The following is a 135,450-nucleotide window of genomic DNA, read 5'->3' as shown; positions in this document are numbered from 1 at the left end:
GGAAACTGGTTGTTGCCTATACAGAAAGTTTACATTCTTATGCTCATTTGGTGTGAAAAAAATGTGCTCCATCATTTTTAGTCCACCATTTTCTCATAGAACTGTATGTTTTCTGTGCTAGATCGTTCAGGGAGTATCGATTTTTGCACCAAGAAGAGCAGAGCAACGTACTGAACCTGTGGAGACATCAGTAAATATGTGACACCTCAAGTTGGATTGGCATGGAGACAGGTTTACCCCCTTATCTGTTGTTCAGGAGAATAAGGCTTCAGCTAGGCTATAGTCAAGACTAGAGTGATCCCAAACCATCAGCACAAGGGGGAGTTGGAAGGAACTGATATGAATCAGTTCTGGAGGGAAGAGCTGGAAATGTCTTCTTTGTGATGCAATTAGAGGTGGGAGGAATGAAGGCCACCCGAGGGTCAGCACGTGCCCCATCCCCTTCTCTTTAAGACAACAAGCAATGGCAAACTATACCTTTTCCCATGAAAAGATCTCAGGAGGTGGGTGAATTAATCTGCCACATCTTCCTGGATTTTCTTTGTGGTGGAATGCTCCACAGGGGTCCTAGTGCTTGCCATTCCCCGACCCCACTTCCAATTCTCTTGTAGCATTTTGGAGTGTTATTTAAGTGCCGCATTCCATTAAACCATTATTCTCTGTACTGTTAAACATAGAACTTTGGTAAAAGTGCAGTTATATTGCCTCAGACAGCTTTCAGCAACACTTTTGTTTTTGTACAGTTGCGCCTGCCATTTTCTTTCCCATGGCGCTGGAAAGAAAATGGCTGACACACAACTGTACAAAAATGGAAGTGTTGCTGATAGCCGTCTGAGGCAATATAACTGCACTTTTACCAAAGTTCTATGTTTAACAGTGCAGAGAATAATTGTTTGAGCCAAGGCAGCACTTAAACAAGACTCCTAAATGCTTCAAGAGAATTGGGACTTTTTTCAAATGTGGAAACATGCTAAATTAACTTTTGCCGAAGATCGCACGACTGCACTTAGATGTTTTATTGGAGAAAGGTATAGTATTGCCTGACATTATTACTAGCAGACACCTAGCCCTCATCCTGTAAGAGTCTTTCTTTGCTTAGAAACAAACGATAACAATTTTCACCTGTTTCTAATCTTAGAGGTGTGGGTATGATGCAAGGTGTAACATTTTATAAATAAATACAGTATTCCCATACAGAATAGAATAATAGCTGTTGAACCTGTTCCCCTCTTCCATCATTTCAAAGTTAATGCCAGAAAAATTCCTGATGGGCAGAGAATCTCCCTGTCCTCTCTATGCTTGACTCCTCTTTCTTGCGCCACCATACTGTGGGTTGCCTTTTCACATGGATAGAAGACAAACCATTTACAAGACTCAAGAAAATGAGAAAGGCTCAAAATTCTTTTCCTTCAAAAGAAATAAAGTTAATGCCTGAGGCCGTTTCCGCATGGCCCATTAACGACGGCCTGGGGGCAGTAAAAACGGCACCCCCAGGCCGCCGTTCGCACAGGCGCCGCTGCTGCAACGCAGCAGCGGCGACCTGACTCCGCTTCCCTCCCCCCAGGCCGGCGTCAGGCCGCCCTAAACAACAACCCTTTAAAGGGTTGTTGTTGGGGAGGAAGCGTCTTTCAGCGATGCCCGGTGCGAACGGCGCCCGGCGAAGCAGCTGTCTCCTGTCTCCGCCCACTCCACGGTGTCCTCGTAGGTAAGCCTGCTGGGCATCGCAGCCCGCCCACACTGTCCTCCGACCTCCAGGGGTCGGAGGGCAGCGATGGGCGGGGCTGCGGCACCAACTGGCAACAACAGAGACACCGTGGTCAGGCGGGGAAGAGGCGGCTCCATGCGGAGCCGCCTGCCGTCTGCCGGCCTCCGCTTCGCCTGCTCGCACGCTTGCGTGCGAACGGGCTTGCGCCCCCACGCCGCCAGAACTCTTGGCAGCGTGGGGGCGACTGGAGGCCGTGCGGAAACGGCCTGAGAAATTCCTGATGGGCAGAGAATCAATAGGTCATCTCCTTGTTTGACTCCTTTTTTGGGGAAGACCAGTGCATTCTGCTGGCCACTTTTTTATCTGGACAGAAGACAAGTCATCTACAGATTCATGAAAAACAAGAAAGGCTCAAAATTCTTTTCCTAATCATTGGTTACAAGCTCTCCCCCTGGAAGATGCAGACTTCACAGTCACAATGAAAGTGTAACGTGGTCCCTCTGGTAATATGGAAACTGATCTAAGGGAGATCTGATAAGCAATCAGGGCATTTTCCCACCCCAATTCCACTGGACTGCTGCATAAATTATGAACATTTTTCTTTTGATGTGTCCTGTAATGTGAGCAAGTCCCACATTCAAGAGATGATCCAAGAAACATCTTACTTGTGTATTGCTAAATAGCAAAAGAAGAAATTGCTATTTCAAGTGAGTTTGAGGTGCATACTTACAAGTCACAGGTTGATTCTGCACAGCATAAATACAACATCTTTGGGATGTTATAAAAAGATCCATTTTGGGTTTTTGTGTTCCCACAGCACAGGAGAACACAAATGTTGTCAGCCCAAATGGATCTTGTTTCCCTCTTGCTGCATGGAGCTCCTGTCAATTTCATAGTGCTCTCGTCATTGTGTTTGCATGAAGGAGATTCTCCATGGAGATTCCTCACAGAGGTTTCTTCTGCTCGCAGTTCACCTGTTAGCTATTTCACTGTACAAAGTTGATGAATAATGTTTGTTTAGCCCAGGAATCCCATACACATGTCTTATTTCCCTTTTTTTCTTGTTTTGTTTCGAGGGCTGTCTGCAAAGCTATAGCAACACAAATATGCGTATATTGCAGCTTCTCTAGTCATGTTGCTGTAGCTTCGCAGACAGCCCTCTTGAAACAATCAAACAAAAAAGAAAAAACAACACGTGCACAGGATTGTAGGGCTAATCAAACTTTATTCATCTGCTTTGTGCAGTGAAACAGCAAAAGGATGAGCTGCAAGTAGAGAAAATCTCCATGGGGAATCTCCATGGAGAATCTTCTGCAGTACACACAATGGTGGGTGCGAGTGGTGGGAGTGAAAGCAAGAGGGTTGGGAAGGAGAAAGAAAACGTTTCCTGCTTGTTGGCATTAATTCAGTAGGCAGGAATCATCATCAATCCCGGTTGAGGAGAAAAAGATAGTTAGTTTAGCTATCTTTGAAAAACCCAGGTTAGGAGAATTATAACAGTCGAAGTCGTTTTGGGGAAGACAACTGGGAAAAGTTCTCTCACAAAATACTATATATATGGCATTCTAAAGATGTTATATTTGTGCTGTATGGAATCCACCACACTGAAACCATCACAGGCAGTTGACTAGAGGGACAAGGAAAATTAAATGGTACGCGCTTCCTTCTCTATACTAAGGCATTACTCTGAATGCAAGCTTCCAAACCTTAGATCCCTTTGCATTTGGTTTGAGGGAAATCTCCTCTGGACCACGCCTTGATGCTATTACACCTAGCCAGTAAATACTCAAATCAATGCAGATAACAAACTCTACGCTGCCTTTATTGATTTAAAGGCTGCCTTTGATTCTGTGCCGAGAGTACTTCTCTGGGCAAAACTGGCTGCTCTCAATGTTGATGCCAGACTCCTGTTCTTAATTATGCAACTGCACACAAATACCAGCTGCCGGATCAAGTGTTCCCATGAAGGCCTTTGGACAGACAGTATTTCAATTTCCAAAGGGGTCAAACAGGGCTGTGTCCTGGCCCCCACTCTTTTCAATCTTTTCTTAAGTGACCTCCCCTCTGCTCTCTCAGCAGTGAACAGCCATGCCCCAAAATTGGGTACATCCCATGTATCAATTCTGCTCTATGCAGATGACGCTGTCCTTCTCTCTCGATCCAGAGTTGGCCTCAGATGCTTAATGAAGCGCTGTGTGGATTACTGTGAATCCAACAGACTGACAATTAATTATGAAAAAACCAAGGTATTGGTCTTCTCTAGGCGCTTTAAGAAGCTCACATGGGCAATGAAAAGCACCCAAATTGAACAGGTTAAGTGCTACAAGTACCTTGGCCTCTCATTCTCCTTTAACCTTTCATGGGCAACACATAGGAAGGCCGCTCTCCTAGCTACATCTAACAGTATGTCAGCATTACTACGCAGATTTAATAAGCAAGAAAAGGCTAAAAGATTGTGCCCGTGTAATGATGGCTCAGTTGAAACTCTGGCCCACCAGATTCACTGTCTCAGATTCAAGGAAATCAGATCCAAGTATGTGAATCTTACTCCTTTACATTTACCAGATCTCCCCGATTTAATTAGATTACACTACTTGTTGGACAATCCTGATCCCTCTCTCTGTATGATAGTGGCAGACTTTCTCCTGGAAATTACTTAATGCCAGTAGATTTCCTTCGACTTAACATTTATTTCCTGTATTGTATATGCTTTTTAATCCGTTTTTTATTATTGTTGTACTGTTGTCTATGCCAATAAAGGCTTGCTGATGCATTTGGTTTGGAAGGGAAGCAGAGTAGAGTTGGATATGAACCAATAAATAATACTTCCCAATAAAGCATGAGTGATCAGCTGATTACCCACAGAATTTCATTATAATGTAAACAAAACCTAGACGTCTTGTCAGCCAAATATCCCACATTTTATTTATTTATTTATATATCACATTTATAAACATATAAAATCTCCTAGGAACTTCGCCCCTCTTGATTAGTTCAGGCCACACTCAGTTCCTCCTGGAAAATTGCTGATAATATTTTTACTGTTACCATTATTTCCAAACTTCAGGTCATGTCAGCCAGGATAAAATTGTTTAGGAAGCAGAACTTAATCCTTTTAAAACTATATACATACATACATATGAGAGGGAGAGGGAGAAAGGATGCTTGCATATAGTATGCGTAAATGAACTACCTGTGAAATGGTAGTTCTGTGAAATGGTATAATTGACCCAGCACAAAATGGCTACTATCATTTATTATCAATATTGCTATTAGTTAAAACTAGAGGATTATGAAATCACATATCCTGTGCTTGCAGTATTGAAGGGAGTAACCCAAGCTTGCATCCAGAACAGCTCATTTTATGGGGTTATGTGTTTTGCACTGAAACTCTTGTGATATACCCAGTACCACAATTACACATTATAGATGCCACAGTCTGTGAAATTTGCCTTTAGGCGAGCACTTTATAATGCTCATAGCAAAGAGTTTTTTCTGAAAATGCCAGCAGTTTTCTGTGGAACTCTCTTTGGCAAGTTTCATTAGATATGCAGTTCACTTCAAACCATATAACACTTGGTTATAAACTGTATCTGCCAGCAGCTCTCCTGCCTTGTTACCTGATTGCTGTTCTCTCAGCAAGCCCATCTTGGCTTAAAGGAAAGGAGCTGTTTTGTTTCAGCAGGCAGAGGAGAGAGCCAATATCGTGACACTGTCTTTTTTGTGATGCAATTGGGGGTGGGCGAATGAGATGACATGTGCCCCATCTCCTACTGTTTTTGACCACCAGCAAGGGAAACACCCACTGTTCCTCCTTTATTTCAGAGTGGCTGCTAGCAGGTCTAGCCAAGTAGGAATTTTGTTCCCCTCTGGCAGAATGGCACATGTCTGAGTGGGATTTTTTTATCTACTCTTCTCTGAAAAGTCTGGTAACTATCATTCATCCCTGAAAGCCCATACAACTTCCTCTCTTTTCTTTTAGTCAGCTCTTGTATGTTTTTGCATGTGTATGTATGTTCATTGCTTCAAATATATTTGTTTTTTATTATTTTTCTTCTTTCCAATGTAAGTATTGCCTGCTTATTCAATAATTTTCAGCACGGCAGGTGCTGGTATATATAGATTATCGATTCCAGTTACCCCCTTTTGCTTTCTGTCTTACCAGCCACTTTCTCCAATTTAAGTGGAGACTGCCTGTTAAGGGTAACATTGGTGCTTTCATGAACTTGGGACAGGAAGCTCTTGGAGGATGTCATTATCCATAGACCATGCAGCTAGTGGGACAGGAAGCAGAACACCTCCCTTAAGAATTATGAAGGCTTGGCAAAGAGGAGCCTGAGATGTAGGTATGTGTTGGCTCACAGCTGGGAGCCATGATGGCCTCACTTGTACATTCAGGGATGCACAAAAAGAGGTCTGATTCTTCTGCATTTCACCAATGTCCCTCACTGTGTCTAGGTTTGGAATGGGGTTTTGGCCTGAGGGTGTCACAGATCCCCTTCAATCAATGTAAACAAATAAAATAAATAAACTTGGTCCTTTTTATTACCCAATGGAAGATGTTAGCTCTCCTTGTTCTGGGTCTGCAAGCCAAGAAAGGTTATTCTCTAACAGATTTCTCCTCTCAACTACTTTATTATTTTAGCCACTTTCAAGTCTAGACATACAGACACTTAACTTATTGGGTATGGAAGTGGTTTCATCAGGGTAATCAGTGAATGGTGTGTTTCTAGCAGGGTTTCACATGTTCAGGATGCATGTCTTTGAGTGACACGTCCTTGAGTGACAAAATAATGAGTGATCTAGGACATGCATGTATGCAACTCAGGCTGTTACCGCAGCGAGGGCAGCAATAAAATTGAAGCCACAAAATATAAATTGAAAATAAAATAAAATTTTAATGCGGTCGAGCGGAGTTTCGTTTGGTAGGGAGTGAAGTCAGCAGCAGGCTCGGTGGTATACTGGCACACAAGCGCAATGCACACTGAACACAGAAAAACACCAAGTTTTTAGTATTTTTGGATGTTACTGTGAGATTGCAGTCCCAAAATAAAGCGGCCTGTAGTTTTTCTTTTAAAAACGTAAGACTTTATTGAGGATTGATGCATGCGAGGGATAGATGAATTCTGAGGAATATAGAAAGAACAAAACCTTAAATCCCTGCTGCCCTTGGCTTGCCCCCTAGCCGGGCCCAAGAGCCGCAGTTACAGTAAAATAACAAAGTAAAAAATACCAACATTCAGATACAAAGTTAACATTATAAAAGGCAGGGCTTGGCCACACCTTGGAGAGCTGTGGCTGCATTTTAGCTTTTGTTTCCTGGAAGGCTAGAAGGGGGAGGGGGGATGAGCCAAGGGGACCATCCTGACATTCCGCCCCCCCCAAAGGCCTCCCTCACGGATGCGGGTGTTCTGGGTATGCTTTATGGAATGCCCGTACTAAGCGTGGTGCGCTAACATGTCCGGCATCCACCCGCTCATTCATCCCCTCCGGAAAATGGGTCCATGCCACCAGGTACTGCAGTCTCTTCCGGTAGACTCGGGAGTCTAGGATGCTGCGCACCTCCTGGTGTAGTTCCCCTCTTACCTGTTCTGGCAGAGGAGGGGCGCTGCCTTCAGCAGGTTACTATGGAATACCAGGTGCACCCCCTGAAACCTCTTGGGCAACTCCAACTTGGCCACTACTGAATTAATCACTTTAGTCACCTGGTATGGCCCCAAAAACTTCTGTCCCAGCTTCCGGCAAGCCTGCAGCCCCTGGAGGTTTTTTTCCTGGAAGGCTAGAAGGGGGAGGGGAGGATGAGCCAAGGGGCCCATCCTGACAGTTACATCATGGATTGAATTATACAATAACAATACAGGGCCATCAAAGTCCATTAAGCTTCTTCTTCTGAGACGTCCAGGTCTTATTTTTGATCAGGAAACACCTCCGGATAGTTGTCCTTGTGATAACGCAGATGTTTGTCTCCTGGCTCTTATGCATATTTACCTTGACGTTCCACCCTGTATCTGACTGTTAATAGATTATTCCTTAAATTTACAATTTTGGGAAAGACTTTTAGTATGACTGAGTGATTAAGTTATTCTTTGGCTGTAGGCTTTTCCTGGGTGTGTATGACAATTACTTGGGGCTATGTCAGAATACAAAGGGGTTTGCCTGATTCATTAACTCTCTGCATCCTGTTTCTCTGGGTCCACCTTTAGCATAATCTAATCTTTTGTTTCAGCACGCTTGTAACTTAGACAATGATTTCAAGGAATAATACATTTTACAGCAGGAAGGAAAAACCTTTACAGAAAACCAGAATAAAACCTAAATTCTACTAACATTATATGTCTATCAAAACTATTATTATCTGTCCCTCTGGCTACAAGGCTACGCTCAGGATTCAATGCTTTCTGGTGAGTCGCTTCTCACAGATGTGTGTGGCCCAAGTCAGTGGGCAATCATCCTTCCCTCACACTGTGAACTGTTCCTAAACAGAAAAAAAGCATCCAGTAGGCTGATCCTTCTCCCAGAGGTTCACTCCACTGGGTTTGCTGCAATTTGGCTTAGGGAAATAGGGGAAAAACTGATGTTGGCCATCTTGCATAACACTTCAGCTATTGCCTAAAATGCAATCATAAAATAATCTAGAATTGTAAGCTTCTATTTATTAGCGAAACTTTAACTGCAGACTTTAAAATCTTTCCCAACCATAGGGCAATATCACTAAAGTTGCAGACCAAAAAAATGCAGATATGAAGGGGTTTATTGCAGCATATATTTCCATAAATAACCATTCAAGAAGAGAAGAAGAAGAAGAGTTTGGATTTATGTCCCCCCTTTCTCTCCTGCAGGAGACTCAAAGGGGCTTACAATCTCCTTTCCCTCTCCCCATCACAACAAACACCCTGTGAGGTGGGTGGGGCTGAGAGAGCTCGGAGAAGCTGTGACTAGCCCAAGGTCACCCAGCTGGCGTGTGTGGGAGTGCTAATCCATGGGTGGGCAATTATTTTTTCCATGGGGCTGCATAGGAAACAGAAAATATTGTGCAGGGCTGGGCCGAAAGGCAGGAGGGCGAGACGCTTTTGAAAGCCCCGCAGAAGCCGGTGGCCAAGGCAACCAGCTTCTGCGGGGCTTTCAAAGACGCCTTGCTCCCCAGCACGGCAGGGGGGCCAGTCAGGGTCATCCGACGGGCCGGATGTGGCCCATGGGCCGTATAATGCCCAGGTCTGGGGTAATCTGAATTCCCCAGATAAGCCTCCACAGCTCAGGCGGCAGAGCTGGGAATCAAACCTGGTTCCTCCAGATTAGATACACGAGCTCTTAACCTCCTACGCCACTGCTGCTTCAACTAAATATATCAGATATTTGAAATGAATGGTGCTGCAAGCTGAGAAGGTATAATACAGAAACAAAGTGCCTGAGCTGATATCTACCGGTCCCAAGTTAAATTTGCCACTCTTTCTCTACTACAGACCAATTGTAACATGGGCATCATAAAGTTGGCTTACCTTTCTGTGTTGCTGCATGAATTGCATGATAATGTTGGTGAAGTGCAAAGTATTTTATTCTCTCTCTCTCTCTCTCTGAAGGTGCCTTGGAGAAATGGATGTCAGCTTTCTCACTGGCCCTGTTACTGTGCATTTAGCACTGAAATTTAAAACCCTTATTTGTGCCACATAATCCCACAGTTAACTGCCTTTTGTCATGGTTAGTCTGCCATACATTCCATGTAAAAACACCACTATAACCGATCGTAAAATGACTGAACATGCTGAGCCTGAGACAGGAAGGAATGTTGGTGTTGTATGAATAGCTCAAAGGAAGTTTCAACTCAGTATGCCACAGCAATGAAAAAGGCAAACTCTGTGCTGGAGTTTATTAAGAAAGGCACTGAATATTATAATGCCCCTATATAAATCTCACTTGAAATGCTGTGTGCAGTTGTGGTGACCATTTCACCCAAAGGCCATTGCAGAGTTGGAAAAAGTACGGAAGATGGCAACCAAGATGAAGAAGTGTCTACAGAACCATTCCTAAATGGAAAGGCTGAAGACTTCATTTTAGAAGAGAGATGAGGGGTGGGAGGAAACACACATGACAGAGGCTCATGCATGGGATAATTTTTTCTCCCGCTCCCCAAAAGCTTGAATGAAGTTGATTGGCCATAGATAAGAGTGAAAGAAAATACATTTTTTCAATCAAGTGATTAAAATATGAAATTTTCTGCTAGAGGATGTAGTGATGGCCAGAGAGTATTAAAAGGGCTTTAAAAGTAGATTATATTCATGAAGGATAGGTCTATTAGTGGCCAGTAGCCCTGGTGACTAAAGGGAACCTCCACAGGTCCATTGGGATCCAGTTTGCAGAAGAAGGTAGACTGCATGATAGTTTACTGCCTTGCTTGACAACTCTGCAGATAAAACTGCTCACATTTGTAGCAGCTTGATCTTTGCATTAGTAGTAACAGGATCAGATGGTACCGCCAGAGAATTTGTTACCGATGGGAAAATAAACAAAATATTTTCCTGAAGTCAGGTTGCCTGGCTACACTGGCTCCCTGCCCGGATACAGAGACCTGTGTGGTTCAGAAGCCTTCATAAGGTTCACAAAGAATGTATATGCATGATTGTGCCAATGCTATATGATTTCCCTTGTGTTTGTGTCATTCTAGGATGTAGTAAAAGCTCCTCTTAGTTAAGTTTATGCCTGCAGTTTAGGATTTTAGTTTAATAAGGTTCTTCAGTTAGGTTAAGGTTCTATTAGTTTTAAGCGAGCCCTGCCAGTAGGTAGATGTACAGTCCTGCCTATAAGTATAAGTATGTGTGTTTATCCTTTAAGGTTTTCCTAATGTTTAAGTTAGAAATGTTATTTTTGAAATTTGTGTCTGAGAATAGAAGCAATAGCCAGTTAAGGTCTGATATTAAAGAACCAGGGAAGTTGGCTCTGGAATGCAGCTTAGACCAACGCCCAGCTGACCCTTTGATAAGAACAACGACCCTCTTTGGACTTGCTAATCGAATCTGTTGCCAGCACCCAAGGGTCACCCAGCCGTTGGAAGATGTCACCCTGTTTTGCTATTGGACTGTTTGAAGTTTTACTCTCAGGATCCAGAAGCTCATTGGACTGTTCACATCCTTACTTTCAGGATCCAAGAATTCATTGGATCATTTAAACTTGTCTTTGTCTAACACTCCCAAGGAACCACCTCAGGCAAGAAGTTGCAAGCTTTTCTTCTGGGATTTGATCTCATCAGCATGTGCAAAGGGATTGTTTTCTCCCTTTGGTGTTCTAGAATATTTTCTCTGTATTAGATGGAAGGAGACCGCCCCCTTCCTGGGTTTTGCACTATGGGGGTGGGACTGCCCTACACCCCCTTTCGGGGTTACTGGGAAATGTATAAAAGGGGCTGATGCACAGCCATGTGGAGGTCCTTTTGCTGAGCTGTGCCAAGAAATCACTTGCAATAAAATCCTTCCTGCTTTGAAGAAACGCCTGCTTCCTGCGCCTCATTAAGTTGCTGAGCTGAAATCACTTATTGTTACTGGCAATTCGCTGTAACAAACTGACTTGTGCAGTTGTTTGGATACTATTCAGCCTGAGGAACTGAGGCCTACCACCTGTAGGTATAACCTTTCCTGGCTGCTTAAATCTGCTGGGGGAGGAACTGGCCAAGTGGCTGGGAAAGGCAGTTAATTCTTCTTTGATAGAGGGGGTGATTGCTGCAACCTTGAAACATACAATACTAAAAAAAATGTCCTGGTCCCAGGAGATTTGAATAGTTATTGTCCAATCACCTTGCTCCAGAAGGTAGTGTTAGCAGAGTGCTACTTGGTTCTTGGTCTATGGAGTCCCATAGGGTTTATCTTGTCCCCAGTGCTCTTTAACATATATGAAACTGCTGGGTGAGGTTTCTCATTCTCATCTGTCCAACATGTATCTCAGGGAAGTTATAAAAACCCTGAACCAGTTCCTGGAGACAGTTTCGGGGTTGATGTGGGCTAATGAACTCAAGAGTAATGCAGACAAAATGAAAGAAAGTGACATTGGTGAGAGATTGGACAGACCAAGGATTTAACGTATTTCCTGTTCTGGATGCTGTTGCACTTCGCCTGAAGAAGCAAGTGTGTAGTTTTGGCGTACTGCAGGTCTATTGCTGCTATATCAGATGGCTGTTGTTGTTTTTTTACCATGTTTTGCCTTTTACCATGTTCAACTGATCAGCCAGCTGGGGCTATTCCTGGGAAGGAAAGGTCTGCCCACTGTGATGCATGTCCTGGTAAAATCTCAATTTAATTACTGCAAGAAGCTCCACATGGCTGCCCTTGAAAAGTATTCAGAAACTATAAATGGTTCTGCCCTTGTATTTTCAGAGAAGTAACAAATAAAGGAGTCTGACAAACTGATTTTTTTAAATGTGAGGAAAATGCAATAAACTTTCAACCACACATTTTTTGCATACCTCCACAGCTCATGCATTGTTAGATGTAATCAAATGTTGGATCTAAGGGTTTCACTACAACAAAGCTAATAATGCATATTGTGTGTTGCCCTGGGGGGGACATATTGTCTGAATAATTAGAATACTTTTAAAATCTACCATGTTCCGGTGTCCTGTTATAAATTATCTTCAGTTGACTATAGGCAAGATGAATACCCTCTTGACTTGTAATTCCCTACCCCCATTCTGACTTGTAAATGTTTTATCTTTTTTGGATCAGAAATATGCTTACTGGCTGTTTAGGAATGTTCCCTACAACATTCCCAAGATTGTAACTTGTAGTAGGAGGCAAGAAACTTTTATAGCCTTCTGAATTCTCCAACTGGTAAAGCAAAATGCATTTGTGGGGAAAGGATTACTATCAGTGGGGTAACTCATTTTTGAACAAGTTTGGAGCAGTGATAATGGTTTCAAATTATCATCCAAGTCAGAACAAGAACCAGGCTGGGACATAGATTTCCAGTCCCTCAGGAAATTCCAGCCTTTGGCTGACATAAATTACTTTGATAGGAAAAAAACCTATCACCTACTTTTGGGGAATTTCTTCCCCATAACTGTAGGATAACTGTAGTTTCATTACCATTCAACAAATGGTATGTCTGTTCCATTAGATGCAATTTTTAAAAGGGACTGAGACTATTGACTGATTGATTTTGGTTTATCCAAGCAATTCATTAAAAAAATAGCCATATATAACAGTAATTAATCTCTTAAGGAAAACATACAGCCATTTTTGCTGCTCCTGCCTTCTGTTGCTAGATGGTGAGCATTCAAGACACGGTCTTTTCAGTTATGACACCAAAATTATGGAACGGTAGTCATATTTCCCCATCTACCACTGTCTTCTGCCAGCAGGTGAAGATTTTTTGTTTTGTTGTAAAATCTCTGGGACAAGTTTGCTGGTGAAAATCAGAAGCAACACTATGTCACTATAGAGGGGGGCTCTCTAACTATATAGAGTTTAGCTGTAGGGTTTCTGACAATTCCAAGAGAATCGTTGGACAGAAATATAATTTCTCTCGCTAGAATTTCTCCCTGATTCAAATTGTTTTAAAAGGACCGCGACAGAGCTTCTTATCTGTCCAACATTACTTTCCTCAGTCTTAGACTGATTATACACTGATATTCTGCCCTCCACTAAGGGAGACTTTCTTTGGGGCAGAGCTTCTGTTATGAATGCTTCCCCCCCTTCTCATACTTACTCCGTGGCAGATCCCATAATCTCCGTTGTTTGTGAAAGTAGGCAGAAAGCGAGCTTTCCTGCTGCTTCACAGGGAAGATGGAACAAATGGCCCTGTGCAATTTCAAACTATGCCTTCTGCCATTTTTGCAGGTCATCCTAAGAAAACATTGACTGCCGCTCGTCTATGTATATGTGGAGCCATGGTCCCCGAAGATCTTCCACATTATATTTTGTTTCGTGGTTTGTATACAGAGCACAATGAATTTCTTGCTGTCATTCTGAAGGGTATCAGTTTTCCTGTGGAGAAGAAATTAATTTTTCTTCTTTCCCATTTGGATCCATAAGTCTCTCATAGAGTGGCACAATTTGCCTTGACAGACAAGACAATATGGGCCAGAGCTGTGTCTACAGGCTGCGCTGTTTTCACTATATTGTGAAGATGTTTACACGTTTTTTAATTAAGAGCTTATGCTCTTGCTTTTGCTATGTTCCTAGAGTGTTCATATATCATGATGCCACTTCTAGTTTTCCCTGAATGCTTCCCAATTTCTCCCACTGGTCTTTCAGGTGCTAGTAGGCAACATTAAGATTTGCCAGGAGGTCTCCCACCACAGCAGGAGACCTGGCAAACCTAGTTTCCTCAACAATCCCTCCTTCCTGCCCCTCTTCCATGTTTCAATGTATTTTTCGGAGGTTTTGTATTTGCTAACTAGTTTTGGTTTTAATGGGTTTTAATATGTGCTTTTATAATGCTATGTTTGGCGATCCTGACTGGGCAGAAGGGCAGGATATTACTTTGTCAATAAATTAATAGAACTTCTGTGGAATAGACTCTGTGGCCTGGGATCTTGCATATCAACAATAAAAGCTCTTCATAAATGATCAACTAGCGATGCTTGAACTCCACCAGTTGGGCTCACATACCCTTCTTTGCCTATTGTAGTTGGGAGAAATTCAGATTACTCACAACCAACCATCTATGGGAGAAAACTGGTTTTACCTACTGTGCAGGGGCAAAAGAGGCTGCAAGACAGAAGGAAATGAAGCTTCACCAATAAAGCTACTGTGCAGCTGCAAAGGTGCTCTGCGCAGTACTTAAGTTGGCTGTGGAACAGCATAAGCAAGATGAGCGGACCCAAGGTTCATGGATTATAATAACGGTATTTTCCTTTGCTGAACATGTTCTCTGTAAAGTTCTCATTATCCCTGGCTCCAATGATAACACTATTATTTCTAAAAAGAAACAATCCCTGCTAGTGTTTTTTTCTGTTAAACAGTTGATCACTGTAACCTGCTATGAATGGAAGACCTGTAAAAATGGGCTGAACCAGAAACTGTTTTGTTTACTATTTTAAAACTTTAATAGAACTTTCAATCAGTCTGCTTACAGCCAGAAAGAACCTACAAAGTTCATATACCAAAACAATACGCAAAAGATAGCTGAATATGAAGCATGGCTCTTGCCATGTCTCTTGGTGGTTGGACATGCTAAAAGATATGGCTGAGGATGTACAAATGTGATGTTAAAATCTATGTCCAGACCTTGGTTTTCCTGCAGCTGTTGCTGCTGTCATTACAGGGGCTATGGTGAGCTCACATAAGCAGGCACTTGGAGAATTGAACTGTTAAGCAGCACCTCTAGACAGCCGGGGCTACTACTCTAGAAACAATATGCTCCAGTTCGTTTCTTGGATGGGGATGTGATTTTAAATCATTCCAAGTTCTCTGCTTATCATAATTGCTGTCCTTATGGAGACTGGAATAATGCAGCAGCAGCAGCGAGAACTTCCTTTGCATGTACCTAAGGTTTTCCCCATCCCAACAAGTCCCATTCTACAAATTCTGTTAGGTTTGTTGTTGTTGCTGCTGCTAATTATTCCCTTTACAGCTCTTGCTAATGATTCCATAGTTCACTTGGGCACGTTGCGGTGTTTTAATAGTTTCATATTAAACTCTCCTTGAGTTTCTCACATCTGGTTCCATTAATTTAGGCTGAAATAAATCTTCATCCTAAAATACTAATTTTTTAAAAGGGGGAAAGTCGTAAATAAAGCTGGCCTTGTTACACCATATTGAAATGGGGTGAATTTTTAAACAGCCACTGGCTGCCATCTAGTGGATTTAAAGAAAGTTGCCATTAAATGTTTAAATAGTGGTATAATAGTGTGTGCATTTCATCCCTCCCTGGAAAGCGTGTGTGTGTGTTTGTCTCTCTCTCTCTCTCTCTCTCAGGAAAAGTTTAATAGGTGCAGCTTTTCCCAAAACATCAGCTTCCCATTTCCACATCTTAAACCTCAGTTTTAAATGCTGTTGGAAACCTTAATTTTAAGTGGAGGGGTGGGTACCTTTGAATTGTACAATGGAATACCATAGCAGGGCTGATTATCTGGGGAAAATTTTGAGCAGAAAAACAGTTCGTGGAGAAAGGGTTAAGTAACCCCTTCCTTCTGATCCACAGCACAGTCCCCCAAGGTTGCTTGTCAGATAAAATATGGTGCTTTGTTACACATACAGGTGAATACAGTTTCCCCTTTACTTGCTCAAGAAATTAATCAAAGGGCCAAAGGAGCCAACAGTTCTTAGCAAGAATAATTTGCCTATCTGTTCCTAAGATAAGTAACATGTAAATGACAACAGGGTTATCAGAGGACAGGGCTTTGATTACTAGATTATGCCTCTGATATTCTGCTACTTGCAGGGTGTACAAAATAATGCCTGGAGCTTGCTCCAGATGACGTTCCCCCCCCCACGCCCAGCCCCTGGCTGAACTTCCCACCCCCCAACCATCGAACTTCCCACACCAACCCCCCCCCCCAACTTTTCTCTGAGGCTCCATCTGAGCAGCGCTGAGGCCAGTAACACACTGGTGGCATGGATAAAGCCATCCCCACCTCCAGTGGGATTGCCAGTTGGAGCACTGCTGAGAGGGAGCCTCAGAGGAAAGCTAGCTGCATTTTAAAAGGCACATAATTTTCCTCTCTTCCTCCGAGCAGTGTCCCTCTCAGCCCCAGTGTGTTGCTGGCCATGGAGCTGCTCGGAGGGATGGAGGAAAGTTAGCTGCAGCACTGGGGTGTGTGGTGGGGGGAGGGTAGGGGGAGTTAATCCAGGAGGAGGTCACAGGAGGAGAGAGGGAGGGGATGGGGAGGGTTATCAAAATGCACATCCCCTTGTGATCCAGGCGAATTGCACATGGGTCATATGCGCCCTCTGCCCCCCACCCCCCCACAGATAGGCCATTAGTTACTTTGGCACAACAACAGAGTTTAGCGAACACTGGTTCTCAACTGTTGAGCATCTTGATGAGGCATCTATCTGGCAGATATAAAAAATTCATATACTTGGTGGGTCAGCACGGCAATTCTAGTGGTTTCTTTAGCATATGAGTTCATAATTCCACTTTTAAAAATGCAAATTTGTCAATGACTCAAATTTAGTCAAGTGTTTGCAACATTGTGGAATTTCATGTTCAGCGGTGTCCAGACAGCAATTCTGGGAATCAAACTACATGTTCCTGTCTAAAGCAGATGTTTGCAGCATTGGGTCTGGCAGCTATAGGGAACATCTTCTTAAAACAAGAACCCAAAGAGGCTCTGAGTGGAAGGAAGTTCTCTTGCCTCCCAAGCCATTTACCCATGGGTGGAGTTATTTCCCCAATTTTGCTGCTCCACATGTACAGATAACTCCATGCGGAGCAGCAAAATCAGGGAAATAATCCCCTGAGGTTTTGCAGGGGAAAATAGCTATCGGGAGGGTTGCAGGAGACCTTTCTGTGCCCTCAACACTGTTCTGAACCTGCTTGGACAGTTCTTTCTTTTAAAGAAGCGGTTCCCCGCTGTGTGGCTGGAGGCGGGGGATGCGTTAAAAACAAAACTGATTCCCAGTAAAACAAGTGGGGGCTGAATACATCTATGTATGTTTAACAATAATCTATGCAGAACCAGCTTTGTATTAAAGTAATAATCCAATGTATTAAAATTCTCATCTTCACAAGATATTTGCAGGAATCTCTTTGCTGATTTCCAATTATTTTATTGTATTACCAGATCTTAACTTTTACAAGTTGCATATTTATGTGACTGCTCAGTTATCTCATTTTTAATGGCTATGACTTGATCCTCTAGTTGCTTCAGTTGATCAGCCTTTTTTTGTTTAATTTGATTCAGATCTTGGATTTTCTTTTCTAAATCTGGAATTAAAAAAGAAACAAATGTGCTGTGAACTATTGAGTGACTAAGGCTCATTCCGCACACGCAAAATAATGCACTTTCAAGCTGCTTTCACAACTGTTTTTGCCATTCCGCACAGCTTCAAAGAGCCCTGAAAGCAGCTTGAAAGTGCATTATTCTGCGTGTGCGGAATGAGCCTAAAATCTTTGACCTTCAAGTATTCTGGATCAGTAGTTTTAAAATAATCTTCTTTGAAGGAACCATTTTCATGTCAACTTATCAACCAAACGGCCTTCAGTATTAGGATCTGCCACATTGCAGCCTGTTAAATTCACTTCAAAACCTCCAGGTTCAGTCAGGGATAAAGTAGTCATATCTTTCCCTATCAGTTGACAACTGAAATCCATCCCTCTCCTCCTTATCTGCTGAAATCAGCAGTAATATAGGCATGCTACCCAAATTCAGCTTATTTCTGCATACAGGTCATGAAGCTTCTATATGTTGCAGTAAACATATATTCTGCATGGCACTGCCAGCAAAAATGCTGTTGAGCATTACTGGTACCATGCCTGAATGTGTATAAAGGAATATGCAAATATTCTCTGAGGTTACACATTGTAAGGGAAGAATCAGAGTGTAGTGGTTTTCTGGGATATCTGAGTGCCTCAACTGTTCTAATTAAAGAATTCTGATAAGCTTCTAAAGAATGCCAGGTTTTTCTGGAAAACAGTTTGTAGATGGTATCTTTAGAGGATATTAAGTTTCTAGATAAACCTTAAAATCAGGGCATAATGAACAGGACCAGATGAAGCTAGATAGATGTTTACCTAAGTCACTTGCATGGGAGACAATTGTGCATCTCAGGTAAGAATGGGATAGAAATAAATAAATATATTTGAAAAGTCCTAAAAATTAACTTTTATTGTCAGGTATCTGACAGTTGCTTCTGGTGATCTGCTGCAGAAAGCAAAAAGCAGATAGCACTGGCTCCAAGCTAGACTTAACATTGTAGTAAAATGTAGTATAGTCATGTCATATAACCAAGTCATGCATCGTCATGCAAGATCTGTACCTGATATTCTTTTCATTTTTCTTTCCGTCTCTTCAGACAACTTCTCTGCTTTCTTTTTCAACCGATTCAGTTTCTCTAATGGAAAGCCTTTGGCTTTGAGATTTTCTTGAAAATTGGTATATTTCTTTTTAAGGTTGGCAAAGTCCTGCAACAACAAAGTTATTTGACAATACTCCCCCACTAAATAATCTGGCATGCAAAAAAGAAACAAAAGAGTCTTCTCTCTCATTCAGTTATCCAAGCTGACTTAAAATTTTTGAAGCCTCAAAAAAGAGAACTTACTGAATTCAGTCCTTGTTGCCACTTCAAGCAAACAACTTGGATTAGGGGTTAGGCCAGGGGTTAGTTACACAGCTACCTTTTTTCCCCTGGAAGGGATGCACTGTTGATTTATGATGTCCACAGCAAGTAAATGAAATTATTTTGTCAGTCTGTATAGTTGTCACCATTCCCAAATCAGCTGTGCAACAATTGATCTTTTCATTAGTAGCTTAGGAGGAAAAGAGTTAATGGCAACATGGTTCTCCTTTTCCCATTTTATCCTCCTAATCGCCCTGTGAGGTAAATTAAGCTGGGGTGGGGGGGGGCACCAGCACAAGGCCACCCAGCGAGCTTCATGGCAGAGTAGGGTTCTAAACAAAGTTCTCCAGGTCTTAATCATGCCCTCTAACCATTACAACAAACTAGGTATGCTTATTTAGCTGTATGGCCTGCAAACCATTATCTGGTCTATAAAAAGTAAAGGTAGTCCCTTGTGCAAGCACCGGGTCATTACTGACCCATGGGCTGGTGTCACATATGACGTTTACTAGGCAGACTACATTACGGGGTGGTTTGCTATTGCCTTTCCCAGTCATCTACACAGCAGTGGATGGAAGGATGAGTCAACCTTGAGCCAGCTACCTGAAACCAAACTTCCACTGAAATCAAACTCAGGTCATGGGCAGCACTTGGATTGATGTTCTGCAGATTACCACCCTGTGCCATGGGGTTAGTGTTGCCTGCTCCATACGTGCTATGAAAGAAGGGGTTAAGAGCTCTGAGGTGGAAAAATGGAATGTACCACTCCAGGCCAGGAGATTACATTTGTGCCTATGCCCCATGGAAAACAACAATTTACAAACAGAATATCAGCATAGTAGGAAGAGCCTGGACTGTTCTCTTATAAGCTCATTTTTTGTATGCAGTGCATTTCATGTGATGGGTGTGTGCGTGCGTGCGCGCAATAATATATGGCATCCCCCACCAACAGCCTGGAGTTGTACAGTCCACATGTACTGCCTCTTCATGTTTAGATATATGATCTCAGTTGGACTTACTTCCAGTAAGCACTCAAATGATCAGACCACACATCTCTAGGTTTAAACTGTGTCTAAGTAATTTCAACTAGATATAGTCCAAATAACATTTAGAAGAGGCAAATAAATGTGCTTCAGCTACCCTATAGTTGAATAGGAGTACTCATTTTCTGCTTCATATTCAAGAGGAAGAAAAATATTACTTCATTAGTTGCCAAAGACTGATGCTGTGCTTTATCTGCCTCTGATTTTGCATGAGTTGCTTGGTCCCTGTTCATTTGCATTTTCATCTTCAGAGATGTTACTTCATTTTCCAACTTTGACTGTTTCTCAGAAAAACTGCGTAATTCAGCATCTGCCTGGTTTAATTGATTCCCAACCTGTAGAGGTACAATCAGAATGAACAAAATATATGTAACTCATTTTTAGAGAATAATTAATGCTGGAGGAAAACAACACAAGACACAACCTCAGACTAATATTGTGGGATACATAACCATTCCTCTCTTTGTGTTTTCATATGTTGTCATTGCAAGCCTTTTTGTTTTACTCATTTCAATTGCTGGCGTCCCAGATTGTTGATTTCATTAACTCGATTTATGTGCCACTGTCTGATATGCAGATTATTATTATTAAATTTTGTTTAATATCACAGCTGTCGATTCTTTAGCTGGTTGTTGGTCTTTCATTACAATTCAAGCCTCACCCAGAGGCCTAGGACGTAACGTATCAGTGTAATATTTGTGCAGATCCCAGCAGAGCTGTTTTCTGAATCTGAATCTGAATCTGAATCTGATGATGATGATTATTATTACTATTGTAGATTTCACAGCTGCCAGATCTTTAGCTGGTGTTGGCCTTCATTACAATTCGAGCCTCACCCAGAGGCCTAGGAAGTTGTAATGTATTGGCATAGTATTCATGCGGATCCCAGCAGGGCTGCCTTCTGAATTTGACAGATGCTAATTTTGTCAATTCGAAGATGTTTCAAGTGCTGCCCTTGTGTTTTTGGGATGGCACCCAGCGTGCCAATTACCACTGGGACGACCTCAGCTGGTTTGTGCCATAGACTCTGAAGCTCGATTTTCAAATCGCGATATCTAGTGACCTTCTCGTGTTCTTTTTCAATGACCCTGCTGTCACCGGGGACTGCTATGTCGATGATGGTCACTTTCTTGTCCTCGATCACGGTGATGTCTGGTGTATATTATTATTATTATTATTATTATTATTATTATTATTATTATTATTATTATTATTATTATTATTATTATTATTATTATTATTATTATTATTATTATTTCTAAACTGCCCCATATCTACTTGGCTTGGGGTGGTTTGCAACAATTCATAGACAAAATAAAATACAATAACAATAAATATTATGCAAAAACAATTAAACACTATGTACATTTAATGGGGAAAATTCAGTATAAGGAAACAGAAAATGGCACAGCAATAGATGCTCAATGGTTTGATTTGCATATTGGAAATGTAAATGGAGATTTCCAAGTTGAAACAGTAGGGTTGTGAAATCTAGTAGTAGCATTCCTGGTAATTATACCTCTAGTAATTCTAGAGCAGTGGTTTTCAAACTGGGGGTCGGGACCCCTTTGGGGGCCGAACGATCCTTTCACAGGGGTCACCTAAGACTCTCTGCATCAGTGTTCTCCATCTGTAAAATGGATAAATGTTAGGGTTGGGAGTCACCACAACATGAGGAACTGTATTAAAGGGTCGCGGCATTAGGAAGGTTGAGAACCACTGTTCTAGAGGTACATGAAATGGCCTGAAATAGTGATACAAAGATCTGTTGAGATTGCCACCTGAATGCTAAGCCAGGGGGTTAGAAAAAGAATGATAACATTCCATAGGGACTAGAGATGTTTAGATATTAGGCAAGAGGCTCCTGATAGTTCTCCCATTCTTTTTGACCTGTCAGGAGCCTGGAACACTTCCTCCAGGTGAAGGGTGTCTGTAAGTCTGAAGAAACAAATACTGAAAGATAAGCACAGAAACATGTGTGAAACTCCACACAGGCATATATGCAAAGTTTCTCTCACAAGCACAGGAGCTCCTACTCAAATGCTTTCAACATGGGGATAATCTTCTGCAGTTTTCCTGTTATTGCTGAGACTGCCAATACATCACAGTGGCACTGGGGCTTCCACTCCATAGTTTCCCTGCCCCAGTCCCGCAGCAGCAGCCATTCCCCCTTTCTCTTGCACTACCAGGTTTTTAAAAACAACAACTGGCAACTGAATATCATTATAATGATAGTACAATCTGTATATCAAGTTCTGAATTCCCAACTTTCATTTTTTAAAGTTAGTGTCCAGTCCTTTCATTAAAGAGAGTGTGTCACCAAAACAAAATGGGCCTGTGACTTACTTTTTTTTAAAAAAACGAAAGCTGAAATTTCAGAGGACATGAAGCACAGATTGTGATATCACTGTAATGATATTTAGTTGCTGACAAAAACAAAAAAGCACCCCCATTTGTGTAGGAAGGAAATGGACCCTGTAGCGACAGGGCAGGGAAAGTTGCTGAAATGTGGGCAGAACTGGGAAAATCTGAGCCTTTCTACCCACTTGGCAGCCAACCAGGCCAACTCGCAGCTTTTTGCTGAACAGGCCTTTGCTTTTCCTGGTTCTCTTAACTCTGCCTATCAACTCCTTTTTTAAGGCACAGATCTCATCACACCAATAGTCACAAGATAAAGGGTTTTGTTTAAATTGCAGATATACTGGTATACCTGTGGTAGCAGGTATATCAACAATGTAGCGCCTTTCTCAAACTAACAACACCCCCACCCACCCCGCCAAAGAAAAAGGCAAAGTAATTCCCTGAACCACACACTGCTGAATAAGTGGACAATGTGTTAGATCCCCCTCCCTTCTCCTCTACTCTCTCTCTCTCTCTCTCTCTCCCTCCGTTCCTTCTGCTGCTGCAGAAGATGACAGAGGCCTGTTTTAAAATCGAGGCTTATTTGAAACAAAGTTTTAAGATGTGTTTCTGGTCACTGGGGAGGGTGGAGGTAGAACAGGGCTGGAACCAACAACAGACCCTGCTTGTATCAAGGATCAAGATCATTTTAAGCTATGACCACTGTACATAAAGCTGACTGACTGAAGAGCTGGGCATATAAGAAAATATTTACATGTGAGCAGATTTTGGAAGGAGTCTCTGAATATTTGCAGGAGTGAAGATACCTGTGAGATTTTTGCTATGGTTTCTTCTATTGTTCCATTTAAGATTGCAAAGTCCTGTTTGGTTTGTCCTTGTATGTTTTCCACCTCTTTCAATCTGTTTATCAATTCATCTGGCCCAGGGAGTCCACTTGATAGCTCCCTAAAATAAACACATTAGGTAAATTAGATAGATTAGACATTAATCCACAGAAGTCGAAAGACCCTACTCATTTTTAGTATTACCAGCATTATTTTTATAGTACCAGGAATGCGCATGGAGTTTTAGAGATGACAGAACAAACAGAAGTTTTTGCCTTGCAGAACTTAAAAAATGTTATTTAGATTGGGAGCAGGGGAGAGGCAAGAATAAGTCACGGTCAGAACAACTTCACAGACAATTAACATGTTTGCATTCCACAGTTGTCTTACCACTTTGCAATAAGAGCAAGGGAAACACACAAGCTGGGGATTTGAATTTATTTCCAAACAATAGACAGGAAAGACTGTTTCCACACTGCAGCCTCAAGTAAGAGAATATTGTACTTACTCAGTTTCTTGTGCTTTTATCAAAAGGTCAACTGCCATTTGTGAATTTAATGTTTCTGTGAATGTTGCAGAATTTTCACAGGATGTCAAGAGGCTCTTCAGTTTGTCGAGTGTTATTGTTAGTTCTTGGGGAGTCACTGTCAAGTTGATGCCCAGCACATAATTAGCAACATTCTCGATATCTTCAGGTGGGCCGCTCTCCTCTTGGAAGAATAGGGAACAACAAGGTAAGTTCTACCCATACAGTATTAATACAATGAAAATCATCTATCTAGGCAAGAAGATGGGAGGCAGTGGAGATCTGTTACTCAGCTCCGACTTGGACAACTCGCAGGCTAGCATCTTTCCTGGTGGGGCAGCCCATGCTGTGGCAGACCTGGGTCTACCACACTTGCTACTCAGCCTGGTCTTTGTAAGGTAATGCAGCATCAATCCTGTTCCTGTGTTTCCCTTTGATCCCTGGCCACTCTCCTGAAGCAAACCCCCCCTCCACACCCTACCTAACTTTAGTATAATGTATATAAAAGTGTACTTAGTTACCTTAGCAAAGTAAGGATCCCCAAAGTCATGTAGGCACTCTGTTAACAAGTTAGGCCCAATGTGTATTACAATCTGAACATTAAAACATGCATTGCTTGGAATGTGCTAAGTATGTATTTCTAATTATTTCAATAAAAATATGTGTTAAATAGTAAAGCTGCCAACCTCCAGGTGGTGGCTGAAGATCTCCTTGTATTACAACTTATAACCAGATGAAAGAACAATTCACCTGGAGAAAATGACAATTTTGGAAGGTGGCCTGTATGGGATTATACCCAGCTGAGATCCTTCCCCTTCCCGGCCAAACTCCCACTGAAAACTTAATCTAGATACAACCAAGTTTCAAAAGAATCGGCACCTTTTCATCTAGGTTCCGACATCCTCACTGCAGCATGTTTCTAGTGAAGACATCTAAACCTGCCCCTAGGTGGATATGTTTGTGTGTGTGTGTGCCTGCTGTCAGGGGTGCAATTGTTAAGCTAGCAGCACCAAAATTTCAGAGTATCTTTAGGAGACCCTCCTGATGATACCATCCAGGTTTGGTGAAGTTTAGTTCATGGGGGCCAAAGTTATGGATCCTCAAATGTGTAGCCCCCATCTATTAGCTCCCATTGGAAACAATTGGGGATGGGGGCACTCCTTTTGGGAGTCCATAGCTTTGGATCCCCTGGACCAAACTTCACAAAACCTGGGTGGTATAAGTAGGAGATTCTCCTGATGATACCACCCAGGTTTGGTGAAGTTTGGTTCATTGGTGCCAAAGTTATGGACCCTCAAATGTGTAGACCCCATCTCCTATTAGCTCCCATTGGAGTGTTTTTTTCCAAAAAGGTGCATATACAAGCAGATCCAGAAAAATCCTGTGATGGGGGAGAGCCAGAAACAGGACTGATCTGTGTTCCACGGTTCAGCTGTGAGGAGATCTCGAGGGAACCTGGATATTTCGGGTGACTATCCTAGGATTAATCACCACTGAGGAAATCACCCCTAATTCCTTCCCTCCTCAGGTTCCACCCACAAAATCTCCAGGTATTTGTCAAACTGGAACTGGCAACCCTATATTTCTAACATAACATATGGTTGCACATGTGAATTCAAGATAGAAAAATCAATCAAGTTTTTTCCATAGCAAATTTACCCATGAGAAAGTACTTCACTCTCTTGATGAGCTCCTTGATACTCTTTCCTTGAACTTCAATTTGGTGCTTACTGATCTCCAGTTCTTCATTTACCTGTGAAGCTTTTCTCTTTGTATCCTCAGTCATCTTCCTGATGTTTTTAACCTGTTGGTACATAATGTAAATAAACCACTGACCCTCTTTTAGGATTAACCATTGCTGTTTCAGGAAACTGACCTTTCCTCGTGCCATTTTGTTGCCTGATCTGAAATGTCTCTGCAGGGATCTTATTTGCCCTGCAGTTTTGTATAAAGAAAACAGCACAAGAGGGTGGCTGAAGCTCTTTCTTGTGCTGTGATCACAATCAAAATGGGGCTCTTGAGGTGCTTGGAAACTTAATTTCTAGCAGCTACCATCTGTCTTAGGAAAATTAAAGTTAGGTCAGAGGACCCCCTTAGCCAACTTGTTAAAAAATAACACCTAGTTTGATCCTAAGCTTAGGGAATGATTTTCAACAATTTAGCTCGTCCTAAAGCAGTTTCACCAGCACTGGGCCCTCCTGGAATTTAAAACCGATGGCACGTGGCAAATATGTTACCCCATCTTAAACCTAGTCCCAAGGAATGGTTTCCGTGATTTAAAAAACAACAACCAAATCCTTGTCCCACTTCCCACTGCTATTTTCTTTATGTCTTTGGATGTGGAAGAACTACATGATAAGAGCTTAACTGTATGGGAAGAATTACTGCTGTGAAGGGGGGAAAGCACACAGTACTGGAATGGTTCATCCCATATAATGCCTCCATTCCTCCATAGATGGGCAGGATGGCTTTGCTCATAACTGTCTCTTGGACATAAAGGATTCCAGTCCTAGGAAAAGCCATGCCTATTGTGCAGGCGTCAACCTGACTCCAGTTGATTGAGTAGTTGATCCAGCCAGTGTCAATTTGTATATGGTATAGCCACAGGCAAAGTTTCCAATATGTGCAACTCTTCCCCCAGTGAAAAGGCATTAAAAATAGTCATGTATATCTCAGCTTGGTTTACACTTGGACTTTGGCATTTGAGTTAAAATCCTAAATCAGTTCCCATCTGTTACATTGGAATACTGACCTATTGCAAACAATACAATCGATATTGCTTTTGATCTTCAAAGTGTTTTACATGCAATAATTAAAATTATGTGTGAGTAGACATGACTCCTGTAAAGACAATACCTTATGTGCAAAGCCTTGCAGTTTCTTGGCCAAGTTATTTAATGTCATGGCTGTCTGGCCAGCTTTTCTAACGGCAATTGTAGCAACAGGAAGAGCTCCATTACAGTTTGGACTGCTGCAATCTTTTATTCCCTGGTTGTTGTGACATAGAGCTCCACCACACATTGCTACAACACAGGACACATTTCCTAGTTTCCCACATATCTGAAAAAAAAGAACTCATGCCAGCAACCAATTGGATAAGGTTCTGTGACAGAAAGCTTTGTAAAATGTTTCACATTGGTACACTCTTCTTAACAAGATAAACGCCTCTTAATGACAATGATTTTCAGCTATGAGGGAACCCTTTGTGCATCAACTTCTCTTCTGATAAACCCATTCACACTGCAAAGGATTCTGGGGTGTTTCCAAGTGAGTGTGCTACATTCATGTTCTGCACTAGCTGGGCATATTATGACCTCATCATTGCCCCGTTTGAACTGGGCTACACTCACACTGAAACACAGTTTTGCATTGCAGGGGAAGGGTGATTGATTGCCAAGAGTGATGGAGCCAGTGGTGGGATTCAGCAGGTTCACACCACTTCAGCAGAACTGGTTGTTAAAATGGTGCTTGTAAACAACCAGTTGTTAAATTCTTTGAATCTCACCACTGGAACTGGTCATTAAATTATTTGAATCCCACGACTGGATGGAGCTCTTAGTAGTGTTCTCATTTGGAACCCCTGAGATGTTGCTAAGGAACCACATACTTAAAATATATAACATGGAAAACTTTCTTTCCATTGGAGACATTGAGTCCTGTTCACTTCACACACATATTCACACCTCAATAACCCATTAGAAATTTGCTGTTCCATGAACAAAAAAGATGGATGCTTATTTATACGCTCCAATCTAGGGTAAATTTAGTAGGGAATATATCCCACTAATTTTGTTGGAATGTCCTTTTAAGAATGTTGGCCCAGGTCTTCAGTTGTACTTTTCTGTTGGTGCAACATCACCACTCATGTATCTGAATTTTCATACTGGCCAAAACAACGACTATCCTTCCTAGAAACTGAACATCTGGAGAAGGTTTACTTTACCTTTTCACTGAGATTTTGAATATCTGCAATCTCAAACATCTTCATCTTATCCAGTTTAGTGTTTTCTTTTGAGACCAAATCATCTAACATGGCAAGTATAACATCCCTGGTTTTCCCCGAGTCATTTATGATCGACTTTATCCTGGTGGTTCTCTCTCCAGAAGACAGTGTTGTTTGGTACGAGTTCCATATTTTATTGAGTGAATCTGAATCAAATGACATGACTGTTTACTGGAAGTGACTGCAATATTTCCTCTGGTGCACTTTACACATTCAGGTTGAGCCACTCTAAGTATGGGCTTTTCATTCCACATATACAGCATTCACACTCAGTGAATTTGTGAATTGGCTCATATTGGTTAATAGCTCATGGTTGACAGCAAAGGATTTCAAGTACTACCTATTCAGGGGAAACTGAACTTCCCATCTGACTTTGTTTTTCTGTTTACTACATTTTATTGATCAGACAAACATAACTGGAGACTATTGCTTTTTTGTCCTTCATGGAAATGTATCTGCAAGCCATGCCTTTGACTGATACTGTACTTCAAAATGGCTTAAACACTTGTCTCATCACGAGCACCAACCGTTAGGTATTTTTCAAATAAACCATGTCACGCATGGCTGTAACCATAACCTAGAAGGCATTTGGCACACTTGCTCCATATTTATTTATATATACCTGAGAGAAAGTGACCTAAGATCATCCAGTAAGCTTCCATGGCAAAATGGGGAGATTCAAACTTGGGTCTCTCAGATCTTTGTTCAACACTCCAACACTGCACCATGCTGGCTTTATGATGCAGGCTTCATCTGATGCAATCAGATCTGTGATTTCCACCAGACATGGCATCAACCAGCACCTAGGCCCCATCATATGCCTCTAAATGTGTATCAAATTCTCTTTTTCTTCATTCACCCATACTAACAAAAGCACACATTTTCTTCATTTTCCCTGGTACCAGGCTCTTCCCTTCGTTTCTCCCTACTGAGCTCTGCTCTCTACATGTGGTCTTGCTTCAAATTAACAGCATTTCCTATGGACAGGGAACTTTACTTACTCTGTGTCCTTAGTACACTGACGAAATGCTACAGGGGAGGGGAATGGAACAAGAAAAATTGAACCACTGGAATAAATTATCTGAATTTTGTTACTTCAGATTGTGATGCTCAGACTGAATTTGCATGTGCTGTTTTCTTCCTCTCTCCTGCTATAGGTTAGAGATGCTACCCAATTGCACGACAATTCTGTTTTAGTCTGAAAATGCAAGTTACCATTATTATTTCTGCACCATCAGGACAAAACTGTGGTTGCCTCAGTTCCCTCATCAATTAACAAAACTGGACAGAAATATTGCTGTTAAGAAATGCTTGTTTGTGCATCAAGTGTGTAAAAATGGCATTAAATAGACAGATCACATCTAAATTGCATACCATGTAAAATGGTATTAAAATACCATAAATAAAACAAACAAAACTGGAACATTTGCTAAGGAAAAAAAGGCAGGAAAAAGTAGTTTTCCCAACCATGTGCAAAAATTAAGAGAAAAATACACTTCTTCATATATCCTGTGAATGTGCATGTCTAGAAAAGAGGACAGATTTAAACGGAGTAAACTGCCTGATGCCTATGCAGGAAGGTTCATTTACAGTCACATGACATCCCTGCTGTATGTGGAAGTACATTTATGATTTCAGACAAAAATTGAGTGGTTCTTCAACTTACCAGTTCCTGGTGGGCCATTGTCCTAGAAGGCCAGTGGTGGCCAGGAGCCAAGTGAGCCAAGTGTCTCTGCCAGTGCTGGTGCCACTGCAAGGGGTGCTTGGCATGGACCTAGGCAGCACCAATGGGCACAGCCTTACCAGCTGCACAAGCTGATACTTGTTGTTATCACTGCAGTGGCCTGGCTCTGACTTGAGAAAATCCTACACCACCACTAGAACCGTACAGTTCTCTAGTCTTGCTCCAGATCTGTTTTAATGGCCCAGTTTGCCCTGATTTCAGCTTCAGTTGCTTTGGAAAAACTTGGCCCTTTCTTATAATGCCAGACATTTGGGCTAGTGTTTGTGGGATTCTTTACATTCAGTTATTACTATTTAAATATAACCTGGATGAGTCAGGCTAGCCTGATCTTGTCAGACATCAGAAGCTAAGCAGGGTTGGCCCTGGATGGGAGGCCATAAAGGAAGTCCAGGGTTGCTATGCAGGGGCGGGAAATGGCAAACCACCTCTGAACTTCTCTTACCTTGAAAACCCTATAGGATTGCTAAAAGGATGACTGCATGTAATTGTACGACATTCTGTTTTTTAATTTGTACATGACCAGCACTTGTCCCCAGATGAGGTTCTTGCTGACATAAATGTTTAATAAATGTTTAATAAATACTTAATGTGCAGCATGCATCTTTTTATTCAATATTTCATATTCAAAGTCATTTCATAAGACCTAGCCTTTCACTTAGTACTTTACAAATACTTTACTAGGCTGCTTCACTACCAGAATTCCTGACCAAGAGGTAAACAAATTTTCACAAAAAATAATATTCTCATGATTTCTTAAGGAGAGATTATTTCTATTCCTAGTGCAGATATACTTTGTACCTTGATGGTGTATGTAGCTAATACTGTGGTGCAGCTCAAATTTCTTTTGCAGGAATTCCAACAGGTGGTCAGCATCTTTCCTAAGGTCTTCTATCACCCAGTTGAAGTCAGAAAATTGATCCATGGATTCAGACTGCAGATATAATTGTGAAATTTCCTGTCTACAAAAAATAGAAGAGGTCAGCAATCATGTAAGATTTATTGCACTTGGAAGTGAGTTGCTTTTCCTAGTTTGGATGTTATTGGGAAACATTTTCTTTCTCCACAGCATCATAGTCCTTCCTGGGCTGTTTTGTGATATTTTGGGAAAGATCACAGAAAAACCTGAATGATGTCTATTTGGATAGAAAAGTTTTAATCTTCCCAGTTCCGCTCATACTGGCACCATTTTTCCCACTTCAGTCCTTGACAACACTCATTCCTCACTACCACTGGAAAATTTCTTTAAAAATCAGCAATTCATTTATCTTTACAGTGTTATAACGATTGGCCTACTAATGCCTCTGAATTACCAGCAGTAATTTTTAAAAATAAGGAATTCAAAAGACTTTTTGTTGCAGAGATGGCTTTCTCCTTCCAAGTCTGCAATGAAAGGGGCTATGGACTTTTCTTTTTGAATGAAAGCTGGGCATTCAGAGTCATGAGGAGATTGATCATTAAAATTCTATAAAGTATATCTGTTAACATTTCTTTTTTTAAAAAAAAATCCCTGATGGTGCCAGCAAGGTGGGGTGGCTCCCATGTAGAGTAAAGAAATGCCGGGAAAGCACACCAGCCCCAGTTTTAACATGCAGAAAAAAATTGATGAATAGTTTATTGAAGGGTATATTCAGAAATGCCATTTCCACTGTTTTCCCCCATTTTCTGTGTTTGTCAGTCAAACAGCAAAACTGCAATGAGTATGATGTACAGTCTGTTTAAACAGTAGCTTTACAGTTCACATCAGTAATTTTCACAAAGTGATTAATTCCTAATTTAAAAGAAAGCTCATTGCACTGTTTGGAACATTTACAGAATTAAAAGCAAATGCCACTTTGGGGCACCAGTTAAGGTCAGCCTTGGAACAGGTTAAGGAAAATACCCCAGATATTTAAAGATCTCTTCTGGAAAAATAACGTTAAGAATATTTTATTCTGAGATGTGTGAACACTGGAGCTGCTTCCACTGAGGTATGCAAAAACATGTCCGTCTCAACAGCAACAGCAAGTGGCATCAGAGCAGGGGCAAATGGTGTTCACGTGCCCTGTCCCCATGCCACATGCTGCTATCATCAACCCCGCCCCACACAAACACACTTTCTGTCAGTTGCATCTACACAAAAACACAGATCTCTTAAAGATCTTACTGGGTTCTGTTGCAGCCTGGCAACTCTCTCTGTCCCTCTCCCCTCCCTTCCCCTTTCCCAGCTGAGTTTCTCTTCATAGAACATTGTGTGTTGACAGAGTTGACTTCTCTATGCCAGGCCTACAGTAACATTTGCGTTATGCTAACTAACTAAGCAACTAAGAAAACAAATCTTACCGAATGTATTCATGAAAGTTCTTAATGTTCAAAAACATTTCTGATGATAGGTTAAGGCTTTTAAAAATTCTTTCTATTTCAAAAAATGTATCTTCATAGCCTTTCAAGTCTATATCACAGCCAGGCATTATGTTTCTCTTGTCTTCATAGGTTGAAGCAAAATTCATTAATTTTTTAATTCTCTGAGATAGGGATACAATTATATTATCCCACTGATCAAAACAAACATGGCAGTGCAGACAGGAAGGAAACTCCTGGTGGTAACCCCGGGCACACTGGTGACAGAACCTTCCAGTGATCCCAGCACAGCAGTTGCATAGTCCAGTATCTTTATCACATTCAGGTTTCAGAGTTCCATCTTGAGTACATTTGCAGGCTGGTGGAGAAATACCAATAAAGCATCACTCCTGTTATCAGCTAATAAGTGTAATATGTACTAAGCCAACCTTTTTGAGCTTGTGAGCACCTTTGGAATTCTGACACTGGATGGTGAGTGCAACCACAAAATGACTGCCATAAGAGGCGGAGTCAATCACAAAATATCAGGGTGAGATCATGCACAACTTTGATAGTAACACTTCATTATTTCAGGCAGAAGATCTGTTTATCAGGAAGCCTTTTAAAATGAGCATATGTTTTAAAATATTTTTTTGCATACTCCCAGCATACACTTCAGTCATACTGCGAACACCCTTGTGCTGTGGTGGCAGCTGCTGAAACAACTTTTAAAGAATCTTCAGAGACAACCATATCTCTAAAGTCCAATCAGAAGCCCACTTTCTGAACACAATTAGTGGGTGCCAGGAAAGGTTCCTGCAGGTGCCTTTCACAGGTACCATGTTGGGGGAGGGATCCCATGCCAAGCTTCAACAGATGCACAGGTTGCTCTCCTTCCACTAGTAAAGATTAGAAACTGTCATCCACATATGCTGGAAATAGACCTACCTTCACACAGTCATTCTTGCCATGGCTGGATACTTTTGGACTGCAACACCTAAGTGAAATGTCAGAATATTTCCGAGCATACCCCTGCATGTCAGTTATGCTCCTCAGTTATGCTTTCCCTGTCTTAGGACTGTCCCTACAGTGGCAGCTAGGTCATGGGGTTAATCTGTGATAGGTCCAGTTCTCTGGGTATGGAGTGAGTATATAAACATTTTAAATAAATAAATAAATAGATTGCCACACAAGCACAACAGTAATTTTGCTTGCTTTTGCACATGGGTTGTTTATGTGGGTTGTTTAACAGTGGCAAAAGCCATAATTTGACTGACCATGCCACAAAGGAATTTACACGGGCAAACACTCTTTCCCAGGAATATTGACTGATGTATATAAAAACAGTCTGGTGGATATCAGAATTTACTAAACCTAGGTTAAAATTATTCATGCATCACTTGTGTCTACTGTTGGCCAAACTAGAAGGTTACAACAACTGTGTGTTTAGAATGCAAGTTACACCGATTTCTTATAAAATAAAAAATGAGCTGTTGAATGCACATGCATATGTGAACAAGGGATGTGCATGTTTCACTCCATGGAACTTTTTCTATGCAGCCACTTTTTCCTGATTTCAAGACTAGAAATAACAACTTGTATAAAGAACAAGGGCTATACAGAAGCTGTGTCAAAGGGGAAAGAGTTTTCACTCTGCATAGAAATTAGTGTCCCATCCAGCATTTCAAATATGCCTTTTCCACTTTATAGGATATTGGCATTACCCATATTACTACCAAATTAGCATATGCTATATGGGAAGGATGCTGATCTAAATATGCATAATATAGTTACACTTGTGAAGCTAAAACCGGCTTGGCCAGTCAACACCTGGATCAGAAACATCCGGAAGAACGTTGTCCTGGAGGAACAGTACAATATAAACATAATACATTTTATCCTACTTACGTATACAGTGGATCTGGGGATCGCCAAAATAGTTTTCATCACAAACATCACAACGTCTTCCTGAATATCCTATTTTACATGAACACTGGCCTGTGAACTGTAGTAAGAAACTGATTAAATCAGCTCCCTGCCATGTTTGCAGGTATGTTTTATCTTTGATAATTAAATGGCGAGATCAGTTGTAAGTTAGTATATTTCTCTAGAGCAGGGGTCGGGAACCTGCGGCTCGCGAGCCGCAAACGGCTCTTTAGAGCCTGTGGTGCGGCTCCACGCCCCTTCCTGGGCAGCGTGGGATTCCGCCCCCTTCCCCCGCGCAGAGACTGCCGCCGTGCCGCCGTCCCGACGGGGGGGAGAGAAGAAAGCGGCCTCCCCGCCGCCGCCACCCAGAGAAGAAAGCGGCCTCAGCGCCCGCCACCCCCCCCGAGAGCGGCCTCCAGCCACCGCCCCTAAGAGAAAAAAGCGGCCTCCGTGCTGCGCCCCAGGAGAGAGAAGAGCCTCCAGCGCCGCCACGCCCAGGGGAAGAGAAAGCGACCTGCGCTCCCCCAGGGGGGAAGAGAAGAAAGTGGCCTCCGCGCCACCGCCGCCCCCCCCAAAGAGAAAAAAGCCAGCACCAGCAAATCCCGAAACAGCTCAGCCCTGGAGTTGGCAACGCAGGGGATTTTTTGACAGGTCGAAGAAGGGAGGGGGAAGGAGCCGCAACAGAGTCGAAACAACAGCCTCCGCTGCCTCCCCCCCCAGAGAAAAAAGCGGCCTCCGCACCTCCGTCCGCCCCCCCACAGGGGAGAGAAGGAAGTGGAATCCCCCCCCCCCCAGGGTGCGGCTCCATGAATTTTCTTTTCCGGGGAAAATGGGCCCAAATGGCTCTTTGAGTCTAAAAGGTTCCCGACCCCTGCTCTAGAGTAACTCTGCCTAGGATTAATCACTGTTTCTGAGATAAAGTTACCAAGATTTAGATTTTAGGCCCCAGTGCATTTCACTTCAGAGCATTTCCAGATCACCATTCTTGAAAAGTTATTTTGTTTTGGCCTGTACTAGCTTAGTATAAATTTTCATATGTGTGTCCTGTATATGCATGCTTTTTCCAAGTACTGATCTTAGTAAGTCCAAAGAGGGTTTAAAAATTACATTCACAGCATGATAAGTAGCTCAGCAATATTACCTGATCACACAGGCTATTCTGGGAATGTTCTGGATCACAGTCACAGATACTACAGCCAGTTCCCTGGGCCAAGTCCCAGTAGCCAGAAGCACACTGATCACACTTGGAACCTATCACATTTGGTAAGCAAGGACATGTGCCAGTTGTTTGGTCACAGATGCAAAAGCCAATTCCAGATGGGCATTCTGCTGGATCCACACCCAAAGGGTTGCAGTCACATTCTGACAAGATATTAACAAAAACTATTAATGCTTTAAAAACAATAGGTTCTATTAGTATTTTAATAAGGGATTATAAATGAACTTGATTTGAGGCTCTGTTCTTAGCTGGTTCTATTTCTGTTCATCTGTCAATTGATAGACTGAAGTAACTGCACAGATTTTTTTTCAATTTTCCTCCTAATCTTCCCTTTCCTTTTGCTGACTATTTCTGTACCCAAACTGACAACAAGGCATGAAGCCACAATCTCCATCCTCGTTATTACACGCCAACCTTCAGGTTGGCCTGGAGATCTTCTGTAATTACAACTGATCTCCAGACTTCAGAGATCAGTTTCCCCGGATAAAATTACTGTGTTGGAGGATGGCGTCTATGGTATTATAACCCACTGAAATCCCTTCCCTTCCCAAATTCCCCTGTCTCTAGGCTCCTCCCCCAAATCCCTTGCCATTTAGCAACCCGCATTCTATTCAGTTCTAGCCCAGTAAAGGGATTCTTCACATTCATTCTACCTTCAAACAAACACACACAGATCCTGCCTCGTGCAAAGAAAAAAATATGATAAAATAAATTATAGTTATTTATTTGTATTAAATTTCATTTTTATTTTGAAGGAAATGTGCTAATCTTCTTGATGAAATGAAATTTGTTCTGGATACAATATTCAACCTATAATATTTTTTCTATGCCCAATTTTGGAGTTTACTATAATTTGCTAACTTCTACAGTTCTGATGAATTGCTGATCCAAAATAGACTGGTCTACAGAACTGGCAGTTTGTTCCATGTCTATTGTGCAAGTATTTTAAGCACCCTCCAGTAATCTTGTTACACGACTCTGGATCAGCTGCATCAATATTATTATTGCAGAAGCACAGAAGGCACTGACCCTCTGTGGCCTTTGGATCTGTGTCGAATCCATTGGGACACTCCTCACAACGATCACCTCAAAAAGACAGAATGTTGCAAAGAATGATTACAAAGTAAATTTAATGCATACATTTTCTGATTAGTACTTAGGCAGTCATAGTAACACTCACTAATAGGCTTAGTTTTCCAGAAGCATTTTTGCATTCAAAATAAGAAACGATAGACTAATGGTAGCATTTCTCAAACACTGTGAGATCATTCCTCTTCTCACCATCATGAAATGTCCGACATCTATCTATCTATCTATCTATCTATCTATCTATCTATCTATCTATCTATCTATCTATCTATCTATCTATCTATCTATCTATCTATCTATCTATCTATCTATCTATCTATCTGTCTGTCTGTCTGTCTGTCTGTCTGTCTGTCTGTCTGTCTGTCTGTCTGTCTGTCTGTCTGTCTGTCTGTCTGTCTGTCTGTCTGTCTACCACCCTCCTGCAAAGGGCTCAGGGCGGTGTCCAACATGAATTATAAAAATTTAAAAACAGCTAAAATCATCAATCAATAAATAAGAACCATAAAACATTATAGATGGCTTTAAAACTCCCACTCCTCCCCCTTATAGAGCAAAGTGTGAAGTTTCTTAGTAATGACAATAAAGAATTAATTTTACAATTGTAACTAGAGAGCAAGTGATAAACTTTTAAAATTCAATAATATAAAAACCAATTACAACCATAAAACCAGTTAAAATTAACAAGTTAATAAATACAATATAAGTGTTTATACTTGGTGCAGATGAGATTGGGAGGCCTCCTTTTCCCCCATTATGTGAATTTTTTGTGTTTTTCTCTCTCCTTGTTTGTTTGATCTCTGTCTTTACAGTCTTAATAAAAATAATAAAACCAGAAGTGGGGTGTTGTGGGTCTTTTTCTCCTGATGTTTTGCCTGATGTTTCGCCTGCATCTGTGGCTGACATCTTCAGAGGATCCTGACATCTTCTGAGGATGCAGGTGAAACGTCAGTAGAAAATGCTACTGGAACACGACCATACAGCCTGGAAGCCCCACAACACCCCAGTGATTCCAGTTGTGAAAGCATTCGACAATGTAAAACCAGAAGTGTCATCATAATGCCAACCTACAGAGGTGGCAGCTCTTCTAAGATTGTTCTTGATTCCTAGAGGAGATAAGAAGATAAACTTGGGGTGCTGGGCAGAACTTAAGGCTGAAAATAATTTTCTGAATCTCTGAGTTAATACCCGTCTTCACCTGTATGTTCATCTCCTGCCCTGATTGCTGCTCCTACAGAAATTGGAGATTTTTCATACCACTTTTTATTTTCTGTCATACCAGATGGGAAAAGTACAGTTTATAGTTTTATTAGTAATAAAACATACAAAATGTTTCAGTTTATGAAACAAAATAAGTCGAGGAAATGACTGACCTATTACAACAACTTTTAAACCAATTGTGTAAAATATAATTGTAATTCTTTTCAAAGGAATACCAAAGTATCTAACGTATTTTAAAAATGGCTGGCTTCCTACCTGTGTATCCCTTCAAACAACTGCAGACTAACAGTGAAGTCGAGAGATCCTGGTAGCAGGAGTGTGCAAAATACCTATTGCTTGAAGGAGAACTAGGGCACATGCATGGGCGGCACGGCTCTCTTTTGAGAGGGTTTCCATAGTAACCATCTATACATCTGCCAAAAGAATAGCAAACATGATTAAAGTAACATCCATAGGATTCCTGTTCTGTGAAGACAAATTACAATCATTATCCTTCACTTTTGATAGTGTCTCAGTTTGTGGACTGTTGTTCAACTAAAAAGTTCCCACAGGTGGTTTACAACACTACAAATCAATAAAAGCCAATAAAGTACTGTACAATTTAAATGTTTTTTGATGAGCTGTCTTCGAATTCACGCAGACATGATTTCAGAATCCATGACAATTTTCATATCGTGTGTTCATGTCTTCGAAAACAGCTTATTGCATTTTTTTAAAAAAGGAAAGCTATATATTGCCAGAATCAGCAAGACACAATGTACAACCATATACTTTTTGGGCTGAAAAGCACAGCTTGCAGAGCAAACATCCGGGGGGAAACCTTCAGCCAATGGCTGCAGGCACAGAGAATTACTGCAGCACCTTAAAATGTCAGGTGCAAGAGCTTTAAACTCGGGTGGCACAACATTTCTGTGTTGGGGTTATTAAAACTTTCATCCTTTGCAATGAAAGCCCCATTTCTGCTTAATCCCAATTACTGCATATACTACCTTGATATTTATTAAATATTTGTCTATTCATACCTTTCACAATTGGCTCCAGTTGTAAACTCCTTGCAGTTCAAGCATGCTCCAGTCTGTGCGTCACACAACTCTGCAAAGCTATTACAAGGGCAAGGTCGGCAATGGGGAAACCCAAAATACCCAGCTAAGCATCGATTACACTGCTGACCATCCACTTCGAACCGACATGAACACTGTCCTGTTCGCTGGTCACACAGAGCACTCACTGATCCCTTAGGATGACACTCACAGGCTTAATGAAGAACACAAAGATCATGGTTAAAAAGGCAAGTTCTTTGCATATCTAAACATCAAGACTTTAGTTACATGTTATATTGGGATCCATTATGTATGGTAATATGTACTTAATATAATGATGGATAGATTTCTTCTTTGATGTAATCTTGACTGTTTTCTATTGCTTCTATTGCTTTTTTCCCAGTTTTGCTTCATATGTTGAAAAATAATTACTTTTTTTACAAGACTTGAATGAGATGTGGTCCACGTACTTAAGCAGCAGTATCTTGTTCCATGCTAACTGCATGAACTAACTTAAAATCCATATCAGATGAGTGCTCTAAAGTGCCTGCTGGGGCAAAACCCCCTTGTCTCTGTTTAACAGACGGGGAAATTAGGGAGCAAAAAATTAATTTGTGTATTCTTGACTCAGTTGGGATTTCATTTTGCTTCATATTGCCTAGAACAGAAATCCCCAGCCTTGTTTAATCTTGGGGCATGTTGTAAATTTTAAGAACTGTAAGTGGGTGCCACAAGGGTCTGGGTCCAATCAGACAATGTTGTGAGGCTCTAGAAAATGTTAAGTTTCTGACTTAAGCACTCTTCTATGAGAGAGGCAGCTGTTTCCAAATGGATGTTCCCTGGAGATGCAAATGTGATTCCTCCAGGGCTTTTCTGAGATACCATCTACTAAAGGAAATGTAAAAAAGCCAGGGACGATTATTTGCTTTTGTGGAGGAAGAGATGCTTTGGGGAAGAAATAAATGGGCACTGGGAAATACCTGAAATGACTAGTGGCATGATGCTCAAAACACCATGTTGGAATCATTGGCTTATGAGGTCCAGAGCAAGCAAATATTGGTCCACTGAACCATATAGTCACACACACAAAAGATTTAAAAACAACAACAGGTGCAGATCTGTACTTACGGTGGCACCCTTGGGGCCCAAAGCTATGGCTCCCAGCCGAGCATTTATCACAACAGCGGCCAACAACGTTTGGCTTGCATTGACATTGGCCTTCGAGTTTCTTGCAGTCAGTGCTCATTGAACCTTGTGGATGACATCTGCATGCTATTATCAAGAAAGAGTCATTTTTGTTGTTGTTAACTTCAAGAAACAGACTAGGCAATCAAATTCTGTATTAATTCATTTAAATTATCTGTACTCTGTCCTTCATGATGTCAGGGTGACTTCAAACATTTAGCAAAATGCATAAAACAATATAATGAACATGTTCCAGTTACATCTTGATATAATTACTGCAATGAGTAATTGCAGTAATCATGAGTCTGTCATCTGCACCTCTATAACTGTGTGGTTTGGTTCTGCAACCCAACAAGATCGACACAGACTTCAGAGAATAATCAGAACTGCAGAAAAAACAATTGCTGCTAACCTGCCTTCCATTGAGGACCTGTATACTGCACGGGTCAAAAAAAGGGCTGTGAAAATATTTACTGACCCCTCGCATCCTGGACATAAACTGTTTCAACTCTTACCCTCTAAACGTCGCTACAGAGCACTGCACACCAAGACAACTAGACATAAGAACAGTTTTTTCCCGAATGCCATCACTCTGTTAAACAAATAATTCCCTCGATAATGTTAAACTATTTATTATATACTTATTATATAATTACTGCACTACTTTTTTCATCATTCCTATTACCCATCTCCTCCCACTTATGACTGTATGACTATAGCCTGTGCTGACATTTTATTTTATTTTATTTTATGATTTTACATTTTATGTTTTCATTACTACTGATTGTTTCCTGATTGCTTACTAGACCTATATGACAATCATTAAGTGCTGTACCTTATGATTAAGTGCTGTACCTATGATTCTTGACAAATGTATTTTTCTTTTATGTACACTGAGAGCATATGCACCGGAGACAAATTCCTTGTGTGTCCAATCACACTTGGCCAATAAAGATTCTATTCTATTCTATTCTATTCAATGCACTATACATGGAGCTGCCTTGAGAAGAGTTCAAAAACTTCAATCGGTGAATAATGCTGCAGCAAGGGTGTTGACTAGAGTGGGTCATAGGGACCATTTCACTTTGGTCTTAGTCCATCTACATTGCCTTTGTATTTTTTTCCAGGCAGAATTTAAGGTCTTGACCTTCAAAGTCCCATATGGTTTGGGACCAACATATCTGAAGGACCATCTACTCCTTGCCCAGCCTCCGCTGTTATCTTCAGAAACCCTGATTAATGACCTTGATTCATGCTTTCAAATTAACTGGAAGACAGCATAGAACTCTGAAAATTAGGGATACACAAATTTGCAATGTTTAGGGTCCTTTAGTTTTCATTGTGTATGTTCCTGACTTGCCTTTTTTTGCTTATTTTCTTTTGTGACATGGACAGCCCAATTCATTTGCCCACCCTGCCATTGTAAGTGGAAATCTTGTACTCCCCCATTTGGATTGTGTTGCTAATGTAATTTTTAATCTCATTCATACATGATGTTCCATTTTTATACTGCTACCCTCAGAAGGTGGCATATTAAAATTGATTTTATTTGCAGAGTTAGATTAGCTTGATTGAAAACAAAAAATGACCACAATTTCATGTTGATTGTTGAGAAACCATAAAAGAAATTCCAGCTTTTGAATCAAACCAGAGTGATCATAACCTTTGCTTGTTTGCCATGTCCCGTCCTCATATGAAACTGGATGCTGCAGGCTTATACTGTTTCTGAATAGCTTGTAAATGCAGCCTTGCAGGACATGCAAAACAGTACTAGTCCCCATTGATTTTTTTATGTAGCCTTTTTAACAGTCAGACGTATCCTATAAATTAATTTGAACACAACGTAGCTCATGCCTCCCAGCATGCCTCCCTTTCACTCCAGATGGCAGCAGTTTTCAAAGAAGGCATGGTTGTTTCCCTTGTATCAGAGGGTGTTGCTTTGACGACCAGCAGATGGCGCTGTTGCGGAACAGAACTGTGGTTCCAACTGTCACAGGTGTGGCATGTACACATGTACACATGCGTGCCTGGCCACGCGTTGCTGTGGCTTCAGTCTGGTGAAGTGGAAAAGAAAGAAAAGGGAAAGCGAATGGTTTGAACATGTGTCATTGAACAATGCTTGCAAGGGAGGGGAGGGGCAAGGGGCCCCTTGCTCCCCTCCCTCTCTCCCGTTCCCTTGCATGGCACCCCACCCCCTCCCTCCCTAACGTCCCCCTTCCTCTGTTAGGGTGGGTGGCCCATGTCCAGATGGCGGACCCTGTTCCTTTCATTCTGTTCCCTTGCAGGCAAAGTGTGTTGCTGTTGATGTCCATCAGATGGCACTGTTGTGGAACCATACAATGGTTCCAACTGTCACAGGTGTGGCAGGTACATAATACCTCTCACAGTTTGACTGAAACGTACCTCTAAGAGATGTGTGTATGAAAGGTTATCCGTTTCTACTTGGCTTTCTGTTCCTGTGTGTGTGTGTGTGTGTGTGGGAGAACTGGGCGGAACGTAGCTTGTTATCATGGTTTACCTTGGCCAGTGTGGTACGTGAGCTAGGTAAGTAGCTTAAAACATGCTGGGAGGCATGAGCTACGTTGTGTTCAAATCTCAGAGCGTTTGGTCCAGCAAAACCCCAGACCCTCCCTCACCTTCCCCTTCCTCCGCTAGGGTGGGTGGGCCATGTCCAGATGGCAAGGCCATCCCTTTCACTCCAGATGGCAGCAGTTTTCAAAGAAGGCATGGTTGTTTCCCTTGTATCAGAGGGTGTTGCTTTGACGACCAGCAGATGGCGCTGTTACGGAACAGAACTGTGGTTCCAACTGTCACAGGTGTGGCATGTACACAATAACTGGCACAGTTGTGACATGTACACAACAGGAGGTGTGGAAACAGTATGGAAACCTGGCTGCACGCGAATGCGACGTGTGAAAATTTCAAAGCAATCGGTCCAGTAGTTTGGGAGATTACCTGTCAGCAGAAAACGAACTGATAGATTTATATATATATAGATTACACCTTTAAAATACCATCATTTCAAAGTGGGTAAAATGAGTAACCACCTTGCTGGGGGTAAAGTGTAGATGACTCAGGAAGGCAATGGAAAACCACCCCATAAACAGCCTGCCTAGTAGATGTTGTGATAGGACGTCACCCCATGCATCAGTAATGACTCGATGCTTGCACAGAGGACCACCTTAACTTTTTACCTGTATGCTTTTTTTGAAAATAGAGACAACAGTAAGTACGAGCAGGTTCTAGTGATACTTACAAACTGCTCCATTGTGAATCCGGGCAGACAGGCTTGCTATGAGTTTTGCACATACTTCTGGTAGGATGTGTGGTCCAAGTTCTGAAGCAATTTCAACACAGTGATACTGCTGGTACTCTTCTAAATCTTCTTTGTTGCACAAGTTTTCCACAGAACCAATTCTCGGAATTAGTCCCAGCTTTGGAATTTTCAAAAAGAAAGAGAAATTTTAGGAAAAGCACAATTTAGCAAAATTGTATTGATAAAATATCCTTACATTTGATTATGGCCAGACCTTTATGGATGCATCAGACTATTAAGTCTAGCATGCTAAGGATGGCTGGCTAGCAAAGGCTGTAGCACCTTTTAAGCTTTGTTGCTGTAGATCTGAATTGCATACTTAATCCACCACAGAATACCATGTGTGCTAGATAACTAACTCAGTTTGTATAAGATAAGAATGAAAAAATGTTTCTGTTTCAGATTGTTTTTTACTTATATAGCACTTAGCAGTAATAATAATAATTTTTGCCATTGTGGCAATCGACTCATGGTGACCTTGGGACCATGTGGTTTTCAAGGCAAGAAATGTTCAGAGATGGTTTGCTGATACCTGCCTCTGCATAGCAACTCTGGGCAGGGGCTGAGCGAGGGGGAACTGCACCCGGGGCATACACGTGCCCTGCGCCCCTGCCATGGCGCCACCTGCCTCCACCCCGGAGCACTGCCACCATGCCCCCGCACCAGCGTGCCCCCAGGTGTCACACCTTCCCCCCACCCCACTGCCACTGACTCTGGGCTTCCTTTGGTCTCCCATCCAAGTAATAATCCAGGTTGCTTTACCAGCAATTCATCAAATAATGCCACAGTCGGTACATTCTGAATCTTCCCAAATCCAACCAACTGTAGCAACTCAAAATGCTACCCAAACTCCCCCACCCCTGCTACATCTATGTATGTGCAGGCATCAAGAATCATGGGGGGGGGGTCAACCTCCAAATTTTAAAAAATCAGATCTTTCTGCAAACCTGGGGACTCTAGCAGGTTTATAGAAACATCTATCCTAGTCCAGGATGGCCCCATTGCACAGATTTTTTAATCTGAATGGTGGGGCCCCTTGGGAATTACAGGGTTGGGATAAAGAGAACAATACAAGTCACTTTTGGTCCCCCACTGGGGAGAAATATGGAGTATACATGAAGTTTAAACAAAAAGATAGGTTATAGTCTGTGTGCATATATAAGCGAGAGAAAGTTTGTAAATCTCTTCTGTTTCTGTTCTGAGTGGGCAGGTTTTACTTATAATTGGGAAATGGTACACAAACACTTCCTGATATCAGTGCGTCCTAGGGTTGCCAGCTTCCAGATGGGGCTTGGAGTACTTCCAAAATTACTACTGATCTTCAGAAAACCAAGATCAATTCCCCTGGAGAAAATGGTTGCTTGAGAAGGTGGAAGATATGGCATTATACCCCCACTGAGGTTCCTCCCCTCCCCAAACTCTGCCCTCTCCAGGCTCCAGAAACTTCTCCACAGAATGTTAGCAACCTTTGTGCACTACTAATGCTGGTGTGGAATTGTTGCTGTTTGTTGTTATCCTACTCCTCTTCTGGAAAGGATAACAGCATAGCTCCCTCATGTCAAGTTTACCCCACCAACACACATAGCACCAAAAGTCTGGAATTCTCTCCCCGGATGGCTACTGGCTTCCCTTCTAGTGTTGTTTGGTCATGAGTTTTTCACTGAGTTATTTGACAAGTTTAACTATTTTGAATTACTAAATATTTTAATGTTTTTTATGTTTGCCATCTCATAAACCCTGAACAACTGGAAAAGTGACATTAAATTGTTTTAAATCAATTAAATAAGCAGGTCTACTCACTGAATCAATCAACATGGCTGGTGGAGCTTGTGGATCAGAGGCAGACAATTTGGAAAAATAGATATCTACAAAATATTCTGACCCAGGTTCTAAGCAGAAGGGGGTAGGCAGCAATTCAATCCTGTTCCAAGGAAAGAACACATCATCATGATTTAAACAACAATTACTTCTTTAACAGTTAATGATTTGGGGAATGGGGCATGCAATGAAAGTGTTTGTGGGCAAGAAATGGGAGATATGGGTTGTAGATTATACAATTCATTGTGGGAAGAGACTATGGGAAATGTCCTCACTTCTAAGACTAATACCCCAATATACCGTTTGTGCAAAAGTTTGCATGTTCCTATGACAGATTTCCTCTTGCTTTAAGTATTTTTCCTTCACCAATATCTGTCCTGAGAATTATGAAGGATTTCGCTGTCTCTCCCACACTTTGGAATGGTTGGGGGAATCTACCACAAATAACTCTTTCTTTATATAAAAGGCAGAAATATATGGGACAAGAGAGACTTATTAGAACAAAAAATGGTTTTGTCTCTTTTTGGGGAAACTGCAAAAGTCAGTTTAGCAAAGAGGTTTCAGAAAATAAACTTGGCTGGTAATTGAACAATAAGAAGGAGGGACTAGGATATTTTTATGCACAAGATCATTTGTCATGTATCTGATAGATTTAGTAGACTGGTGTTGATATTTTTGATTCAGACTGACATAGAGTTCACTAGGCAGTCACTGCTTAGTTTAATAAACATTAGCTTCTTGAACCAATTACTGATTCTGCACAGACCATTAAAACGTTCTGCAAACATTTTAAAAAGAACTGTTTTGGCTTGTTTTGCCGCATAGTACGGAACATTAAAGCATTGCTACTGAAAATTCTTTTTCCTGCTGCTCCATCCCGCTTGCCATTTTCTGCTGCTTGACATTCCCAAATTGAGTTTCCGTAGCTTTGAAGACAATCTCATTGAACACTCAAAAGGAAAAATGATGCATATGCAGAATTGGCAGGCAACACAAACTTTATTCATGTACTTTAAACATTGCAATGACGGGCGGCTGTGCTGCAAGCAGAGGACACCTCCATGGGAAACACAGCAAATGGAGGACAGCACAGAGGATCTCAAGTGGCAGAAAATGGTGGGCACAATAAAAATGAAAGTGAGGAGTTTCTAAATTGGGTGGGGAAAATAAAATGTTTCTTGCTCTCCACACAGCAAACAGGAATCAGTTCTAAAACGATAGGAAAAATGTTGCTAGTTTAGCTTTTTCGGAATAAAATGTCTAAAGGAAAAATAAAACATTTTGTAAATGTTTTGAGCAGAAAGCTGTGTGGACATCCTGCAGGAAACATTTTATTTGCTGACCTCAAAACATTTTATTTGTGTTGTGTGGAGATGGCCAATATTTCTTAGGTTGTGAGGAGTTAGGAACAAGACACAACTTTTCCTTCCCCTCCACACATGCTCTTTCTCTCTCTCACTTGCTGCCGCAAGAGAATTGAAGAGAAACAGAGTCTTGTTTTAAAACAGAGTCTTGTCTGAAATAAAGTTTTAAAAGCTCTCGATTATTGGGGAGGGCAGAAGCCAAGCGGGGAAGATGGAGTGGAGCCAAAAAGGCGCCCTACTTGTATTGTTTCTTGCAAAAGCCCTTTCGTTGTTATAGCGAGATATCAATCTCTCAATATGTGCACTTAGAGAAGCAGGAAGGAGCCGGCAGAATGGAAAGCGGGGGGGGGGGGGGGGGCGGCAAGGGGAAAGCTGTGCAAAGTGGCCTGAGGGAAGGCTGGCCATGGGTGGAGGGAAGATGTCCAGGCAAAGCTGTGCTCATTAGCAAATCTGCCCACTCTGGTGGCAAAGTTAATTAAAAGTCTTGCTAATAGTGGTGTTGCTTGTTGTTGAGAGAATGGAAAGTGAACGTGGGGCTCCAGGTTAACAGGGCCATGCAAGAAATCTTGCTGCGATGGACATTCGTTCCCATTGCACAGCAAGCACATTGTGCATAATTAGCCAATCTCTCTCAACTGCCACTTGTAGAATTCCCAGGGTTTTTTCTTTTCAAACCTCCTGTCACTAAATGTTCTATGACAGGGACAACTCACCCTTATGGAAGTGCCTGTCACAGTACCCCTAGTAATTATTAAATAAGAAAATATCCAGACCTTGCTGTAGATGGTAGAAGAAGTGAGTGTGGCTCCTGCAGGGCTGCCGTGTTCTTACATTGTTCACTTCCTGTTATATTGGAAGACTTTACAAAAATGTTTGCTACCCAGTCTTCTAAAGACTACAAGTATGGGAAGAAAATTAAGTTGGTTACAAGCTGAAACTTTGTTTTTAACTTTCTTACATTTCTACAAACAAGAGAATCCAGAATTATTTGATTAGGAAACAAGGGCTAGATTAAAGCAACAAGTTGGATGAATGCTCCTGCTCATCAGAATAATCTTACTGCAAACCGGTGAACACAATCCACAGGTTGAAATAAGTATCTGTATGTTAGCTAGCTTGATGCCTAGAAGCTTGCAGTGTGAGGTCAATCTGTTCCAGGCAGCAATATATAACCTTGAAAGAGGCAGATTTTCACCCTGCTGCTTGACACAAGCTTTGGCATGAAGCATACTCTATGTATGTGCAGGTTTCTGCTACCCATGATTAAGGGTTGGGATCATGGTGCTCCATGTCTTTCCAGCATAGTTAGCACTCACTTCATGAGATACACATATCATCAGACACATTTGAAGAAGTAAGCTTTCACTCAAGAAAGTTTACGCTGGAATCTTGTTTGTATTTTTTATTGCTGCTATGCCCTACCATGGCTACCCATTTAAAAAATATTCTGGCAGCACTGTGCAAAATATCATCCATGTAGTAAAATTTACCATATTCAGATTTAACAGATCTCCATGAAGAGATTAGTATCAGATATTATCAGCCCACAAAACAGACTGTGAAAGTCACTTTTGTCATGCGAGATGTTCGGACCTTTAGTTTATTATATTTCATTTACATAAATTGGATACATCTTGTTTTACTTTACTCTATGCTTATTATTCATTGTATTCAAGTGTGGGTGTGGACTCTTCCACAGGATTGTATTCAGGAGATAGCTGAAAAGGAGGTGTGATTACCTCAGGTTCATAACGAATAATAATATTGAATTCCATCGCAAAAGGGATGTTGTTGATAGTAAAACTTAATCCTGTTCCACTCAAAACACGCACAAAACCAGGTCCTGACCACGTAACAGTTTTTCCAGGGATGAGCTCTCTAATGACAATGTCCAGTACAGTATCCCTGCCAAACAGAACTGAATCCTGAAAGGAGATAGTTGCATTTTAAACAGCAAATTTATTCAGGAAAACTCCTATTAAGAGTTTAATTTCCAACATGAGCAATTCCTGCTTGAATACTACAGTCCACATAATGACAATCTTCCGTTCATTCTTTACCATCATCAAAGCCTAATATTGAACAGAAACATTGAACGCTAGCTATATCCTTTCTGGGCAAGGAGGACGGGTAAAGTCTGATCTTTCCAACCTCAACTTTAAGATGAATGTCGATCACAAATGTGAGTGTTGGTAATGTTGAGTGCAGACCAACTCCATTCAGTTCAAGTACATGAGGGGGATGGCTCACTATATCTATCTTAATTTTTACATTCATAAATGCACACAATAATTTAAGTATAAACTAGCATCAGGTTTATATCAGGGCATTAGGTCAATCAAGTTCAGTGATGTAGAAGCAGCCATCCTTATATTTCATCTGACTTACACATTTGGTCGATCAATACACAACAAATAATTTTTTATTGTGTACCCTTAATATGCCAGTTATGGTTGCCAACCTCCCAGTGGGGCCTGGACATCTCCCTGAATTATATTCAGACTGCACAAAAAGGGAAAACTGTGTTCCAGCATAGGTTCTAGATGAAATCTCTTCCACAATTTCCCCTCCAAGGTACCATCCTCAGATCTATAGGAATTTTCCAGGCAGGAGTTGGCAACCTAAGTAGCAGTCCTTCAGACCAACATGGAAGAAGACTACCAACGGACTCGCTTACATCTCCTGGAGGTAACTGATGCATTTTATGAATTCCAAAAGAAACATTTGTTTTCTTTGAAAAAAATTAGAACCATAGGGAATTACAACAGCATGTCATTGAGACTGAGAATTATAATTAAATGTTCTACACTCAAATAGATTTATTTTCCATCAAGTCCAAGACTGTTCACGTACCAATTCTGGATGTACAAAAATAAGTTCTTTGTCACCAAGTTTCAACTCCTCACTCCCAGTAATCTTAGCTTTGCATAAACCATATTCTACAGATATGGTAGGGGAACCCAAATAAAGCCTCAAACCAAATAGAGTCCCATGGTTGTCCAAGGATGCTCTAACAACCTGACTTTTTGTCCTTGAGTTTTCTTGCAGTTCCTCACAAAATGTATAGTAGAACAGGAGATTTACCTGTGTAATGGAAACTTTTCTTATTCCTTGTTTCTTACTCTTGTTCAGGATGATTTTTCCATTTTCAATTGCGAAATGATAACCTTGTTGCCGAAAATAAACATCACACCGAGGTAACGCTGTGTATTGACTCTTATAAACAAGATTGTGAAGCAATGGCATTGTTAAGATGTTTTTTTTTTAATGATAGAATAGATGTAAATAGACTACCATCAAGGCAAGTGGTGTGTGTGCAAAGGTTCAAGACCAAAGCATATCTAATTTCCCATGCTTGGCAGCATTTTATCAATGAGTGCAGTTACAAATACAATATTGTACCCTTCAGAAAAGTCTACAGCCAAGAACGTATAGATTTTAAAAAAATTTCTCTTTTCAGAAAGGTCAGTGGAGTATTTATTACTATCTCTACTCTGGACAATAAATCTAGTTTGTTTTTTAAAAATGTTCAGGGATCTATTGGACCTCTCACAAAGTGTTCACTAAGCATAGGATAAATGGGTCAAGATGTTAGACACAGGGTAACAGCATAAGAACTTTAATCCATAAGACCTGAGAGTGCCAAGTGAGTGAACAGTTTGGGGTTTGGGGGATAAATTTGGTTCTAGAAAATGTCTATGTGCTCTTACACATAGCCATATCACTGTGATATGCTATGGTCATAGGAAACAATTTCAAGAAAGGATCAGTTGGAGAATGTGTAGTGCATTCTTCTTTAGAAAAAAAGCTGTACCTTAACAAATCAAATTTTGCCCCAAGAAGAGCTAATTGCTGTGATCTGTATACACATTGAGTAAATATGAATAATTTGCAATGTTTACAATTTTGCATGAGGTTATGGTAAATCCTATGCAGGCCAGATTTCAGTAGGCTCACACTGGAAAAACTCTGCACAGGCTTGCACTATAATTCAAGTTTTACTAGTTGTGGGAGGGGCTAAGAATTGAGCAGGACTCTGGGCACCAACCCACCAGAAATCTTATTGAGTAGTTTCTCAGATTTTTGGATGTGGCCCATTATGCATGGAATGTTTACTTCAGGGCTCTTAGCTATGCCATGGGGCTGTAGTATGGTCTCCTCACGTTTCTCTGTTTACACAAGAGGAGGCATTCATTGCCTGTCCGGTAGCTGCTTATTGAAGTCTCAACGGGCCTCTGCTTTTTCTGATTCTCTTAACTCCATGCATCACCTCCCTCTTAAAGGCACAGATTTCATCACACCTGGTAGTTACAAGGGTTTTGTTAAAGCCCTTTAAGTTGCAGTTATATCAATATATTTGTAATTGCAGTTATATCAATATTGTAACCCTTTTCCAAAAATACCCCCGCACACACACACAAGAGAAAGAGGCAAAACACTTACTTGGACCACGCTCTGCTGAAGAAGGGGATCATTTCCTAGAACTGATATCTCGCCCCACCTTCACACACACAAACACACATACTTCCTGGTCTTCAAATGCAATAAAAGACAGTGATTTTGCAGTGATTCTCTGTTTATATCGATATATCAATACATCAATACAATATATAACAAAAACTGAAGTAACAACAAATCTGAAAAGGGGGAATGGGAGATGTGTGCAGGGGAGTGCAAGGAAGTGGGAGCAGCTGGTGGTAGGTGGACAGAAGATGTCCAGGACAAAGCTGTGCTCACTGGCAAATCTCCCCTGCTCTGGCAGTGAAGAAAATCAAAGTTGCATTTAATGTGGTACTGCTTGGCTGGGTGAGAATGGAAATTGAAAGTGGGGCTTAGGAAAATACATCCGTGCAAGAAATCTTGCTGCAACAGACATTCTCCCCTGCCACACAGCAGACACCTGGTGCATAAAGGGGCTTTATCTGGCATTGTCCACATACTTTTAAGAATCTGTTTGTGGCCACAAGGACCAGGAACTTTGCTATTTAGTTTAAGGCAGTAGTTCTCAACCTGTGGCTTGACGACCCAAAAGTAGTCATGACTCTGACAAGCAAATCCATGAAGGTGTGTGTGGGGGTGGGGGGAGGAAGCAAAGAAGAAATAGAGAGGCAGCTCTGGGAGGTCCAATAATAAATTGAGATTTGTCTCTGCATCATGGGCAAAATAGCCAAACAATGCAGCATGCTATTCCGTAATGTCATATATTTATAACAATGAAAAAAGGAAAAAATGTGTTGAGTGTGAACAGATGTGAGATTTCTGTGTTTACTGTTGAGAAGGGCAGATATTGCAATGAGTAACTTCACAGGTGGGGCCTCAAAACAGAAAGTAGCTTAGAAGTTGAAAGCAAGAATTTTGGGAAGTCAAACTTCACACACAGGCCAATTAAGCACAATGTGTTTGCTGTGTGGAGGCGAATTTCAATCGCAGTAAAATTTCTTGTATGGTTTTATTTATTCAAGGTCCACTTTCACTTTTCATTTTCTCCTTGGCAAGCAAGACCAATTCCAGCACAATTTTAATTTTGCTTCGCTTCCAGAGCAGGTAGATTTGCCACTGAACACAATTTTGCTCCAGACATCTTGTCTTCCCACTCCCTCCCACTGCCATCCATGCATTTCCCCTTACCCCCTTCCATGTTGCCAGTTTCTTCAAGTGAAAGAAAAGAAGCTCACTCACATGGGCTAAGTGAAAACATACTGACCTCTGAATTCTATTGATATATTGAAATATTGACTGAGATTGCTTGGAGATAACAAGCCCCTCTGTCCTCCCAGCAGCAGCAGCAGCAGCAGCAGCAGCAGCAGCAGCAGCAGCAGCAGCAGCAGCAAGAAGTGTGTGTGTGTGTATGTGTGTAGGGGAGAGAATATCAGTTATAGCACAATGTCTGTTTCTTTAGCAGCGTGTGGTCCAGGAAATGGCTTTGCTCTTTCATTTGGGGGGAGGGGATTATTTTTTGAAAAGTAATATTGATAAAAATGCAGTTTAAAGACTAAGTCAGCAATCTTGGTTACCAAGTGTAATGAGATCTGTGCCTTTAAGAATATGTTGAGGGAGAAGTTAAGATTACCAGGCTGGGAGAGTTCTCTGAAGAAAAACTGCACACTGAGGAGGGAGCGTCTCACGTGTAAACAGAGAAATGTGAGGAGAGTCCACTGCAAGTCTACTGCGCAGAGAAGAGTCTCGAGGTAAGCCTTCGATGCATAAGGGACCACAGAATACTATCCACTGTGCTTTTTGTGTGTGATATTGCAGAATCACAGCCTACAGATAGCCTTGCTTAGACATAAAGCCCTGCCACATTTTCCTAAATGCTGATTTCCCTTCTCTATTCCCACATATCAAATTCCCATCTGCATACTCTGAATCAAGACAATGAAAATAAAATACCAGTGGTGAATATCCTGGGAGAGGCTTTGCATTTTCTGCTTCATATATGTAATAATCCAAAGGTAAGAAAAAGTAGCCTGGAGCTGGTTCTGTACACTGACGACCTTCTATGTTAGGCAAACATGCACATTTACCACTGGTAGCTTCACACCTAGCAGAAAAGAAGTATTTTTTTTAAAAAACCCTGATAACCACAGACATTTGGTGATAGACATTACAAGCTATTCTTCCTTCTTCTCATACTAATGTAGGCCTGTGATTTATGACACATCAGTTGGCAAAGAACAGGACTGTGACACATCTGTTGGCAAAGGACAGGACTGTGCAGATATTTACCTTAACTTCATGTTACATATACTACTTTCAGTGGGTTTTCTACATGCAATTTTCTCAGCTCTTAAATGAGATATTTGAACCAGGAGTTTGTAGACTTACAAGTTGTTGAGGGCACCACCAATGTCACAGTTGCATGAGGAACAACCATGCAGATTACTCCCCAGGCCCCAGTATCCTGGCTGCAACAACAAAAATAGTGTAATGAACTGGTTACTCTAATATGAAAAAGATTGTACTTATTGAACATGTTGATAGCTTGATACCATTTCTAAGGAGGAGGCGGCTTCAAGCTGAGCAACATTTTCTTGAACTATAGAGACATGCAAGGAAAGTACTATGATGGGTTCTCCTGCTTCCCAGACTCAGTGTAGCTTCTCCACTCCCCAAAGTTGCACATATAAAATCCTGGTGAAGATTAAAGGATAAAGTTCCAAAGCAGGTTTACAGCTGAACAAAAGTAATGACCACTGAGGAATTATATAACTTTAAGGTTGATAATGGAGAAATTGAAATTGTTCAAGATTTTCTTTCTTTGGCTCAATCATCAACCAAAAAGGAGACTGCAATCAAAAAATCGAAAGGGGTTTAAGACTAGGAAGGGCAGCCATGAAGGAGCCAGAAAAGATTATTAAGTGTAAGATTGTGTTACTGGCAACTAAGATAAAGGTAATTCATGCCATAGTATTTTTCATTCATATGTATAGGTGCGAAAGTTGAACAATGAAGTAAGCTGAGAGGAAGAAAGTTGATTCTTTTGAAATGTGGTGTCAGAGAACAGTTTTATGGATGCCATGGAACATCAAAAAGACAAAACAGTGTGTTCTAGATCAAATCAAGCCTGAACTGTCCCTAGAAGCTAAAATGACTAAACTGAGGCTATTGTACTTTGGTTCGATTATGAGCAAACAAGAGTCACTGGAAAAGATAATAATGCAAGTAAAGGTTGAAAGCAGCAGGAAAAGAGTAAGATCCAGTATTAGGACTGACTCAATCAAGGAAACCACAGCCCTCAGTTTGTAAAATATGAGCAAGACTTAGTGATAGGACATTTTGGAGGTTCCCCTAAGTTGGAAGTGACTTAGGGCATTTGGAAATGACTTGAGGGCATTTAACACACACACAATTCAGTTTGGCTTCTTTTTGTAAATCTACTTTCAAATTAAATTGTGGACATCTGATGCCAAACGGTTCCAAATTTGTTGCACAACCACCTTTCCATTAGGATTCCGTAGAAAAGATCTTTTAAGACTGAGAGAGAAGACCAGGGAAAACTCCTTAAAATGAGCATATTGTCAGGAATTTCTATCAAAGATTGTAGAATACATACAATACATTCATTGCAATGCTGCCCCATGACAAACTTCTGGCACAGACACTCTCCGGTCACTGGACTGCAGATAGAGAATGGCAAACTTCCAGAAGGGTGGCAATTGCAGGCTGAAAAGATAAAAGGCACAATGACCAACACTATTAGGTCCTTTTTGCTGTGTCACATGCATGCATACATAGCCCTTTGTGATCCAGTTCTTCAGGATGCTATCCCTACTAGCTGCATACAGGTCATGTATGAATACTCCAATCCACATACCTTTGCTACCATCTCTGCCCTATTGCTGAATACCATGTTTATCTTTTTAATCATTACATCTAACTATTCTTTTATCTTCGAAGCACTACCAATATATGCATAAAGTAACAAGGGAGAAGGAAAAAAATGGCAGGAAGAAAACACAAATGGGGGCGGAGCTTCGGACATGTAATGGGGGGGTTGAACCCGAGGAAAAAAAACCCTTACCTACGTCCTTGCTACAAGGGATACACAATTGTCACAACCCAGGTGATTGGTTGTCAGTTCTAACTATTCACCTTTGTGCGCTTTGAAGCCTGTTTCATAGACTAGAAGGCTCTATGTGTGTGTGTGTGCATAGGTATTTAACACTTTTTGTTCCTAGCATAATATACAATCATGTCATCTGGATCGTGGCATGTCATAAGCAGACTGAGGGGAAAGCTAGGTGCTCTGCTTAGAAAGCAAAATTCAGCATGGAGAAAACCACAGAACAGAAAGGACCACCTTTCATTTCTTTACGTCTTTCTGTAGAGTTCAAGTCAGGAGTTGGCATTGTTGAGTAGCTGGCAAAGTCTAAAGCTGTGATCATAACCTGCCTTTTGTCCCTGGGTTGTGACAATTGTGTATCCCTTGTAGCAAGGACGTAGGTAAGGGTTTTTTTTCCTCGGGTTCAACCCCCCATTACATGTCCAAAGCTCCGCCCCCATTTGTGTTTTCTTTGTATTTTTTAGTGTTTTTTCAGTTTTTGGTCTGCAGGGGGCGCAGGTTTTAGGCTAGAAGCACCAAAATTTCAGGGATTGTTTGGAAGACTCTCCCAGGTTTGGTGACATTTGGTTCAGTGGGTTCAAAGTTATGGACTCCCAAAGGGGGTGCCCCATCCCCCATTGTTTCCAATGGGAGCTAATAGAAGATGGGGCTACACCTTTGAGGGTTCATAACTTTGGACCCCTTGAACCAAACTTCACTGAACCTGGGTGGTTTCATCAGGACAATCTCTTACTGATACCACCCAGATTTTGTGAAGTTTGGTCCAAAGGGTCCATAGCTATGGACTCCCAAAGGGGGTGCCTCCATCCCCCATTGTTGCCAATGGGAGCTAACAGAAGACGGGGACTACACTTTGAGGGTCCATAACTTTGGACCCTCTGAACCAAACTTCACCAAACCTGGTTGTATCATTAGGAGAGTCTCATAAAGATACCCTGAAAGTCTGATGCTGCAAGCTTAACAATCACACCCCTGACAGCAGGCACCCCCCAAATTTCCCCAGATTCTCCTTTTAAATCCACCCACTTCAGCATGGATTTAAAGGGAGAATCTGAGGTCCCCAGTTTAAACATTGAAATTGATGCTGTTTCAGGGTGGGGGATGATCCACCCCAAAACAGCATCACTTTCAATGTTGTTTTAACTGGGGACCCCAGATTCTCCCTTTAAGGTAAATTTAAAAGGAGAATTTGGGCTCTCTAGTTTAAACACCATTGAAAGTGATGCTGTTTGGGGGTGGATTCCAGCATCACAGCAGCCACCCATGGTGGGGCTGCAAAACTCAGATTTTGCACCGGGCTCCATTTTTCCTAGTTATGCCTCTGCCCAGAGGGGAGGGCAGAAGGGGCTGCTGGCTGGGTGCAGGGGGAGGGCAGGGCAGGGGAGTCTGCCATCCCCAGCCTCGGAGAGCTGCTTTTATAAGCACTGAGGCCAGGGGTGGGGCTTGGGGAAGCATGGCCACACCCCCAGGGGCAGTTGGGGACGTGGCCGCACCCTGAACCCCCATAAAAATCTATTCCTATGTCCTTGCCTTGTAGACAGATGTGTGGACCCTTGTAGGATTTCCCTTCCTCCAGCTGAATTGGGTGTGCCCACCTTCTCTCTTTCCTGAACAAACATGCTGGGTTTCTCTTCCTCCTCTCTCCTTCAGCCAGAGTTACCTGCGGTCACCAGTGGCTGATGCACATCACTAAGTCATCAACCTGAGTAGACAGGGATGTTTGGTAGCATCTCTCTGATGGCGAGTGGTTGCTCCGATGATCGAAAAGCTAGATTAGGGACAGCTGAAAAGCTAGAAGCAACAACGATTAGGGGCGGCTGCCACCACTTATGCTTCCCTGCCTTCTGTATCTTTAACACAGCCATTCTTGGGAGGAAACACAGTGAGGCAGCATTTTGTTGATAAGGATCATCTCCAAGGCCAAATTCCCGCCTCCTGAATTGTTTAGTCTCAAACAGACTCTACGCAACCACATCAAAATAAAACGTCAAGAGTCAATAAAGCGCAACTGGGAGCAACTACTATATGCCACCCTATCCAATAACACAAAACAATTCTGGCAATTAACAAATAGGGGCATGTGTCAAAATCTCCCAATAGCTGCCGACATCACTCCTTCATTATGGCAGAAACACTACTCTGGAATTTTTTATTCCGACCAAGAGATTGACCGAAGCTCTAGTATGAGCCCAGCCGAGGATTTGCCTGAATGGGCCCCAGTTAACAGGCAAGAGGTTATTGAATTAATTCACCAACTAAAGTCTGGGAAAGCAGCTGGCCCTGATATCATTGTAGCAGAGATGTTAAAAACTGATCCAGACTGGTGGGCTCCAGTGCTTGCCTCATTATTTACATGTATCAACAAATCTTTAATGATTCCCAAGGACTGGTTAAAGGCTTATCATTGTACCCTCTATAAAAAGGAGACCCCAGTGTCCCTCTAATTATAGGCCGATCAGCCTTTTATCTATCGGAGGCAAATTGTATGCTACCTATCTCCTGAAAAAATTAAAGAGCTGGACAGACAAACATCAGCTACTCGCCCATAAATCGGGTTTCGGGCAGGTAATTCTATTCTAGATCACTGTCTAATTCTCCAACATCTGCAAGCAAATACGTAGGCACAAGAAAAAAAACCAAGCTTTATGCTGCTTTTCTGGATTTGAAGGGTGCCTTTGACTCGGTAGATAGGGGAACTTTTATGGCATAAAATTAAAACCCTAAACATGGAACAGAGACTTTTAGCTCTAATTCAAAGCGTTCCACACCTAATACAACTTGCCAAATAAGAACTTCAAGAGATGGCATGTTAACAGAATCAATTATGGTTAACAAAGGGTTAAATAAGGTTGCCCATCGGCAATCAGTCTATTTTTTGCCTATTTCTCCATGACTTCCCTGCAACCTTAACTAAAAATTGATGGCCATCCGGCCACGTTTAGGTTCAAGCTACATATATCTACTCCTGCTTTATGCAGACGGCGCTGTTCTCTTGTCATATTCCCAAGTAGGCTTAGCCTACTAAACTGCAGTGCAGAATACTGTCATGTAAATAAGCTGGCGGCTTAACTACGACAAGTCCAAAGTCATGATCTTTGCAAAATCTAGGTGTAAATGTAGCTGGAAAGTGAACAACCATGTCCTAGAGCAAATAAGTCAGTTTAGATATCTAGGGCTCCTATTCAGTTACAACCTATCTTGGGTCCCTCACAGCAAACAAGCAGAGAACAAAGCTAAGGTGAATGCTGCAGCGATTCTCCGATTTTTCTACTCTAAAGGACACCAATTTGTCCCTGCTGCACTGAAAATCTTCAATGCAAAGATAATCCCTCAGCTATTATATGGATCCCCAATATGGATCCCCCAAATTAAATCACCTTTTGAGTCAGTACAGGGATACTTTTTGCGAAGAATTTTAGGGTCACCAAGGTGTGTCCCATATGACACCCTACGCAGAGAAACTGGACAAAATAGTATGGAACTGATGGCATGCACAAGAGTATTTAAGTACTGGACCCAAATTCATTTTGAGCCCAGACCCAATAGTTTTATACATCAACTCTTATCAGAATCTACATCTGTGAAATGATTGGCTGACATAGATAAGAAACTTAACAACATGGGCTTAACAGCTGACCAGTTTCAAACTATGTCTGCCATCAGAATTCATAATGAAATTAAATCTGTTTTAGTTGAACGAGAGAAACTGAGAATGTTGCAGGGGGGGGGGGGAAGCTGCTCCCCACAGGCCTTGGGAATTGTCCGATCAGATTACTGTGCCAACTATCTGTACATTCTGTGAAATCCCAAACAACACAGAGTGTACACTTTGGCTCGTTTTAATGCTCTACCTAACGCTATGACTCTTGGCAGGTATAATAACACTCCATATGAGAACAGGTTATGTCAATGTAACATGGCCGTTGCTGAGACGGTTCAACATGTACTATTGGAATGTCCAACATACGAGTCGTTACGCTCCATGTACATCTGTCCATTGGTAGAGAGCCTTCCAAAGCTGTCAGGTTACCATCTGTGATGAACCTCTTCTACCAATGGTCCTGTGATCTTGTATGTGAGAATGTTGCAAGTTTTTTTGAGGCACTATTTGGTCAGGCGCAATCATTGCCTACATAGTAGTAATGGTTAAATTAATTTATATGTGCGGTTTACAAGGCGTGGTTGTGAATGTTCAACATTGTTTTAATGTATTTAATGTTTTAATGTATTTTAATGTTTTAATGTCTCAGTTAGTAGATAAATGCCCCTTTTCTACTAACTCTGTAATTTATAATGCCAATAAAGGCTTTGGAATTGGAATTGGATAAGGATCATTGAACTGTGAACCAGCCCTAAAGTTCTGCATTTCTACCTACAATAGATTTCCAACACAGGACTGCATCAACAAAACTAAACTGATTTTCAACTGGCAACTTAAAGAGTGTTCCCACACACATTCCCTCCCTTTTCTGTCTGTAAAGTATTGGCAGGCAGGGGAGAGGGGAAAAAAAACAGTTATTTTGCATACGCTGACAGCCAAGAGGATCAGTTCTATTCAGTCCATAGCAATTTGGCTTGCACTTGTCACATTGAAGTCCTTCCACATTTTCCTTGCAACAACATCGGCCAGCAATAGTTCCAAGAATCAGATCTGTTTGACTCTCACAGAGTCCACTGTACCGTGTACCTTCTGGGTTACAGTCACAAGCTGTGAAGACAAGCAGACAAAAAGAAATAGCAACAGCAGTGTTCAAATGAAAGCATTAATAGTCTGACTGTGGAAATATTAATAAACTGACAAACATTTAGTTTTGGTAATGTGAAAATACAATCATCTAGATCCCATTACTACAACTATTGTACAAACAACAGTGCACTATGAAGTAGCAACTATATTATTTGATGGAATCTTCTGTAACAGTCAGGTCATTTAGATAGTTAATTCCTTGGTAATGCACCATTTCATGACCTACTGTTAACTTTAGTTCAGAGTCCATCCTAAGTTGATACAGTTAGAGGGTCAAAGGTTAATGTACTTTTGATTTTGGGGGAAACACACTTGCTATATGAGGGAACAGGAGGAGTTTCTGCAAGTGTGTGTGCATGCATGACCTGAATGGCTTGGGCAACCTGATCTTTCAGAACTTGGAAGCTAAGCAGTGTCAGTCCTGATCAGCACTTGGATAGGAGACCACCTCCAGGGTTGCTATGCAGAAGCAGGCAATGGCAAACCTCTTCTGTTAATCTCTTGCCATAAAACCTCTGCAGGTTTTCCAGGATTTCTATGCAAAGGCAAACCTTGTTTGTTTGTCTCTTTGCCTGGAAAACCCGGTGGGGGTCACCATTAGTTGGCTACGACTTGACGACACTTTCTACCACTAATGACTGCTATACACCCTCCAAAGAATCTGAATTGCAGACTTACGGATACAAGCATGAGGGTCTGAAATTGTTTTCTGAGGATCGTGGTAAAAGAAGAGCATGCAGCGATCACAGTGCTGCCCCATTGTATTATGCTGACAGCCATCACATACACCCCCACTAGTTCGATTGTTGGAAAGATATACGGCCATATCAAAGTGACATCTTTTGGAATGGCCATGGCATTCACACTCTGAAAGAGAATGTAAAACAGTGGTGCATGTTCACAATTGCAGGTACAATGTAAATTCTACCTTTTAATAAAACTTCTGAATCCTACTGAACCAATGAAATTATAGCAAACTGTCTGAGCCTGCAGGCTCTTTTGGAATTTTGAGAGGGGGTGATGAGAGCGACCCTGAAATGGTTGCCACAGGAGGTGGAGCAAAGCCCACAGAAGGTAGAGCTTACTCCTTGCTTCACAAAAGATCTGCATGACAACCATGCTGAACACATAAAGCTGCCTCATTCTCAGAGTCAAGCCACTGGTCTGTTTAACTCAGTATCTGTACTTTGATTAGAAGCATGATCGATTCACTGGGAAAGCAGCAAGTCTGGAGAAGGAGGAAAGCCTGAGGAAGGAGGGGAAGAGAAGGAGAAATGGAACCACACGGTGACTATGGAAGAATTCCTCCCATTCTCCAGTGGCTTTGGGTACTATTGCAGTTGTCAAAAGCCCATCAGTCTTAATGAAGGCAACTAATAATAAGCACCACCTTACAACCCATCTTACTTTCAGAATAGATTGGCAGGCACCAGAGGAATTATCGGAGGGCACCATGGTGCTCATGAGTGCAAATGGGGACTTCTGAGTTATGGTGTGAGAAAGTGAACAGTCCTTGGGTTGGATGCTGACTAAATTTTCCATTGTCAGAATGAAACTTTTCTGCCTCTCTCCTCCCACTGATATGCATGAAATATTTCTCCTGGGGAAATAGAGAATCTTGATGAATAACATGATGGAGCTCTACAGCATGAAGGGAGAAGTCAAAATTGCCAGTTTAGCCTGAATCCAACCCATTCCTCAGGAAAGACCTGAGAACATAATATTCATGCTCTCTAGGTTAATGTCAAGAACTGCATTGGGATGGCAAATCACCATTCCTAGGTCTGATGAAAGTTACATTAAAAAATCTTTAGGTACTTTTACAAGCATTTTCCTGAGATCCATCAGCTGGCCTCCATGGAACATCATTGAAAAATTCTTTGCACCTTTCACAGGATGAGCCATCTGTGTCGTGCTTGCAGAGGCACGTTCCATGGACCTGCAGTATGTTGACAAGACATTAAATATAAAATTATAACTATTAACTTGGATTCCTACAACCTTCCAAAAATTCAGTATGTGGTAGAAAATATGGATTTATAGAGTACTAGCGGGGCCCGGCCACATGTTGCTGTGGTTTATTGTGGTGAAATGGGAAAGGAACAGTAGCAGCAAATCAATTGCAGAGGCCAGCAGTACGTGCTCATGCAAACACGCAGCCTGATACTGTGCGATGTCATTGATGTGTGTGCCCGCATTCCTTGGGGTGGGGGGGATGGAAAGGCACCCCTCCCACACATCTAGGCTGGCTGGTCAAGATCCTTTACCTGGGAGTAAGTTTGGTTGGTGGCAATGGGTGTCACTTCTGAGGAAACCCTCTGAGGGGCGCGATGCAGCCATTCAAAGTATGTCACAGTTGCTGTACCGAGCTTACTCCTGAGTAATGCGTGCCTGATTTTCTTAACTATAACCGCAGTATTCAGGGAATCTAGGGTGCCTGGCCCCTCCCTCTCGTCCCTTGCATGTCGCCCCCACTCTCTTCCCTCCCTCACGTCTCTTCCCTTGCATGCCACCCCTCCCCCTCCTTCCCTTCCCTTTTCCTCCGCTAGGGTGGGTGGGTCATATCAAGATGCTGGACCCCCTGCCTCACCTTCCTTGCATGCCACCCCTCACAGTCTCCCCTCTCTCACTTCTCTTCCCTTGCATGCCTTCCCCTCCGTCCCTTTCCTCTCCCTCCCTCTCTTCCCTTGCATGCCACCCCTCCCTCCCTCTCCCTCCCTTCCCTCTCCCTCATGTGTATGTGTGTGTATGTGTTTCACTTCCACTCAAGTTACTGCCTATGTACTGTTTTCACTGCTCATATCTGGCCATCTGAGTCAACATTCTACGCTGCACGAACATTCTAAGGGTGACAGTTACACACAGGCAGCTGCATGTCCTTCACCATGGAGTGCCAGGAAAAAGGCATTTTACCTGGGCCAGGTGTGAAATTTCATGTATGTGAACATCTAAAAACACTCTCACCTGGCTGACTATAGTGGCTGGGAATTTTCAGAGGAATTGGCCCAGCAGTTACTGAGTTATACTATCATCAACAAAAACACTGTTAGCTTTATATATATATAGATTGAGGGTAGATTTAGTTGGACGATAAAAGCTGAACTACACCTCATTTCAATATGATCTCTCAGAAACTTTGTCTTACACCTATGGGAACTTAGCCAGTGGGCAACAGGAGATTTCCATGGTCTTACCATTAGTCACACATGTTTGAGGCCTGGGTCTCCTGCTTATGATGACAGACAGGCACCCATTTCAGCAGGGGCTTGGGCAACCAGCTTCTGGTAGTAGTTGCTGCTCATATGGCCCCAGAAGTGGGGGAGTGGTGGGAGTACCCCAAGGGGGAGGCGTGCCAGTGTATCTGAGGTACCATCTTAGACTTTTCCACAGGACCTCAGAATCATTTAAGACTGCCCTAGCTAGCTCAGAATATATGCTTAACTGGCAGCTATCTGTCAAGAGCTCAAGCAGAGAAAGGGACTTTCTGAAGTTAAAGACTGCTGAAGGAGGTACTGGCATTAGGACAGTGATCTCTGAAAGGCTTCCAGTTGTGTCATAAGGGAATCGTTGTTTATAATCCTTAGATACTTAGCCAACTATATGCCATTAAAGGTTTTGTATTTGTTGTACTTAGCCAACTCCCTCTTTCTTTTACACACAAATTTCTTGGCAAGCTAAACAATGGACCGTTATGCATGGAATGCTTACCTCGGGGGACTTCTCTGTGCAGTGGGCTTATAGTGGTCTCTCCTCGCGTTTCTCTGCATACACGTGAGGAGGCACTCACTCCTGCCACAGAGCTTTGCTGCAGAGAACTCTCCCGGCCTGGTTCTCTTAACTCTGCCCATCAAGTAATCCTTGAAGGCACAGATCTCATCACAACCAATGGTTGAGCTTGTTAGTTTAGCCCTTTATACGGCACTTATATTGATATTTCTGTTCCAAAAATAATCCACCCCCCACCCAAATGAAATAGGCAAAGCAATTCCCTGGACCACAGGATGCTAAAGAAGGAGACCATCCTAGAGCTGATATTCTCTCCCTGTCCTCCCCCTCCCCTCCCCTCCACACACACACTTCCTGCTGCTGCCGTCGCCAAAGGACAGAGAGACTTGTTATTTCCTAGCATTCTCTGTTGTTATTATATTGATATCTTGATATATTAATATGAGAATTAGAGGTTAGTATGTTTTGGCTAAGGCCGAGTGAGTGAGCTTCTTTTCTGTGACAGACATTCACCCCCATTGGGCAGCAGAAACATTGTGCATAATTGGCCAATATTACTTTCAACCAGCAAAAAAGCACCATTCAAATCTGCCCACAGCACATTATATGTGCATCATTGCAGCTGTGGTATTTTCCTCCTACCGGTATTATCCAAATATCTTGGCAGCTGAATTTTCAACTTAAAGAATATCTTTTAAAATTGGAAGGTATGCAACTTACCATTTCAGGCTCATGGAAAATATCCCCACGCAGATTCTGCACAGGGCTGCAGTAGCTTGCATGACCATTGCAAAAGCAGCTTCCACGGACAACCATTTCATAAAGTGCATAGTAGTATTTTTCCAGAGGATCAGGCTGCTTCTGTCCAAGTAAAATATCTCCAAGAGTGTGAAGCTTTGTAAAGTTTATTCTTAGATTGGTAAAAGTAATGAGCGCTATGAATAGGGAACAACAGATTTGTTCATTTTGAGAGCAATTTCATATGAACATACAAAACAACTATTTCAATCCACTCTGCTTAGTACTGTTCATTCCACCAGTTCTCCAAAGCCTTCCCTATGCCTTCCACCTGAGATCTGACAAAAACAGGATATGCTTCAACTGAATCTGGGACCTTCTATGTCATCACTACAGATATGAATCAGGCCAGGTTCTTTGAAGGTAGTGGAAGTGCACCACTGTGTATTATCATGTGAAATGTGAAAACAAAACAATAATCACAAACTAGTAAGATTCAAAATTGTATCTACCTTGGATGTCTGGGGCATAAGGATTTTGTATTTCAAAGTTTGGATCCAAAGCTTTGAAAACAACCTGTAAAAATGATAAATGCCACCTTGCTTTTTAAGTTGGTGAAAACAGATAACTGAAATATATTTCCATACAATATATTTCTATATAACATATAACTTAATTTAAGAGCACATGACTGAATTCAGAAATCAATACATGCCACAATTAAACTCCAGTTGAGCACAAGTACAGTTTTTTTTTTTGCTTTATATCCATGCATTTTTGCATTTATTGTTTTATATTCCACTTTTCTCCTCAATGGGGATCCAAAGAAGCTTAGAACATTCTTCTCTGTTTGACTTTTTCATAACAACCCTATTAGGTAAATTAGGTTGAAGAATGTGACTGACCCAAGGTCACTCAGTAAGCTTCCATGGTGGAGACGGGAATTTGGTACTGGGTCTCCCAGAACACTCTATCCCCTATGCCACACCAGCTCTTATACCTCCTACCTCTCTTTTTGCATGGAGCTTGATGCAAAAAACCCTTTGTCTGAGCAAACTCCAATTCATCATGATGGCCAAGCACAGGTGCTTCAGTCAATAGGAGACCACTTACTCCATACAAACCAGGATTCTAAACTGGGATTGAACCAAATTTTAGTATTTCCTCTTTGTATTATGTAAACTAAACTCTCACATATCAAAGCATCTGCATTCAAAATTAAGTGGAGATTAATGTGACACACTCAAGTTCAGCTGTATTTCTGCCTGATCAAAATTTAATTGCGTTTTGCCATGACATTTGAATGCAGACTTATGTAATCACAATAATTACTACTATAAAAACTCAAATTCTATTCATACCTCCCCTTCAGTTGAAGGCTCGATATCAGAATATCTTGAATCACAAACAACCTCTCCAACTTCTCTGGCTGGTCTTGAAGGAATGTCAGGGAAAGAAGTAGCACAGTCTTGTGCAAAGTATCGCAACAGCTTCCAAGTTTGACCATAATCTACAGAGAGCTCCACCAACATGGCTGCAGGTCGAAAGGTCTATAAAAGACATAACTTCACTCCTAAGTTAGGGTCTACTCTCAGGACGCAATAACCATTTCAGTGTTTGGCTTTTACAAGCTACAGGTTACATATACAGGATTGAGTTCTTACCAAGAGTCAAATCTGGTTCATACTGTTGGATGTGATTGACCAGCCTGATACAGGTTGATGTGGCTGGAAGCCAATATGGGCTAAGTTTTCCCACAAACACCACATGCCAGTGCCTGAATTATCAGGATAAAGATAAGGGGCCCCTTAATAAAATACAGAAAAATATAAAGTACATTCAAATAAAATAAACTAAAATCCTCAAAATAAAAACTCTACCCCTTGATTCCCCTCAATTAGACCCTTCAACTGGTCCTCATAAACAACATCTCCAGCTCTTACAGGGTTTTCTACAAATAATTCAACTAATTCTAGGGATACTACAAGCCAGATTTAGTATAGGATAAACCATCAGGAAGATTCTTGGCAATTCTATGCCTCCTTCAGTTTAGAATACAAAATACAAGACCAAAAACCACCCCTCTTGGCTAATTGGAATGAAATGGAGAACTATATTACAATTAGTGACCATGTTACTAATGGAGAACTATGTTACAATTAGTCCTTCTAGAATTCCTTTTGCCATGGAGGCATGAGGAAGACAAGGACCTGGGATCCAGTGCAACCAGCTGCAAAACAGGGAAACCCACAAACCAGGCTGGGAACCCTCAGCCTGCCCCACCTCTGCGCACCAGCATCCAATTGGGATGCAAGGGCAGATCCATGGTGGCCTGAACTTCTGGCTTTCACTACAGCAGAGCTGAGGGACAGCCAGCCACCAGCATCTTTACCCTTCCACCAGCATAGGTGCCCCTTACACTGGCATAAAGGGCAAATGTATCAGTGCAGCCCCCTGCCACCTCTGCAAGTGGATTCAGCCCCCCTCATTTGTAAGTAAATCTTTTTAGAAGTGTAATTTAGCTTAAATGTTAAGTTGTAATGCAGAGTTGTACAGAATACCTTAAAAGTCAGGATAAGATGGCTGAATTGAAATAAGCTTTCCAGATCTAATCTAATGCTGACGTGATCAATACCTGAAAATGAGAGCCAGATTTCAGTAATGTGAATTACCTTCTGCATCTGATGACTGAAAGACTATGACAAACAAGGATCCGCTGAGATAATTTTTTTTGCCATGTATATGCTTTAGGTTCAGGGTCACAACTTAGTTGAGAATGTGGGCACTCTTGAATTTTGAGAACAGGTAGTGGGAATCATCACAAAATTCCTGCCATGTACGCTGGGGCTGATTACAACCTGCTGGAAGGTTTCAATCTAAACACCCTGCTATAAATCAGGTGACTCCTTCCAAAAAGGTGACACAAAGTTGATGTCTCCTGGACTCTTCTAAAACAATTTCTGCTCTACTGAAGTAGTGGAAAGGCAGCATTGCCTTTTTGTTCTGGGAAAGAGGGCACCAGGAAACATGGTGGTGAGTGCCATGGTGCCAATGGGCATGAGGTTGGGAATCACTGGTTTAGATTAATAAGGACAAACTTGGAATCAGGATGGAAACTTGTGATGGCTAAAAGGCTAGTTTTATGGGGAAGAGTAGACAGCCAACAACATTATTTTCTGCAATCACTATGTCAGGTATAATTAACAGCTAATGCATTATAATGCTTCACAATGCCAGGTTTTCAGGACAGCTCCTTGAGATCCAAGACAATCAGTTTCTACCTTCCACTAGAACTGATATCTTTGAAAGTGATTTGCCTTTTATTCAAATTCAAGGTGGTTTTGGAAAATTGACAGATTAAAATCAGCAAAAATATCAACAATGGGCATATCATACAGACCATATCCCATGAAAGCTCTTCTAAATAACATGCTTATGAAAAAAATAGGAACAGATTGTTGAACCCACCTTTCTTGGAAGTCTGTTCCATAATTTAGAAGCATATATTGTTAAAATGATGGAACAGGCCACCCAGACAACACTAGAGGAGGGTATAGTGAAGAGAAGTTGGCCAAATTATTATAGCTGGTACAGACATAGGGAGAGGCAGTTCAGGTCATATAGGACTTCAAAGGTTAAAAACTGACACTTTAAATTAAGCCTGAAAATGATCAGGGTAAACCAATGTAACATGCTTGCAAAATTGTATCCTTGTCACAAAATGGACTGCTGGATGCCAGCATATTCTTGAGGTGAAGCTTTTGAAGGGATCAGCACAGCTCCTTGATCAGGCACCCCGTCCCCAAATATACAAATACACACACACACACACATGTTACAATCCAGTTTTTGCATAGCAATTAATCCATCAAGATAGCATGAAATCACAACAAGACTTTAACATTAAGCTAATTTTTTAAAAAAAACATCACTTTAGAAGGAGGACAGTTCATGTCCTTTTCTTCAGAGTGAACAAGCAATTTATGCCTTGGGCGGAAAAAAACTATACACTGCACAACCCCAAAGCATCATGGACTTTTTTAGCAGCTCCTGTGCTCACGCCTCAACCAGGAAATTTGCATGCTTTTATGTTTTGCCACAGGGGATGAAGACAGCTATTGAACTAGAAAGTTTGATGCATTGGGCAAAGTGGGCAGTTGCCCAGGGCGCCCCCTTGTAGTAGGCGCCAAAAACACAGGTCCATTTGTGGGATTTTTTTATATTTTCAGTGTTTTTTCTGTTTGTGGCCTGCAGGGGGTGCAGTTTTTAGGCTAGCAGCACCAAAATTTTAGGGATTTTTTGGAAGGTTGGGTTTAGGGAGGCCAAAGTTATGGACTCCCAAAAGGAGTGCCCCATCCCCCATTGTTTCCAATGGGAGCTAATAAAAGAATGGGGCTACACCTTTGAGGGTCCATAACTTTGGACCCTCTGAACCAAACTTCACCAAACCTGGGTGGTATCATCAATAGGGGCTCATGAAGATACTCTGAAATTTTGGTGCTGCTATCTTAATAATTGCACCCCTGACAGCAGGCACCTTCTAAATTTCCCCAGATTCTCCTTTTAAATCCACCCCCTTCCTGCCAATGCTTGTTTTCTTTCTTTCTTTTATTCTCTCAATGCCTAATAAAGGTTATTATTATTATTATTAAATTCACCCCTTCGGCATGAATTTAAAGGGAGAATCTGAGGTCCCCAGTTTAAACATAAACAAGTGATGCTGTTTCGGGGGGGGGATCCACCCCAAAATAGCATCACTTTCAATGTTGTTTTAACTGGGAAGCCCAGATTCTTCCTTTTGAGGTGGATTTAAAAGGAGAATCTGAGCTCCCTAGCTTAAACATCATTGAAAATGATGCTTTGGGGGTGGATTCCAGCATCACTTGTTTAAATTAGGAAGCCCAGATTCTCCTTTTAAATCCACCTTAAAGGGAGAATCTGGGGTTTCCAGTTTAAATAACATTGAAAGTGATGCTGTTTTCCCCAATTGGGGGGACTGGATACAGCACCATAAAATGTTTTCATAGCAGTAATAAAACATTTTGAAAGCATTTTGAAATTGTTTTAAAAATATTTCTGCTGTGTGGCATGGCCCATTGCTGTGTTCAGATTTGTGAGTTGGGGGATGTTCTATAATGTGATGGTGACTTTGAAACGACCTGGTGGAAAAAATCATTGTTTGGTCATGGTGGGGGAGGGTGGCTGCCCATGGCGGGGGCATCAAACTCAGGTTTTGCCCAGGTCTCCAGTTTGCCTAGGTATGTCACTGGTTTGATGGCATCCAGGGCTAGCTGACCTCAGCTTCCAGAGCTCTCTGCTTGACCCCAAGCAAAATGTCATCACCCAAGATTCATTGTAAAGTGGGGTTCTCTCTCAACAGCACACACAAGTCTACAGATAAATGGTACTTTAGACAGTTTAAATTTTAAAAATCATTCGAATTACAGATAATTCAGATAAAGTCTGATTTCATAACTTAATACAGTTGTTGACAGGAAGTGATGTTGAGTTGCACAGATGATGCCATAGATGAATTCAGGCTGCAAGCTTTGACTTGGTCTGTCTTTTTACACACTGATGCAAATTTTCTTTAGAATAACACACAATGTACAACAATGAAGGGGTCACTGTTAACACTGTATACATAGACTGCAAGAAAATCAAATTCAACTCAGCAATAAAGGTTTATAGAAAGACATGTACCATTTTCAGACTGCCACCACTTCTTCCGATGAGGCTCAAAAGTTGTGATAACATTTTCAATCAAGTGACTGTTGGTCTGGGAAACTGGATGGTATGGATATCTGGAGTCACAGGTGAAACACTTTTGCTTATCCTAGAAAAGCAAGATAATTTTCTTTAACATCTGTTTCTTACCAAAAGTGAATTTTATACACTCTATTATCTATGTAGCAAAAGGGATGAGCTAGTTGAATTTGCTGGCTTATATGTCCAGTCGGAAATATGCTAGTTGTAGTATGAATATAATAATGGTGGCTTATCTATTGAAAGCTTTGACCTCACTGATCCAGGTTAGCCCAATCTCATCGGATATTGGAAGCTAAAAGAGGTTGGACTTAGTTTGTACTTGAATGGGAGACCACCAAAGAAGTCTAGGGTCACTACACAGAGGCAGGCAATGACAAACATCCACTGAAAGTCTCCTCTCTGAAAAACTCTACAGGTTGCCATAAGTCAGCATAAGTCCACCATGGCCTATAGAAAAGGCAGCAGAAAAAGACTAATGATATATGCATGATGTTTTAAGCATTTAGGGTGAAGCGATAAATGAATGTAAAATATTATTATAATAAACTAAAGTCAGACAAAACCTGAAACAAACAGTTTAACTTTTTTAATTTTTTCAAGAACAAATCCAGAATCAGGATTTGAACGTCTTTTCAGGGCCATATGAAATGTGAGCTGAGAGATTCATAGTTTGGAATTCGTTTTTTAAAATGAGGAAAATCTAAAAGCAAATACAGAAGCAAAGGACTTCAGACCATAGCCACAGAGCTGCAGCTGGGGAGAGTTAATCTTGCCCACCTTTGGCACTTATACAGCCTCGATTATCCCCTTTCATGCTCCAAGCTACTAGTTTTGTCTCAGATGATAATATTCAGTTACACAGTGACGTAGGTATAGATTTTTTATGGGGTGAGTTCGGGGATGGGGCCACACCCCCACCTGCCCTGGGGTGTGTGGCCATGCCTCCCCAAGCCCCGCCCCCAGCCTCAGTGCTTATAAAAGCAGCTCTCCGAGGTCAGGGACAGCAAACTCCCCTGTCCTGTCCGCCCACCCCCTCACCAGCTGGACTCCTAGCCGGAAGCTGGCAGTCCCTTCTGCCCACCCGTTTGGGCAGAGGCGTAGCTAGAGAAAGTGGATCCTGGTGCAAAATCTGAGTTTTGCGGTGGGGGGGCATGGGCAGCCACTGTGATGCTGGAATCCACCCCCAAACAGCATCACTTTCAATGGTATTTAAGCTAGGGAGCCCAGATTCTACTTTTAAATCCACCTTAAAGGGAGAATCTGGGGTCCCCAGTTAAAACAACATTGAAAGGCATGCTGTTTTGGGGTGGATTATCCCAAACCCTGAAACAGCATCACTTTCAATGTTTAAACTGGGGATCTCAGATTCTCCCTTTAAATCCATGCCGAAGGGGGTGGATTTAAAAGGAGAATCTAGGGAAATTTGAGTGGTGCCTGCTGTCAGGGGTGCAATTGTTAAGCTAGCAGCACCAAACTTTCAGGATATCTTTAGGAGACTCTCCTGATGATATCACCCAGGTTTGGTGAAGTTTGGTTCAGGGGATTCAAAGTTATGGGCCCTCAAATGCGTAGCCCCCATTTTCTATTAGCTCCCATTGGAAACAATGGGGGATGAGGTCACTCCCTTTGGGAATCCATAACTTTGGACCCCCTGAACCAAATTTTACCAAACCTGGTTGGTATCATCAGGAGAGTCTTCTGAAAAATTCCAGAACTTTTGGTGCTGTTAGCCTAAAAACTGCACCCCCTGCAGGCCACAAACTGAAAAAACACTAAAATACCAGAAAAATCACAAATGGGGGTGGGTGGAGCTTTGGACATGTAATGGGGGGGTTAAACTCGGTAACCCCCCTTACCTATGTCCTTGGTTACACGTAGGAACCTGTAGTGACTTGCAGGAGCCATCTTGTTTTCCCCTCCCCCACTATTTCCTCTTACCCTTTGCTAAAAGTCTCATAGAATCTCCCCCTTTCCTACAGTCTTTATAGGATTGCCAGCTCCAGGTTAGGAAATTCTTGGAGATTTGGGGGGTACAGCCTTGGGAAGGCAAGGCTTGGGAACCTCAGTAGGGTATAAATCCATACAGTCCATCCTCCAAAGCAGAGGCGTTCCTCCCATTGGGCAAAGTGGGCAGTTGCCCAGGGCGCCGCCTTGTGGGGGGCACAAAAACTGCAGGTTTGTTTGTGGGATTTTTTTTGTATTTTCAGTGTTTTTCAGTTTTTGGACTGCAGAGGGTGCAGTTTCAGGGAAAATTTCAGGGATTTTTTAGGAGACTCTCCTGATGAAATCACCCAGGTTTGGTGAGGTTTGGTTTAGGGAGTCCAAAGTTATGGACTCCCAAATGGAGTGCCCTGTCCCCCATTGTTTCCAATGGGAGCTAATAAAAGAATGGGGCTACACCTTTGAGGGTCCATAACTTTGGACCCCCTGAACCAAACTTCACCAAACCTGGGTGGTATCATCAGTAGGGTCTCACGAAGATACTCTGTAATTTTGGTGCTGCTGTCTTAATAATTGCACCCCTGACAGCAGGCACCCCCTAAATTTCCCCAGATTTCCCTTTTAAATCCACCCCTTCCTGCCAATGCTTGTTTTCTTTCTCTTTTATTCTCTCAGTGCCTAATAAAGGATATTATTGTTATTATTAAATCCACCCATCAGCATGGATTTAAAGGGTCTCTGGTTGGACTCTGATTAGGCGGGGAGTGGAACAGGCTGTCGAGTGCTGAGAGGCAGTCCTGTCACTGGAAAACTGAAGTAGAAAAGAAACCCAAATTCTTAAATAGAACTTCATGTAAGCACTACAGTCTTATAAAGCTTTGGATTCCAGTGAATAAATTTCACAGGTTGCATATAGTCAATGTATTTGACATATATTGTATGAGAAATATAGTGTCTTATTTTAGGATTTTCCACATCTATGCACTAAGTCTAGCCCGTGGACTAGACCCACTCAAAGTTGTTCAATAGTTGCTTTACACTCTTCTGGCAGAAGCAAAAACTAGTTCATTGAAATGTAGGAAGAGATGTGTTTCATGGGTCTAAACAGCCAAACCCAAGCAGAAAAAAATGGCAAAGTAATTTGTGAAGAACGAGCATCAGGGACTGGGGCTGCCAGCTCATGCTGGCAACCCCTCAGGAGAGTAAGGGAGTGAGAATATTTTCCTTCATGTCACACCAATGTGAGACTCTGCTTCTGGTGAAAAATTGGAACTGACATCATTGCACAGGGTGATTGTAGAATTCACTGAAAACTCTATGATTAAACCAAAGGCAGCAGAGAATGAAGGGCCTGGCCAGCAGGGGTCCCCATACAGTTACCAGGAAAGGAAAAATGGGAAGCTAACGTCTACATTTTAAAGCAGAATTGTATACAAACATTATGACATTCCAGCACCTTGAATCAGAGTGTCCAGTGCACATGCTACTTTGCACATGGAACTTTCCCTAGTACCACTTTAGTCTTTTTCATTCATTACATTTTAAGCTCTCCTGCCTCATGCACTAAGACAGCATGCTACCTGTGACCCTCCTGAGACACGCAATCACCATTTTGTCTGAATAGGGAAATATGCATATTTTCAATTTTATGTTCATGTGAATGTGTACCCACAACAAAGCTAGGTTTCTGATTACCTGTATCAAATATGAAGAACATTTACATTTTCCTATTCCTACAACATGGCTATTGCATGTATAAAGAAGACTGCACCTTGCATGTTGGCCCAGTACACAAAGCAGAAGCAGCAAAAATGTAGGGACTGAAAAGGAATCTTGAGGTCCACAGAATAAAAGGGTAAACGTATAAATGTATGGGATAGCCCCACAAACCTTTGCAAAGTCCAAGCTTTTTTTTTTAATTATAGGGTCTGGTTTTGCAGTTTTAGTTACCATACTGCATAGTTTTGAAAAATTCAAGATAAATAGGTATTTTCAATAAAACACACAAATATATCATACAAGAGAAGCTGTTAACACAAGTTAGAGAAAACTTCAATAATGTGGAAGCAATCAGAATCTTTCCTACAAAGTTCACAATGCAATCTATGCAAGTCATTAAGAAAAGAAGCAAGCAAAAACTGAAGAGAACTGTGACTGGATGTTACAAATAAACTTCACATTTCAGATTTCAAACTTTGCACTACCTTCTTAGCATATGAATTAAAATAAACATACCTCAAGGTAGCCTATAATGCAGTATTTCTGAGGTCCAAACTGTCCACACGTTGATGAGGCTGTTAGCTGCTTGCTACGACCCACAAGCAGGTCTCCAATAGCTGGATAACAAGATCCACTATCACAGTTATTCTGGCCACAAATGCAGTCTGCCAATACTGTCCACAAAACAAACACAAAATAACAGGATAGTTATATAGGCTAGTGCTTACAATGAAAACTTTAGTTGGCCACATCCACCACACTTATCTGCCACAAGTTTTTACCAGACAAAGCACAAGTGTTAAATGAAAAGTTTTCATTGAAATAATACTAGTAAAAACTAGAGGCAATATAGCACACATTTCCCTGACATTGTTTACATGTAAATAAAAAAACAATTAAGGCACTGAAAACCTTCTACTTTTTCACATCCAAAGAACTATGCATGATATACTGTGGATATGATTATCCATTTGTCTTTTACATCAGAATTTAACTCTCTTCCCTGGGGTACGTTATTACTCATAATATTTAATACATCTGGATCAGATTGGTGGTGATTGTAATTTCTGATGTGCTGTGTATGAGGAAAAATACAAAAATACAAATAAGAATTTTAGCTTAGGTTTTGATATGATCTGCAAAGCTGACCAGGTGAATTCATAAGCTGATTTTTATTTGAATTATTGTATGTATTAGTGAGTTTATCTCTCCTATTCCCACCGCAATTTAGAAATCAATAAAATGTACATGTACTGTCCCATACAATTGGCAGGAAAACATTAATTACAACGTGAAACTGCCAACTTGCCAATTTTTGGATTGGCAATGATGTATTGTTAATTTTATGAATTATGCAGGGCTTAAATTGGGAAGCTCATGCATGTCAAATCTCTCCCCTCATGAACATACTGCTCACATTGGGTGGGCACATACACACCCTGATTCAAGAAGCAGCTGACATTTTCCTGTAAGAAAGTACTGAAGCTCTATAAATATGGTGTGTGTGCACGGCATGTGATTTGGGAATCATTGGGTTTTCGTCGCATTTTCTCTTCTTGTGCTCACATTACCTAGCTGTTGACCTTTGAGGCATGTTCAAGCCTGAAATGCTGAACAGGTATGGAGCCCTTTGAGGCTTTATTTGCATAGCAATACTTGTCTCAACCTGTTGCAATAGAATATGTGAGTGTTTTTAGAAGTCTGTAATGGTTATGAGGGAATCTAGAGATATTTTATATTCAGTTGCAGGAACTGCTTTCCATGTTTGGGTCGAGATGAGGACTGAAACCATCAAATTGTATTTGAATACACAGGATGTAATTCTACCAGCCAGCATAGTTTCCCATGGCACATCTATTCAGAAACTGAATAGTAACTTCAAACTCTGATTAAGCTCCTCTACTGTACTAATTTCTTAGGGAAATTCATAAAACTCTCTGACTTATAACAGTGGCACACATTTGCTGGTTTGAGTCTGTTCTTCACCCGTAGCCTAAGTGTAGTCATGTGCAGTTGCCAGCACGGATTGGGTTATGTTATACATGTGCCATCACAAGTAGGGTAACTGAAACCAAGAGATAAGGTGGTCCCTAAAGATTAATTATATATTACAAAGCCAGTTTCCAGAGTTCTGTCCCAGCTGCACATCCATACCCAGGTGAAAAATGCTGATGTGAAGCCCAATGTATATAAGAAGTGGAAATATACAGGAAGAATCTTTGAGTTTATTCCATTACCCATAATGGCTACATGGAAGCTCCAGGTTCAAAGGTAAAGCACTCAAAACTATTTAGTTGGGTGCAAAAGCAGGAGAAGGCTGTTGCCAGTGTCCTCCTTGTGGAGTTCCTGATGCTGTTCTGCTTCAATGGGCCCTAGCAAAAGGGGAGGGGATGAGGTTTGCTTTGAGAAAAGGATGCTAAACTAAATGGATCTTTGGTCTGATTTAAGAAGAGTCTTTTAAATGCTAAAGTCCTTGAACTTACTGAGTTTTAAAAGAATGACTAGTAGGCATCGTATCATCATGTACATCTTACAAGTATTGGCTAAAAGCTAGTTCTTGACTGGGAAGTCTTCTTTGACCTTGTCTGAACATGTGTGGCACCTGCAAGGAAAAAGAAATACTTTATTGGATAGGATCCAGAAAGCATTTTTACTGGTGAAAGAGAGAGTAGGAGTCTCCTTCAACTGCTCAGAAAGGATATGCTAAGGATCATTGTGCCTATACGGAAGGACATGAGGAACACATGGTGTAGTACAGAACTGGGTGAAAATGAGTGGAGAAAAATTGGCTGGATACCACCCATTATGTTTTACATATATCTTGTGTATGCACTGTCTCCCAAAGATAGTTTGAACTATGGCTACAGAAAGAAAGATGAAACTTAACACATGAAGCTACAGTTATTGCAGAATTGCAGTTTTTAAAAAAGTGCATAGACTTTCAGTTAAATTCTGTAACAAAAGCAAACAAAAATTAATGAGGGAATCATCATTAAGGCACCATTTTACCTAATTTAATTTTAAAAGGTATATATAAAAATTATTATAATTACTAGCAGCAAAACACATTACAGGGGAGAATGCAATGGGCCCTAGCAAAAGGGGAGGGGATGAGCACACATTCTCCCATGCAATGGGTTGTAGTGTCACTTGAGTGCCCCATCCCCCGCCAAGGCAGACTCTTACCTTGCCATGGAATATACCATGAGAACTCAGGTAAAAGTGGAAGGGCAGGGGGATGAGGTTATTTGGGGTAGGGGGAAGGTGGGGGGAAGGCAGGTAAGGGATGGGTGGAAGAATGAGGGCAAGGGACGAATGAATCTTCTGCCACTATTCTGCTGCTTGGCATTGCTGGTACCAGGCAAACTGGGGTGACGTGTGGTGGGGGAGTAGTGGGACCACAAACAATATCCCATTATCGATACGACTGCTCATTTCTATTGCATTTAATGCTTTTACACTTCTTTCCCTATTTTGTTTTACAAAATTTGTCAAAGGAGCTCATTACTACTAGTGTTGCTATATAACAGAAAAAGATACAAGGCTGTAAAAAAAAGCAACTTTGTGGAGGCTCAGAACAGCCCATGTCTGAACTCCTACAATGTCCACAGGAAACCAACAATCATAAACAAACTGAGACCAGAGCCCTCTGGTGGTTTCACTCTTTTCTGTTTGACTGGACTTCAAAGTGAAGAATCAGTGGGTTGGAATTTATCTTGTTGAGTGCCACAGGGTTGTATTCTTGGACTCTTTAACATATGAGGTTACTGAAAGAGATTTTTCAGAGCATTGGAGTTGGGTGTCCTCAATACGATTCGTTATATGTTTAATTATCCAAGTCTCCAGACACTTCTTCCTGGTTGCTTTGAGCCTGAGGTTAAGTGGCAAAGGCAGAACAAAATGAAGCTATATCTAGACAAGACAGGGATAATGCTGGTTGGAAGGCTAATATCTGTGAGGGACAAAATCCACATGTCCTAAATGGAGTGACGTTGGCTTTTTCAGAGCAGGTTAATCTTCATGGGATCTTCACAAACCCTGCTTGCTATTTGAAAAGCAGATTGACATGGTGATCAGGTGAAACTTCAGTTGCATCTCATTTGCTTATTACCAAGGGCTAGCTGGTGGGAAAATATGCTGCCTATTTTGAAACCATCATGTTGTAGGCCAGCCACTCTGTATCCAAATTCAATTCAACGTGCTGGTTATGACCTTGAAAGCCCTTCATTGCCCAACACCCACATACTTGGACCATCTCCTTCCATGTGTTCCTGTGTGTCAACCCTGGTTGTCTGAGAGCTGTCTGTTGGCCATTCCATCACTTAGGGTGGATCATCAGGCATTTATCAGAACCCAGGGCGTTTCCATTGTTGCTCCAACTATGTGGAACGGGCTCGCTGGAGAGATGAGGGGCCCCTCCTCCTTGGAGATTTTCAGGATACACTGCAAGGCCTGCCTGTTTGTCAAGGCTTTTGAGGGTGTTTGAATGGCAGGCCTATTTTATAAGAGGGAGGGATCTGGGGATTGCACTATTTTATTTTTGGTTTCAACAGAAAATGTTTTAAACTATTATTGTAAACCACCTTGAACCATAAGGAAAGGTGGAATATGAATGTTTAGATAAATACATTAAAATCCTATTGCAAGCAAAGCTTATTGAAAGGAATAGGTAAAGGAAAACTCAGGTAGTCAGAAAAGGAGCTGATTGACTTAGTATTTCAACCAACAACATCTCACAACTGAGCATATAAGCTGCCCGCAGAGGTGTAGCACCCAGAGGGATATGTGGGGTCACATGTCCCAAAGTAAGCCATGGGGGGTCAGAAAATCTAGGCGAGGCGGGCCACGTGCAGCAAAAGCGTGGCAAAGGCCGGTGGGCAAAGCCATGCACGAGGACGGAAGGCAGCATGCTGGGCCTCCAGCTGTTTCCCATGTCTCCCTCATGGACAGGCTGGAGGAGGCCGACTCCTGCCGCCTGGCCGAGCCCTTCTGGCGACTGCCCTCCTGCTTCCACAAGCGCTCGGGCGCACGGAGAATGGGCGCGGGGGTGGTGAAGGTGGCAGAGGGGGCCGAGCCGGGCGGCAGGAGTCAGCCTCCTCTGGCCTGTTCATGAGGGAGACGTGGGAGACAGCCAGAGGCCTGGTGCGCTGCCTTCTCTCCTCACACATGACGAGCACATGTGCCAGATTCTGATGTTCTCTAGTCTTGCCCTGGATCTCCAATCTTTATATTATGCTTATTTTTATTTATATCCTGCCTTTCTCCCTAATGGGGGCCCCAAAGTGGCTTTTCTCATTGTCCTCCCTTCTACTTAATATCACAACAACAACTTTGGGAACGTAGGTTAGGCTGAGAGATTGAGACAGGCCCAAGGTTACCCAGCGGGCTTCCATAGTTGAGTGACGGAATTGAACCCAGTCATTCTGGCTCCTAGTTCAACACTCTAACCACTATGCAACATTAGGCCTTAAGTTCTACATAGGGCGATCATCAGTGGATTTCCATGTTATGCCATTAGCTTCTTCTGCACATGTTAATAGTTAACCATATGGTTTAATGTTACTCCTTGGAACATCTTGTCCCAGCCTTGCCCAGCTGCAGCTGTCATTGGCCTGGGGAGATTCCACATGATAGGACTAAATCACATGGTTCACTGTTGACAAATTTGACTCTGGCTTCCAAGGAAAGAACAAGCCAGCTCTTGTACATACCAATTGTGGCACTTGCCTTTGTTAAATTAAGTAATAAAATAAAAATCTAAATTAATCTCACTGATCATCCCAATCTAAACACCTAAGGGTACAAGGATCTTTTGAAGCAGAGGAACTATAATTAATTTCAACAGAAAGAGACAGTCTGTAGATCCCAAAGAATTGGCTCTACTTATTGAAATGAATAGAAAAACTGTCGAAGGCTTTCACGGCCGGATTCAACTTCTTGTTGTGGGTTTTCCTGGGTGTGTGGCCATGGTCTGGTAGATCTTGTTCCTACCTGGTAGATCTTGTTCCTAAGGAACAAGATCTACCAAACCATGGCTACACAGCCAGAAAAACCCACAACAACCAATAGAAAAACTGTTCTGGGAGTGGGAAACTGTTCAGAAATTAGTGCTCATGTGCCTGGAACTGTTGCACTAGAAAGGCAAGTCTGATAATTATGATGGTGATGGTCCGATGCATTTGGATTACATAAACACAAAATTATGTCAGAAACACAAAATTATTAAACAAATTATGTCAGAATAATGTGTAACAGGCAATTTAGGCATCTGTCACTGAATTTTGGTTTCTATTAAGCTCTGTGAGTAGTGAATGGCTTGAAAACTCCTGGAGTGTTAGTAATCTTCAGACAAACATGCTATATTTTTATCATGTGGACTTCATTATGAAAAAGCAATCATGCAATTCTACTCTGCTGCATAATTAATTCCAGTGGATTGTAGTTCCGGTAGGAAGATACTCAGACAAATAATCTTATGATGGGCATAAGAAAGCATTATTTCTCTCCAATCTTGCTTTAGTACGTCTCTTTGTTTGATAGATATATTGCTAATGAACAACATGAGCCCTCTGTACCCCACTGCATGCTGCGTTACCATTTTAGAACCAGAGTGTAGGAGACAAAATCACTTTTAACGTTTATACGCTTCTGCATAAGACACAAGTTGTATTGTTAAAAAATTTAAAGAAATATTGAAGAAAAATTACTTTATCCCTTGCACTTGCAATATTAAAAAGTAGAAAAATACATTTTCTAACTAACATCTCTATGAATTATTGAAGCAACTAGATCATCATAATACTATTCCAAATAGAGCAACATGATACTGCATAAAGGATCATCACTGAACAACATCTTTAGGAAGTGGTACACATCAGCCCTACCAATAAGCTATGGTTATCTCAGCATCTGAAGCATATATCTGACATTTCTCATTTAGTTCCCTGTACATCTGTAAGTGAACAGAGCACAGTAAACACTAAGAGTAATTAGAAATACTCTTTATTTATGCCAATTTAAAGTAGACCACAGAAGCATTATATAATCCCATTGTCTAGGAAGAATATTAAAGCTCATAAAATGTCCTACCTGGTCTTAAATGAATGTAGAAGCACACATAGCGAAATGAAGGAGGTGAAGTTAGAGACGTACTTGTGAGTTGGAGCAAAGGGGGAAAAATGTTTTCCCCCTCAGGCACCTGGGTGTAGAGAAAAATGAGAAGTAGTTTAAAACCTGCCAAATAGGTGATTTGTTAAGCCATCCCACCTGACTCTTTTTTTGCAAACACATGAGGCTACATGATTTGTTAGTAATAGTTGAGTGTGCTGTTACTTCCATTTATAGAAAGAAATTGAGAAGGAAAACTAATTGATGCATTCTCTCTGCTGATGTGGCCATTAATCCCTGAAGGGGATGGATGCATCTTATGCTCCTTCCACACATGCAGAATAATGCACTTTCAATCCACTTTCACAGTTGTTTGCAAGTGGATTTTGCTATTTCCCACAGTAAAATCAAGCTGCAAAGTGCATTGAAAGTGGACTGAAAGTGAATTATTTTAAATGTGTGGAAGGGACCCATGTCTGGTGTCTTAGCTGTGACTGTTACACCTTGAGTGGCACTGCTAGGAGTTTAGCCACTTGGCAGAGTCTAGACCCCTTATGGTATTTCTCTCAGCTTTGCTGACATATTATACAACCTCCCTTACCATGTCAGGGTGTGAGTTAAATAAGATGACTTACTGTATCAGAATAGCATTGTCAGAAAGACTTGTATAATCTCACAGTCCAGACTAGTGATCTTCCACCTTTTGAACAGAACAAACTACTTAAATGGCAAACTGGCAGTCCATCATTTTTATCTTTCCAGTATAGAGATGTGTGCAGAAATGAGCTTTTGGAGGGAGGGGGCAGTAAAACTGTACTATTTTGTTGCACGTGCCTGAGAATGAGGGGGTTTGTAGAAGAAATGGAGGATTACATTCTTTGCAATTTTGGTGGATATGTGTCATGGCAGGTGCACAAAGCCTGTTGTATGTTTACTGCATGGGTACACTGAGAAAAAAATCATTACAATTTCAGATCTGGGTTTTGGGAAGCAAAAAAAATTACTGTGATTATCTGATTTGGGTAGAGTTTTACAGTAGAGGTGTAAAATCCATGTCATGTTTTCATAATCTAAATTTTCAGGAAAATTTTCAATCACTCAGGCTGCAGACGCCATAGCCAATTGAGCAGAAGAGAACAAACAGTTCCAGTGGTGATGGGTGTGGAGGAATCCTTGAAGGGTAGATACTGAGAAGCAGCAGTAGTAGAAGGTGAGACTGGCAAAGGACCTTTAATAGACAATGGCAGTACCACTTCAGCTAACCCTGATTAGCATGGTGCAGAAGGCAGCAATGGCTGACCAGTTCTAATCAACTTTTACCTTGAAAACCATATGATGACAAAAGAGATTAAAGAATAAGATATTCTTTATAAGAAGCATCTTTTGAAGAAGAACCTACAGTTCAAGAAAGTGAAGTGAAATCTGCACTAAGAGCAATCAGGACAAATCACCAGGAATGGTTGGGATATTATTTGAGATTTCCAAGTCACAGAAATGGAGTTAATCAAATTCTTAACAAGAATATACCAACAAATGTGAAAAATAATGGTCCACAAACAGAAAATGCTCAATTTTCATTCCAGTTCCAAAAAAAAGGAGACATTAAAGACTGCAGCAACTATTGGACCATCCCATTAATTTCTCATACAACTAAAGACATGCTCAAAACCCGACAAAACAGACTGTTATCATATATGGAACAAGAAATGTCAGTTGTTTAAGATGGTTTCAGAAAACTAGAGGGGCACTAGAGATCTTGTTTAAACCATCTTGTTTGAGATGGTTTCAGAAAACGAGTGGGTCACTAGAGATCATATTACAAATTTACAGGGGTTTCTACAGCATATGAGCGATTCCAGAAGAAAATCAGCTTGTGTTTCATGGATTACAGCAAAACTTTGAACTGTGTGGATCATGAAAAGCTATGGTTGTTTTTTTTAAAGTATGGGTGTGCCAGAACATCTGATTGTTTTGATGCACAACCTGTATTCTGGATAAGTGGCTACTGCTAGAACAGAATAGTGTTTTCAACAAGCAAAACTATCAGAGAAGAATGTATTTACCTCCCAATCTCTTCAATCTGTATGCAAAATATTTCATACAGAAAGCTGGATCAGATTTAGATGACAGTGGAGTGAAAACTGATGGAAGGAACATTAACAATTTGAGATAAGCAGATGACACCACATTACTGGCAGAAAACAGTGAAGACTTGTAATGACTCCTGACTAAAGGAGAAAGTGCCAAAGCAGGATTACAGCTGAACATCAGGAAGACAAATGTAATGATTACTGTGGAATTACACAATTTTAAGGTTGACAATAGAAGATACTGAAATTGTTCAGGATTTTCCATTCCTTGCCTCAGTCATCAACCAAAAGGGAGATTGCAAACAAGAAATCAGAAGAAGATTGAAACTGGAAATGAGAGCCATGAAGGAGCCAGAAAAGATTCTTAAGCGTAAGGATATGTTGCTGGCAGCCAAGTTCAAGATAACTCGTGCCATAGTATTCTCCATTCCTACGTATGGATGTGAAAGTTGGACAATGAAGAAAGCTGACAGGAAGAAAGTTGATTAATCTGAAATGTGACATTGGAGCAGAGTTTTCTGAATTCTGTAGACCACCAAAAAGAAAAGTGAATATGTTCTAGATCAAATTAAGCTTGAAATATCCTTAAAAGCTAAAATTATTAAATGGAAGCTATTGTACTTTGAAGAGGGAAGGCAGCGTGGTATAGCCCGCTAAGCAAGGTCAGTACTTGGACGGAAGACTCTGCAGAAGAAAGAAATTGCAAATCATCTCTGCTTCTCACTTGCCTTGAAAGCTCCTTGCTGACATTGCCGTAGGTTGTCTATGACTTGATGGCACTTTACACACACACATTGTACTTTAATCACATAACAAGACAGGAGTCACTGGACTAGTCAATAATGCTTGGAAAGTTTGAAGGCAGCAGGAAAAGAGGACGATCCAACATGACATGGATTGACTCAGTCAAGGAAGCCGAGGCTCTCAGTTTGCAAGAGGCTATTAATGATAGGTTGTTTTAGAGTACATTAATTCATGGGGTCATCCTGAGTCTGGACTGATTTGATGGTACAGCCACATTAATTCAGATGCATGAATTGAGCTGCCAAGTTCAGAGGGCAAAAGCCTCTCTGCTCACTGTTAGAGCAAGTCTACATATGCTTTCTCATTGTGAATACAGAGCAGCCTCCCAGTGTTGAAGTTATCAGAGAAGGCCTTGTACATTCAGTAACTTGGTGCAGAGATCACATTACAAGAACGTAACATCCCCTCCTACAACACAATCTAAACTAAATATGAAGAATTTAAAATGTCATTATTCTTCCCCAGATACAAAAGCAGTTTTCACTACATCATTCCACTGTGCAGAACAGGTAAGACATCTGTTCTGTAAATGGCTGGATTTGATATTTCAGTGAGAATTTATTGCAAAATTATAACCATGCAATTGGATGTATTAATTTGTGCTGACATGTTCCACTCCAGCCTTGGGAGGACATATTTTCATCACTCCCATGGAAGGAAACTCAACAACATCCCATAAACACACACATACACTCAATACAATTTATGCAAGAATCATGACACTTTACAGAGTTGCTCTCTGTCAGAAAATATAAAATACTGACTATATGAACCAATAACCTGATGTGTAATATGGCTTTTCTGATTTTCAGCATATCAAGTTATAAAGCAAGTGGGAATTTGTTTGGTTAAGATGTGAATATTTGGAAGGGTGAACCATTCAGAGCAGAGCAAAATAATCATCCAGTCTGATCATCCAGTCTTGAGAAAATGTGTTTGTAATTCTGAGGACGTGGATTCTATGCTACATATTTTGCTGTATTGCACACTACATAAGTCAGAAAGAGAGCTTTTTATTCTACCTTTACTTGCTCAGCAGGGGCATACCTAGGCAAACTGGCGCCCGGGGACAAAACCTGAATTTGGCCCCCCCCCCCCCCCCGGCCCGGTGTATGGGCGGCCACCCTCCCCCACCATGACCAAACAATTATTTTTTGTACCAGCTCACAAATCACCTCCCACTCCCATCAAAACATACATGGCTCTCTACCCACCAACTCTTTTCCTAATTTCCTAATCACAACGACCCTATGAGGTAGGTTGTTAGCCTGAGAAACAATTCCAAGCTAGTGCAAGTGGGTATTAAGCATGGAAATCTCTCACAAATCACCCCCAGCAAAACATTTACCAAACAAATGTCAGCATCATCTCTCACAAAACACCTCCAGTGGAATCCACTTTCACTGGTGTTTCAAAGTAACCAGGAGCTCAGATTCTTCAAATCTACGTCTGTTAAAGGGGAGAATCTGGGGTCCCGGTTAAAACAACAGTAATTGAAAGTGATGCTTTTGGGAGTGGATTCTCCTCCACCCTGAAACAGCATCGCACTTTTGAGGGTTGGAGATTCCAGATGAAACAAATAGCAGATTCGGCTGGAATCTGGACAAATTCAGCAACATCTATCAGACCAAAATTGTCTGATTATGGTCCTGCCCAAAAATTACCAAATCGCGAATGCAAAGTATTTGGGTTTTGGGGGGTATTTTTGGTGTTTTTTCAGCCCTACTCTCAGGGAGCGCATTTTTTAAAGCTAGCTGGCACCATGATTTCAGGGCATCATCCAGAGACTGCTCCTGATGTGATACCACCTGAGTTTGGCAGTATGTTTGGTTCAGGGCGGCAGCTTAAGGGATTCATGGACCCCCAAATGGAATGCCCCAGTCCCCACCACTGTTTTCAATGGAAGCCCCAACAGGAGATGGGGGCTACCCATTTGACGAGGACCATAACTTTGGTTCTGAACATAACTTCTCACCAAACTTGGGTGGCATCATAAGAAATAGTTACCAGATGATACTCCACTTGAAATTTTGGTGTCACTAGCTTTAAAAATACATCCCTTCCAGGCACCCCAAAGAAATGTTGCCCAAGATTCTTTGTTTTGCAGTGACTTTGCTCCATTGTAGCTAATGAGGAATTTCTGAGGTAGGCTGCACCATTTTTGAAGATAGAGGTGCCAGACTTTCAAGGTGACCTCCAAGAGGCCTATGAGTAATAGCATCCAATCTTGGTGAGCTTTTGCTTCTGGGTGGGGGAGTTGAGAGAGTTCTGAGGAGAACTCAGCCCACAGGCTTCTCATGTGCAGGAGCCGAGGAAACAAAAATAACAAGCCTTTTTTTGGGGGCCCATAAAATTGAACCCCAGAAGCAAAGGTGCTCCAAACCTGGATGCTTTATTACTAGAGAGGCCTTCCTAGAGCCACCCTGAAAGTCTGGTGCCTCTATTATCTTCAAAAAATGTGCAGCCTGCCTACACACTCCAGAAATTCCCCATTGGTTGGGCTACAATGGAGCAAAAGTCACTGCAAAACAAAGAGATCTTGGGCAAATTTCTTGGGAGATTGCCTGGAAGGGGTGTATTTTTAAAGCTAGGACACCAAAAATTTCCGGGTATCATCTGGTAACTATTCTTCAGGGATGCCGCACCCAAATTTGGTGAAGTTATGTTCAGGGAAACCAAAGTTATGGTCCCTCAAATGGGTAGACCCCATCTCCTGTTAGCTTCCATTGAAAACAATGGGGATGGGGCACCCCATTTGGGGGGTCCATAACTTTGCACCCCCAAACCAAACATCACCAAATTTGGGTGGTATCATCAGGACAGTATCTGGATGATACCCTGAAATTTTGGTGCCGATAGCCTTAAAAATGCGCCCCCTGCAGGCCGGAACGTGAAAAAACACTTAAAAAATTTAAAAACACACAAACGACCCTGAAATGTTGGCGCCCCCCCACGTGACCAAATGGGGGGCGCCCGGGGACATAGGGTACCCCCTGTCCCTAGGCAGGAACGCCACTGTTGCTCAGCATTGCTTGACAATTACAAAGAATCCAGATTAGGAAAATCTTGTTAGAGAGGATAAGAACAAAACTGTCTCTCACTAGGTAGCAAAGTTTTGTGCACTGGCCTACAACAAACTCAAGGTCTTATTTAATCAGGGAATGAGCTGAAAATTAACTATTATTAATTGTATAATTATTCAGTGATTGCTGTTTGCTGTTATGGATTTTTGCTGTTTTTTCTGTCCTTTTTTGTTCCTCTTTGATTGTATTTTATCTCTCTCTTTTTTAAAAGGCCTTTGGCCATATTGAAGTTAAAAGTGAATCATCCAGAAGATTTTTGGCTGTTAAATATTACAGAGCTACTTTTGAAAGTTCATTCAATGGAGAGGGTAGCAAATGAACATGTCATTAACTCAGTATTACTACTTTCTTTTTCACAAGCAATCAAAAGCCTCCAAAAACTATTTTGATTGCAAAGGCGCTTATAACTTCATTCAAATGCTATCTAATGGCTTAATCTCTGCTCATGCAATTAAAATTTGATGTATTGAATCTAATTTTATATCCTGTATGTACCATGTGTTTATGAAGCAGCTTGTGCGTCATCTTGCCTAAAATAAATTATGCCAGCCATCAGCAAAAACTTGTTAACTGCAGGAGCTGAAATATGAGTAGATTGCCTAACCTGTATCTCAAATTATTTTTATTGCTTTACAGATAAAAATTGAGAGCCTCACATTTTTAATGTAGTTAATGTTTTTTGAGATCCAGTTTAAGAAATGTAAACATATAAGGATGCCAATTCTAATAATACAGATTCACAGCCACTCTCGGAGAGACCTCTTCTACTAGTGTCTGTTCATATACACGGTTTGCAGTTGTGCCTATTATTCTTGTGGTGTCAGCAAGGAATACCAAAGTTACAGTGTACAGATGCCTGCCCATGGAGAGTACGGGAATACAGTAGAATAGCTGAAAGTCAGTCTTCAGGGGCAGGTTACGCAGAGTGACTATGTGTGCCTAAAGGTGGAAAGGAAACTCATTTTTTCTCACAGAAAACTGACCTACCTAGGCTTAGAAAAATCAGGCTACCTGTCATCCAGTAGTTCTAACCATGCAAATGCTAATTTGGGGGCTCCAAACCAATACATTGAAGCTTAGTGTCACCTATACAAACATTTAGTTTGTTGACAGACCTTACACATGTACTGTAAGGACCAATTAGATTTTTCCTCAGTTTTCTACAATACTAATATGTTAAAAACACTGACAACTGATAGATTTCTTGTATAATAAAAATCAAATTTTTGGAGCCCTACCAAGGCAGAGAATCACCTGTAGTTCACCCAATGAATAATGCAATACACAGTGGTGGATCTGAGTGTGGGGTGAAGCCTTGAGAACACATAGATCTTTAAAAATACTATGCAAAATAATTTCATCCTAAGTAATTTATTTTCTATTTATTTAGTACATTTTAATGTTGTCTTACCTTGGGGCAGCATACATTATTCCTCCCGCTTCTGTTTTACCCTCATAACAGCCCTGTGAGGTAGGACTAGGTTGAGAGAGCGTAACTAGACCAAGGTCAGCCGGAAGGTTTCATGACACAGTGAGAATTTAGAACAGGGGTCCCCAAACTTTTTAAACAGGGGGCCAGTTCACTGTCCCTCAGACTGTTGGAGGGCCGGACTAAAAAAAACTATGAACAAATTCCTATGCACAAATGATTGTAAAATGTTTGATTTTACCTTTCAGCCTTTCTGTCATGGTCTATTTTTAGAACAGTGACCAAAGTATGTCAAGTACAGGGTGGGCTCCAAATATTGTTGGGGAGGCTGTGGAATACCTTCCCCTGTAAAAAAAATAGCAGAACTTTCCCAATGAAGCATTCCATCTAACCCAGGATTAGGTATCTTCCTGGATTCTTCCTCCCTAGCAGCCAGCGAGCGATTCACCAGCCTGGCTGATGCCAATGGGAGTGAGGTGGAAAAGAAAGCCTGAGAGCAACACATGGAGTAGCCGAGAGGGAAGGGCGGAGCAGGAGTTGCCACGTGTAAGGTTTCCAACTCTGGGTCAGAAAATTCATGGAGATTTGGGGGTGCCATCATGTAATTGCAATCAACAGCCGTTGGGGCTGGTTCCTCCTCTCCCTCGAGCCCCATGAATGGAGCCATCACCGCCATGCCTGGCGGGCCGGATAAATGCCTTCAGGGGGCCACATTTGGCCCCCGGGCCGTAGTTTGGGGACCGCTGATTTAGAACCTGGGTCTCCCAGATCTTAGTCTGACACTATACCAAACTGGCTCAAAGGGCAATGCTTTCTAACTAATGGGTTATTCATTCAAGAGTATCTTGTTCAATAGAATAAGGGAAAATGGGGAAAATGTAAATTTAGCAATACTTATGTGTATACAGACTGAAATTTAGAAACATAAAATTGTTGGATATTTTTGCCTTGGGATTGGGATTATTGTATGGAATCATTTATTTCTATTATTAGACTTCTGACTAAGAAAATTAAATCTTGCATTGCGAGAAATGGAGCATGAAGTCCCCCTTTGAAGTTTTTTAAAAGGTTTTCACACCTGTGGTACAGGAGTCAACTTGCTTAGGAAACTTTTGTACAGGTAAAAATCTTCAATGTTATCTGCTAGAACAAGTCCCACTCAATTGATTTGCATAGGTGCAGATCTTTAAGGACAACACATTTCATATAACACTAGAAGGAGAGATGGAACTTGTTACATTTACTTGTTACACTATTATAAAAGCAGATTGCTTTCAAAGAGCACCAATATATTCCAATGAAAGTGGTGTGAGATTTTGCCAAATGTTTGCTTTATCTACCAACCAGAATTAATTAAAATAATTAATTAAAAGTTGATGACATACATATTTGGCCCACAATGACAAAAAGATTTTAAAAGGCTGCCAAGAATAAACAAATAAAACATCACACAACTTACTTGAAATTAGTTTGTTTGCCTACCTACCCATGCTGCAAATTAACCCCAGGACATAAGTGGTTTGTGGATCGCAGCTTGTTATGCTGCATAATTCAAAGACCCCAACCAAATGCCAAATCAAAAAGAAAGACCAGAAAGAGGGTAAGTTAAATAATACCGTTAATGGCTGTTCTATTAACTGTAAACAACCCTAAGATTTCATCATCCTCAGACCAGTGTATATATGCTGAAAGTACTTTTAATGTCAGTCCTGAATAGATATTTAAACACCCCTGGCAATCTACTACTAACAACCCCATCCAAAAGGGGGAGTGAATCCACCTGTGGAAGTGGTGTTTGGCTGCCCCAGTGGATTTGTTCTCCCCGGGGCACTTGCCCTGATGAAGAGGTGATTCCATTGGAATGCAGCCGCTGCAGCCCTTCCCAGCACTGGATGCAGCACCGCACATGGCCCCAGTGTCCCTGGGGGCATGGCCAGGAGAGGGGACTACGGTCAGCTCCCTCCCAACCATTTGCTGCTTTATGCCAGCAGCCGTAAAAAGGTGCCATAAGTCTATTAAGCCCAATTGAGGCTTCCTGGCAGCGGGGAGGCTTTTTTGCTTTGCAAGCCTCCCCACACCACTGGGAAACCGCTATGGTTGACTGGCCTCTTGGATGGGGCTGCCTGAGATTTATTATTTGGTCCAAGCTTATAGACTGCAAATAGCAAACAGCTGTAAATGCTTGCAACCAAGGTTGGATTTTATACCTTAAATTCGAAATCATATCCTACTGAGACACAGGCTGAAGTGTCAATCCTCTAGCATGGCTAGTTATGGGAAATGGATATTTTCCTCCACTTGTCTGAGCTCATTGTGTCACGCCGATCTAGCAGCTGTTCAGAAACTGATGAAAATTGGTACTATATTGTAATTTGATCCATTTGCTGATGAAGAAACAATTGTTTGGATAAACCAATCACAAAACCAATGTGATGTATTGGATCAAATCTCAGAAATCTGTTGAACACCTTAAGAGTGAAAAAGAGTTTGCTGATTTAACAACTGCATTTGAACTTAAAAACATTTGAACTTCAAACATGATCATACAAGTGGTACAGAAGCCTACACATTAGCTAGAAAAAACAATTTGGAATAGTTCGAGAAACCAACAATAATCAATACCTTGACTGGAAATATAAAATTTAGAATATGTGCAACATCCTTATACATTCACCTGGGTATGACTGAAAAAAATGTAGAGAGTTTATGGAATGTGGAATCCGGCTCATATATCCTTCCTGAACTAAAAGAAACAAATCAACATTCTGTCCCTTCATCATTCTTATTTGAAATTGATCCAACAAAAAACAGAATAAACTGAGCTTCTGGAAGATTTGTCAAGAAGAAAACATGTATCAACATGAGCTAGTAAAAGAACTCAGGAAGCTGACTGAAGCGATCCCTGCCCCTAGGAAAGCCCTATTCAGACCCGGTATGGGCTCCTGCACTAGAGGAGCATTGATGCCAAATTGGCTCCTGAGCATTGCATTCTCACAGGTCTTCCCAGCACTGGTGTAAGGATCAATGCACCAGCATAATACACCAGCACAAATGTGACATGTTACACCAGCCCTAGGGTCACACTGCCTCCTGAGGGGTTCTCCCCCTGCAAGGATTGCATTCTCAGTTAACTGAGATTCTTTATTTCTTGGAGTTTAATACACAGAGCATATACAAGTTCTAGATAATTTCCTCTCCAGGCCCGGACCAAACCGAGGTCTACTTTGCTTCAGGTACATAATATGCCTTCAGATCTTGTCATTGGAATATGTGATGGATTTGTCATCCTGGTGATATCATTGTGGCAAGAAATCAGTGAACTAAAACATTATGCAATTCACATTCATGGAAATCTCCCTCCCCCACCCAGTTATGTATTTTTCATTAACTACAGTTACACGTGATGTTTGAATACAGTCTTTTTTATTCAGAGCACAAATGATAGGTACAAATTTTCTACTGGTGACTAGCAAATATCAGTGGAAGACAAACATACCGGTAGTTAAATTAACATTAATGAGTGTGTGAAGTACCATAGTTCTGTGTGGCCATATTTGAATGGGAAAGGCAACATTATTGGGGGTAGTCTTTAAGAGCAGAGATCTCCTAAGTAAAATTAACAGTTCATTGTGAAATTATGAACCTTTTCTTTCACTTGCCAAAGCATTTTCTCTGAGAATTTCTTGATAAAATGACTGCTACAATTACTTTGAAGGATAAGCAAATAGAAAATATACTGAAAAAGGCTCACAGCGATAAGCTGTCTAATTTCAACAAAGTATTGTTAATTCTCTGGTGTTACTTTTTTCATCTCATAATTCAAAAGAACTGTGCATATCAATACAAACTCTATTGTTGAAATTCTATAAATACACAATATATACAACTCAAGATATGCCCACTAGACTAACCAGAACCTAGATATGAACCAGGCTCATTTCCACTTCACAAGGCTAGTTGTACCTGAAAATACAATGAAAAAGACAATCATATATTTCAACAAAATTGATGGTTTTAATACAGAACTAAACCGATACATTAAGGTTACTTTCACATGATCAATATGTCTACAATGTATTGTCGAAGGCTTTCACGGCCGGAATCACTTGGGTGCTGTGTGGTTTCCGGGCTGTATGGCCGTGTTCTAGCAGCATTCTCTCCTGACGTTTCGCCTGCATCTGTGGCTGGCGATGCCAGCCACAGATGCAGGCGAAACGTCAGGAGAGAATGCTGCTAGAACATGGCCATACAGCCCGGAAACCACACAGCACCCAAATATGTCTACACTTCCACGGACTCTATGACAGAATCACTATTTATATAACGGACAACTCAACAATCTGCAAAGATACATACAAATATTACTTAATATGAACAAAAGGCAAAGTCCAAATTGCCTGACAGGGCAAAGAAAGGAATCAGATTGGCTAAGGTCGTTTCATGAGAAGACAAGAGTCCATGGAAAAGACAATAAGCCTAGGAAAGATTTAAGGCGGGGGGGGGGGGCTCCAAGATGAGATAAACTGACTCAGTCAAGAAGGTCACGGCCCTTGATCTGCAAGATCCAAGCAAGGCTGTAACAATAGGGCATTTTGGGGGGTTGTTAATTTGTTGCATTGCCATGTATCAGAAGCAACTTGATGGCACTTAATATGCCACAATCTATCTTTATTATATCTGTAAGCCACCTTGAGTCCTAATGAAAAAAGGCTGACTATAAATGCAAATAAATTAAATAAGCATAAAATATAATAACCAGATATGACAGATCCATCTTTTATTTATTTATTTGTATGCCACCCTCCCCCTTACAAGGTCAGGGCGGCTTCCAACATATAACAAATACGTTTAAAAATAAAGATTAAAACTAACAACTGGTCCCCCTTCCTTGAATTTCATCCTTGCGCACACCATACAAAAAAAAAAAAATCTGGGATAGGCCAGAAACGCAGCTGATATGCCTAAGGTAGTCTTCTACTTGCCATGAAAAGGGGAAAGAAAACAAAGATCTCTGAGGAATGCAGCACCTGTATAGCTCCCAGGTGAAATAGCTTATTATGTAGCTCTCAACGGGAGGGGCGTGTCAAAAAGAGGCTGTGGGAGGGGCTTCACTATCCCTCCTTCCCGGAAATACATGGAGAAAACCGACAGCAGTACCTCAGTGTAAGAAGTCTCAACACTAAGACTTTTGTGGCTTCTAAAACGGCAAGGATGCTAAGGCGAAGAACAACCAGTCTAGGACAGTCAAGCCAGGCTGCTGTTTTTCCCCTCTCTGCTTTTCAAGAAAAAACATTAATCAAATCTTCCCGCAACGAGCGCATCCAACACAGAACTAGGGACGCTCCCAGCAGTGCCACAAGAGGCGCTCTCTCTCGCACCGAAGGACCAAAAGAGGAGGAGCCGAACCCAGCTTACCATAGAGTGTGCCATAGACAGAACGGCACCCACAAACATACTTCCGAGCGCTGTCCTAATTTTTTTCTATTCATGGTTCCTGGAAGCGGGAGGGGAAGAGGGAACAGCGGACTGTCATGAGTAGCTTTCTAATTGGTCCGGGTGGCTGAATTATTTTCCCCCGCCTTCGGCGCGTCTGCCTCTCCTTTTTTATCTCCCCCTCCTCCCGTCTCCCATTTCAAAGGTTCCACCGGCGTGCCGCTCCGGTTCCCACCTTCCCCCAGAGGTGCAAAATTGTTGGGGGGTTGCCTGGAAAAGGGGGCGCAGATGAGGCGGGACCCCTGAACGCGGGAGCTCAGAGAGGGCTGCAAGAGGTAACATGCGACTGTTCTTCCCCCAATTACTGCTAGTTAAAGCTTTAACTACCTTCCATTGACTGCTCCCCGCCCCTTTGCTTGGGCACACCTGGAACTTCCCGGTGGGTATCCCGTTTTCTCTCTGCCCTTTATACTTCCCCTCCGTACCCATCAAGGCATTCGCACTTTCTCCCTAGTTGGAGGAATAGGGATCCCTCTTATGTTGGGATGACTCGTTTCCCTCTTTTACGTTTATGCGCATTAGGGTGGCTTTCAGAAGTGACATATTCGCACGTGCTGCTCAAAAAGCGGGTCTTTTGTACAGGTGAATGGCGTTCGAAAGAACTAGAAAGGGTGTTTTGAAATCGGCGACCCTTCTGATCAAAGAGGTGAAACTGGAAAGTGTGGCAGTGGATATATGGAGACATTTTTAGTCACTTTCCACACGGTATATGCCCCAAAGCCCCTCTTTTCAGTTTTGAATTTTAATCATCCTACCTGATGAAGAGTTCGCTTGAAACTCGAAAGGCTGCACTTTGTGTTGTGTTATTTGGTTGACTCTCGTAAAAGCGATTACACAGCTTTAGGGATTGGGTTTTGCTTTGACTGTGAGTAAATGTGGTTACAGAGAAGGAGAATACAAAAGCCATTTTGAAAACTCTGAATCGATATGAAAACAACCGGTCTACATCCATACTTTGCATAGCCACAAGCCCCACATATGTGGTAGTGCCGTCAAACTGGCTTGTAATTTCAAATACAAACCCCATATTGACTGGAACATGTTTTTGATTTGATTTTGATTTAAGCTTGATTAATGTAAGAGATGCACACAGGTGCTTAAGGCTGCAATCCTAAACACTGTTAATAGATAGTAAATATCTTTGAACTCAGTGGGATTTCCTCCTGAATATACATAGGATTGTACTGTTAAGTGTTCTGTGAGGCTGTCTTTAAAACTGCTGCCCTAAACTCCCTTTTGTTGGATCAGGACCCATTGAAGTTAGTGGACTTTGTGTGCTGTATGTAAAACCTAGAGTTGTCTGTGTTAATTTGTAAAATATATGTGTAATTAATAAAATAGCACTGCCCCCTCCGCCACTCACTACCTTCTCTTCCCAGTCCTTACTTTTCCTTTTAGTGTTTATTTTCCTGATTCCTGAATGCTGCATTCCAGATACTTTCCATGATAACTCATCTTCTGTCCTTTAGTGTTTTCCTGCTTGTTATCTTTGCACATATTATTGAGATAATGCTGCAAAGAAGCCATGTAGATGGTTGGTTCGTAGTTAATTCTTCCTATAATTTTAGTATTCTGACCTTCCTGAAAGGAGTTCAGGGTACTTTCCATGGTTCTCTCTTCTGTTTTATGCTTGCAGCATCCCTGTGAGATAGGTTAATCTGAGAAAGACCAGTCCTTTGGTCACCTTCATGGCAAAATAGAGATTAAACCCTGATCACCAAGTCCAGCTCTGATACTAAAGCCAATCCATACTGGCCATCTAGATTTGGTATGCTGTTTTCACAATTTTAATTATGACACAGAATCAACAGGATTTATACTTTTCACAATTTCCAGTGTGATATGAAAGTGAACATGTAATCGCAGTTTCTGTCTACACCCGTCATTTATTCTAATATGTTCAGCACTTTAATATATGCATGTACTAGTTAATATGTGCATGTACTAATTCTGTGAGTTGTTACTTGGGAGCAAATCCCACTCAACACCATAGAACTTACTTCTGAGTAAACATGCATAGAATTGGACTGCTAATCATTTTATTAGTATCTGAACATCTGATGTGCTTTTTCATACTTGGGAGATGTTTAACAAAACCTTTCTTAGAAAATTTAGTGCAAACTATAGGAGCAAAAAGGCTCTTAATTCACTAGTTAGGCTGTTTAAATTCTTGAAGTCTCAAAGTACTAGCAGTGTCATATCAGCTCCATCAGAACTGGAATTATTAAGGAACGAGAGAGGGAACATAAAGAACCTTAGAAGCATCTGACAGGAAGCCTCCTCTTTCAATTGCTTTGCCTAATAGGCTGCTAAAGGTAATTTGGCAACTGCTGATAGGCTGCAAGGAAACAGGTGTGTATTAAAAAAACACAGAGAAAATTGTTGCAGAACAGGATTTCCTTTTTGATGTTACAGATGAAGTTAATAGCCCAAGTTTTTACCTTTTGTAATGGCCTTTAGCATGCCACTTGCTATCTTTGTGATTTATTTTTGCACTGTTGCATGAAGTTAGATCATGTCAATTATTTTATTGCTTCGTTACAGAGAGCTGGTTTTGAAAGTCTGTGCATGTCATTTGCTGTTCATGAGCCAAGTCACTGACAGAAATGTAATGGGTACCAATAGGGATGGGCACTGACCCCTGAGACAGAAAACTATAGTAGTAGAAGAAGAAGCCTTTATTGGCATAAACATATTACTAAAATAAAATCCATAAAATACAACAGGGCTAGAAACACAAGTTGCTTCAGCTGTAAAAAAAATTCTAATAACACATAAAACATCAAATAAATAGTGTTATAATATTACAAGCCAATTAATGAATTAATGTCTGTCTAGAGATAAATCTATAATATTTAATAGGAAATTAGCTACATTTGCGCAAACGGTGGGGTCAGCATTGTTTAAAATTAGAGGGACCTTAAGAGTATCAGTTAGTTGATTATATAAGAGTGGGATAAGAGAAGTCTGGTTCAACCTAACTTTGGCAAATCTTTGGCAAGAAGAGAGTGTGATCAAGCATCTCAATTTGGCCTGAGTTATATGGGCATAGTCTTCTTTGTCTATTTATTGGTGTCTGCCATAGAGAAGCATAGAGGGCATTATATTACACCGGGCAAGAGACATGGCTCTTCTTTGTTTTGGATTTAAAAGACAAAAAAGATGGTTAGCTATGTGTCCTTGTTCTAAGGCAGTGGTTCTCAACCTTCCTAATGCCGCGACCCTTTAATACAGTTCCTCATGTTGCAGTGACCCCAACCCTAACATTTATCCATTTTACAGATGGAGAACATTGATGCAGGGAGTCTTAGGTGACCCCTGTGAAAGGCTCGTTCGACCCCCAAAGGGGTTGCGGCCCACAGGTTGAGAACCGCTGTTCTAAGGGGATGAGCAAAGTTAAGGGGGAACATGTTTTCCTTGCGGCAACTATCATATCACGATAATCTTGGTCTAGAAGCTTGGTTTTCAAACAACTATATGCCTCAGATGAAGTGAGAGACTATAATGATTCTAATGAAAAGCTGATAGTACCAACTTTTCTCAACTAGCTTCATCCATGTAGCTACCACAGAGTCAGAGAGCATTAAAGAAAGTAAACTGAAGTGATCCTGTAAATAATGGATATGCAGCCAATATTTGAAAGTTCTCAGCCAGGCCATTGATACATAAGATATTTGCCCAAGTTCTAAACACAGGGCTGCATATGGAACACAATTTGGTAAGCCCATGATTTTATGAAAAAAGCGGGACTGGGGTGTATTTAAAGTTTGATTTACAGCTCCAATCCAAATCGGTGCTCCATAGAGGAAGTGGGATAAACTATAGTACACTTAAAACTGTGGTGATGGTGAGGTTAAGGGAATACAGGTGGGACATAATAGGTTTGAATCCTGCCTACATGTGCAATGGAGGAGGCAATTTTCACCAATTTCCTCTCCTGTGGCACACCTGCAGCTTCCCTCATCTACTGGGGCAGTGTCCCCCCAGGAGCAATGTTTTGAGGGGCATTTTAGAAGTGGAAGGGGGGGTATAACAAGATAATTTACTCTTACATCTAAACAAAGAATCTGGACTAATTAGTTTTCTAAGAATTAATATTTATACTATTAGTCCCAGATATCTTCAGGATCTATCACATTAAAAGTTGTATTTTTTATATTACAAATGAATTAATTGTGATTTTTTTCTTTGAGCTCTCATGGACAAACCAGGCTCAAAACCTTCAGAAAATCTATCTTTTACTGAAAGAAGAAATAAGTCTCTTTATTAGGCTACACATTAACAAATACAGCTATGTTACAACTAACTATGTAGCTCCTGCAAAAATCAGTGCCAAAAATATTAACTCTCTAGGATTTCTCAACCATGTTTGAACAAGTAAAATTTAAAGCAAACCTTATTTCAGAGTGTTATCTGAAAATGCATTTAGGATTTTTCATATAAATCCAAGTCACACACAGAAATAGAAATCTCACCTAATATCTTCTGAGAGTTCCATCTAGGGAAATCACATCAATACAGCTTTAGCTTATATTAAATATTTTCTAACTTTAACATATATTTGTTGTCTAAATAAATGATTAGTTCATAACTTCTAATGAGATAATCAGACCAGTGCATCTAAAAATACATCTGATATATGCTCATTATTCCTTTTTGAGCAGTATTAGAAGACCTAACAATTCTGTAACTGTTCTAGTTAATTGCCAATGATAAAATAAAAATCCTGACCTATAGATGAATCTGATATGAGCTCACTCTTTATGCATCAGTGATATATATTACATGTTTTTGAAGATATCTACCTCTTTAAAATTGGAAGGAGTTAGAACATGTGCTAAACTGTAATTTTGACATTTATCTTTCTCAATGCTATGTTCTCTCTTCTTACTTTTCATAATTTTGCCAAAACTTCTGCTCTGCATCGCTCAGTATTCCTTGGGTCTTTTTTGACCACCACTCAGCACTGATATGTGTAGTCTCTTCCTTCCTTCCTTTTTCCATTTTCTTGAAGCCCCCACTCTTCCTTGTGTGTTATTAACCAACTGATGCAATGCTTATAGGCATTTTGTTAACAATGTGGCAATAAAGGAAAGATAAATAAAAGGGTGGCACTTTCTTAATATGTAGGTACTTGTGCTTCACATGCATGCCAGTTAAATCATTAGTGAGATGGGACAAAAATAGAATATGTGGAATGGGTAGAAAAAGTATATTTGAAGTCAGATTTTTCTGTTTCAACATTCTGGTTAACATGCATCAAAATTATGATTGTAAAGGTGAAGTGTTTGACAGAAGAATAAGATTCATTCTGTTGCTCTTTCTTCTCATCTTTCTACCTCCTTCCACTTTCATGCCTGACTTTTAAAAAAAGGAGACAGGAGGTCCACCTCTCCTCACATGAGTCCATGGCTAATTGCATCATTCATAACCAGTAATTATGGTCTGTGCCCTCTGTTGGAATATCTGATTGTTCCTCAGTATCTGGCAATTGAGAGCATTTTGCCTGTGAACTTGGACAGTCTATTCTGCTGTAAGTGGATGTCAATTTGTCCATCTTTGAAATCTGTCCAAGCCAGTGGCCAGCAAACCTTGTGGCAGTGAGTTCTACAGGTCTACTTTTCATTGCGTGAAGTGGAACTTCCTTTGTCTGTCTTGAATGTGTTGCTGATATAGGGTGACCCTGAGTTTTAAGTCATGAGAGAGGAGCACAGAAAAGCTTCTGTCTATCCACATTCTCTACACAAAGTATAGTTTTATAAACCTCAGCTTTTGTAAAATGTATATGAAGTAATAAAGTAATTTTGATCCTATCCGTTTTTGTGAATCTCTTGCCTCACGATCTCTGCTTTGATCTTTGTGTGTCTCTCCAAGATGATACTGAACAATACTGACAAGAGGAACAGAACATCAAGGTAATGTAGTTGCCATGTGACGATTTTTATTTTAATCTGTCCTTTCAAGAGTGAAATTGTGTTTTCGTTTTAATGTGTTTGAATTTCCAGCAGAATTTCAAGTAACATGCTGTTAAAACCAGCTTGGTATCTGTAAATGGAAATACAAATGATGCAGTTTACTTAATTTGAACCACATTTGTAGAATAAACTCTTTAAAACTGTAGAACTTAAAATGGCATGACAGGCTGCAGGAAGCTCCACATCCATTATTTGGTGAAAACCCACTCTGAGGAACTTTTTCAGTATTCAACTCATTCCGTAATATTCAAGGAGGGACTACCCAGTGACCTCTGCCAACAGGGTGCGCCCCAAAAAGTGTTTGCTGTGGAATGCCCCTGCTGTGTTGCGGGGTGGATGTTTGCAGAAGAGAATCAGCAAGTGGAAAGGGCCTGCTTAAACACATGCCCTCTCCCACATTGTTGGGTTTTTTTTTGCTTTTTCTGCAGGTTTCAAAAGCAGAAATTAAAACTGGTTGGTGGAAAAAACAACTGTTGGGGATTATGAGGAAAGAGCCAAGCAAGGATGATGTGTTTTTCATTTTACTGTTCTCCCCAGCAAATGTCTTCTCAAGCAAAGGATTTAGGAATTTTGCTTTGCCTGAATGATGTGTGTTTCCAGCCTCAGTAGGAAGAAAATCACACACTGCTCATGCAGCTGCTACCAGATCAAGTTGTTAGAATGCTTAAATAATAGCACCGTGTTCAGTTTAGCAGTGCCATCCTAAGTACAGTTATACCACTCTAAGATCATTGGCTATAATTGACTCAAAAGGATTTGCACTGTCAGGTTTGTGTCATCTGGTTAGGTCAAGAGGTTTTTTTGCTGGCTTTTAAATGTTAATTTTCCTTGGCTATTCCATTATTAAACACGCTGCAGGCTGTTTGAAATGAATCAGCAGTTAGTTGCAGGAGCAGAAGATTAAAATCAGGTATGCAGTTAGCATGTGGACCCAAACCAGGCTTTATCTTGATTTAATTTAACATTGAAAGTATGAATAGTTGCTTGAGCAGAACAGAAATTAACAGTCGATATTCTGATTTCCTGGGGGTAAGATGCATTTTTCAGTTCAGTAGCTTTATAGAGCTGGAGTTTTTGAGCCTGGTCACATCATTTGGTTGCAAATATAGTTACAGGGTCTTAAATTTCCAAGCTGAGAAAGGACGTTACTCATTTAACTACATTTAGTTGGTATGCTCCCAAAATACAGATTGAATATATGAAGGAAAATATTGAGGAACCTGCTGAAGATGAGGCGCCTGAATCGGAAGAAGACTTTGAATTTAGTGAAAGAGTTGGATGCCTTTCCGAAAGTTCCTGAAAGCTACATTGAAACTTCTGCAAGTGGAGGAACAGGTAATGTCAAAGAAAATCTTCAAGTATGGTGACTCATAAGCTTGAATTGTAAGAATCTCATTCAGTGAATAAAGGCTTGGTTGTGAAAAATGTGTCAGAACTGCGACCCCTGTATTGAATGGTTCTTTCTTGTCTTAGGAATGTGGCAAAAATGGGCTGGTGCAGGGGTTCCTAAGCTTCTCATGAAGGAAAGGCACCAATCCTGTTTCAGTTTGAGAAGAGTGTGCTTGCACATAAACACATGAAGTTGCCTTATATTGAATCAGACCACTAGTCCATCAGTGTCACTATCATCTATTCAGACTGGCAGCAGTTCTCCAGGGTCTCAGGCAGCAGTCTTTTGCATTACCTACCACCTGATCCTTTTAACTGGAAGATCTGCATGCCAAGCAGCTGCTGTACCACTGAGCCACAGCTCCTCCCCTCCTCCACATGAGTGGTATTCAAAACTCCATCCCTTTGCTCCCACGTGCTCTGCTCATGGTGGCTGAAGTCTGGAGTTGCAGTTGCATGAGAGTGCAGGAAACTGATGCTTGGGGATCGTTGCTTTGGTAGTCAGATAAAGATGCTCTCATGGTAATTTCACTAAAGGAGAAAATCCTGCTCCATCCAAATGCTGCTGGTGGCATGCCTGAGAACAGTGCAGGAGTCTAATGCTGCTTGGGCCAAAGGGAAGCCTTCATCAGAGAAGTATGAGAGCTGTCCTTTGCTACCACAGTACCACCCTGCTGCTTATTTTTGTGCAACACTCTCAAGATGACATGTTTGTGGCTGTTTTCTGGGTTGTAAAATCTAGGCAGCTCTGACCTGGACAGCTCAAGTTAGCCCCATCTTGTCAGAACTCAAAAGCTAGGCAGGGTGGGCCCTGGTTAATACTTGGGCGAGAGTCCACCAAGGAAGTTCAAGGTTGCTACGCAGAGGCAATGGCAAAGCACCTTTGAATGTCTCTTTCCTGGAGAATCAGTGGAAGACTCACCATAAGTTGCCTGCCTCTTGACGGGACTTTACACATTCACAAATATAGCTGAGTTCAATGAACTTGCTCTCAGTATGTGTGTATGGGGTTTTGCAGCCCCAAATTTCTGTTTTGAGCTTGTGCGTGTGATTATGCCATTTAATGAAAAAATTAACTTAGAAGATCTGAACTCAACATATTGCACTTGAGGACTGGCCTCTAGTCTGTGTTTGGTTTTTCTCATTTGTGTACTTTGCTCATTCAGGGGCAAAAAGTAAATGGAGGATTTGCTTTCTAAAAAAAATACGTCACTCTCTGGGCAGAAGAGGCCAGGGCTATTGTACTCTAGGAACAGACCAGTCTTCTAGTTTTTACTACGTGGTGGATATCAGAGCCCCACTTCCACCCCAAGTGTTTACAATTATTTTCTCTGGGCATGTTTTCCAGTATAAAACTTCTGATTCTGTACTTCTGCATTGTATACTTCATTTACCAATATTTATATCCCCTTTGCACAAAACTCATGGAGGCTTACAGCCTCCTTTAAAGTAGTTTCATTGAAAAAAATCCCATCCCAATGGCCAAAAAGAGTGAAAGCAACTGAGTCAGCCAAAGGTCCCCTGTGCAAAAGCCCCTGCCTTCCTTCGTGGAGATACCTAGCGTTTGTCTTTTGAGCCTCTTCAGTCAAGTCATTCCACAGGGTCAGGACAGCAGCAGAAAAAGCTCAAGAGGGAGTTGTGGGCGTGGTGGAGCACTTGTGGCACATGGGTTCTTATGGTGCAGCGTAGTTTCTTATCGCTTGGGTTTTGAAGAGGCAGTGGCTTTGGTTTTGGGGGTCCACTTGCATGAGTCCCAAACCTGCTTTGGCTAGTGATCTAGCTAGGCAGTTGTTCAGACATAACCAGGTATGATAGGATGGGGAGAGAAGACTTACTTTAGAGGACTTGGCAGCGGGTGGGGGCCTTTGAGCCCCTTTGAACAACAGAGCAACATATGCTTCAATGCTGGGGGAATTAAATTCATTTGCCAAACATATTCACTCCATTTTTGTCTCACTCGTTCCCCAAGGAGCTCAAGATGATTAACATATCACTTTAGATTATCCTCACAAGAACCCTTATTTATTTTCTCTATAATTTGCCTTTCTTGCTGAGATTCAAGGTAGATTACAAAGTATTAACAATTCAGCCAGGCAGTATTAGACATCCAATAAACAATGCAATAGAACTAGGGTTACAGAATTAGAAAACAGTGGAAAAAAACTATCTTAAATTTACTTTCTGTCTAAACCCATGAAATGCGTAGGCCTGAAGGTCAGCTAAAGGGCCCCTGTGCAAAAGGTTTCCTTGGACATGTTTGGTATGCTATCCGCTGCCGTAGATGGACTCTTCGGAAGAGGTTCTAAAATGAAGGCGCATAGATATATGAGCAAAGTTTTAGGTATACAGTGTGCTCAGCTACCATTTTTCTCCTGTAAATTCAGCAAACTGATATAATTAAAAATGTGTACTTCCTTCTTCCTTTTTTCCCTTTGACTATTTCAGTTTCTCTAATCGCATTTACTACTATGGCTCTTTTAACCATCATGGAGTTTACGGTCTATCAAGACACCTGGATGAAATATGAATATGAAGTAGATAAAGATTTCACTAGGTAACATTTATCTCTCTGACTTGTTTTTAAAACTTGTGTTGTTTGCCTGCTGCATTGTTTTTTTCTTTCTTGTTTTGAGATGACAACTTTTAATTTGTTTCTAATTGGTAATACCTTAAAGAGCAGCAGCACTCAGGTGCTGGAGTAGTTGCAAATCAAAACGATCAAATATATTTCCTGGGAGAAGATAAGTTAAGGAAAACATGCTTGCTTGGGCTATAGAAAGCAGTAGAGGGTGATAACATTCAGGGCAATCTGTTAAGAAGATGGTGGCTTGGTGGTTTCTTTGGAGCAAATTAATTCATGACCCTGGTGTCTCAGAAACTTTGTGTCTGGAGTAAGTAAGTAAGCAGCCATCTGGATTAGGTAACATGACTATTTCTCAGGCTACAGTTGGCCTTGTGTTGTGGGCCGGTGCCCAAGTCAGCTACCAAGGTTGCTAGCCCCTGTTCTAGCTGTTCCTGCTAACCCCCAGTTTGGCATCTAAGAATATAGGACTGGTGCAGCTCCTCCCTTAAGAAAGGGCTGCATGGGGCTGTTCTCTGGGTCCCCTGCAGTGAGAATTCCCCCTGCTCTCCCGTCACAGTCCAAAACTAAGCTCAAAGATAACCTGGGATATTGTGAATCATGGTCAAAGTGGGTGCAGATGTATTCTTAACCGTCATTAAAACTGGCAAAGGGAATTTGTGCTCAAAGGGGGAAAGGACCTGCTGTCCCTTGGCTTGTTCCCATATCTTAACCATAGTTAAGGTCTAGTTATCTTATCCCTCACCAAAGGGGTGTGTGATTGTATTTTTTTATTCAGCTCTGTGTGCTGGTGTGGGTGTGTATGTGTTTGTCATGCACTTGCCCACTTTGTGTTTGCTTTGGGGAATCATGAACCTTTCACCTCACAATTGAAAACAGAAGTGATCTTAATGTTTTGGAGAATAATCACTGTTCTGTATTTTGGCTCCTGTCTTCGTTGCCATGGAGATAATTGGTGGGTGTTAGCATCGTATAATAAAGTACCAGCGAGGAACTGTTGTGCCCACCTAGTGAACAGTCCCTGAGAGAAAACAAGTCTCTTGCAATTTGTTGTTATGCTTTCTCAATTAAGTTTGGTGGGGCAGTTCTTCTTGACAAATGCCTCAAATCTTCCAGCTCACTGACGCTCCTCTTTCTCCCTCTGCTATGAGGGTGATCTTAAGTATTGTTATTTAAAGACTCCTCTAAGACTCTCTGCTCCTCTTACTATGCTTTTGAACATTTTAACAAGTATTGTGACAGTCTAGGTTGCTGATGTGCTCACAGCCTACTCTATTCTTCACTGACCCATGCTACAATTTGAAGCATATTTATTAGGGAGTAAGTCCCACTGAATTAATTACAACTCACTTCTGAGTATATACATACTTAAGCTTGCACTATTAGGTCTTCACCCAGCATCTTGAACCTGCTTTGTTTACAGATACCTTTATGCCCGGAGAAAGATGTACATATGGGAAAGTGTCTGTTTCTTTCTCTATAAATAGAAATGCAAACTTGGTTCCTTCTTTTGCTTCCTCTTCAAAGGGGTGAATGGAAACAGAGATGAAGCAAATTAAGCTGCTCCATGTTCAGCAAGCCTAATTAAATATTTTGGCAGGTACAAGCTAGTGTTAATTGGCTACCATGGAGAATACTTGGCATTGAACTGTTTTTAGCATCTATATGCATTTTCTAGACATTAGTTATAAAACACCAAGCGGAACATTGCTGACTTGTTATCCAAAGCCAGCAATGGTTTGGGGATATCTATGGGAGGGAAGGTGGAAATTCATGTTTACACCAACATGAGGTCTTCAGACTCTTAACTTCTCTTCTAGGGCTTTAGTCTAGGTCTGCTTTATACTTGTGCTTCATGACTTAAATTTCATAGTGGATCTGACAAAACCTTCATTGACATATAAAACATCCCAGGCAACTATAATCAAGCCATAAACAAAACTAAAAACAAAACAAACCACAAATAACCGAAAGGAAAAGTAAATGACAATTTATCTCTCAGTCTTGACGTAGCTTTTTGACATCTTGCAAAAATGTTGTTACTTTCTCACTTATTTCAAGATTGGAATTGTTCAAGAGAAGGAACAACTCAGCAGAATCAGAAAGTTCTGTCCTATTTGCTATGTTTGAATTTCCAATTAGAAAAAAACAATAAAATAGAGCATCCTGTCTCCTACCAGGGACAGTTCCTATCTGAATGTTCTACATTTTGATATCTTCCATAGAGAATTTCAGATGACATAACATTACATCTAACCAAAGAGAAAGCTCTGCATTGGTTCAGATTTTGGAAATGGTAAAAATTTGCAGCCATGTGACATGCAATAAGTGGTATTCCCCATCTCAGAGGGAAGCAAGCCTTACTGGCTGCACTATTAAGCTTTTGTGCTTTGATCTCCAAGAATCTGCATTTTATTTTATGGAAGGCTTCAGATGCCAAAAGAGCAAAAAGAGAGTCAGTGGGTATTCCAAGAGATCTAATTTTTTTCCTTGGCAACAGGAAGCCAATGTGAAACATTGAATTCTGGCAGCATTTGATAAATGAGGCTAAGGGGATCGAAATTATAGTATATTCTCAGCCAGTACCTAAGAGTTGTAAGCCATGCCTTCAATTCTAACAGACCCTGCCCGGTTTCCAAACATAGAACTGCATACAGGACACAACTCGGCACCCGCAAAATTTTCCAGAGGAATTTAGGCAAAACAAAGGATTTCTTGGAGGTGGATCTCTGAGCTTTTACATGATATTTTAGTTGGAGTTTGTACATGTGATACGTTCTTGGATTTCTTGCATCGTTGGCAAAACCATACACTCAGTTTCTCTTTTCTTGTTTGTGTATAAACTTGAACATCTTTCATTCAAATGCATAATAATATATATATTATACAAGTAAACTCCTCTTTGATAGTGAAATTCCACAATAAGCCATCAAAGGAATGGTTGGTGACTGTCACCAATACTTAGATACATGAGCAATGTTTCTCTAACTTCACTTCTAAGCAGAATTAACCCCCACACCACCCCAAGACTATTGACTTGAATGAATTTAGAAGGGTGTACTTCTGCTGATGATTGCATTGTAAGTCTGCCTTTCTGGTGCTCCAAACATTTAGTCCATCCCAAGTGCTTGTAGTTAATACTTTTCTGAACTGTTATAGAATGCTATTGTGAAACAAAGATGTAATATATTTTCCTTGTTTATTTTCCAGTAAATTAAGAATCAATATAGATATTACAGTTGCAATGAAATGCCAATGTAAGTATTCTTTTTAAAATTTGAAACTACCATTTTGTCTTTGCAATTTTATGCAGAGTTATGCACTTCTAAGTCCATTAAAGTCAACAGGCTTCAGAGGGGTATAACTCTGCATAGGATTGCAGATACCGTATATACTCGTGTATAAGTCGACCCGCATATAAGTCGAGGTACCTAATTTTACCACAAAAAACTGGGAAAACTTATTGACTCGCATATAAGTCGAGGGTGGGAAATGCAGCGGCTGCTGGTAAATTTTAAAAATAAAAATAGATACCAATAAAATTACATCAATTGAGGCATCAGTAGGTTAAATGTTTTTGAATATTTATTTAAAAGAAAAACAGTAAACTGGCTCTGTAAATGGAAAAGAGGTACCTAATTTTACCACAAAAAATATGGTATCAACAATATGGTATCAACAATATGGTACAATATGGTATCAACACTATGGTATCAACAATAACTTTAAAAGTACAAAAACCTGTACAAAAAAGTACAAGAACAATATGGTATCAACAATAACTTTAAAAGTACAAAAACCTTAGCTCAATCAGCAACCAAGCTAAAACACAAGAGTTAAAATCCTTCAAAACTGGATTCCTCATCATCATCTGTATGTCCAAATGTAACTCAACTTAGATTTTAAGAGGGATATTATCAGAAATGGAAAATCTACTATTAGCTTCCATTGTAAACAATGGGGGATGGGGCACCCTTTTGTGGATCAATAACTTTGGATCCCCTGACCCAAACTTCACCAAACCTGGCTGGTATCATAAAGAGACTCTCCTGATGAGACCACCCAGGTTTGGTGAAGTTTGGTTCGGAGGGTCCAAAGTTATGGACCCTCAAAAGGGTAGCCCCATCTACTAATGAAAACAATGGGGAATGGGGGCACCTCCTTTGGGGATCCATAACTTTGGACCCCCTGAACCAAACTTTACCAAACCTGGCTGGTATCATCAGGAGTGTCTTCTGAGGGTACCCTGAAAATTTGGTGTTGCTAGCATGAAAACTGCGCCCCCTGCTGGCCGGCAAAGTAAAAACACAAAAAAACTTTTAATGACCCGCATATAAGTCGAGGGGAGCTTTTTTAGCATTAAAAATGTGCTGAAAAATTCGACTTATACATGAGTATATACGGTAGTCATTTTTTTGGAGGGGGGGGAGATTTTACATAGCAATAAGTTGCCACTGAAAATGGAATCCCCATGTCAGGTTCCTTTCATTCTGTCCTGAGTAGCCATTGGGTGGAACAACAGAATTTAAGCCTTGTAAATAAATAAAGTAAGATAATTTACCCCAATTTATGTCATCATGGTATTACCCCACCAGTAGCAGGTAGTGATGTGAAACAAATGAGGAAAACACAAAATGTGGTATTTAAGAGAGGGGGAGAACCCCACACAAGGTTGCCAAAAGTGAAGTCTAGTGTATGGATCCATCTCCTGAACCCATTCAGACTATCATGGAAAGATTTTGATGAGTTTTCCTTGCAGGTGAGCACACACCAGAATTCAGTCTCGGGCTGCTTATTGGAAAATGCCCAGTCATTGAAACATTCCATCACATGACAAGCTTTCCCACCTTTTCTGAGACTGCTTCACTGTTCTTGTGTGACTGCTTTGAAAAAATTGATGGCCTACTTCATTTTAGTGATCAGAATAACTAATTTGGCTAGTTGACAGTGGCATGTAGGACTTCAGTGAGTGAGGCATGCTATCTTCTGGTAGCAAGGAGGAAATTTTAATCCTCCTTTGTATATTAAACACAGTATTACATTGGCGCTTTCTCACTTTCTATGTCCTGGGTTACAACTTCATTGACAAATTGTAGATAAATGTAATTTTTCTGCTTTTTCTCACATATAAATTCTTGTTTACCACTGCTGTCCATTAAACTGTTTTTATTGCGGGGAAAATTACAATCATGCACAATGTCCATAGACAAAAATAAATTCGACTGTGGGTGTATTCCTTTTTTAAAATTTTTAAACATTTCAATGTAAAAAAAGAGGGATTGCAACCCAAGTTTTCAACCAAATAGTTCACATGCACTCTCTCTCTCACATGCACATAATGTAAACTGAAGCAGGGGTGTAGCTAGGGGAAATGGAGCCCGGGGCAAAATCTGAGTTTTGCGCCCCCCATGGGCAACCACCCTCCCCCACCATGACCAAAGGCCACCCTCCCCCACTACAACCAAAGAACGATTTTTTGCACCAGCTCATCTCAAAGCCACCATCACATAGAACATGTCTTAACTCACAAATCTGAACACAGCAATGTATCATAGCGCACAGCAGAGATTAAAATTTTGGACAACATTTTCAAAATGCTTTCCCTCGGAAATATGCAATGATATTGTTCAACAAGTATTCTCTAATCTATATAAATAAAAAGCAAAGTGTCCATTTGTTTCTTATTGTTGCTCTCTGAAACTACTGGACCAAATGCTGTGAAATTTTCAGACAACGTTGCTCTGTCATCCGAGCAAGTTTTCACCACCTCACATATCTCACCTGTGCCAGGTAAACCGTCCTTTCTCCCCCAAACAGCGCCATCACCGTCCTTTCCCAAAAAACAGCGCCATCTGGTGGACGCTGGGCCTGTTCTGAGGTATGCGTTCTGAGGTAATATTTCATTCAGGGAGAGGGCCAGGAGTCAGTGAGGGAGCGGAGGGACGAGCCAGAAGCTGAGGTGACTCCAGGCGTGCATGCTTTCTCTAGGAGGTACCTGGCCAGACAGAAATGAAATACAAACCACTCTCAACCTATTATCTAGAAAACAATCACACTTACACATGCAGCCTCTGCCCTCACCTCCAGTCCCTCTCCCTGAATGAAATATTACCTCAGAACACATAATCCACCCCACTCTGGTGTCTCACCAAGCCTTAGAAATACAAACCTCTTACAGCACGGACTGGCATTCTTCAGACCATGCTCTTCATGACCACTGATGCCATTGTATAAGTAATACAATCATTGCAAATTGCTACATTATATATTCTATATCCAGGATAACTAACAGACTACGTTGGTAAAATGAAAGAAAACTTCCGGCTTAGAGATTTTAACTGCCTTGATCGCGAAATAGCGCCATTGGCAGAATCATAAAACCAGTTCACATATACATAGCCACTTGTACATATATGCCCCCCCCCCCCCACTAGCTGAATACATTCATTCTTCAGCCTGTGCTTAAGCAATGATTATACAGAGAAGAATGCTGCAAACAGGTTTTCCCTGTATGGCAAGTAATCAGGAGAGTACATTGGTTTTTCTGCAGCATGGTATTTTGTAAAGCCTAGCCAGCAGCAGGGTCCATTAATAACACACTGTATTCTACTGTATTTGTGCTTAACTTTTCCGGTAGGGAAATGTTCCCAGTTTCGAATTGGAAGGAGGCCCTGTGAATTAGGCCACAGGAGCATTCTCCCCACCACACGCTGCATGGCCTGCTCTCTGTGCCATTTACCTCACACATTACTGGGAACTGCGGGCCTTGTGGACGGAGACACAGAGGTCAGGAAGGCAGACTCTGTTTCCCTTCTCCAGCCGCACATCTCAGTGCAGCCACAGTCACCCACCACTTCTTCACACGATCACATGGCTGGATGTGCGTGACAATTTCACAACACACATGTGGACATTAGGTTTTAGGTAATATTTAGGTTTTAGGTAATATTAATATTTAGGTAATATTAGGCAAAGCGATTCTCCTACTGTTTGCACATCATCACCCCATACAGTCCAACACCCCATACAGAACCCATACAGTCCATTAAGCACTTGGACAGATGCTAACTCACAACAGAATACCTGTTTACAGGGACTCCTACTCCCTTTGGAAATTTGGTCAGCCAGATCTGCAAGGCTCCCTTCACAAGAAGCCCAGTTGGCGGACAACCCAACTCATGCGGGGAGAAGGGAGCTGGACAGGTAGTTCTAATCTGAGATCTCTGAAGTAATGTTGGCTTTGCCCTGACCCTTGAGGAGTGGTTAGATAACGGCTGCTGCCACTGCGTACTCCAAGGTAAATTAGGTCTGAACTGTCAGTGCCAGCCTATGTTGGACCATCCCTGAATTCTACTAAACAAACTACAAGCCATAATACAACATTGTGAATCCAATCTGCTGTTGAAAAGGGAAAGAGGGTTTCTATTTGACCAGCCCAAAAGGCTATGCTGGGGATCATTGGACCTGCATGGACATCTGTGTGGGTTGCGGACTGTGATGAGGAGGAAATTTGCCACAGCAACGCGTGGCCGGGTACCGCTAGTATTGCTATAAAGTTTACAATCAAGGAGAATATGTTCCAATGATTCAATGCTCCCATCTCCACAAGGACAGACACACTCTTTTAGAGGAAGTCTTCTATATCTACCTTCAAGTACAGCGGAGGGGAAAACATTCAATCTTAATAGGGTAAATATTCTCCTGTATTCTGGATTTTATGCAGGCCCTGTGTTTGAGATGCTGCACTTGGCCAGTTTGGACAGTAGCATGTTTTGCAGTCCTTTCTTTCATGTGGTTGAAGGTTGCTGTGAAAAAATTGGAATCCTGGTAAAAAGAAATGGGTTCCTTCCATCTCTCTCTTTAAAAAAAAAAGAGCTGTGGATATCACTTTTACATGCTGATTCTTATGCTTCTCTGTCTTGCCTTTTAATGTTTCAATTTGGAAACAGATATCGGGGCTGATGTTCTGGATTTGGCGGAAACTATGGTCGCCTCCGCAGATGGTTTAATTTATGAGCCAGTAAGTTTCTCTACTTTGTTTATGAAAGGATCTGCTGCCCACTGCTTTCCTTTGCGCTCCACTGGAGGATGTTGCTTCCTCCTTCCCTCAAGTAAAAGGCAAAAGATTTATACAATGTGAAGAGAAACCCGAATATGCTTCCTCCTTCCCAGAGCACCGTGATCATTTCTTGATCCCAGGCCAAAAGCTGTGTGAGCAAGCAATGAATAGAATAGAATAGAATAGAATAGAATAGAATAGAATAGAATAGAATAGAATAGAATAGAATAGAATAGAATAGAATAGAATAGAATAGAATCTTTATTGGCCAAGTGTGATTGGACACACAAGGAATTTGTCTCCGGTGCATATGCTCTCAGTGTACAATGTGGCAGTGTGTTGACAGAAGCAAATTGATGTGGATTTGTGTAAAGCAAGCTTGTGTCCTGCAGATCATGGAAACTAGCTGGTCCCCATAGTCAGCCAAATTGTTCTTGCTTGTGATCCCACCCTCCACCCCAACCATTCAATCTTTTTTTTGGGGGGGGGGGAGCAAGAATAATCCCCTTCTCTTCTTCCAAGCTCTGAACTGAACCTCAGAGATGCTCAGAAACATTGTTTGGCTTCCTTAGAATTTCCAAAGTCAGGACTCCAGGAAGGACAGCCCCTGCTGTTCTCTCATCTCTGGCAAATGGCATGGATTTTCCCTGGAGGAGAAGATGATGTTTGCCATAGCAAGTGCCTTGGTTGCCCCTTTTTGTTAAACATTTAGATAGGGGTTGTGAAGGTAGTGAGGAATAAAAGCAAGCAAATCCAGTTAAACAGGCTTAGGTTAAGTTTTGACTGGGAAAAAAGTGAACTCAGATGTGCAGTGGAAAATGCAGGATTTTTGGCACCTCTGACTTGCTGTGTGTGTTTAGGTTGTGAACATAGCAGTGCAGGCCACCTGATTTTTCTTGACCCCAACTACCTGTCCCACACTGACCTGGCTCAGCAGCCAGGGTTCCTGGTTATACGTTTGCAGTGGCAAACATGGGAATGTTGTGTTTACTGCTGAATGTTTGACTGAGTCTCTTATGTTGAAAGTTAAAAGGACAGGATTTGAAGGAAGAAAGCTGAGCATCCTGTTGGGGATGGAGCAGCACATCTGCTGTCATTTCAGTGTACCTGCAGCTTAATCAGCAGCTGCTGTGTCTTGGGCTACAGACTCATGTGCTGAAGCAGTGGAAAGACTTTATACCTTATAACAGTGGTGGCAAACCTTTGGCACTCCAGATGTTATGGACTACAATTCCCAATTGGCCATGCTGGAAGGGGCTGATGGGAATTGTAGTCCATAACATCTGGAGTGCCAAAGGTTCGCCACCACGGCCTTATAAAGTCTTTGGAGTTCAAAGGTGGTTGAAGTTCAGTGGGCCATATAACCCATTGTTAGTGCTAGAGCTGCTTGTCCAGTGCCTGCACAATACCATCTGTTCCAACATGTGCCCAAGGGTGGTGGTGGTGATGGGAAGGGTTGTGCGTAAAAGAAAATGGATTTAGGTTTGATGTTTGATCTTCTTTCTCTGTTGTAGGTAATATTTGAGCTTAGTTCCATGCAAAAAGAATGGCAAAGGTAATAATCCAATGCTGTGCATCCAAGTGGGAAAGAAGTGTGTGTGTGTGTGTGTGTGTGAGTGAAAGAGAGAGAGAGAGAAAGCATGAGAGTGAGCAAGAGAGAGAGTTAGAGTTTTTAGGGACCTTTAAAGTTTGACTATGAACCATGCTTTGTAATAAAAAGATACATTAGATCAGATCCTAGGAACCCATTCCTGTAGCAGAGCAAATATCTAGTGACAGAACATATCTTCTGGCTCTTTATTAAAGTGGAAGATCTCCACACAAGTGGAATGGATTCATAATGGAGGAATGGATTCATCAGAGCCCTTTGGGGGTTGGGCGGTATAGGGAAATAATAATAATAATAATAATCGGCATACTGGGCGCCATCCCAAAAACACTAGGGCAGCACTTGAAACATCTTCGAATTGACAAAATTAACATCTGTCAAATTCAGAAGGCAGCCCTGCTGGGATCCGCACGAATACTACGCTGATACATTACAACTTCCTAGGCCTCTGGGTGAGGCTCAAATTGTAATGAAGGCCAACAACCAGCTAAAGATCTGGCAGCTGTGAAATCTACCATAATAATAATAATAATAATAATAATAATAATAATAATAATAATAATAATAATAATAATAATAATAATAATAATAATAAATCCTGATCTTTTTTTTCTTGTGGATTCATTTATAGGTTTATGAGAACCAGCATAGTATAGTGGTTACAGTGTTGGGGTAGGATCTGGAAAATTCAGGTTCGACTCCCTGCTTCCTGGTGACTTTGGCCCAGTCAAAGACTCTCATCCTAATCTACCTCACAGTTTAGTGAGGATAAAATGGAGGAGAGGAAAACAATGGCCCATCATGCATTGAGCCCTTTCTGCAGCATTCCTGAGGTCCCTTTATGATGGGGGTCTCCTTACCTTTCCCTGTTTAAATGTGAGGAGGAGCCCCACTGTCTACTATATAGCTGCGCTTGCGCCTGTGGCTGCCTGCCCCCATTCAAAAGGCAAGGTATTTCGACTTTTATTCCATTTGAGGTTGAACTTCATCCTACTTATTACTGTTTGCCTGAATTTAGTTTTGGGGAGTTGCTTATTTACAAATTGTTGTGCAGCTTTTATCTTGCCTTTGTTTCAGTGAGTACGGAGGGAAGCAGTTAGACAAAGATCAAGTTTGTGTTATGCTATCATAGGAGGGATTGAACTGTTTTTTGGTCGCCTATTCAAATTGTAGGATGCTGCATATAGTCCAGAGCAGGCTACAAGAAGAGCACTCACTTCAAGATGTAATATTCAAAAGTGTTTTCAAAAGTGCTTCAACAGCCTTACCACCCAGGTAAGTGATAGTTTCCTCTCTATGTAATTGGTTTTTTAAATCCTTTTGCTTCAAGCATTTAATTTAGAGTATGGAACATTTGTATGTGTTTTTAGCATGCCCAAGCAAGCTTATTTGGAGCAAATGCCCTTGTAATTAAAGTGTGTTCAGGTTGTGTCCTTAAGCCATTTACTTAAGGTTGAAAACAGCAACTCACCTGGTCCCCTATGTCTGCCTGGTGATCAGGGAGAGAAGGGTTTATGTTTGCCCCCTGATGGCTCTCATAAGAACTAGAAGCTTTTGTAGACTTCTTTCAAAGGTTGCATTTCTTTCAAGACAAATTCCAATGAGATCAGGAAGGGCTAAAAACTGTAAATAAAATGTTCTTAACTGTAAATGTGTTTGCATTTTTTCCCATGTCCCAGCATTATGCATATTGCCCAGGTTTTCCTTGTGTCTAATGGCATGACAGTTTTCGATCTTACATTTTATTTTTAAAAACTAGCTTTTCTGAAAACATGACTCAAATTTAAATTCTAGAAGAGTTGGTTTTTATGCCCCACTTTTTTTATCTTTAAGGAGTCTCAAAGCAGCTTACAATCACCTTCCTTTCCCCACAACAGATACTTTGTGAGGTAGGTGGGCCTGAGAGGGTTCTGTGAGAACTGCGACTAGCTCAAGGTCACCCAACAGGCTTCATGTGGAGGAGTGGGGAAACCTACCTGGTTCAGCAGTTTAGAGTCTGCCACTCTTAATCACTAAACTTATTTATTTAAAAAATGTATATGCTACTGCTCTAGAGACTTTCTTTTATTATGTGTCCCGTAAAATCAACATGATAAAATTCTAAAAACAGCATAAATAACTAAAATCAGCAATCCACTCCAAGTCCAGCCATTTAAAGAACTAGCTAAAGCATAAAAATAGCACAAACCATTTAGCAGCCTAAAATGATCCTCATAAACATTCCTCAGGCTAGAAATAGATTGCTAATTGCTAATAGATTGCTCAGGCTAGAAATAGATTGCTAATGGACTCCACCCAGACACAAGATCTGCATTCACCAACACTGCTGCTGCTGCAGGGCATGAAAATGTGAATCACTCCCTGGACTGAAAAATCCCAACCGCAATACAATACTATCAACCACACCTTTGCATAGCAAGTTCCACTCAAACACTTACTGATTGGTTCCCCACTCTGGGACATGGACAATATATACCCCACTAAACATTCCCTTCTCACGGGACACAGTGTGTAACAGACTTCCCTCTGTGATACACCTCTGAAAATGCCAGCCACAGATGCAGATGAAACGTTAGGAACACAATCCACCAGACCATGGCCACATAACCCGGAAAACCCACCATAATCAGATTGCTAATTGTTTTTACAAAGACCAAATTATTTAAAGAAAAGCCTAAATTAAGATAAATGTTTTCGCCTGGCTTCTAAAAGAAAGTAGACTAGGGCAGAGTAGACCCCAGGTGAGTCTCGAGAGAGAGGACATTCAGCAGGCAAGGTGCCACCACTGAGAAAGCCCTTCCTCAGGCTGCCACCAGGTGGGGCACAGAAAGCAGGACTCATAAGGGTGATTTTAAAAGGACTGAGCCTCTGGTAGCAGCCTGAGTCTTTTTTTCCCTTCCAGAAAGACATCAAGACAAAACAAAGTAGAAAATACAGGAAACCGCAAGGATTGGAGAGGCTGTTGCACTTTATGAGCTAACAAATATATTCTGGTATGAACTTTCATAAACTAGGCATAGGCAATTCCCAGTGCCGAACAGCTGCACACCAGACCATTTTGCTCAGTGCACAGTATCAGGGATCAGCCGAAACAACTAAAATGAACCTCCTGATGTGGTAACAGAGTACCCCTGCAGCCAGGCTTCTGGTCTGAAATGAACCTCTGAAGTTCCGGTAGTACTGTCAGGGCTCAGCTTATTTTCATTGTACCTGGCAAAGCACAGTCCTTTTCTCCACCTTTTCTTTCTTGGCATTCCATGGTTTTCCCAGGTACATGTTGAGGTTTTTTAAGGACTCGGGCCAAACACAAACCTTACTTCTAGGATAAAAACTAAGCATTTTATGACCAGTTGTCCTCCACTGAGGATTTTACACTTGCTGGCGATTTTGACATGGGACTTCTATAAAATGCAAACAGTGAATCATGTTTTGTGGGTTTTTCTGGTGGCACAAAATGTCTTTTACAACCTTTGCCCTTAGTGGCATAATTGTTCTTCATGCTTCTGTGATTAAATGTGCAGTTTTGTTTACTCAGCTGAACGAGATGATATGATAAAATTCTTCTCAGGATCTAAGACATTAAATATTGGTATTGAGAGGCTGTTTGCACAGTAGGCCAGTGACCTGTGCAGTCTTTCTTCATAGCTGTGACCTGTTTCTTTCCTAAAACAGGGAAGACAACCCATTGCAGCCCCCAGATGCTTGCCGAATTCATGGGCACCTGTATGTTAATAAAGTGGCAGGAAACTTTCACATAACTGTGGGCAAGTATGTTCATTTTGTTTACTGAAAAGCATTACAACCCAACCCTCCTCCCCCCATCAACATTTTAGGTATACGTTTCTTAGCATCTGCTCTTGAGCCACTTGGTATTACATAAGATTCAGCTTTTGAATAAGAGAAACTGATGGTCTTTAACTAGGCTGACAGCAGTAAAAAGTATATCTTTTAACTGCACCAACAATAGTTTATTTATATTATACCAGGTTGGGTTTTGATTCTGTCCTCAGCATCGGAAAAGGCCAGGGACACATCCCCTACTGAGGTATCATAATTTCCAAGTACTTCAGCGTAGATGAACCAACAACAGAAAATAATTGCTTCAGTTGCTTTCTCACACATAACAGCTAACTCATATCCTTGCCACTCCTGTGGCAGCTATGGCAGTGGTGGCGAACCTATGGCACTCCAGATGTTCATGGACTACAATTCCCATCAGCCCCTGCCAGCTTGGCCAATAGGCAACATGAAACAACATGAAAGTGACCCATTTATTTAATGTGATGGTGTGGGCTATAAGCCACATCTCCTCCTTGGGCTACTCTGTTCTAGGTCCTGTATCTGTCTTCCTTTCATTCTTTTGCTGCTCTCCAAGAAGAATGTCCACTGCAAAGCTATGCGCACTAACCAGCATGAAGCCTCCTTAAAATGGTTCTGCTGATCTTAATGAGTGAAGCCACAGAGGAGTTTTGTCTTTCAGTGTAGGTGTTAGACAAGGCACTGTTATTGTCTGAATCGCAACATATGTGTATTGAGGAGCTGAATCATTTTGCTTTGGTGCACTGCAAAGTACTTTTTAAAAAGAAAGTGGCTTTGTAAACAGAGCGTTGTCTTGAAACTGGTTATCTGCTCTGAAAAGTTTGTAAACCATATATTTCATAGCCTTCTTTGGTTCTGAAACTCTGTTCTCTCCCTATTCTCCTCAGGGCGATTCCCCATCCGAGAGGCCACGCACATTTGGCAGCGCTTGTGAGCCATGAGTGTAAGCCTTCTTTGTTATCTTGCAAAGAGACATTGTTAGCAATGAGATCATCCAGGCTTATTAATAGTAGCAAGAAATGTTGCACATTGTTGAAGTGCTCTGCGGTATTGCAAGCAAAAACAAATACTGTATGGTTTACGCAAAGATGTGAACAAGACCAAAATCAAATCCCATGTTTCAGGCACTGAGTGGTAAAGTCATATACATCTTCCCTGTGCATTCACTGTGGCCTGCTGTTCAGTTTTGGTGTTATCAACAGCCAATCACGATGACACTGTTGTGCTCCTAAACCCATTTTGGCACTGATCATGTACGGCGCTGAAATGGTGGAGAATGGAGTAAGAGAAAAAGTGGGGGAAGGTTCCAATTTATTCATTTCTAGTGTTTGCCACTTCTCCCAAAAATGCCCAAAGCAGCTTACAAGAAAATAAAAATGTAAAAACACATACAAACTAGTATATGCAAACTAATAAAATCAATAAGGATCAGTGAAACCAATATTAGAGGCAGCATAAAATCACACTCAACTAATTCAGCAAGCAGTCTGTAAAATTAAAATTAACGAAGACAATTTAACCCATAAAATTAGCAAAGACAATTTAAACAGTAATATTGCTAAAATAACAAGGACAAAAGGCAAAGACTAAGAGTCCCATTTGGGGGAGGGGGGCTGAATCCACCTGTGGAAGCAGTGCATGGCTGTTCCAGTGGGTTTGCCCTCCCTGGGACACTTATCTGGCGGAGGGGCAAGTCATCTCCTGTGCAGCTGCTGCAGCTCTCCCCGGCCCTGGAATGCTGCGCCAGTGCCCCTCCCCCACCACCAGCATAGCAGGAGCAGGCTGGGGCATGGTCAGGGGAGGAGCCAACCTTGACTCCTTCCTGGTCTTTTCTGGCAGGCCACAAATCAGACATAAGCCACCCTTTTGGGTGGTGTATGCCCATTGTGGTCTATAGAGGCTTCTTGGTAGTGGGGAGACATTTGCACTTTGCAAGCCTTATACAAAGGAGCACTGCATCAGCACCGTGGTCTGCCACCTCCCGTTTAACAATAAAAAGTATAAACCACAAAAAGTATTTTCTGGCATCTAAAAGAGGCTGGGCACCAGTAAACTACTGAGGCAACTGTATTTTATAACTCAGGTACTACCAGAGAGAATGCCCTGTTTCTGATCATTAATCATACCACACAAGGGCCTATAGCATAGAGTGTGCTAAAATCCCTGATTTTAGCTGTAGGTCTGAGCTGTGCCATAGAATATTATGAAACATGATAGTGCAGTTTTATTCTATAAGTTGTTATGGACCTCCAGCTATCCTGACACTGCAGCTTTAATTCTGGGACTTTTCCAACGTTCTGTCTTTCAGCATACAACTTCTCCCATAGGATAGATCATTTGTCTTTTGGAGAGCTCATCCCAGGCATTATTAATCCTTTAGATGGTACAGAAAAGATTGCATCAGATCGTAAGTACTTCATACCAGAGAGGAGGAGCAAATCTAGTGTGGTCTTTGCCTTTGTTGTACAGTGGGAATGCACTTTTCTAGAATGGAGTGTGCATGCACTTTTCTTTTCTTTCTTTTTAATTCATTTTATTATGTGGAATACATATAAATTTACAGTCATTTTGACTTAGAATGGTTCTAGTAATAACAGAGTGAGATCTACCGCATCTATTAAGAACTATGTAGTTTAATATGCAAGTAATAGTTACACAAGGAACAGTATTTTAAGATTTTGGTACCTAAATACATTATGAAAATACAGATATAAATGTGTGATAATAATTATAAATAAATATATAGGTAAATAACAACAATAAATAAATAACAAATTAATTAATAAATAGATTTTTTTAAAGTATGCACTTCACTTTTCAATTGTGTTATGAACATCTCCGTGTACAGTTTTTGAAGGCCTTCTTAGTACCTTGCCCCCTAACTAATCTGCAATGTTCTCCCCCTCCCCTGGACTCAAGAGCACAGCCCAGCTTTGAGAGGAAGGTTCACCAGATGCACAAGTCCTGCTTCATCCACAGGGGTTGTGCTAATCTCACCGCTGGCGAGTTCCATCTTGGTGTTGTGTGCCAGAGAGTATTTCCTTACACTTCCATGCCCATTGCATCACTTGGACTGTCATTCCCCAGGGATGCTCCTTGGAGGTCTTTAGAGTGGCTCCTTCTTTCTCAATTCTTTCCAGCCACATGGTGTTGAAGGGGCAGCTATCATGGGCAGCCTGGCTGCATTCTCTATCACCCAGGGCAAACGCTTGGCCTCACAGATGCTTGCTGAGTATCCCTGTGGCTGAACTCTTCTCCCCTTATGTTGGTGCCTCTAACCAAAATTCCTGAGTGGAGATTTGCACCCATGCTGTTATTTCCAGTGTTTTCTGTCAGCAGGATTCCAAAGCAAGCTGTGCTATATGCAGTTTTACAGTGTGGTAAGATCTAACTGATTCAGAAAGCTAGTCTTGAATATTATGTATGTATTAAACATGCTGTCTATCCAGGGATGAGCTCAAGGGAGCTTACAACCAAGACACTGAAACAGAGCCCATTGAAACAAAGCCATTAGAACAAACCACTAAAACACAATCTAACACCATTAAAATATGTGTACTTTGTTTTTCTCCCCAAAGAAACCCCAAATGACTTTAGATTATCATACATATGATACATACATACATTATGTATAAATAAACTATAAATAAAACAATCAACCCGAACAACAAACCTATGTCTTGGACTGGGTTTTGAGCCACAGACTTGAGTCCTTTGGCTCTTGCTTTTTGTGCCTCTGACCATACCTTGATTTTATACATGTGACAGGAAGGGGAAAGCAAGTGCTCAGCCAAGACAATTCGGTTGGCATTCCATTCCACCCAGTTCTTCTCTCCTTGAGAACATATTAAGTACAGCAGATATAGCTGTGAACCAGTGACGTAGGTATAGATTTTTAATGGGGTGAGTTCGGTGACTAAGGGCTTTCCGGCTGTTCCATTCCATGCATTGTTTCAAGTAAACCCGACGTGTAATGGGAGGGGCTTGAACCCGAGGAAAACCTCCCCCTCCTTACCTACGTCCCTGCTGTGAACCTTGGTTTTTGAAGACTTTGTTAAAGCAGTGAAGCCACTAAAAGTTTGGGCCACAGCTGCTGCTTATGTTGCTGTCATTCTGCAAAGTTCAAAAGGCCATATGGCACACTGTGCTCTGAGTGCACAATGAATCAATTGTTGTAGTTTATGTAAGTAAGATTGTTTGATCTATTTATCAGCTTCATGGAAATTATTTAATTTTCTGCATTTTTCTTCCCAGGAGCATTATTGCTTTTGGGAACATCAGATGTTCCAAATCAAACAAATTGCTGTTTGTCTACCTCTTGATGTTGAATCTTGATTTAATTGCTGCCTTTTTCATTTGCTTTCAGACAACCAGATGTTCCAGTACTTTATCACAATTGTGCCAACAAAACTCCATACATCTAAAATTTCTGCAGAAACTCATCAGTTTTCAGTTACAGAAAGGGTAAGGCCATGGTGAAGGACAAGCTAAGGATGGCTGGTAGTGCTTATTTACTTACTTTTTCCTGCCTCCCCCCTCCTCTTAATTTTTTTTTCATTTTCCATTGCAAACCAGAAGAAAAGAGTATAGATTAAAAATAGTTTACAGATCCAAGACTGTGTGTTTCCATCCTTCAATTCACCTGTCCTTTGCTAAGTGCTCTACGCATATGATTTCCAAGAAGATATTTTTGTGTGTTGTTCTCCTTTATCCATAGACTGTATGACTTTGTTCCCTTCCCTTCTGTCAATCATTGTCTCTTCCCCATTTCCTCTTTCCTGGAATGGGTCTAGACTTTTCTTTATCTTCCTGCTGAAACTGAGCCAGTAGAAGGGTGAAATGTGTAGAATTTCCCTTTCTCCTCCACTGATTTGAGGAATCTGTACAACCATAAAGATAGAGGGTTGTACCACACTATTCTGTCTTTAGTTCTGTTAACCCAAGAGGCCAACTGCAACTCCAGTAGAAGTCCTAGTAGAAAAAAGAACAGAAATCCTTAATCCCCTGTAGGTCCAAGTCCTTTCACACATCCCGTGCAACACATCCCCTCCCACTGAGGGGCAAGCAGAGATCCACATTTATCTCCACTACAATTTGAAATCTCACCCACAGGGAAAAGTTTACAAACACAGCCTACAGGGTAAACTTGGGCAGACCCACAGCATTAACATCCAAAGTGATTCTAATGGCTCAAATTGGGGCGGCAGGGCGAAGTGTTATCTGGAGGCGGTGGGAGGGCTACATGGTGCATTTTCCCTCTTTGGGGCATTTACCCTAGCAGAGGGGCAAATCTCCTGGCAGGTGGCTGCTGTTGCCCTCCAAAACAGCCAGAACACCGGGTCAGCACTCTTGCACTTCTGTTGGCTCTGCTGGTGTAGTGTGGGTGTTCCAGAGACGTGGCTGGAGTGCATTAGTCAGCTTCCACCCAGGTTTTGCTTCCTGGAATGCCAGCGCTCAAGTCTTTTGAGTGGCATAAGTGCATTAAACCCAATGGAGAGCTTTTTGTTGGTGGGGGAGGGATATTTTTTTCTTCCATGTTGCCGAAAAGCTCTCTTGAAAGTGGCAGGGCAGTGCCAGAGTGGTGCCATTCCTACCCACCAAGAGATCTGAATTGTGCTGCCCAATAAATCACATAACTAAAAGCAATCCAAAAAAATACCTCCAATACATTTGGCAGAATATTCTATTCCAAAAAATGTATGTCAGTTTTTCACAAGCAGGTTTCTATTTCCCCCCTGTGTTAAATCTTGTTACGTGTAGATGATACATTCCAAGGTTTACCACCAGTAACGTGTTCTACCTTTTCTTTAACTGTTCCAAAGGAGATGGAGTTTTCTGTTTTGAAACCCTATTTTTGCTTATGTTTTTCTCACATCACAATTTTGCATCTGATTTATCTTTCCTCTCTGCTGGAATGCTCTCCAGGAAAGAGTTATCAACCATGCAGCTGGCAGCCATGGAGTGTCAGGGATTTTCATGAAATATGACATCAGTTCCTTGATGGTGACAGTGACAGAAGAGCACATGCCCTTCTGGCAGTTCTTGGTGAGACTTTGTGGTATCATTGGAGGAATCTTCTCTACTACAGGTAATAGATTCGAGGATACTGCCTAAAGTGGGCGCCATAGCTATAGGAAAATGCAACTAGAACAAGTTATATACTGAAGTAAAACAGGGTGATCAGTGGCGTAATGTCCATTGGGCAAAGTGGGCAGCTGCCCAGGGCTCTGGAATTTTGCAGGGCATGCTCCTGCTTTTTTATTTTTTTGGTGTTTTTTCACGTTTTGGCCTGCAAGGGGTGCATTTTTAGAGGTATCGGCACCAAAATTTCAAGATATCATCAGGAGACTGTCCCCCCATGTTTGGTGCGGTTTGGTTCAGGGGGTCCAAAGTTATGGACCCCAAAAGGGGTAACCCCTATCCCCCATTGTTTCCAATGGGAGCTAAGGAGATGGGGGCTGCACATTTGAGGGTCCATAACTTTGGCCCCCCCTGAACCAAACTTCACCAAACATGGGGAGTGTCTCCTGATGATACCCTGAAATTTTGGTGTCACTAGCTTAACGAACTAGAGGCTCCCTTGCCGTCTTCTGGCCCTTGTTTGGCCCAGTTTTCCTTGCTCTCTGAAGCCAGTGTCGACAGGGTTCTGGCTGCTGTTAGACCTACTACCTGTCCTCTGGATCCGTGCCCCTCCTGGCTTATTAAAGCTTGCTAGGGGGAGCTACGACCCCACCTGTTGAAGATCATCAATGGCTCCCTTGAGCAAGGAGTCTTTCCGGGTGGGTTGAAGGAGGCAGTGGTCCGCCCACTCTTAAAAAGACCATCGTTAGATCCAGGAGATCCTCGGCTCACCATTACCTGCCCCGTCTCGAATCTTTCGCTTCTGGGGAAGGTAATTGAGAGAGTGGTAAGTTGGGAGCGCAGCTTCGGGAGGGCTTCCTGGAGGACGCACAGGCTTTTGATCCCTTCCAGTCCGGGCTTCCGTCGCGGCTGGGCATGGGACAGAGACTGTTCTGCCGCCGGGCCATCACCGGATACGCTCGCGCGATACAACTTGGACTGCATAGCGGATCGGCACTGCTGGTATTATTAGAGCCTTACCGCCCAGCGTTTGGATATGGTGCGACCATCGCGACCTTTTGGCTTCCACCGCTTCCTGGCCGCTTCCGGAGTCGCGGGGCACTGTCCTTCAGTGGATTGTCTCCGTTCCTCCGGGACCGGAGTCAGCAAGTGTGGTGTGGGGACCAAGCCTCCCAGAGGTGCCCGCTTCACGCCAAGTGCACCTCAGGGGCATTGCTCCTTCACCGCTATTGTTTAACATCTATATGCAATTTCACTTGCTCAGTTGGTGCGGAGCTTTGGGCCGTGGATCTGTCACCAGTATGCTGGATGACACCTTTCAGCTCATTCTGTTGATGGAGGGGGGACAGTCGTCGCTGCCCCTGCAGCTCTACAGCATTGTTTGGAGTGCGGTTGCTGGATGGTTACAACAGAGCAGGTTAAACTGAATCCATCGAAGACGGAGATCCTTTGGCTGGGCCGCCGGGGGGAGGTGGGGATTTTCAGCCGCCGGAGTGGGAGGGGCTACATTGGCAATTCAGCCCCTCCATCCGCAGCCTGGGGGGGTCCACCTGGATTCGCTCTCTTTCACGGAGACCCAGGCCTGGCCCATATAACTCCAGGTTGGCGCTTTTTTTCTATCCTCGAGCAGGCCCGGGTGGTTTGCCTCCTTCCTCTCCCAGGCGACTTCGCCACTGTGATCCATATGCAACGTCACCTCTAGGTTAGACTATTGTAAATCCTCGCTCTACGCTGGCCTTCCCTTACGCTCTGATCCGAAGTTGAAACTGGTACAACATGCAGCGCGCCGCGTGTGCTCACAGGTGGTGCCTTTAGGAGAACACATTCAACCTGTGTTACGCCGCTTGCATTGGCTTCCAGTTGAGTTCCGAATCATTCATAAGGTGTGGATACTTACCTTTTTTAAGGCCTTACGCCGTCTGTGGGACCTTCTGCATCTTCAGGACCGCCTTCACCCCATATGTCCCTTCGCATGCTTCTCATGCGCTCGCAGAGGCCAACTTGCTGGTTGTCCCTAGCCCCCTCGATGATGCGTTGGTCTTCCTTCGGCCAGGGCCTCGTTACAGCCCTGGTCCCCTCGCCTGGTGGGGAGAACACTTTACCACCAGGCTATCTCGGCACCCCGCCAAGTGACCTTTGAGAGTTCTGCAGGGCCTGTAAGACCGTAATTGGGTTCACGGGCCTGGCTTTTGGGGCCGACTGCTGATGTGCCTCCCCCTCCTCCTTCTCCCTCCTTCTTACGCCTCCCGGCCTTTAATTCTTACGGGGCCCTCAGCCTTTTGGGTTTGCTTTCCAGGGTGGGTGAAGTTTTATGAAGTTGTCGGATGCCGCTGTAATTTTATTTAATCTGCTGTTTTAATCGGGGTTTTAATATTATTGCTGTTATTACTCTGTTGTTCACCGCCCAGAGCCCTTCAGGGGAGGGGCGGTATATAAAATTAATTATAAATAAATAAAATAAATAAACAATTGCACCCCTGACAGGCACTCCCAGAAATTTGGCCAAGAATCATACTTCTGCATTGATTTTTTTCCCATTGATGTCAATGGGGAATTTCTGGTGCAGCCTGTGGGGTGCACATTTCTGAAGGTAGAGTCACAAAACTTTCAGGGTATCTTCAGGAGACTGTCCTAATGACACTCCCCAAGTTTGGTGAAGTTTGGTTCAGGGGGGCTAAAGTTATGAACCCTCAAAGGGGCAGCCCATATCTTCTATTAGCTTCCATTGAAAACAATGGGGGATGGGGCACCCCTTTTGGGAGTCCATAACTTTGCCCCCCCCCCGAACCAAACTTCACCAAACTTTGGGGGTATCATCAGGATGGTCTCCTGAAGATACTCTGAAATTTTGGTGTCACTAGCTTTAAAAATGCTATTTTTGGTGGAACCCAGCAGGCTTCATGTGCAGGAGCAATTAAACACAAAAAACAGCATTTTTAAAGCTAGTGACACAATTTCAGGGTATCATCAGGAGACTGTCCTGATGACACCCCTGTTTATGAAGCTTGTTCAGGGGGCCAAAGTTTTGCCCCTCAAAGGTGCAGCCCCCATCTCCCTAGCTCCCATTGGAAACAATGGGGGATAGGGGCTACCCTTTTGGGGATCCATAACTTTGGACCCCTGAACCAAACTGCACCAAACTTGGGGGCATCATCAGGACAGTCTCCTGAAGATACCCTAACATTTTGGTGCTGATACCTCTAAAAATGCGCCCCCTGCAGGCCAAAATATGAAAACACCGAAAAATAAAAAACGCATCAGAGAATCTCGGATGTTACCGCAAGTTTGGATCATGCAGAGTTCGGAGTGGGCGGACTTGGGCTTTTGGCCCTCCTAGCGCCTCCGAACCGGCTCAGCTCAGCCCAATCCGTGGATCAGGCCGAGCCGAACCGCCAAGCCTTTCTGCCTGTGCTCCGCCTCTTGCCAGCCCTGCTCCGTCCTTGGATGGATCTGGGGGGGGGGGGCAGGGGCGCACATGTACCTGGCCGACCCACCTACCGCGCTGCTCTCCCCTGGGTGCTGCTGCTGCCCACCGCCGCTTGCCTGCCCCCCGCATCTCGTGCCATTTCTCTGGTAAAGGGGGGCGCCTAAGTTCAGCCAGCAGGGAGGGGGGAAGCCACAAGCCACCAGGGGAGGAGGACGGGGGAGCTCCACCTCCTTCTGCTGCCCATGGGGGGGCATCAAACTCAGGTTTTGCCCAGGGCTCCAGTTTGCCTCGTTACGCCTTTGGGGGGGTGATTGTTTATGTGACTGAGCTATGGTTGAATGGGTGATAAGCATCTATTAGTTAAGAAACTTAACATTTGTAATTTAAATAGACATATTCATTTATAGTATTTATAATCCGCTTTAGTCACTGAGACTCCGGAAACATTGTGTAAGTCAATGCTGTTATTAACAGGATGAGACATCTAATGAGCAATAAGATAGCACTAGGATTACAAAGATCTGAAACAACGCTAATGATATTAGACATTATGCATTAAACAGTGCACAAAAATGTATTACAAAAATATAAAAGCAAAATGGTGAGACTAGTTTCATTCCCTTTATTAAAGGACTTTCTTAAACCATTTTGTCATAGCACTTATTTACCTCTTTTCTCCCACATTTTATGGCATTTCACCACCATTGCCGGGTTTTATGGCTAAATATCTGAGTAATTTAATCAATCCACATCTCCGTAGATATTTTATGCTTGCTCGGCTTAATGTGCTACCGACTGCCCAAACAAGAGGCAGATATCATGGCATCCCACAGGAGAAACAGGACTTGTTCTTGCGCAGAAGGCCTACCCAAACAACTGAAACACGTGGCTCCTTCATTGCAAAGGTTTGGTAGTCTATCGGTTGCTTTTTCTCGCGGCCATCTTGAAGAAATTTTCAGTGAGATCAGACAAGGAAATAGTTTCATACTTGCTTAGTGACCATCATCCCCACACTACTGAATCAGTTGCCAGGTTTTTAACAAAGGCACTTGGATCAAGGGTGAAACCTTTGCGTAAATTTTAGTCAATTGGTTTTAACATAATTTGCATTTTACCACTTTTTATATGCCATTAAAGGTATTGTATTTGTATTTGTATTTGTATTATTTACCTCTATAAAAATTCCCTTTGTTGAACCCTTAGATTGTAGTTTCATGAAGCAGAAATTCGTATTTCGTTAGATCATCTGTCAAGTGCCATTAGCATTGATAGAACTATATAAAACTCAGAGGCTTGGGCAATGGGATTTTGTGGCCATGGGGTGATGGTTTTAGCACATTGCTTAGTAAGTGGAGGTTCAAAGGTCCTGGTGCGGCTGTTTCTTGATATGTTTGTTTCCTCTTGTGGGTGCATTGTTTCTCAGCACACAGCGGACAGACCTCCCTCTTGCCTTGTTTATAGTATACTAAGGGTCCACTGTAAGGGCTCTTTTCTCTCTGTTTGCTCTTTGATCTGCCTGTCTTCCACAGCTGAAACAGAAGAGACATTTAAGTAAAATGAGCAGTCATCTACAGAGCCTTAGATTTTAACTGGCGCAGTCACTGAACATGCTTTTATTTCTTGGAGTTGTCATTATCATCTAACAGAGTGCAAGCAAATCCTCCTTCACCATGGAAAAACAAAGCTCTTAAACCCACTTGACACTTTTGTGTTGTTTTTTTACGATGTACATCCAAGTGTTTTAAATGTACACTTGAAAATGTAGACTTTCAGACATTTAGCTAGATTTGTTGACTGATTTCTGACAATGACTGGTTTGTAATTTGTTTTTAAATTGGTTTGAGTTTGTAGTTTGTTTTTAGCTATCATTGTTGGTCATCTTGAGTTCTTCATGGGAGAAAGGTGGGCTACAAAGCTCTTAAATAGATGCAAGTATGCTCAATGGGAGTTTGGTACTGGTTTTAGTTCTCTGTTGAGTTTCTGCTCTGTGGTTTGTTTCTATGCTATATATGGAAAGAACCTCCACCTTGTGATTGTGAAATTCTGTCAAGAACAAATATGTAACTTTATCTTGATTTTTACAACAGAGAGTTGTTATTGTTTTAAACAAAAAACCTGTTTTGACATTGCAGGAATTTTACATGGGATTGGAAGATTCATTGTGGAAATTGTCTGCTGCCGTTTCAAGCTAGGCTCTTCTAAATCTACATTTGTAAGTGAATTCTATGGAATGTCCATTCATGTTGTATGATGTACAGTGTGAGAGGAAGGACACTTTTGTAAGCAAATTTTCCTGCCTCCTTCCTATTGCAGCTCACCCTGAATCCCAAAATTGTGTCCCCAAAGTCAGTGCACACTTCAGGAACAATGTAAGGACAAGGAGGGAGTCCCCAATGAGAACCAAGAAATCAGTGAAATTGTCCCCCCTATTTCTACTGGCAGAATTGAAAAGATGGTTAAGAGCCATGTAGGTGGCCCATACAGCAAGGGTGGCATTTTTCCACCTTTCCCAGGCTTGGCCTCTGGCTCCATATCTCTCTCGTAACAACCTGAGCACAGTGAACGGCTGGACTATCGTAACTCTCTCTACGCTGGTCTTCCCTTGTCCCTGATTGGGCATTTAAAACTGGTTCAGCATGGTCCTAGAATGTCCAGGAAACCCTTTCCTGGTTTTTCAACAATTGGAAAATGTTTGTCGCAATGTATAAATGGTAGACAGATCCTTATCTCTTAAACATTTAATGTCTTATATCTTTGCTGCCTGACCTATCTGAGAGTCCCAACCCTCAAACTGAAGACCAAGAGCCTCCTCTGGCTGGCAGTGACTCTCTGGGGTCTCAGGGAACATGAAAGTCTTCCTCAGTCCTTCTTCATTAGATCTTCTAGTGGATCTTAAGCCTGTGACCTTCACTGTTCTCTGCCACTGAATCTTGGCCCTTCCCACATGGATTCTCATACAGAAAGGTTGAATGGACAAGAGAAAGTTAATGACAAATCAAGAAGAAATGTGAATAGTGAATTCTCTTTTGTTTTGGTCTTTCTTTGGTAGGTCGCGAATCAAGATGGTCACTTGAATAACCACGTACCTCTCATGACAGATGACACTATGCATTAGCACATTCTCCAGAAACTGTTTTTGCTTGCTTTCTGCTCGATGCAGATGACATTTTTAATAACAGAAAACATTGTGCAATATGACAAGACAGTGCTTGATGGGGAACAGGAAAATAAGCCTTTTTTTAAAAAAAAAATCCTTCCTGTGTGACATGTCTCTCTTTGGAATTCAGAAAGAGACCAAGAAATCCCAAGAAATTGACCTCCTCTTGAAGGAACAGGATTGTGGTGTGGATGTGGTGGATAGTCAAAGCAAACAGTTTCACAGGAAATGCTGTTGAAATATCAACATAGAACAGTTTCCCAGGTTCTTACCCTGCAGGCTCCCGTGAAAGCCATTGTACAGAGGAGTGAAGTCTGGAGGGATGTGTGTGTTCAGCATGGAATATAGCAAAGAAAATTAGCAGGACAAGCTACTGGACATTTTGTGACTGTTTTCAAAACTAGGGTGTAAGATTTGTTTGTTTGTTCCTGTTATGCCTATAGGAATATCAGTGCTGTAACAAAAGTACAGAAAACCCAGAAATGGAAAATACACAAGGAAGTAAACAAGCTGGGGTATATGATTGGGAACAGATTGTGTGGATGATGTTTGTACATTAAAAAAAACTTTTTGCATATTTCCAAACAAGCCCATTCATATCTAGGAGAAAAAAAGAACAAGTAGGGCAAAGAATACCTTTGCTTGTTAAATCCACTGTTGTGAATCCTCTTGGGAAGCAGTAGATTCTTTTCTTGGAAGCTTCACCAGCATTTTACTGGAATTCTGTCATTGATAGAGTTATCAATGGAATTCTGTCATTGATAGAGTTATATGCCTAAAGTTTGGAGATGCGTTCCAACTTCTTGTAAAGCCACCACTTTGAGCCACTCCACTGATTCTTCTTCCAAAACCCACCCTCATTCTCCTGAAATTATTGGTGGACTTCATTCTGGAATGACAGCAGTTCAGGATGCAGGTAGTTCAGGAAAAGAGCCATACGTTAGTCCTGTTGATTTCATGCTGGATGGTGGCCTAGTACCCCAATACAGCAAGGCGGATATGTCCACATGGCTGGTGTGCCTGCTAAATTTCATCTGATCTCCACTGACCTTAATATAGCACATCTCTTCTGAGGGAAATGTAATGCATTATAGTTCGATCAGTGTGTATTTTTCTATAAAACATGATTGAAAATCCTGACTGAAGGAAATAAAAAGCAGACTGTTGGATGAATTCCTCCATCTGGTGAACAGGGTTCCCTCCATTGCAGAAATTGAAGCTGCTGTTGGGAAGTGCTACTATGCAATACTTAGTGGGTACCAGCCAGATGCTTTATGAGTAGAAGAGGAACATAGTCCTTGCTGAGCAGGTTTACCACCTACATTAGATGGTCAGACCATAGTAGAAAGTAAGGTCAAAATTTGATGCACAAGGTGGGATTGGAGCAGAATCAGCAAATTGGAATGTAGCTAAAGTGAAGGCCTAGAGTTGGATAGGAAAACATTCTTAAGATTTCAGGGTGACTGAGGACCAGTACAAACATAGAGATGGCTTGAAGAAGCTTCCTTGTGACTCAGTGGCTTCCTGGGGGAGACGGGAACAGAGGGAGCTAATGCCCTAGGCGCCATTTGCCCCTGTCACATGGGGGGCACATTTGGCTGCCCCTTCCTTCCATGCTGCCTCCTTTTCTGTACCCCACCCATCAGCCTGAGCCTCTGCTGCTGGCTGCCTTGAGCTGCTACTGCCTGGGCCGCCTGCCTCAGCTGCAGCAGGCCACCTGCTGGCCCTGGCATTTGAAACACTTGGCAGTCCCTCCAGCAAGGTGCCCTTCCGTAGTTGGCTTGGCTGAGCACCTTGGGCTCCAAGGCAAGTGCCCCTTGTGACCCCTCTGTGCCGTGGGGCGCGTTTGCCTTACTCTGCTGTCTGCCTTCCCTCTTCTTTCTCCTAGCGCCTGCCCTGCCCTGCCCTGCCCAACCCGCAAAGGGGAGGCAGGTGACCGGGGGGGGTGTGTGTGTGTGTGTGTGCAGAGGCACTGGCAGTCTCACCTCAGGCTGGCTGCACAAGGAAGGTGACAGCTCTAACAGGTGGAATCCCACTGTGAAGGAGGAGGCAGTCATGGATGGGGGCAAAGAAGAAGGCAGGCCAGAAGGAGGGGACAAGCCAGAGCCACTGCCCTCTGCCCGGTGAGCTGGGGTCCCCACTGCAAGAGCTCCTGCTGTTTGGTCCCCCTCCTGTTCCTCTGTCCTGACCCCTGCCTTGCCCTGCTGGGCTCCTCCCTTGGCTGCTTGCCTCCACTTTGCCTCTGTCCAGCCAGGATATGAGCAAGGACCATTTCCAGTTCTGGATGTACTCCAAGGGCTCCCGGCTGAGCAATATCATATTGGGGTGGGGGTTAGGGTTAGGGACACTTGCAAATTGTGGGGGAGGGGTACTGGACTCAGAGTGGGGAGACACAATTCCATTGCTTGCCCTGGGGACTGGTTTTTGTAGATACGTCACTGGGATGGCAAACTTTGAAAGACCTTGTCTTACAATGTCTCTGTCTCCCTAATAGCACAAGCAGGGACCAGGGCTGGTGTTCAGCCTCCATCATCTGATTAGGCAAACCCACACGGAAGGTGGATTTGAAATGTGACAAGAGGCTGGGTGGAAGGCTTCCTTGCAGAAACTCGTTCTCAGCAGCCTTCAGCCTCAAGGCCATGTCATACAAAGGAATCCTTGATCACCTAGTTCTTGTCTTTTGTGTCCACTGCTTCTGAGGGAAATGTTGTTTAATAAAGGGCCAGAGATCCTGTGGCGAATAGTGTTTGACTTAGGCCCGAGAGAGCAACCTGATAAGACAGTCTAGCCTGATCTTTGTGAAAGCTTAACAGGATCAGCTACTTGGATGGGGGATCACCAAGGAAGACCAATCTAGGTTGCCATGCATAGGACATGAATGGCACAACACCTCTGCTCATCTCTTGCCTTGAAAACCCCATGCACCTGGGGTCGCCAAGTTGGTTTCTAGTTGCAACTTGACAGCACACAACCATTATTAGGCTTGAGAGACCGAGTTTCAAGTCTACATTGAACTATAAGTTTACAACATGGTTCAGTTTGGCCATCAGTAAAATGGGAATAATATCCTGCAAGGCAAGCTAATTGTGAGGATGTATTATGTAAACATTTGATGATAAACATGTTTAAAACAAACTGCTACAATATTCGGTGATAAATTATCACAACAAATTGTATTCATTTTATCTATAAGGTCTGTTAACAGCAGTTCTGTTAGAAATCCTCCACCCCCCTGGTAACTGATCCTTCCTCCTATGGCAGAGCTTAGAAATGGTTTCTGCATGGATCGTCTCCAAGGGTGCCAGAAAGGGAAGGCAGCATGGTGGCCCACCTCCTACTCCTGGAGAGCCACTTCCAAAGTTGTGACGCACAGCAGGGAAGCAATTCTGGACAGCAGGTACTGTAGCCCCTAAAAATGTAGAGGAAGTAAACTTAAGAAGAAAAGGCTTGCTGTAGGCTGCATTGTGAGATTGTTGTTGTGTAGACACAAAGTTCAAGTCTAGCAGTACACTTAGCTTATAAAACACAACTGGTACATTGTTTGTCCTCAACTAGTTTTCTCAGGAAAATGTAGATTGCATCTCATGGATCTGTTCTGCTAATGGTGGTGCCTTCCTTCAACACAGGGCATGTTCATCTGGCACAAGAGGGTGTTCTGCCAATGCAAGAGCCTGTTGTGTCAGGAGAAAGCACCTTGTGCTGGAGGAAAGGTGCCAGTAGTGTTAGCTGAATGGATCCATGGGAGAGAATCCAATGTGTAACAAATGGCTCAGTGTGTTCACATTGATGATTATGGGAGGAGAGCCCTTTCTCCAGCCTGGTCCATTGGGATGGATGTCATTGCAGGGAAATTGAGTTTGCCTCTCAGGACCACCCTATTTTCAAATGAAAGATGTGGGGGAGAAATGCATTTGGGCAAGCCTCCCAACCTCTTTACGAAGGATGTGAGAATTGTAGCCACAATTCTGCTGAAGGTGCAGTGCAGTAAATATATGGAATGGACACTTTTGTGAAAGTCATTTTTTAATTCTGATTTTTTTTGTGGTAAAAGAATACTTTTTGTCATAGTATTCTCATCCCTGTATATTAAAGAAGCCCATTAAAACAGTTGTGGAGTGTTGGTTGTTTGGTTAGTAGGGGCTGCTTGTACAAGTTTATTCTGGCAATTCTTTCCTCCTCACTTCCCAAAAAGGACAGTTGTGGTTTTCTGTAAGCAGGAGGTAAAGATCTTCTCCCTTCAAAGACCTCCTTTACCTTCTGAGCTCCCAGGATATGTGCAAAGTGCTTTATAGTGTTTGCACATAAACATCTAAGGATGTAAAACACCAGAAAAAGGAAGAAATAGAAGAGAGAAGTTTGATGCAAAAGAATAAGTGTAAAGTGTAAAGTGATGGATAATAGAACAAAAAAAATAATCCTAAAATCATATATAATGATAAGAGTACGAACTGTCAGTGGTGCAAAAGGCAAATGTATTCTAAGAAAAGGGCTTGAGACCAAGCCTGCCAGTGTCATAATACCCTTTCATAGCTCCAGGGTATGGCCACACTTGGTTGATTATTTACAGTTTTGGGCACCTTCTGTCTAAAAGAGAGCTGAGAAAAGGTTATAAAATTAGGCAGGGTAAGATGGAAGTGGATCGAGAGAACCTTTTTTTTCTTCGATTCCTATGATACTAGAACTTGGAGCATCCAATAAATCTGGTGGACAGGAGATTCACAACAGTACTTCACCTGCATCGTTATCTTATGGAATATGCTGCCATGAGATATGGTAACTGCCATTAGCTTAAAAGGACACTGAGTTAATTCGTGAGAATAGGTCAGCAATTAGCTGTTAGCCATGGTGGATAAATGGAACCTCCATTTTTAGATGCAATTGACCAATTGTTGGGGCAGAATGATGCTTTGGCCTCTGTGCTGCTTGTAGGTTGGAGGATGATCTGGTTGATTTCTGTAGAAACAAGAGACTAGGAAGATCATTTTTCTTTTGGCTATTAATTGGTTATCAGCAGCTAACTCATAGTTGCCCCTTTCCTAGGAGTGACATTTTAGGGGACCGTGATTGAAATGACTGCCCTAAAAGCTGTAACTTGATCTTGTCAGAACACAGGAGCTAAGCAGGGTCAGTACTTGGATGGCAGTCTACCAAGGAAGACTGATGCTTTGAAAACCCCATGAAGTAGAATTTCATGCCATGAGTTGTGATTCAACAGCACACTTGAACCAATCCCTGCTATCACAGAAATGGATTTCCATTCATCTTTGTGGGAAGTACCGTATATACTCGCGTATAAGTCGACCCGCATATAAGTCGAGGCACCTAATTTTACCACAAAAAACTGGGAAAACTTATTGACTCGCATATAAGTCGAGGGTGGGAAATGCAGCAGCAGCTGGTAAATTTCAAAAATAAAAATAGATGCCAATAAAATTACATCAATTGAGGTATCAGTAGGTTAAATGTTTTTGAATATTTATTTCAAAGAAAAACAGTAAACTGGCTCTGTAAGTGGAAAAGAGGGTCAACAAGAACAATATGGTATCAACAATAACTTTAAAAGTACAAAAACCTTAGCTCAACCAGCAACCAAGCTAAAACACAAGAGTTAAAATCCTTCAAAACTGGATTCCTCATCATCATCTGTATGTCCAAATGTAACCCAACTTAGATTTTAAGAGGGATATTATCAGAAATGGAAAATCTACTATTAGCTTCCATTGTAAACAATGGGGGATGGGGCATCCCCTTTGGGGGTCAATAACTTTGGATCCCCTGACCCAGACTTCACCAAACCTGGCTGGTATCATAAAGAGACTCTCCTGATGAGACCAGCCAGGTTTTGTGAAGTTTGGTTTAGAGGGTCCAAAGTTATGGACCCTCAAAAGGGTAGCCCCATCTACTAATAGCTCTCATTGAAAACAATGGGGAATGGGGACACCTCATTTGGGGGTCCATAACTTTGGACCCCCTGAACCAAACTTTACCAAACTTGGCTGGTATCATCAGGAGTGTCTTCTGAGGGTACCCTGAAATTTTGGTGCCGCTAGCCTACAAACTGTGTCCCCTGCTGGCCGGCAAAGTAAAAACACACAAAAAATTTTAATGACCCGCATATAAGTCGAGGGGAGCTTTTTTAGCATAAAAAATGTGCTGAAAAATTCGACTTATACATGAGTATATACGGTACATTCTGCACACATTGTATTGGCTGAGGGAAAATAGAGGGCAAGCCTCAGA

At 41.8% G+C, this 135,450-nt stretch overlaps 2 protein-coding genes across 3 annotated transcripts; one reads left to right on the top strand and one right to left on the bottom strand.

Annotated features, from left to right (window-relative positions):
- Positions 1-17,387: 17,387 nt before the first annotated feature.
- On the bottom strand, positions 17,388-80,290 carry LAMB4 (laminin subunit beta 4). Of its 2 annotated transcripts, XM_048502035.1 has the most exons (35): positions 80,197-80,290; positions 75,591-75,709; positions 73,624-73,781; positions 69,382-69,514; positions 66,240-66,313; positions 65,040-65,228; positions 64,191-64,254; positions 63,661-63,875; positions 61,033-61,153; positions 59,893-60,081; positions 58,996-59,175; positions 53,958-54,067; positions 52,730-52,809; positions 52,295-52,445; positions 48,989-49,120; positions 47,644-47,829; positions 46,678-46,799; positions 44,523-44,643; positions 42,663-42,840; positions 39,350-39,493; positions 38,204-38,435; positions 37,437-37,594; positions 35,904-35,960; positions 34,797-35,017; positions 33,638-33,734; positions 31,733-32,108; positions 30,212-30,372; positions 27,610-27,815; positions 26,523-26,726; positions 25,326-25,470; positions 23,649-23,850; positions 23,123-23,261; positions 20,114-20,290; positions 18,613-18,757; positions 17,388-17,560 (listed from the first exon to the last, which is right to left on the bottom strand). In XM_048502035.1, the coding sequence occupies exons 2-35, from the start codon at positions 75,634-75,636 to the stop codon at positions 17,421-17,423; spliced, it is 5,253 nt and encodes a 1,750-aa protein (XP_048357992.1). In that variant the 5' UTR covers positions 75,637-75,709; positions 80,197-80,290; the 3' UTR covers positions 17,388-17,420. The 2 variants fall into 2 exon arrangements, with proteins under 2 accessions (XP_048357992.1, XP_048357993.1); XM_048502036.1 differs by lacking the exon at positions 26,523-26,726.
- A 12,764-nt stretch (positions 80,291-93,054) lies between these two features.
- ERGIC2 (ERGIC and golgi 2) lies at positions 93,055-133,317 on the top strand. The gene is made up of 15 exons (XM_048500843.1): positions 93,055-93,388; positions 98,939-99,028; positions 100,278-100,423; positions 102,923-103,031; positions 106,269-106,315; positions 111,008-111,078; positions 112,632-112,672; positions 113,900-114,001; positions 116,399-116,494; positions 117,433-117,488; positions 118,854-118,952; positions 120,912-121,009; positions 122,471-122,633; positions 128,186-128,265; positions 129,103-133,317. The coding sequence occupies exons 3-15, from the start codon at positions 100,318-100,320 to the stop codon at positions 129,166-129,168; spliced, it is 1,134 nt and encodes a 377-aa protein (XP_048356800.1). The 5' UTR covers positions 93,055-93,388; positions 98,939-99,028; positions 100,278-100,317; the 3' UTR covers positions 129,169-133,317.
- The last annotated feature ends 2,133 nt before the right edge of the window (positions 133,318-135,450 follow it).

The sequence above is a fragment of the Sphaerodactylus townsendi genome, linkage group LG06 (assembly GCF_021028975.2).
Source record: "Sphaerodactylus townsendi isolate TG3544 linkage group LG06, MPM_Stown_v2.3, whole genome shotgun sequence".
Taxonomy (NCBI): domain Eukaryota; kingdom Metazoa; phylum Chordata; class Lepidosauria; order Squamata; family Sphaerodactylidae; genus Sphaerodactylus; species Sphaerodactylus townsendi.
Note: the sequence above shows the minus strand (reverse complement) of the source record. Positions and strands in the feature narration are given on the sequence as shown.

What these genes read in the sequence shown, in the direction of transcription:
- LAMB4 (XM_048502035.1), bottom strand. Translation starts at nt 75,636, where the DNA reads ATGTACATGATGATACGATGCCTACTAGTCATTCTTTTAAAACTCA. An exon ending in TGATCCTCTTGGCTGTCAGC is followed by an intron (nt 54,068 to 58,995) that starts GTATGCAAAATA and finishes TTATCTTTTCAG; the next exon opens with CCTGCAATTGCCACCCTTCT. An exon ending in AGTCTTTGGCAACTAATGAA is followed by an intron (nt 18,758 to 20,113) that starts GTAATATTTTTC and finishes TTGTTGTTGCAG; the next exon opens with GACTTTGCCAACCTTAAAAA.
- ERGIC2 (XM_048500843.1), top strand. Translation starts at nt 100,318, where the DNA reads ATGAGGCGCCTGAATCGGAAGAAGACTTTGAATTTAGTGAAAGAGTTG. An exon ending in GTAGATAAAGATTTCACTAG is followed by an intron (nt 103,032 to 106,268) that starts GTAACATTTATC and finishes TTTATTTTCCAG; the next exon opens with TAAATTAAGAATCAATATAG. An exon ending in AGTTGCAATGAAATGCCAAT is followed by an intron (nt 106,316 to 111,007) that starts GTAAGTATTCTT and finishes ATTTGGAAACAG; the next exon opens with ATATCGGGGCTGATGTTCTG.